This window comes from Sminthopsis crassicaudata, chromosome 5 (assembly GCF_048593235.1).
Source record: "Sminthopsis crassicaudata isolate SCR6 chromosome 5, ASM4859323v1, whole genome shotgun sequence".
In the NCBI taxonomy this organism is placed as follows: Eukaryota; Metazoa; Chordata; class Mammalia; order Dasyuromorphia; family Dasyuridae; genus Sminthopsis; species Sminthopsis crassicaudata.
In genome coordinates, this window is record NC_133621.1 from 166,959,822 (window position 1) to 167,104,000 (window position 144,179).

Genomic DNA, 144,179 nt, shown 5'->3' on the forward strand with positions numbered 1-144,179 from the left:
AAAATGAGAAACCCAATCAACTGTGTGGTTCAAGGAAAGAATGCCTTCATGGCTCACCGTTTTGCCTGGAGGCATAAAATAACTGAGCTCTTATCTTAACATGGAAAACTATACTCATGGGGGTTTCTCCTTAATGAACCAGCCGTTCAAAAACATTCAGCCTCAGTGTGTGACTCAAGGTTGACTATGGATTAGAAGCAGAGGTAACCCTGGTAATTTTCTCTAAATTTAACAGCCACTAATTGCATTGGAATACCCCCTTCTTTTGCTGATTACCTTTAAGTGCTCCATGAGATAAGGGGCTAATGAGATTTAAGACACACATATAAACATACACCCCCCCAATATTAATGTATCAATGTTGCTATATTATGCAAGATTTACTCATTTACTATACTGGGCCTAGTCCAGTCTGCATTTTATTTCATCTAGAGAAGTTGACTCTGTTTTACAGTGCTGAGGGATTAATCCTCAAGTAAAGATTCTTTCCATCAACAATAATAAAAATAAATGCTTTTTCATAAGAACTTATTTAAAAAAAAAACTTAGGTATTCCTTCTTGGTTATTTTGGAGATCTGCTTTCGTTGGAGATGTCATTATTTTCCACAGAAATTCAAAAAAGAAGGGTAGAGAAATGATGACAAAATGCATATAAAACAATGTACTATTTTTCTAAAAATACTGGGGAGGATAATGGAAAAAGTCATTTGAAAAATGAAATTCCAAATCATTATTTTCTATATAAAGTCAATGGAATTTTTAAGGTTTTTTTCAAACACTATTAAAATCTTATTGATATTTTATTTCAGGTGTGAAGAAGACCTAGAAGATAAGCAGTAGATGTGAAACAGAGGGAAGGAATTTCCATACAATTGGACATAATACCAAATTGTTGAATGACCATATTTAGGATGTCTTCTTACTTAAATCTTAATTTAAAATGCCTATTATTTTGATTAAAAGGACACATCTCTCCACTATCCCAATTAATAAAAAGAAAATAATGCTTGTTTATATTTCCTTTATGTAGCAATATTTGTAAATCATTGTTTTCATTATGGTGAAGTCACAAAATAAAAAACAATATGTAACTGACCTCTGAGGAAGGTAGATGATGATACAATCAATAGAATATTGGGCCTGAAGAATGATCTGAGTTCAAATCTATCCTGAAACTTACTATGTAATCCTTAATTCTTAACTTCTGACTTCCTTGTTTTTCCTTAATTATAAAATGAGCATAATAATAACACCTACCAATTAACTTTGTTGTGAGGATAAAATGAAATAACATGTGGAAGCCATTTAGTATAGCATCTGACACACAGTAGGAGCTGAAATGCAAGAGTTCTTTTTTCTTCTAAAAATTACAAAGAAACTGGAGTCCATTGCTTTTCATCCACTCTTAGTGAAGTAAACCTTTTTGGTTACTAATGGTTTGTTGTATGTCAGGCTCTATGTCCTTTCCTCCTCCCCCAAATTACTAGATTAATGAAGTAAATATTTTACTTAGGCACATATCATGGCAATCAACACAGCTGACTAAGTCACCAGATAGAATGCTTTTCTCTCTGGGGTATCATATCAGAACATCCTTGTAATCTATACTTCTGGCTTAATTCTACTCATAAATTCAGCTCAGCTTAGTTAACAAATATTCCAAGTCTTGAAAAAAGATGGGAGATCTGCTTTTAGTTCAAAGCACTGGTATTAAGCTCAAATAGAAATAGGATTCAGCAAATCATACACAAACACCCTTACTGGCTGAATATTGACTTAGAATATCATGTATGAATATTATTTATGTTCTATTATATTTTTATTTATTTTTAAAACACTTCCCAATTCATTTTTAGTCAGATCAAAAGGTGTTCTTTGAGACATTAAAGTGCTCTCAGATAGGCCGAGCAAATATAATCAAGATGACAATACTCCCTAAACTAATCTATTTATTTAGTGCCATACCAATCAGATTCCCAAGAAACTATTTTATTGACCTAGAAAAAATAACAACAAAATTCATATGGAAGAACAAAAGGTGGAGAATTTCAAGGGAAGTAATGAAAAAACAATCAAATGAAGGTGGCCTAGCTGTACCTGATCTAGAACTATATTATAAAGCAGCAGTCACCAAAGCCATTTGGTATTGGCTAAGAAATAGACTAGTTGATCAGTGGAATAGGTTAGGTTCACAGGGCAAGATAGTGAATAAAAATAGCAATCTAGTGTTTGACAAACCCAAAGACCCCAACTTTTGGGATAGGAATTCATTATTTGACAAAAACTGCTGGGAAAACTAGAAAATAGTATGGCAGAAACTAGGCATGGACCCACATTGAACACCACATACTAAGATAAGATCAAAATGGGTTCATGATTTAGACATAAAGAACGAGATCATAAATAAATTAGAGGAACACAGGATAGTTTACCTCTCAGACTTATGGAGGAGGAAGGAATTTGTGACCAAAGGAGAACTAGAGATCATTATTGATCACAAAATAGAAAATTTTGATTACATCAAATTAAAAAGCCTTTGTACAAACAAAGCTAATGCAAACAAGATTAAAAGGGAAATAACAAATTGGGAAAACATTTTTACAGTTAAAGGTTCTGATAAAGGCCTCATCTCCAAAATATACAGAAAATGGACTTTAATTTATAAGAAATCAGGCCATTCTCCAATTGATAAATGGTCAAAGGATATGAACAGACAATTTTCAAATGATGAAATTGAAACTATTTCCACTCATATTAAAGAGTGTTCCAAATCACTATTGATCAGAGAAATGCAAATTAAGACAACTCTGAGATACCACTACACACCTGTCAGTTTGGCTAAGATGACAGGAACAAATAATGATGAATGTTGGAGGGGCTGTGGGAAAACTGGGACACTAATACACTAATACATTGTTGGTGAAGTTGTAAAAACATCCAACCATTTTGGAAAGCAATCTGGAATTATGCCCAAAAAGTTATCAAAGTGTGCATACCCTTTGATCCAGCAGTGCTACTACTGGGCTTATATCCCAAGGTAATACTAAAGAAGGGAAAGGGACCTATATGTGCCAAAATGTTTGTGGCAGCCCTTTTTGTAGTGGCTAGAAACTGGAAAATGAACGGATGCCCATCAATTGGTTAATGGTTGGGTAAATTATGATATATAAATGTTATGGAATATTATTGTTCTGTAAGAAATGACCAGCAGGATGAATACAGAGAGGCTTGGAGAGACTTACATGTACTTATGCTGAGTGAAATGAGCAGAACTAGGAGATCATTATACACTTCAACAATGATACTGTATGAGGATGTGTTCTGATGGAAGTGGATATCTTCAACATAGAGAAGAGCTAATCCAATTACAATTGATCAATAATGGATAGAATCAGCTACACCCAGAAAAGGAACATTGGGAAATGAGTGTAAACTGTTATCATTTTTTTGATTTTCTCCCCAGATTATTTTTACCTTCTGAATCCAATGCTTCCTTTGCAACAACAACAATAACAAAATTCAGTTCTTCACATATATATTGTACCTAGGATATACTATAACATATTTAATATGTATGGGAATGCCTACCATCTAGGGGAGGGGGTGGAGGAAAGGAGGGAGTACAAGGGATAATGTTGCAAAAAATTACCTATGCATATGTACTGTCAAAAAAAATGTCATAATTATAAAATTAAATTTAAAAATTTTTAAAAAAGAGGTGTTATTTGAGAATGAAAGAGGAGGACTATTTGGATTAGAGCCAAGATGATGGAATGAAGCCAGGAAACTGCTTGAGCTCTCCCATTTTCCCTAGAAAAAAACTTATGAAACCAAGCCTCTAAACAAAGTCTAATGGAATGAAACCACTATCAAACTCAGGATTGGAAGAACTTTAAGAAAGGTCAGTCTCACTGGGGTGAAAGAACAGTATGGGAAAGCCAGTGAGAGGCTCCTAAAAATAGTAGATTGGCAATTAAGACCCTCAGGCCTGACAGTAGCAGAGTAGACCAATGGGGCATACTCTAATACCAGCTCAGAAGTCAAATTCTGGGAAACCAGGTTGTTTCCTAGAAAGAGCAGGCTATCTTCTGCTGGGAGCAAAACACCAAACATAAGGAGCCCCTGTGCTCAAAGTCAACTGAGCTGCCCAGGAAGTTAGGATAGCTCCCCCTTTATCCAGGAGCAGAGATTGACTTCAAAAACCACAAAAGAGGAAATACAAAAAGAAAATAAAAGAAAACAAGCAAAACCAGAAAAGACTCTTGATCATAGAAAGTTTTTATGGTGAGAGGAAACACCAAAACACCAACTCAGAAGTGGGTAAAAATTTCAGAGTGGGAAATCTCAAAGAGTGATATGAATTGGTCTCAATCCTAAAGAGGCTTCTTGGAAGTGCTCCTAAAAGACTTTAAAAGGCAAATAAGAGAGATAGAAGAAAAAACCTGGAAAAAAGAAAGCACAGATATGCTAGAGTCAAAAAAGGCATTCTTTAAAAATTACAATTAGCCAAATGTAAAAAAAAAAAAATCCACTGAAGAAAACAGCACCTTCAAAAGTAAAATTAATGAAATGGAAAAATAGATTTCAAAGCTAACTTTACTATGGTGAAGAGTTAGAGTAAGAAATAACATGTTACTGACCTCTGAAGAAAATTACACATTCAAATCTAGAATGGGGCAAATGGAAGTAAATGATTCAATAAGACATCAAGAATCTGTCAAAGAAACTAAAAAGGATAAAATAATGGAAGAAAAAACAACCAACCTGAAAAATAGATCCAGAAGACACAAAATAAAAATTATTGGAAATGGCATGACAAAAATCAAACAAGCAAACAAAAAACAAAACAAAACAAAAACAACAACAACAACAAAAAAAAAAAAAAAAAAAAAAAAAAACACTTGTACAACATTCTTGAAGAGATAACCAAGAAAAATTTCTTTGATATAATTGAATCAAAAGGGGAAGTAGTTATTGAAAGAATCCATCAATCACTTCCAGAAAAAAAGATCTCAGAAGAAAAATCCTAAGGAACATTGTGAAACACTAGAACTATAATCTCAAGGAAATATATTGCAATCTGCTAGACCAAAGCATTTTAGGTATCAGGGAGCAACAGTCAGGATTACCCAGGATGTGGCAGCTTCCACAATAAAGAATCAGGTAACAGAAGTAGAAATAAATTACTTAAATAGTCCCATTTTAGGAAAAAAAGAAATTGAACAAGCCTTTAAAGAAATAGAATGGTGGATCAGGGAATAGGTTAGCTACTCATAAAACAATAATCAATACCTATAGTACTCTAACATTTGATTAACCCCCAAATTCCAGCTTGTGGAATAAAAACTCACTATTTGACAAAACTTGCTGGGTAAAGTGGAAACTAATATGTCAGAAACTTGGCATAGACCTATCACACTCCATACCGAAATAATAATATCTAATATGGAGAGCAAAGAATAATTTACCTATCAGGTCTTTGAAGAAGGGAGGAATGTATTACCAAAGAAGAACTAGAGAACACTAGGAAATGCAAATGAACAGTTCTGATTACATTATGTTAAAAAGTTTTTGCACAAACAAAATAAGATTAAAAGAGAAGTACAAAACTGGGGGGAGGGATAATTATAGCCAGTGTTTCTGATCAAGGTGTTATTTCTACAATATATAAATAAATTTTATTGTCCCAAATTTATAAGAACTCAAGTCATTCCCCAATTGATAAATGGTCAAAGGATATGAAAGGATTTTCAGATGATAAAATTAAAGCCATCTATAACTGTATTGAAAAATGCTATGCATCACTATTGATTAGAGAAGTACAAATTAAAAGAATTCTGAGGTAATTCTTCATACCTCTCAGATTATCTAAGAACATAGGAAAAGATAATGATAAATGTTGGGGGGGATGTGGGAAAACTGGGATACTAATGCATTGTTGGTGGAGTTGCAAAATAATGCCACCATTCTGGAGAGCAATTTGAAATTATTTCAAAAGAGCTATAAATTTGGGCAAACTCTTTGACACAGCAGTGTCATTACAGCATCCTTTTCTCAAGGAAATCTTATATATGCATCCTATATGTGCAAAAATATTTGTAACAGCTCTTTCTGTGGTAGCAAAGAATTGGAAAATTAGTAAATGCCCATCAATTGGGGCATGGCTAAATAAGCTGTGGTATATGAAGATAATGAAATATCATTGTTCTATTAAAAATGATTAACAAGCTGATTATAAAAAGTCTTTGAAAGATTTATGTGAACTGATGCTGAGCAAAACAAGCATAATCAGAAATACATTGTACACAATAACAGCAAGAATGTGCAGTTATTGCCTATGAAAGACTTGGTTCTTCTCAGTGATTTGGTGATCAAAGCAACCCCAATAGACTTTGGATAGAAAATGCCATCTGTATCCAGGAAAAGAACTAAGGATATTGAATGTCAATTGACACATGCTATGTTCACTTTTTTTTTTTTTTTTTTCCTCTCCCTTGGTTTTTTGCTTTTGTTCTGATTTTTTTCTCCCAACATTATTCATAAATAAATGTGTATTTAAAAAAAAGAGAGAGAGAATGAATGATGAACAAAAGGTTCTGGAACCAATGTTTGATATATCTAAGAGAAGATAGAAGGGAGAAGGAGAAAAAGGAAGTGGAAGAAGAAGTAAAAGAAGAAGAAGAATTAGAAACTAAATGTTTATGTATGTTATGTAATAGGCATGATATTACATATAAGGAAATTGAAACTAATGAGAATTAGATAAGGAGTATCTAAATGAAATTAGGTTTAATTGAGATCTAGGGGCAGGTTCAGGGTACAGGGAGTCAAATAGAGCTCTCCTGAAACCCCTTTGGATTCGGCACAAGAATACAAACTTAAATGAGGTCTAGTAATGGTGCAAGAGTCCTCTCTAAAGGAATTTACAGACCCAAAAACCTAGATTGATAAAAGAGGTTTATTGTAGGGTTTGGAAATAAGGTTGAAAGGTAGAAAGACACCATGGCCAGGGCTGGCACTGGTGGGCAGAAACCCTTGACATGGCTGGCATAAGGATGCCATGTTTGAGACTTCTGCAAAGAGTGGAATCTGAGGGGGCTGGTGGGTGGAGTCCCAGGTTGGCCTCTGGCTTGGGCTTCTGCCAGGGTTAGAATTTGAATAGAATTCAATGGGTTTTTAGATAAGGAGAAAGGTGTTTGTGCTTGGGGTGAGGATTGGGAAACCTGAGCAGATCATTAGAATGAGGGCTGGGACAGCCCAAGTTGGCTCAGATCCCATGGGGTCTGGGAGAGCCTGGATATCTCCCATTGGAATTCATGGGGGTTGGGAATCAGAAAGGAATCTTAACCCACATCAAAACAAATAGACAAAAATGGTCACACAGGCAGTTTTCAAGGCCATGTTTTAATTCAGCTTTTTCAGGAGCCACTGGGGCTTTTTTGCAAAAGACTTCAGAATATAATATTGAAATTATGTTTCTGAAAGATCATTGGATCATAGTTATAGACCTGAAAGAGCTCTTAGATGTTGATTAATCCAATATCATTTTTTAAATGGGTAAAAGGAAATCTGGAGTATCTATATGGCTTTTTCATGGCCCCATAGGTTATGTTAAGTAGCAGAGTTCAGATTTGAATTCATGTATAATTATCCAGTTTAGCTCTTTTTGAAAGCAAGAGAGAGAAGGAGAAAGAGAGACAGAGAAACAGACAGAGAGACAGAGAAAGAGGTAGAGCCTTACTTAAGTGTTTTTGCTTTACATACAATCCTACTGTAGGTAGAATTGCAAATGAAATTCTAAAATGCTAGGTGGAAGTTAGATTTTAAGATTTTAAGAGTCTCTTAATCAAGTGACTATTGGACTGACTCTTTTTAGGCTGGACTTATATCAGACAAACATAATCTACTTGAACACAAAATCACTTAATCAGGTTTCTCGGATTTGAGCCTTTCCTTCAAATCAGGAAAAGTTCTGAAGCTATTCAATAGCATATACTAGATTCTAACCTGGCAGAATTACAAGAGTCTTAGAGTTTATCTAGTCCAATCACTGCCTGATACTACAAAGTAGGTGAAAGAAAAATAAGACAAATCCCTTTGCCTTTCTTATTGGAATTAGAATACACTCTATTTAAAGTTTGTCAAGCAACATACATTATATTAACTTGAATTACATTGTAAGGGCAGCTAGATGACAGTGGATAAGGCAACATGCTGGGAGTCAGAAAACATGAGTTCAAATTTGACCTCAGAGACTTATTAGCTGCATGACTATGGGCAACTTAATCTTATTTGCCTCAGTTTTCCTATCTGTAAAATGAGGTGGAGAAAAAAATGGCAAACTCTTCTAGTATCTTTACCAATATAACCCTGAATTAGTTCATGAAGAATTTAACATGACTGAAGTGATTGAACAGCAATGAAAGATTGTAAAATCAGGATATAATCCCCAATCCTTCTTATATATAACATAGTACCTTTCATTCTAATCAAGAATTAGTGAATATTGGTGTAACCTATGAAGTAATAATACTTTTTTTTAATTTAAGTCCAAAATAAAATTAGGAAAATAAATATTTAATCCTGCATTTTCCCTACTCTTCAACTAGTATGTGTATTTTATGTTCTAGTATCTTCATCTTATCTAAATCCTTGAGCTTGATTTGTCCAACATAATAGATAAATTTTTGGAGGTAATCTATGAAGATAAATTTATTCAAGGGGCCTTATTGCTAATGCAGATTTTATGGCAACAGATACCAAGCCTATATTATTAACAAAAGTATTTCTTCAGTGAAGTAATCTGGTTATATCTGGAATTTTCTCCTGTATATAAAAATTAGCAAAATAGGGGCAGCTGGATGGGGCAGTAGGTAGAGTATCAGTCCTGAAGTCAGGTGGACCTGAATTCAACTCCAGCCTTAGATATTTAACATTTACTAGCTGTATGACCCTGGGCAAGTCACTTAACCCTGACCATCTTGCAAAAAAAAAAAAAAAAAAAAAAAGGTAGTGAAATATCTAAACACTGCAGAGAAATTTTCTGTTTGATTGATGTAGTAATACAAATCATTTTCCCTAAAAGCTACATTCAGGTTAGCCTTTTAATTTGCAAATTACCTCTAAGCAAACTGAAATAAAGCCAAATGTGTACCATCTGTTTTTTTTAAGGTCTGGAATCCAGTATATACCGTGCCACAAAATAGGCATTACTGGCATATGCTCCAGTAATAGGCCTTTCACAAACAAGCACACACAAACAAAGACATATTATATCCTGGAGTCATTTTCATGTGATCAGTCATCCCAGGGGCAAACCTCAGCTTGTAGGCTAAATTGCTACATGGGTTTTACTTAGACCATTGGCTCAGGTATTTAATGAATGAAAAGTGGCTTCTGCACAAACCTATTAAAGAGCAACTACCCTTGTGTTTCATAGCATAGGGAAAATTCCTAAAGCCATCAAATTTCTATCACATCATGCAAATTGGCAAAACTCGCAGCATTACTTGTTGGTATTGGACCACATAGATAATTGCTCCTTTGCCAAAAGAAACTAAACTCTGAGTAATGACAGTGTTGGAAAGAACAAATTTGATGATGTGAGGATCAAATGAAATTATGTATGTAAAATGTCTTGCAAATTTTAAACCATTACATAAATGTTAGCTATTATTAAAGATTTCAGAATAACTAAATGTTTGTATGCACATGTATATTATGTCCACAAACTCTAATTTTTTTCCAGATATTGAGGGTCACAAACTTCAAGTTATGGCTGAATCGCCTTCAAACTTTATATTGAAGGAGTTGCAATAATTCTTAATTCTACTTCCCCAATGTCTGTCACATTCATCTCATACTTCTCATATGATCTCTACCCTGGTTCCGTTTCTTATTAGCTTTCATCAAGACTACTTCTGGGCAGTGGGTAGGTGGAACAGTGGGTAGAATGTTGGTCTTAGACTCTGAAAGGCTCATTTTCCTGCATTCAAATCTGATCTCAGACCCTTACTACTTGATGTGTTACCCTGGGCAGGTCACTTAACCCAGTTTGCCTTAGTTTCCTCATCTGGAGAAGGAAATGGCAAACCATTCCAGTATATTTGCCAGGAAATTCCTGAAGTCTCTGAATTGGTCTCCTTATTAATTTTTTCCTACTTTGCTAATCAATATTCCATATCACTAATAAATCAATGCATTCAAAAGCCAGATCTTATCTATGTCCCCTCAGCCTGATCTAACTCAAAAATCTTCACTATTTTCTTCTAAAATATAACATTCTCAACCTGCCTAAGCCTTCCTCTAATCTTATCATTGTAATAGTATTTCATATTACTTTCCTTCAAACTAGTCTTCTATTTCTTACTCATGAAGATGATTCCATCTTCATCTTTTGAGCCTTTGCAAAGTGATTCTTCCATGTCTAGAATGGCATTATTATTGCTGTTATCTAGCTCATAGAAACTCTATTTTTGGCTAAAAAAAATACTAAATTATTTACAAATTAATGTATTCTGATTAAACCAGAGCCTACTTCCTATCAGAATTTAATGCCATTAATCTTTGCATATTGTACCATGCTTTAAAAATGAAATTAGTTATCTTTGGCAATATATGTATGAGTTTAGAATAGAGAGAGACAGCAGTATGTTATTACTTTATTCAATGAATATTTAGAATGAATGCACTACATATAAGGAACTGCAGGAGATGAAAAAGTTGCAAACAAAAATGAAGCAAAATGATCACTACTAGGGGGGGAGGAGGGAAACCATGTGTCCACAAGTAAATAAATATAAAATAATTTCTAAAATCATAAAATGTTAGCTGAAGGCCTTTAGGAAAAAATGACCTGTGGGAAAAGGAAACAGAAAGGAGGAAGATAGAACTATAAGGTCTAGAGCCCTAGTCTTATGCCCATTGGGGAAATCATGTCTCCTGTTACCTTATTTTTCTGGAGTAAAACACTTTTGCTCCTAGAAAGATTGGTAGTAATCTCCTGCCTTGACCTCACTCTCATGGAAGTATAGTAAAAATTCAATATTTGACAAATGGGACAGGACAAATATATGTGTGCATGAGTGTGTGTGTGTGTGTGTGTGTGTGTGTGTTTGTGTGTGTGTGTATGTGTGTGTGTGTGTGTGTGTGCTATCCAAAATCTATCTCTTGGATTCTCAGCCACCAATTATCTTTAATAAAACTTCAGTCACTGGGGACCAATCCAAAGAGTTCAACATGCCTCCTTTACTTTCTCCTTCCTTCCAACAAGCCATAGATTCTTCAGCAAGGGTCCCTGACTCATATCCATTTCATATCACATCAACCCCTTACAAAGAACAACAACCTGTAATCCTATTCAATAAGGGAAGAAACTCACCAGATTCTGTGTTATTTTCTTAAAAACCTTGGCTATATATATTTCTATATATATTTAAAAGAATATAAGATGCATTATTTTGTATTTTTGTTATTTTAAGTACTTTTTGTCTTACACAATTTGAGGAATATTTTGTTTCTTATTGCGGGGTTATTCTAACTAATTTCAAGGGAAAAACAAACAAAGAATACTTCACCAGATTGGGGCCCAATTGAGTAAGTATTTGGCTGTAGTAATTCCTGGAGACTTCAGTCTATATTAATACAAGGGTTATCCACAGCAAGGAAACATAAGATCTTGGAAGCACAGTGGGAGGTAATCTGATTAAGAAAAATCATTCCCAAGAATGAGAAGACTCAAACATTTTGCTACAGAATAAATTTTCTTTTAATGATGAAGTACTTAAGAGAAATCATAAAACATTCAATATCAAATCTATTTTACTAATAACATTCTAATAGACTATTTTAGAAAGACATAATAGTGATTTATAACTGTTAATTAAGCAAATTTCTCAGCATCCTATGGAGAAAGGTAAGTGGTTTGAGATTTGTTTCATGCATGAATGATTCAAGGCATTGAGAATTGAAATATCTGGTCCAAAATTTGCTCTTAAAATTAATTGAACTTATTTTCAACTTTCAACTTTCTGATCTAACCTTCAGACCTCATTGCTCATTAATTTATAATATGTATTATACAATTTAACTGTTTGACTCTACTATCTCTCATTTGACTGATTTCAAGTCAACAAGTAGTTATTAAATGCCTTTTATGCCTTAGACAATCTGCTGAGAATTACTGATGCAAAGTTAAAAAAAAATAATTAGTTTCTGTCCTCAAGAAGTTTGCACTCATTCCCTTGGAAAGAAAATATTAATAGATATATGAGGGGATCTGAAAAATTATAAAAGGTGGTGTGTGATGCAGAAATGGTGAGGGGTCACCATTTAATAAAAAAGCTGGAGAGAGCTCTAGAGAAAAGCAAAGTTTATTGTACATTCTCCAGAGAAGGGTGTCCCACTCCTCGGGCAGACAATCGAAGAGAGGAAGCGCCTTCTGTGGGCAGGACAGCTCCTTTAATCCCTAACGCAAAACACCCCCTCCCACCACTGACCCTCATCCTCATTGGCTGAGAGTCTTACATTCTAAACTTGAGATCTGCCCATGAAATTGAACTTGACCAATAAGTACATAGTTGCCCATATTTGGCTGAAATAGGGAGGAGATGATATGAGAGGGGAAGCAATTATGCCCTTGACTTGATGTTCAGAATCCTTCAGGCCTACTCTAGATGATACCTTACTCAATTTTCACAACTGTCTTGAAAAATCTCACCTCATCTCATTCAGTGGCATTTTAGATGATGAAATTTAAAAAATAATTAGAGATTACTAATATTTGAGAAAGCAACTAAAATGAGTGATGTTCTCTAAACAGACAGTCAATAAATATTTTTAAGTACCTATATATGCCAAGCACTGGGGATATAAGAACCAAGAAAAGTTTCTGCCCTTAAGGAGCTCACAATCTTTAAAAAAAAAAAAATGCTTCAATCTCTATTCAGATACCATCAGTTCTTTCTCTGGATATGAATAGTACTTTTCATCATAAGTCCTTCATTGGATCATTGTATTGTTGAAAATAGCTAAGTCATTCATCACTGATTATCTTGCAATATTTTGGTACACTGTATATATCACTTTGCAGTTTTCAAAGTTTTCTTTTTTTTTTGTGAGCATTCTGCTCATCATTTCTTATAGCACAATAATATTCTATCATACTCATATACTACAATTTGTGATAGTTCAAATTACATAGAGCTTAAGTGGAGGTACTTAACGTGAATTCAGTTCTACTGAAAGTTAAGTAGAGGTACTTAGCTTTAGTTCAGCTCTTTAGAAAACTTGGGTAGTGTCAGCTGAACTCTATAGAAAGGTAAATTAGTAAAACTTAACAGAGGTGGGGGTTGGCCTGACTTCTGGGTCAGGATACAGGATACAGTCATTCCCCAGTTTATGGGCATCTTCTCAACTTCTAATTCTTTGCCCCAGAAAAGAGCTACTATCTTAAAGGTCCTGTTCCTTTTTTTTTTTTTTTTTTTTTGTGTGTGTGTGTGTGAGTGTTTGTTTTTAAACTAGGCCTACTAGTGGTATTGCTAGTTCAAAATGTATGCATGTTTTATAGCCTTTTAGGTATAGTATTGATGAGGGAAACTAAGGCTGGAGACCCTAAAAAAAAGTCAATTTCCATGGTATCCTGACCCAGAAGTCAGGCCAACCCCCACCTCTGTTAAGTTTTACTAATTTACCTTTCTATAGAGTTCAGCTGACACTACCCAAGTTTTCTAAAGAGCTGAACTAAAGCTAAGTACCTCTACTTAACTTTCAGTAGAACTGAATTCACGTTAAGTACCTCCACTTAAGCTCTATGTAATTTGAACTATCACTAATCAAACTTTCTATATAGCCTTACTGAAGCCTATTCAAACCCAATAGCTCTGTATTGTCTCAAATCATGTATACAAGGGTGGGAAGAATGGGCAGGTGGGCAGAACAGACAGAACTCTAATTCCATCTGAGAGTTCTGGTCTACTGAGATCTCTTGATAATTTATAATAAACTTTTACTTCTAATTTTACTTTTAATTTAGTAAATTATTTTACTTCACCCTTGCCTTGTCTCATCAAAAGCCTGCAAATCCCCAACAGTATGGGGCTTACAATCTAATAGCAAAACTATAAGAAAGCATATATATATATATATATATATATATAAACATGATATTTTTGGTTATAAATAGAAAATAATGAAATGAAAGAACACTAGGATTAACAGAGGTTGAAATATCATGAGAGGCACAAAAGTGAGAGATTGATGTAGGTGCATCAAATGATGAGACTGAAGAGAACAATTGGGACCAAATAATGGGTTCTGGTAGTAATTCACATATGAAGAACTCACAATAACTTTACTCTTTGCCAAAAAAAAAAAGATTTATTTATGAGATAAGGTTACAGATAAAATGAAGAGGTAAAACAAACTCTAGATGGGGTAAATATGAAATAGATTTGATAGAGCATATAATTAGTAAGGAAAGGGTTTTTAACAATTAACAATGAAAAAGACAAATTCCCCAGTGGAACTCATGAGCCAGGAGAAAGAGAAGACAAGACACTATGGGATAGGAATATGCCCTTGATTGGCAAATTAAATCCTAAAAGGAATTTAATACCCTAAAGGAGTTAGCTATAATAAAGAGAAAGATGCCATGAGGCATGGAGGAGGGATAGGATAAAGAAAAAAATACCATAAGGCATGAAAGAGCAGATAGGAAGAAGAAAGATGCCATGAGGCAAAACTTTGGTGGGCTTACCCAAAAGGTAAGCAAAGATTCAGCAAAGATGGCTTAGACTGTGGACAGATTTATAGGGGATATTTAATCTTCGGGGATTGACAACATAACTTGCCTTTCACCCAAGACCTCCATAGAGATGGGACTATTGGGTTGAACTAATTCCCTATTGCCCTTTCTGCTTCCCTCAGAGAATAATCTTATCAATACTTCAGCCTTTCTCAGCTACCCTTCACTTAAGTACCCAGGACCTCATTAAAAGCATACTATTGGATAGGAAACAATAAGAAAGATAATGTAAGTGTGTAACATATTGTGGTGAATAATGTGAAATTAAGTGCAGTCCCATTGCAAACTGCTTTAAACAGAACAGTTTTCATTTTTATTTAAGAGATAAAAGAACTTTGAAACTTTTTAAACTGAGGACTGACATGGTCAGACCTCCCCTATAGGAAAATAGGTTTGGCAGCTGTGTGGAAAGTACATTGTAGAGGACCGTCTACAAGGGAACAAATAGAAGGTCCTTATAATCATCAAGGGAAGAATGAAACTAAGTGCTTCTGATAATAGTAATAGAATTGGGTTTCTTGTCACATGAATGTAAACAGAGAGAAAGATGCTAGAGATGTTGAATGAGTAGAATCAAAATTTTGCCATTTATTAGAAAAATGAGAGGGAAGAAGAATTATGAGTAGATCAGAGGTTAGTTACCTACCTAACTCAAAAAAAAAGGGGGGGGGGAAGAGGGTTTAGAAGATTTGTTTTAGAGCAAGTTTTTCTTTCACTCATTAAACATCTTCCACCATGATTTTGACAGCTGCTGGAGAAAGAAATATCCATGTTGCTGGTGTAAGAATTCTGAAATATAAAAGTATAGTTATTGTTCAGCATTGCATGTGGTCATTTTTATCCCTTTCTCATACTATTTTTTGTTTTGATTCAGAGCAAGGGATCCATATCTTATTTCTCTACATATAGTCTGAAGCATTTAGCATATATCTCTTTACATATTAGACACTCAATTAATGATTAATTTATAAATGAATAAATAAATGCAAGAATTTATGGATATCCATTAAAATATAGGATTTTACTCATTTGATGTCTGCTTTTTGTTTTAAAAGGTATTCCAGCTACATTCCAACTGCACTTGGAGATTGTTTGGCTTTGTTATTACTGAAACAGTTAATAAAAGAGTGAAACTACATTGCCTTAGACACTGGCTATAGATATAAACTAAATCCCCTTGCCTATATTATCTTTTATTGTTGTTTTTGTTGTTACTGTTACTGTAGTAGTACAGTTACACACACCCACACACACACACACACACACACACACAATCTATGCTCTTTGAGACTTTCTTCCAATTTTTATTGTGAATTGTTCGGGCAAAAAAATTTGTTTTGCGTTTGATTTATCTTATCTTAAAAATAAAAAAAAAACTAAAAAATTATTATGTGAAGAATAAGAGCTATAGAGGTAAATGAAAATGTAAGATATTACAGGATTACAAACTTAACTACGCTGAATAAATCCATGCACACAACATATATTAATTTTCAAAATGCTACACTGCAGCAAAAATTTCCCTATTAAACATTGTTTCTACATATCTCTGAGGTCTCAGCTATCCTTGAATATAGTCATCACCAAAGAGGATTCATGTTCCAACCAATTTTCTGGCCCATAATGCATTCCAAAGATAGCTTTGTTTGCAATTAGATGTCGGTAGGAGGTGAAACATACTACAGATGCAAAGGAAAGCAAAATCATTGCAGTTCTTCCCTGCCAGAAATATGACCTTCTCTTTGAGAGAGAGAAAGATAAGCATTCTAATTGTATCTTTTAATCACAAACTGTTGAAAAATACATTTCTAAGGATGAAAGGCAATTAAATGTTCCTGCTGAACCTGGTGTTTAGATTACAAACTGTTTCTTTTAGATTTGGTTTGTTAAGAATAGTATCATTATGAAAAATAGAGATTGAAAAGAAGTATTAAGTTATCTAGTCTGTCTTTCATACAGGAAAGGATGGTTACATCCTTTTTGTCTCTTTCTGATCTTTCTCTAAAACTTGTTTTTAAGGAATAGATCTTTGGGAGGTTTCCATTGGAAATTTCTCCATTAAAAAAAAAAATAGCTCATAAGCATTTTGTTGAGCACATTCTTATTCTAGGCTCTAAGGATACAAAGAAAATTCAAATTAGAACTTGCCATCAAGGTGCTACATATTAATGGGGGAGACATGTCCATAAATGGGCATATGAAATGTAAGAGCAAATGAAAGATCACTTTCCTGGAGAAGGCACTGGCAGGTAGATAGGACAGAAAGATTTCTTGCAGAGGATGGCATTTGAGTAAAATTTACAGGAAGCCAGAGCTTTGAGGAGGAAAAGGTGAAAAAGAAACATTTTGCAGGATGGGAGTAGGAGCAATCAAAGTTCATGGAGTTAAAAAAAAAAGGGAAAATAGTGTATGAAAAACAACAAATAGGCCAATATGGCAAAATGAGTTCATAAAGGAGTATTATGTATAAGAATAGAAAGGCAGTGATAGGGTACAATAGTTAAACCAAAAAATTTATTTGGATTCTGGACTGATATCACAAGGTTTAGACCTCTAAATCAAGAGGAAAATATTTTAATATAATGTTAGTAGTGAGCTAAATTTCAAAAGGGAGTTAACAATGAACAAAGGGAAAAACATGCTCAATTCCTAATGAACCCAAGACTGCACTTGCCATCAACAAGGGAAAAGATGAGAGAAATGACCTGACTCCATAAAGCAGACTAAATTTCTAAAGAACTAGTCATTAACTAGGAGGCAGAGAGGGACTTATATAGAGGACAAATAACATTGGGGGTTGACATCTATAGTTTGGCCTCTATGTTGATATAGTGGGATAATAGTGGCAAGATAATCCTGAACAAGCAAGAAATTCAACAATGGCCCACTGCAACAAAGGCCCACTCAAGGACAAGATAATAATACTTTCAATGCCCTAGTCATTGTCCCTCAGAGAGGAGCTAAATTTTCTAATTGTTATACAGTAATTGTGGGAATTCAATTAGGGTCTACTGCAAAAAAAAAAAAAAAAAATCCCTTCAGGCCCACTTAAGGCCACAAAGGCCCTCTCCCACCAATGCCCTTCCCTTTTGTCCCACCTACCTTCCAAGCACTTGGCCTTTTGTTGGAGCCTTTTTCACCCCATCATTAGGAAGGGATCATCAGGTTGGGAAGAGTTTTCAATGCTAGGAGTTTCTATTTGATCATAGTAGTAATGTAATGTGAAGTCAGAGCTTTTTGAAATGTGTGTATATGTGCTGTGGGCAATGTGATAAGACCTATATTTTAGGATAATATAATTGTCTGAGAGCAAGTTGGAGTGGGAGCATACTTGGGACCAATAAACTAATGAAATAAGTTGGAAAATTTTAATTTGATTTTGATTCATGGGGCACAATGGGTGTTCTGTTTTTTAATTGTTTTTATAGAAGAAAAATCTGGCATCCACGATGCCTTGCAAATAAGTTGTCTAGTTGCTTGTTCAATGAAAGTTCTCATAAAAAAAATAAAGCCATATTTTAATAGTTCTTTGCATATTGTTTTCATCATGATTCACTGGTCTATACATTTCCAAATATGTGGGGGACAGGACTGATACAGACTATCCCACAGAGTGAACACCGATTCAATAACATTTTACCAATCAGGTTGATGCAGAGTGCTGCAAGGATATGTAGGTACACTCTGTAAAAGCAGTCCTGCTTCCAATATGAAAGGTCTTTAATTTATGAATGGAAGATTTAGAAATGTGCTTTATAAAGACAAATTACATGTCTCCCACTTCTGTTATGCCACAGTCTCCTTGAGTTGTTCTACCTCAGTTTCCCTGCACTAGTTTCCCTTATTGTCCTGACTGAGTTTCCCTGAATTGTTCTATCTCAGTTTCCTTAACTGTTCTGCCTCAGTCCCTTTAGTTGTAAACCCCACCTGGTTCATTAAGACTGAGGACCATTTGCTCTAAGGTTATAAATTGTCAATGGGAGATGAGGAGCAGATCAGACATCCTGGCTCCTAGCTCCCTCTGCCTTCAAAGAATTTTTAACACTGTCCCTCTAAGAGATAAGATCATCCCAGATACTTCAATTGACATCCTTACTTCTGTTTATTCAAATTTCCTGACTCTGGCTTTTATTACTCTCCCCATCCTGACAGAACCAAACAGTTCTGTAAGAACTTTTCCCGCTCTTCTTTTCTTTGTTTGAAAGCTATAAAAGGGTTTGTCATTTTCCCATTTGTCACTGGATACTTTGAGACAAGAGTCCTGTCCAGTCAGTTAAACTCTCCAATTAATAAAATATTAAAAAACTCTCTAATCTCTATCTTGCCTCAGTTTCTCCGGCATTACATTCTTTCCCCTCTTTCAACTTACCTAAATGTTGCTTCACTATTCTTTCCCTTTTCTTCCCTGTTCTCCCTTTCTATTCTATTTATTCTAACTTGGATGGAAAGAATCAAACTGGAGAATTTTGATTTAACATTTCTGATATATGATTCTCTTTGCTCCCACTCCAGACAATCACAACCTCTTTCTCCTTCCATTCCTTTTTGAGCTCTAAAACAATTCTTCCCTAAACTTATAAGCATAAGAAACTTCCTAATAATTAGGCCTATGTCAAGTGAGAGAAAATTCATAAGTTTTCAGCTAAAACTAAGCAAAATAATCACCAACTTCTACAATTTTTAGAAATACCCAGAAGTTCTTTTCAGAATCTCCATGAGTCTCTGTTCTCTTTCTTCTCTAATTAAGCCTGTTTTTCTTAAATAGCAATCAAGATAGACAATAAAAACATTGTTATTATCTCTAGTTCAATTAAATAATCTTTATTCCATTTTTTTTTGCTATTATGCAACAATATTGTATATACCTTTACACTATTTATAATGTCCTATGGATAAATGTGCTTTTAGTCCCAAATTACAGCTATGTCTTAAAAACCATTGAGTCACAACACATTTGTTTGTGAATTTTTTGTACTCAGAATTTATTGTTAGCTCTTGTGAATTTGTACCTTTTAATGACAAATATCTTTAAAATATCAAGTAATAGTAGCAGGAAAATAGAATATGGGATAGTTTCAAGATTTTATTTTCATTTACTCTCATATTTTTACATATTCACACCTCCTATCCTTAACCTTTATTCTGGCTATCTAGACCTTCTTATACCATCTTAATATCTTTGTGAACCAGATAATTTTGACTTATTATCTTTTCTCAATCCCCCTAAAACAGCTTACACTTTGTCATGCCCCAAAAATTGGTTACTCCTATTATCAACTCCCTTCTATACCATTTCAACAGAACAAAACTAAAGAAAATCTCATAACTATGCAAACAGATTCTAATAAATTGTTTTGTTATCTAATCTCAACTGTGCATGTATTGCATAAAATCAATTTTTCTCCTTTATCACTAATTCTTTATCCCTCTCTCTACAAAATCTATTCTATAGAGGGCAGGAACTTTGGAGAAGTATACTTGAAACAAGGATACTTACAATAAAATGTTAACTCAGTGGAATTGATGAGATGATGGCTCTCTAGTTCATGTATACTTAGTACTTAGCATGGTGATGTAATGGTTCTCTAGTTCTCATATACATAGTGTGTTGTAATGATGTAATCATACCAAGGTATTTAAGAGCTGAGAAGACTGGAAATGAGACATTCCATCTTTGACCAATCTTGTGTTAGCTGTCCTGCCTTCATCACTTGCTGATCCTGAGATCTTCCAGATAGCTAACCTGAACATTACACTATTCTAAACATTTTTTCTCTTCAATTTCCTAGTGGTGTCTTCTGCCTGATTCTTCAATAGTCACTGTGACTATTGGGCTAATTTATATATAATTCTTTCTCTTCTATAGGTCTAATAGTCTGAACTCTTTCCTTTCCTTTTCAGATGATACTGAATATAGCTATAAAGCATCATTCTCCAGTTTATAGACTTAACACTAACAACTATCCTTGTGTTCATATCTATCATTAAACTTTCAATTTCCAAAATTAGAGTTTATCTTAAATTAATCATATCTGGATTGATATCTCCTGTAATGTTCTGGTTAGCTTTCTGGAGGTCCTTTGAACCAGCCTTGGTCTCAGCAGAATAATCACCAAGAGAATAGTCAGGGATAAAGTCCAAAATCTTTATTGTCTCCTTCAGTCTCCCAGTATGAATCAGCAATCTCAATCAGCCAGTCAGAAGTCTGCACATCCAAATGTAATATCCTGCTTTCTAGAGCCCCCAAATTGGGATGATAAAACATACTATTGCTTTCTAGAGCCGCCACAACCAGAATGGATTAAAATATAGTGTCCAGACTAGCTCTCTGGAGGATCTTGAAACCAGCCTAAGTCCTTGGTCTTAGTAGAGAAGTGATGAAGGCAGGAGAGCCACCATGAGACTAGTCAAGTCTTCTCCCCTATGGCTGAGTTTGTTCCCAGTTTATATACTCTTATTACAATTAAATCAATTCATCATACTGAGTATAAGTCAATCATTACATCATTAGGGAACCATTATTTGTTGTAAGATTAAATTAATCATCCTGAACTAGAGAACTATTAATCACCATGCTAAACTAGATAACCATTGTCTTATCAATCCCACTGAGTTATTGTATCCCACCTTATTGTAAGAATCCTTGCCTCAAGTATATTTCTCCAGAGTTCTGCCCCATTACAGTCTCCCAGATGTAATTTCAAGAAATGACCTCAGATATTCAGGACAACAATAACAAATCTTATGCTGGTTTTTGTTATTGTTGTTGTTTTTAATTTTCTAAGATTGTCATAGATGGATAAGTTCATTTATTTTGTGTTGATTCCTACCGGTATCACTCTAAAGGGTGACAATTTCCAACTTTTTCCTTAAATTTTCATGCACAATTCTCTCTCTCCCCTTCCCTCCCTCATTCTCTATCTGTTTCTGTCACTATCTCTGTCTGTTTGTCTGTCTCTGTCTCTCTCTGTTTCTGTGTGTGTGTGTGTCTCTCTCTCCATCCCTCCCTCGCTCCCTACCTCCTTCTCTTAAATTAGAAGGCATGGTTTATATTTTTAAGAGACAAAATACTTTGGACTTGGTATTAAGAACATTTATGAATCTTCTCTGAAAAAAACTCAATATTGACATATTTTTTTTTGATACAGAAGAGAAGTTTATCAATAAAGTTAGAAAGTTGCCTTGATCATTGGGCAATTAAGTGACTTGATTATAGAAATACAACTCATACAGGTCAAATCAGGATTTGAACTAAGATCTTTCTTTCTCCAAGGCTTGTTATATGTTATCACTCAGATAATTATAAATTAGAAACGTGTGTGTGTGTTCGGGGGGTGCATGTGCATATATGTGAATTTCTCTTCTGCAAAATAAATGTAATTCTATTTTTAAAATAATTATAATGCTGTTGAACTGGGCCAATAATTGTTAATTTATATTATATATATATATATATATATATATATATATATATATATACATCTATTCATATGTGTGTGTATGTGTGTGCATATATACATATTCTTTATTCAATTTTTCCATTTGGTGCTTTCTTGGAATGGTGCCCTCATAATTTCCTAGTTGTACTTTCTGAAAGAAGCCTTTCTGGTTCTTCCTTCATTATTGTGCCTTCCCTCTGAGATTATCTCTGATACATATATAATATATATCAGAATATATTTCTATATGTTATCTATAAAATAGAGCAATATTATATGTTTGTAAAATCTTGTTTGTACATCATGCCCCATTTGATTGTGCCATCATTGAGAGCAGGGATAATTTTTTTTTCCTTTTCTTTTTATCTCCAAAATTTGGCAGAGTATCTTGTATATTTTAGATTTTTAATAAATACTTGATTACTTGATTTAAGCAGGAAAGAATTCATGCTTCTCTTTTTATCAAGGCTATAGCACAGATTATGTACTTGCTTCCAGATTGTTCCATTGTATGAACATTCCAGCAGACTCTCTGATTTCTGTAATAGTTGCAGTTGAGATCATCTGTTCAAATCTTAGAGACAAGATGAAAAACAACTCACAAGCTATTAATACTGGTGTACTAAAAATATTCCCTTTCAACCAACAGCTTAGTCTCAGAAAGCACTCATTGTATTAGTTAGTCACCATTTTCAAGTGCCAATAGGAGGGGGTGGTTTCTAAGCTTCGTCTTTGACAAAACAGATTGAAGGGGGAGACTGGAGAAAAAGTACCCAGATGATTATATTTTTCTTCTCCATGGAAACCAAAGCAGACTTGCCAAGATATACTTCTTTGGCACAGACATTAATCAAAATTCCCCCCAAAAGTTTTAAATGTTACCATTTTAATGTTGACAGCTAATCTGCCAGAGTTACATAAGGACACCATGTAAAAGAAGAAATATTTCTCCTCAATTTATTTACAATTCTTGATAATATATAAGGACATATGATTAAAAGGAAAAATTGGAGGCAGGAGATCATTATGATTTGAACTTTCTAAGATGTAGGCAACCTAACTGATATACTTTGCTTATTTATCATCACCATTGCTATCACTAATATTAGTAGCAATAGTAATAATAATGAAAAAGAGAATTCAGCAATTTTGATCATTAATATGACAATGAATTTCAAAGACTGCAACAGCTTGGCATGAAATTTGGGCTCTCTGAATGTCCCTAAATGTTTCTTTTTGTAATCAGTGTTTTATCTTATTCTGATTCTTCTTTCCTCGCCTTCCCCCTTTTCACTGCTACAAGTTGTTTAATAAGTAAATTATTTCCAATATCCACGATCCCTTATATTCTATACATAGTACACAAACCTTCAAATAAAATTTTCTTTCCAGGCATAGTGTTAACACTCTTATCTGATTTTCAATAATCCTAAATGTATTATAGCACATATGAATCTTAGATACTAGAATATTTTTTAAAGAAAAGCCTATAAAATGTTATACTTAACTGACTTACCTAGATTTTAGATTAGCTCTTCTCTATATAATTCAAATTTGCACAAGTTTTGCTAATTTCTCTATTTTGCTATGTTTTCCATCTCCATTTACCTAAGGATGTCACTGAATTCATAACTACAGGATATATTAATTATAAAAAAGATGTAACTGCAGAAACATAAATTTCTATTCCCTCTTTCTGGTTTTCTTCCTCATCACAGTTACTTGAGATCCATACCCTCCTGAATTTCTATCACTCAAAAAAGTTCTGTACAGTTTGATACTCTTTTCATTTAGGATGTAACATAGAATATAGTATATCCCAAAAGTTTTGGTGTAAGTCTAAACCATTAAGTTTCAAGATTATTAAAACTTAAAGTATACTAAGTCTTTTAGGATAGGCTACAATGCTGATTATAACAGACATAGACTTTTCTTCCATTTATTGATAATTTATTATAGTGTGTAGATGAGAAGAAAACATGGTATTTGACTTTACCACTGGATTAGGTGCTCTTGTGTAGATTTCATAATTTCTTTAACTATCAATAATAGATTCTAGGAACCAAAACACAGACATCCAAGATAGGTACTCTTTATTTTTTCTATAATAAGTGATATTTCTTGATTGAAGTAAAATACCTAAAGAGGTCATTTGGATCCATTCACATCACAGCAAATAAATGTGCAAATTTATAAGTAGGTTATTAAATGGAAAAAATTGGAACAAATTAAACTGATTCTGACTCATGATTTCTAGAAAAGTTATAAACTATTTACTTAATTTTAAACTGTTCTTTTCTATGTTTTTTTTTTAAACGTCAAAGAACAACCTCATTTCTCACTTCTTAAGCTTGATTTTTCTATTTTTTCTAGTATTATGCAAATTAAATTCTGGGAAACTTTTCTGGGATACTTTTCATAATATTCTGGTTATTTCTATGTTCTAGTCCCATCTCCACCCACCCACACCTACACACACCCACACCTCCCCCTTCCCTGCACCCTACAACATTTCTGCTTGCAAAAGAATGAATTGAGGAAAGAAAGATTGTGAATCAGCCTCTGAACTCATTGGAAAAAAAAAGAAGGGGAATGTTCCAAATTTTGTCAAACAATAAGTAGCTGAATTTTGAAAGATATGGATTGAGTGAACCTGAAAGGAGGAGAGAGGTTACTAAGTGATGACAATAGAGGGTGAGCTTGGAAATGGCAAGAGAAAGCCAAGAATATTAAAACTTCTCACTTCATATGCTTTCTACATTTGTTATTTGTTTTATGTGTTATATTTCTCTTATCAGAGCTATGCATCATCTGCATAAATATATACATGCATAAACAATGTGGAATTCTCCAAGTAATTCATATTCTCAAATTTATAATAATACTAAAATATTGAGCTTAATTAATGTTAACATTTCCCTATCTGAATTATTTCACTGATATTACCATCTCCTTTTTGAGTAATACATATTTGCAATCATTATTTTATATTATTTATATTTTATATTGTTTTTATTATTATTTTATATTATTGTAAGAGATCTAGAATCACTATTCTCCATTTTTTTAAAAAAAATTTATTCCCTTTGAGATTCTAAACCTTTTGTTTCTCCAAATGAATTTAGTTATAACTTTGTCTAGCTCTACAAAGTATCCCTTTGGTACTTTGAGTAGTGTTGTACTAAACTTGTAAATTAATTTCAATAGTGTAATCATTTTTATTATATCATTATAGTCCAAACTTCTTTGTCACCTGCAATAGCTGTTAAAGAATATGAAGAGAAATCCTTCATGTTTCTGTTATCTTTATTGTCAAGTTCTCTTTCCACCATCTGCTAAAATAAATAGATAAAAAGCAGGCCAAAAGAGAACTCAACATCTCTGTCCCCAAACTTGCTTGTTTTTTGTTTTTTTTTTTTTTTTAACTTCTCTATTTCATTGAAAGTCAGTGTTATTCTTCCAGAAATGTAAATTGTCAAGTGAGAGAGAGCCCAGAGAGAAGGATAATAGTTGATTTTATGCTTTGGGGATACTGAGATAGCCATCCCCTTGATTCAGGCTTTCATTACCTCTTGCCTAGATTATTGTAATAGTCTCCTAATTGCTTTGTTTTCCTCATGTTTCATAACTCTAGTACATTCTATATACTATTGTCTGACTAATTTTCCTTAAGCATAGTTCTAACCATATCACTACTTTGATCAATCTACTTTAGTATTTTTTCATTGCTACTAGAATAAAACATAGAGTTTCCTGTTGAGCTTTTTTATACCTTCTATAGTCTGGCCCCCAATCTATTTTCATAGACAGATTTTATATTTCTGCCTTCCTATCCTTTGAATTCAGCTAAACTACTCTTTTCTGTTTATGCTATTCCATGCTTCAGGCCTGTACCTTGCACTGACTTATTCCTAAAACTAGCATGCACTCCTATTTTGCTTTCACCACAAAGAATTTGCCTCCTCCTTTGAGATTTAGTTTAATTTTGCTTTTGACATGAAACTTTTCCTGAAACCCTCAGTTGCTAATACCCTCTCTCCCAAATTTGCTTTTCATCAAATTCTTTATATTTGCTTTTAATCTCTTAGTTTTTTTTTTTTTTCTATATATACTTTTCTAAGTGCTTAACCTTCATAATTAGAACACAAGCTCCTTTAGAGAAATTTTAATCTGTGTATGTATATTTCGGGTAGCTAACACAATGCCTGGAATCTAATCTTTGCTTAATAAATTCTTGTTAATTATTTAATTAATTAATCAATCTCTTGTCTTATAACATAGTTGTTGTTTTTTGTTTGTTTTTTAATATCGTGTTTCCTATCTTTTACTCCAGGTTCCTTGAAAATTGGAATTCTCTTCCTGAGCTTCCACATCTTCTCTTTTATATCTCCATTGTTGTTGCTATACTTTTAAAATTCTGACAGCCCCTACGTAGTTGAAATGACTGCCTATTCATTTGGGCTATTAGCAATCCTCTGCTTCATTTCAACTTCACTGAGAATGGATTTTTTTATGATGATAGAAACATTTTGCCTCTTCTTAAATTAGTTTTGTACCTGCCTTCAGACTCATGCCACTAATCTTCCCCCTCAAATAACAGACACTTTTTTACTCTCATATTTAAAATTCCAACATGATGATTCCTTTGGAACACAGACCCAGCCTTCCCCAGTGTAGCTTACTTCACTGCCATCCAATCCTTGCTATGATAGTGTTATTCTATTATATTTAACATGTGTTGTTTTCAAAGATGTACTGGCTTATGGAGAAACTCATTTTTAAAAGGCAAAATGATCTGATAACCTTGCCCAAACTTTTAAAATTCAAACATTAGGACTATTGATTCAGTATTTTTAAAAATGAGAATAAATAATATTCTGCAATATAGCTGTTATCCTTTAAAGTTATTAAATAAAAGTGATTAATCAATTCATAATATGAATGTTCCACAAACATATTCTAATGATTTCTTCTACTTTCTGGAAAATCAAAGTGAAATTCAGATTTAAAATGCTAATAGCTTTCATTCAAAGTATAGTGATACATCCATTAGTTTTGAAGGGACTGAAGTAGTTGGGAAAAGCCCATTTGGTCACTCACTGCTTATTTAAAAAAAAATAAACTTCCCCTAAAATGAACTTTACTAGACCTCCCCTAATAACTGAATCTCAATTTCTTTATTTATAAAATTAAGGGATTGGAATAAATAAGTTTTAAAGTCCCTTCCAATTCTAAATCTCTAATCCTAGGAAAAACATATCAGTGTTAGAAGATGTGACTTTTATTCTTGTGGATTTTACTCTCATCTCTTACATATGGATTAAATTCATTTATATTTTTATGAGAAAGCAATTTATTAGGCATCCAACTTAATCCACAGACCTATTTTTAAAACCTACAGTTAAAGGATAATAATATAATAAAAGCAGTTTTGTCAAATAATGAGGGAAACAAGGTAAGTTAGCAGAGCACAAAGGATCATATAGCAATAAAGAAAAAAAAAGTGGTTTGTCCTGCTATTTTTTGACTTAACACCTTCTATGTAGTGAAAGAGTTTCTCATTTGCTAATGCATTATTTCTTTAGAGTGATGAACAGGAAAGATTGTCAGTTTTAAATTAGGGGTTAAGCAAAGGGTAGCTAAGAAGAACAAAAATCAAATACCTTTGTTTAAAAATAGAATTAGAATGAAGCTGGCAACCTGAGGGAATTGACATGAAGCCGATTATAAAGAAATTGGGAAGGTTCTTTTATTAGTTAAAACAGAGAAGAAATGAAAAAAAAGTGTCTGCTTTAGAAGATTCAAGCTCTGCATGCAGTGAAACTGAAAAGCTCAAAGGCATCAAACCAATTAAAATTAAAATAAAAGTGAAGGCAAAAAGAAATGATTTATTTCACAATCTTATCAGCCCCTTAGTATGATGCAAAGGATCAACATTTTATTTTTGCCAATGTGTAGTTATTCTGTCAAACCTGTTATAGTCTAATTTTTATTATATACAGAGATAATTAAGTTACTTTCATTACTGAATACCCTCTAATGATTCCTGTTGTCTAAAGGAACAAGCAAACACACACAATGAAGCCAGAGAATGGACTGATTACTATTACTCACATACAACCCATACTTTCCTATGTATATACACCTCCTCATACTCTTACCTATTCTGATTATTCTGTCCCCATGGCTAAGTTTAAGAAATCAAAATCTGTGATATATATTAGGAATTATGCTCTTAGTAACTTCTTCCTTATCTTCATCTGTGATAAGCTAAATCTTTCTTCTAGACCCAGTTCAGGTACCATCTTTTCTTTGAAAATTTCCTTGATAACCTTACTTGATACTTCTCTTATTTTCCTTGAAATATTCTGTGCTTCGTTAACTATACATACATACATATATATATATATATATATATATATATATATATATATATATATATATATATATATATATATATATATATATATTTAACACACATATATTGGACTACTTGTCATCTAGCATTGCCTTCCTAAAAAGGTTATTTATGAGGGCATGGGGGAAAAGGAAGAAATTGGAACACAGGGTTTTGCAAGAGCTAATGTTGAAGAATTTTCCATGCATATATTAAAAAAAATAAAAAGCTTTAATAAAAAAGAAAGAAAAGAAAAATAAAAAATAAAAAAGTAATATACTGTGTTTATAACTCTCTACCAGGCCTACTTTCCTAACTCCCAGACAAGTTGGTGGATCAGGTCTTCAGAGGTCAATTTTTTTTTTTTTCTCCTCATAATTCTAGGGCTAGAATTAAGAAGATAAGGATTTTACTATTATTATTTTTGATTCCCTATGCATTATGGTCCCTAATGATTATGTCAGAATTAATTTGCTTTTGAAAAGGTTATTTATGAATGTGGAATAGTAAATACAGTTGGTACAAAATCTCCTTCACAAATATGGGATACATTCGTTCATGAGAATACACAGGTGCATAGGAGCGGATAGTAACTTCAAAAAGCATGGTGATGAGACATGCATAGAACACTTGAGGCAAAAAAGTTATTCATGCATAGCTCTTGATTACTGGAAGTCCTTTTCCTCCCAGGATTCCTCATAAAGTTCCCCTTGCTTAAAATTCCACTGCATTGCTTGCTAAGTATCCTTGTAGGAGCCCAAAGTTACCTGTCCTTAAACTTGATAATTTTGTTGCTGTTGTTCTTTTTCCTGTGGTGGATTTTCTTAATTTTCATTTGAGGGTATTGTCTTCTTTTTTCTATGTAGCTTCATCTATTTTCAGAAAATGACCTAAGTATTTCATGCCACCCAAGTTTGATTGATTCAACCAAGTAATTTGGGCTTTCCTGTTTAGATTAATTTAGATAGAAACCTCTAATCCAACATTTACTAATTTATGTTCACATTGCATTCTATTCTCCATTCCCAAAAAAATGTAGGCTCCTAGGGGGAAGGGATTATCTCATTTTTGATCTTTGGCATCTTCATGCCTAGCATAAGGCCTTGAAATAGTAGGAATTTTAAAAGGCTTTTTTAAATTAAAATAAATTAGGTCTTACTTCACTTAATACTTATTACCATATTATAATGCCCAACTTCTTAAACTGTGTTTTATGACACCATATGGAGTCTTGCAACTGAAAGAGGGGGAGAGAGGGAGTCACAAAATGATTTATTATCAGTGTATGTTTGATTTATATAGTTATTTTATATACCTATATACTTAGGGTCAGGTGAAAATTTCTCAGATGAAAATGGATCATGAGTAGAAAAAGTCTAAAAAGCTACATTATAATGTAAATCAATATTTTTGTAATATTTTCACTACTGCATAAGTTCCTTAAGACATAAGAATATTCTTTTTTATTTTGCATATCACATATGAAAGACACTAGTATTTGTTGCAATTATTGAAAATAAATGCACTGTGGCATACAACAACTAACTTGGAATCAAAACACTTGGGTTTGAATAATAGGTCCTCCCCTTAAATAATTTACAATAATTTTTCAGTTTCATATGATCATAAGATTTGGTGGCTTAAAAGGATCATTCAAGAGAATCTTGATTATTTTATATGTTAAACATGCAAATACTCAGATATAAGAAGCACATCATGGACAATGGGTTGTGGATTCAACTTCTGTCTCTCCTATAGACTGGCTGCTATCCTGTACAAGTCACTTAGCTTCTTAGTGTTCTCAACAATTATCTAAAATTTAAGGTGTAGCGAAGGACCTATCTTGTATCAGGACAGGAAGTTTTCTGTCTTGGCAATTCCCAAAGAAAATGAAATCAAAAGAACTCTGCTACCTAAAATTCTAAGATTTACAAAATGCTTGACATGTATTAGTTCATTTGAGCCCCATAAAAACTTTTGTGAGGTAGGTACTATATACCCATGTCACAGACGAGAAAATTTAATCTCAGAGAGGGTAAAAAATTATAAGATTTTAACTCATCTTGTCTCCTTCTGAGTCTAATCCTCTATTTATTATATCACCTAGATTCTTCTATAAGAGGACATAAAGATGTTGAAGGTAAATAACTTAGCCATGATAATAGATATGATAAATAGCAGAGACAAGTATCAAATAATTTTATTCTGATTCTGAACCTAGTGTTTTTTGTACTCTACCCTCTGTTTCCTCATTTGTAAAATGAAATAATAATTGTTCTATTTCTTAGAATTTTCTTGAGGATCAGATGAGATATCATAATACATTACTAAATTTTGTACATGATAAAGTGATTTGTAATTACATCATTATCATTTTAATTCTGAATTGAAAAAAAATATATTCTTCAACACGATTAAGGATCTGCTTATTATCCAGATGCATTTTCTATTGGTCTAAGTTAGTCTTGGTCCATGATGCTAAGAATGAAACATAAAGTAAAATATTAGTATTTTAAACCTTATTTTCAGTCTCATACCTTTTTGTCATTTTTGTATGATTATACATATTAACATTTCCTTCACAATTATCCTTAAACCCCATTTATTTGGATTTATTCTATAGATCCTTCAGTCTAACATTTACCCCTAAAAAAAATAAATTTCTGGAGTACAGGGAGGGAAATTTTTGACTTTCTATCCCCGTAAGTAGAGATCATTGCACAAGTTAAGATAGATATAGATATATGTATGTGTATATGTGTATATATGTGCATGTTTGTATGTGTATATGTATTCAAATGCATATATAGATGTGTGTAAGTATATTTATATATATGTATATACACACATGTGTACATATATTTTTCACATATGCATATATAGATGAATAGATAAATGTGTGTGTATATGTATGTGTTGAATCATTAGATCATCCACCACAAGCCAAAGCTAAATTGATTTTGAATTAGCTAGCTAGTATTATAAACATTTATTATGGAAGGCAAATAATTCAATCTTCCACAATCCATCACATACCTTTTGCAAAGAGAGGAGACAAGAGGGAAGGGAAGAAATGAGAAAAAAAAATAAATCTGAAAAGATTGTAGAAATATTCAGTTTAATAAAGCTTTATTTAATGCAAGCAGGAGCCATGGAAATGCTACCATAAAAATTATATATATATATATATAATTCTCTACCCTGAGCAACTTAAGAATCCAGACATTAGATTTAAAATCAGAAAATATGTCTATGTGTGTATGCATGTATGTATGCATGTGTGTTTGCATATATGTATATATATATATATATATATATATATATATATAGAGAGATATATATATATATAGCAGGTTGGGGTGAGGCAAGCAAGGAAGAACACTAATAGGACCCTTTTGATTTTGTTTAGGCCTTTTGTTCTTAAGCAGGTCTTTTCTTGATTATCGTCCTATTCCAGGTGGAAATCTCTAGAAACTCCATCTTTATTATATCCAATCTGAAAACCAATTGATGACATCAAAATTTGGAGAAGTTATATTTCCCCTATAAAAGATATGCTCATATTGTAGAACCTTCCTAAACTTCTCTATGAATTTAGCCTACCAGTCAATAGCATACGCCTTGTTGCAGCTAAACTTTAGGGATTTAGCCTGTAAATGATATAATCTCACCTTCTGGCTCTTCCCCTTAATGGCAACTTCCTCCTGGTTAATTGTGAGTTCCAAGTTGTGAGAAAAGTTGTCTTTCCCCTAGTTAATTGCTAAAACTCCTTACCTTGCTGAATTCTCTTGGAATTTAGCTTGTTATTAGCAGCATAATAAAATATTTGTTCCTTGATTTGGACGATGTCTAAGCCTACAAATTCTTTTTAGATGACTTGCAACAGGCCTGTAACCCCAATGTACTTTGGGGTTATCACTCTTGCACCTCATCATTTGGTGACAAAGCCTTTCATTTTGGTAGCCTAATACAGAAAAAATCTGACTGCACCCCATTATCTCAAGGGTTTGATACAAGACAGAATAAAATAGAGGCAAAGTATGAATCCAGATAAAATGTTTTTGGAAAATTATAACTAAAATTATTCTGATCTGAGAGAAAAAAAATTTCCTTCCTGTTTATTAAGATTGCTTTCTTTACCTTTTATAAAGTAGTATCCTCACTTAGCCACTAAAGCTAGCTCAGTCTTCCTTCCCACTGAAAATTGCATTGACTTTCCCCTCTTTAAGCATCTCCATAAGTTTATGTTTCCTGCTTTCTTCTCATACAGTTGAATGATAGTAAATACAAACATTTGGTGGAATGCAGCTCAAAATTGAAAACAACATTTTTAGTGGGGAAAAAGTAAAACAAAATTCAGTAGGTGACATACTTCTTCAGCTTAGGCTAGAGGGTATAAAATATCAAGGTCAAAACACAAAGCATTATTTAAATTTTCACGGATACCAAATGATTACTATAATGAAGATGAGAGTGATTATTTTAACTCCAACTCTGATTCACCTATAGTTTACTAGATATAAAAGCAGTCTCAGATGTAGTTTCAAGTCTTTCTTCTAATAATAATAAACTCTCAACAAAAATAATTTAATCTTTCAGGGCCTCAGGCCACTATTCAAGATTCTAACTTCCAAAGAAGATGTCAATCTATATTGGTAAAGGGAATTTTCTCAAATGGGAGTGCTCTATTCCTAGGTAAACATAAATCCAGTCTACATCCATCTCCTCTGACTTTCTCTTCTAGTTTCAGTAAAGAGGTAGTGAACTTGATATTTCCCAATGTTACAAGTTCAGGATTTGGAATGATAACACAAACATCATTATTAAAACTTTATAATTAAGGACACTGAAGCACAATGAATTTATGAGACTTACTCAGAATCACTTGACTTATAAGTAATAATTAGTTTTTCATGACTACAGAGTTGCTGGGAAGTTAAAAAAAAAACAAAAAAAAACAAAAAAAAAAAACAAAACAAAAAACCTTTATTATTCATTGTTCTCCAGTGACTTTTCCCAGAAAGTGAACAAACATGCTGAGTGCTTTAAAACATCTTTTGCTTTTTTTCCTGTCTTTTTTTGTCTTGTTCTTTAAAAGCCACAAAAAAGCAAAAGATTTCTGTGACTCTCAGATTCTTACGACACAAAATGAAAAAAAAAAAAAAGGTTTTCCTTACTAAATAGCTTCCCTAAGGAATATAAAGAATATAAAAATGATGTGTTAGGACAATTGTATTTGTCTACATAAACAAGCTATAATCATAATGCTTTAAAAAGGTTTTTGACCATAAAACTCAAATATGTTCTCCTATCTCTGTTCCTCAGGTAGCATCCATTCTGAAAAATCCAAGTTTAATTCTTATCTTTTTTCTCTGTCTTCTCTATTTTATTCCCTTTTTCCTCTGATAATCTTTAATTTATGTATCTGGGATTACTCTACCCCACTTCTCTTAAATAGGAGGTAAAATCCCTGAAAGAAGGGTACTTTTGTTTTTGTCTTTGTGTCTCCTTGGGCAAACATTTGTATCTGATACAAAACAGATACAAATATATTTTTATGGGATTGACTTTAAGATCACTTTGGATGACAAAGTTTCTCTGTATTTCTGTATTTATATTTAATTGTGTGAAAAATAATTGTGATACAAAATAAAGGACTAAAATCTGAAATTCAATGAAGGCTGGTTTTAATTCTAAGTAAATGTTGTAGTTGCTCTGGACCTCAATGTCCCCATATGTAAAATTATATCATTGGACTAAATCATTACTTCTTAAACTTTGTAGGGGGCCATAGACATCTCAGCAATTTGGTGAAACACATATTCAATCATTTTTTGAAGTGCTTAAAATAAAATATGGTGAAAAAAACAATTATATTAAAATATATTATTAAAAAATTTAGGTACAGACCCTGGTTTAAAAACCCTTAGACTAAGAAAAGTGGAGACAAGATAGTGGATCAACAATAAGTACTCGTAAGCTCCTCCTCCCTCCACCAACATAAAGCTATAAAGCATATCAGAACAAACTCTGATTGGAAGACTAAATAAATAAATAAATAAATAATGATAATAATAATTCCAGTACAAAGAGAAGTTATATGCCAGGATAATAAGAGGTTCAAAATATAGTACACAGGCACCTAAATTTGAGCAAGGTACAAAACCAAATTTCAATTGGCAGCTCTGTTATTTACCACCTAGTTAAAAGTCTCAAAGAAGGTACAGGATTGAGAATAGGAACTGTGACAATGATATTTCAGCATGAGGAGCAGACATAGGCTGTATGTTGTGTGCTAAGCAAGGAATAATTTGAAAAATAAACAGGATCTTTGGGGCCTTGATCCCCAAAGTTGAGTAAGCTCTTAGTTCCAAGTTCCAGCCTACTCTGTAATAGGAAAAGGAACAAATGGGGCATACCAAAGGGGATCTTGTAGTTCTACTATTATGGCAGCAAAGCATTCCATCTGGCTGATAATGACGAGTACAGGCAAAATTTATTAGAACTCCAATAATTATAAGCCCAAGTCAGAAATTTGTAGAGTTTAGACCATGGAGGCAATAATCAGACTTTGCTTTAAATCCGACCAGTTCACAAGCTTTGCAATTTTGCAAATTCTATCCAGAGCTGTCACTGAAAATCAGAAAAAAACACAAATACTCAATAAGTCAAGAAAATATTCACAGGATCAGCTTAGATCTATCTTCAAGGAGTTTGCAAAGTCTACCTCTAATAGCAACTTTGAAGTCAGAAGGTAGACTAGAAGAATGATCAAACAATCAAAAATATTCCCATCAAGAAAAGTTATTATGGTGACAGGGACATTCAAGACAAATATCCAGAAGAAATTTTCTCTAATATCCAAAAGCAAAGACAAAAGAATGGACATATGTTTCTAGAAAAGTATAATGGGGTTTTAGGGTACAGTTAGACTCTCCTCATATAGAGCCAAAACAAAATTCTGGAGTTCACAACCAAATGATGGGATATAGGGTGATGAACCCTCAAAATATATTGGAATCATGGGCTGGGTCATGAGGTGTTTCAAAAGAATTTATAGGCTTTTTCCAAATCAGTGGACAAAGACTTCATTACACTGCTAAGGGTCGGCTAAATTCATATGAGTTTTTTAGCAAAGAAAATGGATTATAGCAATAAATAAAGAAAAATACTAATCATTAACCAAAGCAATGATATTATTAAGGAGGAAAATACAATAAAGACATGGCAAGTTTCTAATGAATCCTCAACTGCTCTAGTTGAAGATTTAAAGAGTTAATTCACTAAAAGGAATTAGTGAGGTAATGAGGTACTATAAGTTCTTTTGTAAGGGAAATTTAACCTTCGGGGGTTTACATCCTATCTTAGTTTTCTGATTGGATACAATAGCTGTGGATTTATTATGGTTTTGTCACTGCAAAGAATTCATCTAAGAATTCTCTCAGAAATCTCTACCTATAGTGGGTCTGTTATAAAGATCAAAGGCCCTAATCAAAATCAAAAGGTCCACTTATAATCCTATCAATACTTCTTCCAGCTTGTTTTAGGGAGCAGCTTGACCTCTAAGATTGTATCCTATAATTTAGACTTTCTTCTGACACCACGCCCTGGTATCATGTACCTATCAGAGATCTAGGGTTCCACTCTTATCAAGTTAAACCAAAATGGTTTTCCTTAAGTGTTAAAATACATAAACAAAACAATTTTAAAAGTTTTTTTTTTTTTTATTTTCGAAACATATGCATACAAATGTATAAAACATCTTCAACATTCACCCTTGCAAAACCTTGCTTTGCAATTTTTTTTCTCCCTCCCTTCTTCCCACCCTCTTTTTTAGATGGCAAGTAATCTATGTTAAACATATGCCATTTTGTTATGTATATTTCGATAGTTATTATGCTGCACAAGAAAAATCAGATTAAAAGGGGGAAAAATGAGAAAGAAAACAAAAGGCAAGTAAACAATAATAAAAAAGTGAAAATACTATGTTATGATGCACAATCAGTCCCTATAGTCCTCTTTCTAGATGTAGATGGCTCTCTCTATCACAAAACTACCAGAACTAGCCTGAATCACCTTGCTATTGAAAAAAGCCATATCCATCAGAATTGATCATTGCATAATCTTCTTGATGCTGTATGCAGTGTTCTCTTGGTTCTACCCATTTTACTTTTCATAACTTCATGTAAGTCTCTCCAGGCCTTTCTGAAATCATCCTGCTGATTGTTTCTTATAAAACAATAAAATTCCATAACATTTTCATACCATAACTTATTCAGCCATTCTCCAGTTGATGGGCATCCATTAAATTTCCCGTTCCTGACAACTACAGAAAGGTCTACTACAAATATTTTTGCATATATAGGTCATTTTCCCTTTTTTATGATATCTTTGGAATACAAGCCCTACAGAGACATACTAGATCAAAGGGTATACACAGTTTGATAGCCCTTTGGGAACAGTTCTTTACTGCTCTCCAGAATTGTTGGCTCAGTTCACAACTCCACCAATAATGTATTAGTGTTCCAATTTTGCCACATTCTCTCCAACATTATTCATTATCTTTTCCTGAGAGGTGTGTAGTGGTATCTCAGAGCTATCTTAATCTGCATTTCTCTGACTAATAGTGATTTAGAGCATTTTTTTTATATGACTAGAAATGGTTTTAATTTCTTCATCTGAAAATTGTCTATTCAAATCGTTTTGACCACTTATCAATTGGAGAATGACTTGCATTCTTATGAATTTGAGTCAATTCCTTATACATTTTAGAAATGAGGCCTTTATCAGAACCCTTGGATGTAAAATGTTTTCCCAATTTTCTGCTTCCCTTCTACATTCTTTTCAGTATTGGTTTTGTTTGTACAAAATCTTTTTAACTCAATATCATCAAAATTATCCATTTTACATTCCACAATGAACTCTAGAGTTTCTTTGGCCGCCACACAAATTACTTCCTTTTGCACATAGCTGAGAGGTAGACAATCCTTTGTTCTTTTAATTTGCTTGTAATATCACTCTTTACGTCTAGGTCATGAACCCATTTTGTCCTTATCTTGGTATAGGGTGTTAGGTGTGGGTCATGGTCTAGTTTCTGCCAAACTATTTTCCAATTTTCCAAGCAATTTTAGTCTCATACTGAGTACGTATCCCAAAAAGTAGGGTCTTTGGGTTTATCAAACACTAGATTGCCAAAGTCATTGACTATTGTTTCTTATGAACCTAACCTATTCCATTGATCACCTACTGTATTTCTTAAACAGTGCCAAATGCTTTTGAGAGCCATTGCTTTATAATATAAAAACAAATCTTTTTTTTTTGTTTGTTTGTTTGTTTGTTTGTTTTTTTGTTTTTTGTTTTTTTTTGTTTTTAACCAATGAAATGAGATTGCCAAATGGGGAAGGTAGAAAAAACTTAGAAAAAAAAATCATAAAGCTACAAAACAAAACAAAAAAAAAAAAAAATGGGAAAAATAAAAGCTTTTCTCAAGAGATACAAAATCTTCCTCAATCAAGAAACTTTCTGAAAATTAAAATTGAGGAAATAGAAGTAAATGACTCCAGGACACAGCAAGAAATATTAAAACAAAGTTAAAATACTGAAAAAAAAATATAAGAAAATGTTAGTTATCTCATAACAGAGATATATGACTCAAGAATACATTGGGAAGTGAAAAATTGAGTCTCATTGAACATCCTGAAAGCAATTAGCAACCCCCCCCCAAAACCCCCAAAACCTACTTATACTTAGAAATGTCTTTTAAGGCAAAATTGTTTAAATCTCTTAGATTTAGAGGGCAAAATATGAACTGACTCCATTAGTCACCATAGAGTGGGAGGAACCTCAAAATATGAACTACCAGGAACTAAATCATAATTGACATCCAGAAAATGCTGATGAATGAAAAACCACTTCAAGAAGCCAGAGAAAAAGAGCTGACATATTGAGGAGTCACAGTAAGAATGTCACATAACTTAGTAACCACAACTATGGAGAAAGAGACCTTGGAAGACAATACTCCAGAGAACAAAGTATATAGACTTCTAGACAAGAATAATTTACTTTGAAAAACTGAGGATAATGCTTCAGGGACAAATATATATATATATATATATATATATATATATATATATATGTATATATGTATATATAGTATAATGAAATAGAGGATTTGAGAATATTTCTGGTGAAAGAAACTAAGCTGAAATTTTCTGAAATAGAAAAACATTTGTTAAGAGAATTATGGTAACCACTACCAAAGAATAATAAAGCTTGAACAAAGATTAACTATTTACATTTATATATGAGAAGATTATCCATATATGCCTTCCTAACATTGTCATATTTAGCCATCATAGAAGGAATATAATTGGACAAGACCATATCTTCTTCATCATAAGAGAAGAAAGAGAAGAGAAAAAGAATACACTAGAAGAAGAAGGGAACGATGGCAAGGAGATTTTATCTCACATAATCGGAAATAAATATCCAACCAAGAACAAGGGCTTAGAGAGAATGACTGACATTTGAACCTTACTTTTCTCTAAATTATCAAAGATTTACATACATTTATACATACACAGGCATAACATGAATATAATTTGATATAGAAATACATTTCATTCAAAAGTGAAATAAGAGGTAAAGTGGAGGGGACAATTGAATGATAGATTGAAGGAGGCATTGGTTCCAGTCAAAGAAACTATAATTAAAATATTTATATGTCTTTTTGAAATGGTAAAAAATGAAATCAGAGGGAGCTTCCAATAACTGGGAAATGATGGAATAAGTGACAGTATTTAAATGTGATGAAATTTTTTTGTCCTGTAAGAAATTATGAAAGACATAATTTCAGAAGAATCTGCATGCACTAATTCAGTGAATAATAAAACCAGAATAGTTTCTATAAAAACCACAATATGTTAAAACTGAATAACAACTTTGGAAAAATTAGGAACTCTAATATAAGTGTATATACACACACATTTGTTATTTGTCACACATGGATAGCATGTGTCATCTATATATGCATATTATGTGCACATATGTGAATTTTCATATGCATACATATATATGTGCTCATGCCTGTGGGTGTGTGGGTGTGTATGATATGGCCAGTATGGAAATTTGTTTTCCTTCACTACACATGTTTGTTATGGGGAGTGAAGAGTTAAGCAGAAAGTCTTAGAAATTCTGATCAATGCAACAACAAATTATACCTTCAGAGGACTCATTGCAAAACATACTATCCACTTCTTGATATAAAGGTGATGGACTCAGAGTAGAGACTGAGACAAACTTTTTTGGTCATTGACAATATGATTAATATAGGAAATTTTTTTTTGGTTGACAACATTTGTTTGGATCAAAGGTAGTGATTTCATCTTTTTCTTAATAGGGGAGGAGGATATGAGAGAAAATGTCGGCTTTTACTCATTTGGAAAATGAATTTTGGAGGTACAGCCAAGATAATGTTGAGAAGCCAGGAACTTGCCTAAGGTCTCTTCAATTTTGCTGAGAAGGAATGCTAAATTATCCCTCTAATCAGATTCTGGAGTGACATCACCTACAAAAATTGAGTTTGAAACATTTTCTGGCTTAAGATATCTTGTAAAGATTTCAGAAAAGGTCTGTCTCATGTGGGAAAAATGGAACATAGTCCAGTGCAGGTATGATGTGGAGAATCTAGAGGGAAGCTCTTAGCCAAAATACACTAGCCATGGATGCCCCTCTGTCCTAGGTCAGCAGTCCAGTGAAGATTAAAAACTCCTTTTAAAGTAGAATTGGCCAAAAGGAAAAGGAGACTAAAAAAAATACTAAAGAAAAAAAAATTCATTAAAATTAGATTTGGACAAGGGGATGCTAATGATTCAATGAGACATCAAGAAGCATTCAAACAAAATAAGAAAAAGGAAAAAAAAAAAAGGAAATGTAAACTACCTCATTAGAAATACAACTGATCTGGAAAATAGATCAAGAAGAGATATTTTAAGAATTAATGGACTATTTGTAAGCCATGATAAAAAAAAAGAATTGGACAATATCTTTCAAGAAATCATCAAATAAAACTGCCCTAATTTCTTAGTATCAGTGAAAAAATAGTTATTTAAATAATCCATCAATGACTTCTTGAAAGAGACCGCAAAGTGAAAACTCCAAGAAATATTGTAGCTAAATTCCACAATTATCAGATCAATGTGAAAATACAAAAAGCAATTAGGAAGAAGCATTTCAAATATTGAAGAACCTTAGGAAGCCAAGATGTAGCAGCTTCCCTATTAAAGGATCAGAAGGCCTGAAATGTGATTCTGGAAAGCAAAGGAGCTTGGCCAACAAAAATTTAATTAATTAGTTAATTAAAAACAAAATAAAACAAAACAAACAAAACCAAACCAAACCAAAACAAAACAAAACAAAAAACCTACCCACTAAACTGAGCATCATCTTTCAGGGGAAAAGATAGATCTTCAATGAAGTAGGGTACTTTCAATTATTTCTAATGCAAAGATCAGAACATTTGCAGAAAAATTGAGCTTCATATAATATACTCAAGAAATGCATAAATGCATAAACAGAAGAGAAAACACATTATTTAAATTTACAATTTGCAAACTTATATGGAAAGATGGTCCTTGTAACTCTGGAGAATTGAAACTTTATTAAGGCAGAGAAATGGGGTATACATAGACAGAGGGTGTGGATATAAGTTGACTTTGATGATATAAAAAAGAAATTAAAAACAGGAAAAAGGATTGCACTGGAAAAAGAGTAAATAGAAGGTAAAATGGGATGAATTATACCACATGAACTCAGAAATTGGGAATGAAATATACATATTTTGAGCATAAAAAGTGATTTTACCCTATAGGAAACTAAGAGAGGAATGGGCAAAGAAAAGGAAAAAAGGAAAGCTGATAGAGGAGAGGGAAGAAGTAAAAAAGAAAAAGGGCAAGAAAAGGAAGGACTGAAATGAAGGGAGGGTAGACTGAGGGAGTTTAGGGTTGAAGCAAAAGCCAATGAGGAAGAAAAGGGTAAAAGGACAAAGAAAAGAATGAGAAAAATAGGAAGAAGGGAAATATAGAGTTAATAATCATAAAAGTGAATGGACTGAATTCTCCCATAAATCAGAAGCAATAATTTACAACTATTTTGTCCAACCAATAGAACTGGCAGTCTAATTGAAATGGATGAATATATACAAAAACATAAATTGCTCAGATTAACAGAGAAATAAATTACTTAAATGACTCCATTTTAGAAAAAAAATTTGAACAAGCCATCAATGAACTCAAGAAAAAAAAAATCACCAGGGCCAGGTGGATTTAGAAATTAATTCTACCAAACATTTAAAGACCAATTAATTTCAATACTATATAAATTATTTGGGAAAATGGCCAAAGAAGGAGTCCTACCAAATTCCTTTTATGACACAGATATGGTGCTGATATTTAAGACAAGAATATCCAAAACAGCAAAAGAAAATTGTTAACCAGTTTCCCTAATGGATATTGATGTAAACACGTTAAATAAAATATTTGTAAAGAAATAGCAATTTATCACCAGGATAATACATTAATACCAAGAAAGACTTATGTAGCAGTTATGCAGAGCTCAGTATAAGGAAAACTATCTGCATAATTGACCATATAAATAAAAAAAGCTAACAGAAATTATCTAATTACTTCAATAGATGTGGAAAAATTGAAAAATTACAGCATCTGTACCTAATAAGAACAAGAGAGAACATAGGAATAAATGACATTTTCCTTAAAATGTTGAGCAGTTTCTATCTAAAATTATCAATAAGCATTATCTGCAAAATTGTTTGTAGCAGTCCTTTTTATAGTGGCAAGAAGCTGGAAACTGAGTGGATGCCCATCAGTTGCAGAATGGCTGAATAAGTTATCATATGTGAATTTTATAGAGTATTATTGTTCTATAAGAAATGATCAGCAGGATGACTTCACAGAGGGCTAGAGAGACTGTGAAATGAGCAGAACCAGGAGATCATTGTACATGGCAACAACAAGATTATATGATAGTCAGTTCTGATGGATGTGGCTCTTTTCTTTTTTTTTTTTTTTAATTTTTTTTATTATATATATATATATATATATATATATATATATATATATATTTTATAATATTATCCCTTGTATTCATTTTTCCAAATTACCCCCCCTCCCTCTATTCCCTCCCCCCGACGACAGGCAATACCATACATTTTACATGTGTTACAATATAGTCTAGGTACAATACATGTGTGTGAATATCATTTTCTTGTTGCACAATAAACATTAGAATCCAAAGGTACATGCAACCTGGGAAGACAGATATTAGTGCTAACAATTTACATTCACTTCCCAGTGTTTCTTCTCTGGGTGTAGCTACCTCTGTCCATCATTGATCAACTGGAAGTGCGTTGGATCTTCTTTATGTTGAAGATTTCCACTTCCATCAGAATACATCCTCATACAGTATTGTTGTTGAAGTGTACAGTGATCTTCTGGTTCTGCTCATTTCACTCAGCATCAGTTGATTTAAGTCTCTCCAGGCCTCTCTGTATTCCTCCTGCTGGTCATTTCTTACCGAGCAATAATATTCCATGACCTTCATATACCACAATTTACCCAACCATTCTCCAACTGATGGACATCCATTCATCTTCCAGTTTCTAGCTACAACAAAAAGAGCTGCCACAAACATTTTGGCACATATATGTCTCTTTCCGCTCTTTAGTATTTCTTTGGGATATAATCCCAGTAGTAGCGCTGCTGGGTCAAAGGGTATGCACAGTTTGATAACTTTTTGGGCATACTTCCAGATTGCTCTCCAGAATGGCTGGATTCTTTCACAACTCCACCAGCAATGTATTAGTGTCCCAATTTCCCCACATCCCCTCCAACATTTGTCATTATTTGTTCCTGTCATCTTAGCCAATCTGACAGGTGTGTAGTGGTATCTCAGAGTGGTCTTAATTTGCATTTCTCTGATCAGTAGTGATTTGGAACACTCTTTCATGTGAGTGGATATAGTTTCAATTTCTTCCTCTGAGAATTGTCTGTTCATATCCTTTGACCATTTATCAATTGGAGAATGGTTCGGTTTCTTATAAATTATGGTCAGTTCTCTATATATTTTGGAAATGAGACCTTTGTCAGAACCTTTGTTTTTAAAAATATTTTCCCAATTTGTTACTTCCCTTCTAATCTTGTTTGCATTAGTATTATTTGTACAGAAACTTTTTAGTTTGATGTAATCAAAATCTTCTATTTTGTGATCAATAATGATCTCTAGTTCTCCTCTGGTCATAAATTCCTTCCTCCTCCACAAGTCTGAGAGGTAGATTATCCTCTGTTCCTCTAATCTATTTATTATCTCCCTCTTTATGCCTAAATCATGGACCCATTTTGATCTTATCTTGGTATATGGTGTTAAGTGTGGATCCATATCTAATTTCTGCCATACTAATTTCCAGTTTTCCCAACAGTTTTTTCCGAATAATGAATTTTTATCCCTAATGTTGGAATCTTGGGGTTTGTCAAAGATTAGATTGCTATAGATGTACCCTTTTTTGTCCTTTGTATCTAATCTGTTCCACTGATCTACCGGTTTATTTCTTAGCCAATACCAAATGGTTTTGGTGACTGCTGCTATATAATATAGCTTTAGATCAGGTACACTTAGACCACCTTCCTCTGAGTTTTTTTTCATTAGTTCCCTTGCAATTCTTGACCTTTTATTCTTCCATATGAATTTTGTTGTTATTTTTTCTAGGTCATTAAAATAGTTTCTTGGGAGTCTGATTGGTATAGCACTAAATAAATAGATTAGTTTGGGGAGTATTGTCATCTTTATTATATTCGCTCGGCCTATCCAAGAGCACTGAATGTCTTTCCAATTATTTAAATCTGATTTTATTTTTGTGGCAAGTGTTTTGTAATTTTTCTCATATAATTTCTGACTTTTCTTTGGTAGATGGATTCCCAAATATTTTATACTCTCAACATTTGTTTGGAATGGAATTTCTCTTTGTATCTCTTGCTGTTGCATTTTGTTAGTGATATATAAAAATGCCGAGGATTTATGTGGATTTATTTTGTATCCTGCCACTTTGCTGAAATTTTGAATTATTTCTAGTAGCTTTTTAGCAGAGTCTTTGGGGTTCTCTAAGTATACCATCATGTCATCTGCAAAAAGTGATAGTTTAATTTCCTCATTTCCTACTCTAATTCCTTGAATCTCTTTCTCGGCTCTTATTGCCGAGGCTAGCGTTTCTAGTACTATATTGAATAGTAATGGTGATAGTGGGCAACCTTGTTTCACTCCTGATCTTACTGGGAAAGGTTGCAGTTTATTTCTATTGCATATTATGCTTACTGACGGTCTTAAATATATACTCCTGATTATTCTAAGGAATAATCCATTTATTCCTATACTCTCAAGAGTTTTTAGTAGGAATGGATGTTGGATTTTGTCAAATGCTTTTTCTGCATCTATTGAGATGATCATATGGTTCTTATTAATTTGATTATTAATATGGTCAATTATATTAATAGTTTTCCTAATATTAAACCAGCCCTGCATTCCTGGAATAAATCCTACTTGATCATAGTGTATTATCTTGGAGATGATTTTCTGAAGTCTTTTTGCTAATATCTTATTTAAGATTTTAGCATCAATATTCATTAAGTAGATTGGTCTATAATTTTCTTTCTCAGTTTTCGATCTACCAGGTTTAGGTATCAGTACCATGTCTGTGTCATAAAAGGAATTTGGTAGGACTCCTTCATCCCCTATTTTTTCAAATAATTTATATAACATTGGGGCTAATTGTTCTTTAAATGTTTGGTAGAATTCACATGTGAATCCATCTGGCCCTGGGGATTTTTTCCTGGGGAGTTGATTAATAGCTTGTTCTATTTCTTTTTCTGAAATGGGACTATTTAAGCAATTTATCTCCTCCTCTGTTAATCTAGGGAGCCTATATTTTTGGAGGAAGTCATCCATTTCACTTAAGTTATCAAATTTATTGGCATAAAGTTGGGCAAAGTAACTCCTTATTATTTCTCTAATTTCCTCTTCATTGGTGGAAAGATCCCCCTTTTCATTTGTAAGACTATCAATTTGATTTTCCTCTTTCTTTTTTTTGATCAAATTTACCAAAGGTTTATCTATTTTATTGGCTTTTTCATAAAACCAACTCTTGGTTTTATTTATTAATTCAATAGTTTTTTTACTTTCAATTTTATTGATTTCTCCTTTTAATTTTTGTATTTCGAGTTTAATTTTTGGTTGGGGGTATATAATTTGGTCTTTTTCTAGCCTTTTAAGTTGTAAGCCCAATTCGTTAATCTTCTCTTTCTCAATTTTCTTCAAATAAGCCTCTAAAGATATAAAATTTCCCCTTATTACTGCTTTAGCTGCATCCCAAAGATTTTGATATGATGTCTCATCCTTGTCATTATCTTGGGTGAAATTGTTAATTGTTTCTATAATTTGCTCTTTCACCCAGTCATTCTTTAAGATGAGATTATTCAGTTTCCAATTACTTTTTGGTCTATTTACCCCTAACTTTTTACTGAATGTAGCTTTTATTGCATTGTGATCTGAGAAGAAGGCATTTATTATTTCTGCCTTCCTACATTTAATTTTGAGATCTTTATGTCCTAATATATGGTCAATTTTTGTATAGGATCCATGAACTGCTGAGAAGAAAGTATATTCCTTCCTATTGCCATTCAGTTTTCTCCAAATGTCTATCATACCTAGTTTTTCTAATGTTCTATTTACTTTTTTAATTTCTTTCTTGTTTGTTTTGTGGTTTGATTTGTCTAAATCTGAGAGTGCAAGGTTGAGATCTCCCACTATTATAGTTTTACTGTCTATTTCTTCTTGCAGTTCTCTTAACTTTTCCTTTAGAAAGTTAGATGCTATACCACTTGGTGCATATATGTTTAGTATTGATATGGCTTCATTATTTATGCTACCTTTCAGCAGGATATAGTTTCCTTCCTTATCTTTTTTAACAAGATCTACTTCTGCTTTTGCTTGATCTGAGATAAGGATAGCTACCCCTGCTTTTTTGGCTTTACCTGAAGCATAATAGGCTCTGTTCCAACCTTTTACCTTTACTCTGTATGTATCTCCCTGCTTTAAGTGTGTTTCCTGTAGGCAACATATTGTAGGGTTCTGCTTTTTGATCCAATCTGCTATCCGTCTCCGTTTGATGGGATCGTTCATCCCATTTACATTTACAGTTAAAATTACTAATTCTGTATTTCCTGCCATCGTATTATCCCCAGATTATGCTTTTTTCCCTTGACCCCCCTGATCCCCCTCCACGATATTTAATTTACAGACCCCCCTTGTGACGCGCAACCCTCCCTCTTTTTTTTTTTTTTTTTTTTTTTTTTTTTAGGATCCCTCCCCCCTTCCTCCAAGTCCCTTCACTTATTCTCCATTTCCTTTTCCCTTTTCCTCTCCCCCCTTTTAATGAGGTGAGAGAAAAATTCTCTGAAAAACAAATATGTTAATTATTTACTCTTTGAGCCTCTTCTGATGAGAGTAAGATTCACACAATGATTCTCCCCCTCACTAAGTTCCCTCAGATATGGTGTATTTTCTATGTCTCTTCCTGGGATGTAGTTTCCCTCTTTTTATCACTCCTTCCCCTTTTTCTGAACCAACCTCCTTCCCTTTACTACACCCCCCTTTTTTTCTTTTATATCAGTAAAATCAAATTATGCTTGAGTATTTTTTATATACCCACAACAGAGTTACAGTTCTCAAGGGTTCTGTGTACCTTTTTCTGTTTCTCTTCAGTCTTGTGGATGTAGATCAAATTTTTTGTTTAAGTCTGGTTTTTTTCTTAGAAACATATAGAATTCCTCTGTTTCATTGAATGACCATCTTCTTCCATGGAAAAAGATGCTAAACTTAGCTGGGTAGTTCATTCTTGGTTGCAGTCCTTGATCTTTTGCCTTAAGGAATATCAGGTTCCAGGCCCCTCTATCTTTTAATGTGGAGGCAGCCAGGTCTTGGGTGACCCTTATTGTGGCACCTTGGTATTTAAATTGTTTTTTTCTAGCTGCTTGCAGGATTTTCTCCTTTGTGTGGTAATTCTGCAGCTTAGCCACAATATTCCGTGGTGTTCTTTTTTTAGGGTCTATTTCAGAAGGAGTTCGATGAATTCTTTCCACATCTACTTTCCCTTCTGTTTCTATTATCTCTGGACAGTTCTCTTTGATAATTTCCTATAAAATAGAATCTAGGCTCTTTTTTTGGTCATAGTTTTCGGGAAGTCCAATAATCCGCAGATTATCTCTCCTAGATCTATTTTCCAGGTCTATAGATTTTCCCAGTAAGTATTTGACATTGTTCTCCAGCTTCTCATTTTTTTTGTTTTGTTTGACTGATTCTTGGGTTCTCTGTGAATCATTCATTTCTATTTGTTCCATCCTGACTTTTAAGGAGTTATTTTCTTCTTTCACAGTTTTTAGTTCTTTTTGTAAATGCCCAATTTCGTTTTTAAATGAATTATTTTGCTCTATTGAAATTTTTTCCATTTCCCTAATTTTTTTTTTTTGAGAATTATTTTCTTTTTCCAATTCAGAAATTCTATTTTCTTGAGACTTTTTTATCTTTTCCAATTCAGAAATCCTACTTTCCTGTGTTTTTTTAACCTTTTCTAATTCACTAATTTTGTTTCCCTGCATCTCCTGTGAATTCTTTATTTTTTCCAACTCCAATTTCATAGCTTCCCTTTCCTTTCCCCATTTTTCTTCGATCTCCCTCAATTTTTTAAGAGCTTCTTCTAGGAGAGAGTTATGTGATGTGGGGCAGGAATCGTTCCCCTTTAGGTTGTTATCTGTTGATTCTCTGTTGTCAACTTCCTCGGGGTTGGATACCCGCTCTTTCTCTGTATAGAAGGAATCCATAGTTTTTTTAGCTTTTTTGCTCATATTTAAAAAAATGTTTTGGGGTCTGTCCCTGGGGTAGGAAATTATTTACTTCTTTACCAGCTTCCTCCCAGACTGGATGGATGCAGCGGCCCCTGCGCCTGAGCTAAGAGAGAGCTCTGGGAGAGAGTTCCCCACCCCCTCCCTGGAAGTGCCTCAGAGGTGATTAGCACTACTGTGCTTTGAGGGCGTAGAATAGTGAAGACAGCACGAAGCCCAGCCTATGTGTCTGGGTGGGGAGTGGATGTCTGCAGCAGGTGACATGAGAAGCCCCTGTGCTCAAACTGGAAGTGTCTGCCAGAAACCGCGGTCCCTAGTTCAAAGGTTCCGCTTCTCTGGGACTTCCTGGAGCTGAGTTCCACTCCCTCCAGCTAAGCTAGGCAGTGTGTGTTGCCTTGGGCCGTATCCACCCACTTGTCAATCTCTTAACTATTCTCAGGTGGTAGTTGAGGCCACACCCCCTGGTGCCGAGTCTGCTGAGTCACCCCCAAGATCGGGAAAATCTAATTTGAGTTTTAAAATATTTTGGCTTTCTCTTCTGAACTGCTAAATAATTAGCAGAGAAGAGCTAACAGCCTGTGCCAGATTCCTTTACCTCAGTGGCTTCTCTGATCCCAGAGCCCTTCCCAGCGCAATGGGCGCAGTGTGCCCCTACCCCACCGTCTGTGCTGGTCTTTCTTATTCCTCCCCTGAGAATTGACCTTTCCTGTTGAAACTCCAGATTCTCTTCAGCTGGTAAGTCGTGCTTCCAGTCCTTGTGGTATCTATCAGTCCTGAGCTAATTCTGAGACTTAATTTATCTAATTGGTTGTGAGGGAGTGAGGACGTTCACTGAGTCGTGTGTTTCTTCTCCGCCATCTTGGCTCCGCCCCCGGATGTGGCTCTTTTCAACAATGAGATGATTCAAGCCATTTCCAATGATTTTATGATGAAGACAGCCATCTACACCCAGAGAGAGGACTGTGGGAACTGAGTGTGGATCACAACATTGCATTTTCACTCTTTCTGTTGTTGTTTGCTTGCATTTATTTTCTTTCATTTTTGTTCCTTTTTGATCTGATTTTTCTTGTGAAGCAAGATAATTTTGTAAATATGTATGTATATATTGGATTTAACATATATTTTTACCATGTTTAACATGTATTGGATAATTTGTTATCTAGGGGAGAGGGGGAAGTGTGCAAACTGGAACATGAGGTTTTGCAAGGATTAATATTGAAAAATGATACATGCATATCTTTTGAAAATAAAAAGCTTTAATAAAAATAAAGTAAAAAAAAAGTAAACAAAATTGTCAGATAAGAAAATCAAAACCCACAATTTGTTCCTCATTGGAAATATTTGAAAAATATATACACATCACAAAATTTTAAAAATGCTCAATTTCTCATGGGTAGGCCAATTTAATATTAATAAAAATGACAGTTTTACCTAAATTATTCTACTTATTCAGTGCCATACTAATCAAACTGTTTTTTTTTTTTTTTTTGAAACTAGAAAAAATAAGAATAATAGATGAAAAATATCAAGAAGAAGAGGAAAGGAAAGTTTACCTGTCAGGTCTTTGGAGAAGGGAGGAATTTATGACTGAATAAGAAATGGAGAACATCATAAAATGCAAAATGGGTAATTTTTATTGCATTAAATTAAAGAGATTATCACAAATAAAACCAATGCCATCATAGTTAGAAGGGAAGCAGAAAATTGAGAAACAATTTTTATAGCCAATATTTTTGATAAAAGCTTGATTTCTAAAACATATAGAAAATTGAACCAAATTTATAAAAACACAAGTCATTCTCTAAATGTTAAATGGTCAAAGTATGTGACCAATTTTCAGATGAAAAAAAATTATAGTAATATGAAAAATGATCTAAATCACTATTGATTAAAACAACTCTAAGACAGCATCTTAAATCTATCAGATTGGAGAAGATAATAAAAAATATTAGAGGGGATGTGGGAAAATTAAGACACTAATGCATTGTTTGGGAGATGTGAAATGATCCAATCACTTTGGAGAACAATTTGGAACTATGCCCATAGATCTATAAAATTTGTTCATACCTTTTGAACTAATATGTTACTACTCAGTCTGTATTTCAGAGATCATAAAAGAGGGAATAGGACATACATGTGCAAAAAATATTTGTAGCTATTCTTTTTTGTGGTGTCAAGGAACTGGAAATTGAGTGAATAGCCATCAATTGGTGAATGGCTGAATAATTTATGATAAATGAATGTAATGGAACATTATTGTTCCATAACAGATGATGAGCAGGCTGATTTCAGAAAAGCATGGCAACCCTTACCTGAATCAATGCTTATTGAATTGAAGAGAATTAGGAAAACTTTGTTTACAGTAACAGCAAGGATATGTGATGATCAACTATGATACACTTAGTTCTCAGCATTGTATTTATCCAAGACAGTTACAATAGATTGAAATGTAAAATGTTATCCACATCCAGAGAAAGGACTTGGAGACTGAATGTTAATCTAAACATACTGTTTTTATCTTTCCTTTTAGCTTGTTTGTTTCTTTCATTTTTATTTCTCATATTTTTTTCCTTTTGATCTGATTTTTTTATACATGATAAATATGTAAATATGTTGAAAAGATTTGTATGTGTTTAACCCCTATCAGACTGTTTGATGTCTTAGAGAGGGGGGTGTAAGGAAGGGAGGGAGAAAAATTTGGAATAGAAAATCTTAGAAAAATGAATGTTGAAAACTATCTTTTAGTGTCTTTGGAAAAATAAAATACTATTGAGAAAAAAAAATTAAGAAATTAAATTTGACTTATACAAGTATGTTGGACTATAAGAGCTTGATGTTTCCTTCCAATTTTGAAATCTCTTCAAATGAACAGAAAGCAGCAATGGTTCGGGCATCAGCATAGTTTTTATTTCTCACTACAGTCATGAAATAATTTTAAACTCAATATATGCATAGCAGAATCTTCCCTTACTTCTTACTGTACTAGCAATACCATTTTCCTAGTTGTGTGATTCTTGATCAACTCATACCTGGACCACTGCAATACCCTATTGGTAGTTCTAACTGCCTCAACTCTCTCTTTAATCCAAACCATTCCTCATTTGAAAATTAAAGTGATGTTCTTAAAGCACAGAATTAATCATATTCCCCTACTAAGTAAACTCCTATAGTTCACTATTGCTTCCAGGAAAAGAAAAATACAATTTTGTCAGTTTGGTATTCAAATTCCTTCAAAATCTAACCTGCTCCTTTCCAGTACTCCTCAAAATAAACTCTTCAATTTAATGGCGCTGGCCTTCTTGCTGCTCCCATAAGACATTCCATCTCTCAAATGTGGGAATTTTCTCTGTGTCTCATACCTCTGACATGACTTCCTTGGCTTCAAATCACAACTAACAACCCAGCTTTTACAGAAAGTCTTCCCAACCCTCTTCACCTTAATGCCATCATGTTCTCAGTCCCTTAGAATGTAAGTCCTTGAGGGAAGTAACACACTCTCTCTCTCTGTCTCTCTCTCTCTCTCTGTCTCTCTCTCTCTCTCTCTCTCTCTCTCTCTCTCTCTCCCTCTCATTGTCTCAAATCCCTGGAGCCTAGCTTAGTGGGTAATTAATAGCCATTGACTGATTGATCTTCACAATAACTCAGAAAGGGAGGCACTATTATGATTTTTATTTTAAAGATTAATAAATTGAGCCCAGTGGAGGTCAAGTGATTTACCCAGGGTCACTCAGCTAGTTCTTCTGACTTCAGAGTTAAGTGCTCTATCTACTGCACTATCTAGCTTCCCTGAGAGGAATACTCTTCAAAAGAAGAACTTTTATAAGAGAAAGAGAGGGGAGAAGAGAAAAATGGGAATTAAAAAGGGAGAAGATATTAAAGAGTGGGGAGATGGGATGGAAAGGCAAGGAAGAAAACAAGGCATGAAGATCAAGGAGAGAAAGAAAGGGAAAGAAAAGGAAAAGAAGAAAGTCAAAGTTAACTTTAAAAAAGGCTTTTATTTCAGTGATGTCATCAATTTTCATTTTTTGCTTCATTAAATAGAACAGGTCATATTGACCTGAAGTGAATCTTTGTAATTATTTTTATATTGCACACATATAAGGCATTGCAAAGATGCAAAATAATTTCAAGAAAGGAAATTTGTACTATATTAATAATATTCCTTGTCCCATATTGAATGTCTAAGTGTCATGTACTTGATTTCATATTAGAGATTTTAAAGATTGTTTTATTGCAATATTCCTGGTTAAAGTGTGTACACTGGTGAATATGTTAGCTCTCTTTAAATATGTCTATTACACAAGTGGAATATGATCCAAAATCTTTATTTTAATTTCAATGCCATTCAAGAAGAACTACCTACCTATGTAGCAAATTCTCCTAGGTATGCATAATAGGTCCCTTAGCATTGCATTGAATTTCTGACTTGCATTTGGAAAGCCATAGTGATTATGTTCTATTTATAATATATCTGGGACTGTGAATAACACTTTAAGAAGGCATTTCCATGTGCATAATGATTTTTGAGGATTTTGTATATCATTAGCCAAAATAATAAAATAAAAATACAAGAAATAAGAATAAAGGAAACACAAATGTTCTGAAAAGTAAAATTAGCTAAACACATTTCAACTTGTAATACATTTATACACATACATGTTTACCTCATGACTTAGGAATTAGCAAGGGCAAAAATATAGAAGCCATGTAAAATGTTAAATTATTTGGGGATGGAAATAGCTAAGGAAGTGGCACTTGGGTGGCTCGTGTAATTCAAAATTAGACAATTCAAAACAATGGAAGTTGCTAAGTTACTAAGTCGCTGGTAAAACATAAAGTACTGGCCATAGAAAAGAGGGGGAAAGAAAGGTTCAAAGAAGGAAATAGAGTTAACCAGAAAAATTATACCTTTTGTAAAGCATGATCATTATCAAATAGCAATGAATAAAGTTCCAGGTTTAGAGTCAGAAAAACTCCTGAGTTTAAATCTGGCCTCAGATACCAGTTATATGACACTAAGCAAATAACTTAACATCATTTCTTTCAATTTGTTTATTTGTAAAATGATCTGGGGAAGGAAATGGCCCGAATCATTCTAGTATCTTTGCCAAGAATACCCCAAATAGAATCACAAAATGTTGGATATGATTAAAAATCAACTGAACAATGGAAAAACACTTTCAATTTCTATACTTAGGAAGTTCAACAGACATCATCCTGGGGAAACCTTTGGGTCCCTATACATATGTGGAACATTTTAAAAATCAGCACATTAAACAATGGTCAAAAAAGTCAACCAGAGCATTTACATTTGAGAAAAGTGAAATAAAAATGAATTAAGACAGGCATAAATATATTTCTCATAAATCATGTTTCCTGGGGAAAATTAGCTAATTTATTGAATCATGTGGTGAATATTTTGTTTCCTTAAAAATAAGTAATCATCCACTAAAAAATCAGCTCTATAAGTTGAGATTTTATGTAGGATCACAGGATTTCAGAGTTTGCCACTTTGTAATTGTCACACCTAGTTTTGCCCTTTGGAGTAAAACAGAACATGTATGACCTCCATTTCATATAACTGACATTCAAGTTCTTGAAGATAATAATGAAAACCTTCAGGTTAAGCACCATCTATTTTCTTTCTAGACTAAATATTTTTGTACCATTAATGAATTGTTACATAGTATGGATTTGAGTTACTTTATTGTTCTTTTTGTTTTCCTTTGGATTTCATCAATATCCTCCCAAAATTTGATCGCTCAGATTTAATTCAGTTCTTCAGATGGTCTGATCGTAAAACAGGACAGAAGCTGGAATAAAATATTTCCTTACTTTTAAAATTTATTGCTCTTACAGCCCCAAGGTGCATTTTTTTTAAACTTTTATTATTGTTGATATAAATTGAGCTTTCAAAGTCCACTAAAATCATGTTTTGTTTTGTTTTGTTTTTTTTGTTTGTTTGTTTTTGTTTGTTTTGTTTTGTTTTGTTTTGTTTTGTTTTGTTTTGTTTTGCTCAGGCAAACTACTATCTTTCCTCATCTTGATTTATGAAAATCATTTTTGAACCAAAGTAAAAGACTAAAATCTTTTCTTAAATTAAATTTTATGGGTATATCAGATTTTTAGAAATAAGGTTCAAGTGATTCATTCTCATATTTGGATGTTATTAAAACAATTACAGGCAAAAATAATAATAGAAATAATTAATTCCAATTCTTGCTACATTCCTTTCCATTCTTCTTTCCCTCTTTCATATTTTCTCTCACCCCAGTTCTCTTTGTTTTCACAATCTTCAGTTTCTTTCCCACTTCTATGCAAAAGGCATATGTATGAATGTATTTTATATAATGTCAAGCTACTAGAACTTCTATTTTTCCTAGGGAAATAAATACCTGGGGGGAAAAAAAAAGAATGAGTCAGAGAATACAAATTCTGATTGAGATGTGAAACTTCTAGGAAGAATGAAGAAACAAATAGAAGAAGAATTCAGAGCTATGCCAAGTTATAGTATTTGGCTAGGTGAAAAAGATTAACCACTCTTCCTGCTTTCTGTCTGGAACAGAGAGATACTCTACTATTGAATGAACTTATAGATTGAATGAGAAGACTTTTCAATGCTTTACAGATGTGGGTGATCCATGGGTGTGGAACGTTGCACACTTTTTCTTATTTGTTTTTAATGCTTTGATCAATCTTATTTCTCTTCTTTACTTGATTTTTTTTTTCTTTTCATTAAAAGTATTTTCTTCTGTGAAATGGCTTTCTGGGAAGTAAGAAGCAAAGAATATTATGAGATATTTAAGCATTGAACAAACAAAAGATATCAACAAACATTTGTTTAAGAATAAAAATGTCAGGGAGAATTCAAAATAAAACAATGAATTTCCAGGTCATGAAAAGATATGTAAAAGTAAAAGAAAGTATATTCCTGTGTCCATCTTTTCTTTTCTTCCTTGTAGGTTGTTCTTTTGTTCTTTATTGTGTATATTTTTTATTTAATTCTTTTACCCCTAGTCATCTCCCCACCTTTCCCAAGCAGGCTATATTTAAGCACAGGTATATTAATAGGTACACACACACACACACACACACACACACTCACATATACATTCACACTCATCCACAAGCCCATATACATATACATGGATCTATATATACACATAAATAGAACAACATGTGTTAATAACTATATACACTCAAACACACACATATATACACACACACATGCATTTACCCATATGTAAACATTCATCTAAAACAATATTAGTATGGTTGATATATAATATAAATTTCTCTCTTATTTGAATCTTCAAGTTTGACTGTGTCTAAGATTAGTTGTTATTAGTCATACTTTTTTTTCTAATAAATTTTACTTCTCATCTATGTTGCAGTTTTTATGCACATCTCTTTCTTTCCTATCTCTGCTAAATCTTTAATTTTAATTCTGCTCTTTAAGTTGCCTGGCTATTACTTAATCTCCCTCTGCCTGTGGATCCCTTTCTTATCTTCCCCTGCTTTGCATTCCCTTTCACTTTTCCTTCCCCTATTATTTCTTGGCAGGTTTTGGAGGATGCTATACCTTTCATGGTATATATATGTAATGTTGCCTATTTAGCCTATTCCTATTGAGAGTAGGTTTTTAGAACTACAAACCCTCCCCACCTCAGTGCCTCTGTATCTATTCTTCCTCCACCTCATTTGTATAAATATATTCTTTTGAGCTAGCCAATGCCTGATGTCAATCATAAATGTATAATATAATTTCCATGTGGAAAACAAAAACAATTTCTTTTGTCCACTTTAAGTTCCTTAAAATTAATCTTGGTTTGGCTCATATAAGTTAAATTTTCTGAGTTCTGATTTGATAGAAAGTCCTGAAAATCTGCAAGTTTATTGAATGTCCATTTTTTTGGTTATTGTTGAATATTATACATAATTGTGCTGGATATGATATTTACTGTTACAGGCTAGTTTATTTTTTTAAAATTTCTGATAGATATGATTCCAGGACCAGTAGTCTTTTATTGTGGCTGCTGCTAAGTTCTATGCGATTCCAGCATGTTTGAATTGCTTTTTGTTTGTTTTGCTTGTTCCTTGCAAAATTTTCTCTTTGACATAGGATTTTTGAAATTTGGCAATAATATTCCTTCATATTTTCTACAAAGTATATCTTTGAGGCGATGATCAGTGGATTTTTTATATTTGTACTTTTCCTTCATGATTTATCACTTCAGGACAATTTTCTTGGACTATTTATTTGATTCGATTCCAGCTTTTAGATAGTCCAATTATTCTTACATTTTTTTTTCTTGATCTATTCTCCAGATTTGTTGTTTTCTTATCTTTCACATTCTGACTATTTTTTCATTCTTTATATTCTGTTTTGTTATTTCTTGATTTCTTCTAGCTTCACTGACTTCCCCTTGCCCATTTTACCTTTCAGAGTTATTTTCATCTTTAAGATTCTATAGCTCTTTATCTAGTTGGATAACTTTAAAAATTTTTTTTAATTTAGTTTTCCTTCAATGTCTCTCATTTGATTTTAAAATTCTCTTTTGAGTACTTCTCTAAATTTTTCCAGGGCAGGGAGCCTTTTTTTTTTTTTTACTGTTACTCTTTGGGGCAGAAGTTCTTTTTACTTCAGTGTCCACAATAAATTTCTAGGGTAAGGTTCTTTTTTCTTAGCAATTCATTCTCTTTTTTTTTTTTTTTTTAAAGAGAAATATTAGTGCAAGAATCTGTAATTTTGGGGTAGGGGTTGGTTCCTCTATTTTTGATTTATCTCTCCCATCTGACTTGGAACCCCAAAACAAAAGCTCCCCCCTCTTGCAAGTGCCTCCAATCAGTGGTGTCCCTGACCCACTGCTTTTCCACTCACCAAGTGTGCTGGTTCCTTCTTGTTCAGGGCTGGGTCTCTGCAGTACAGCTGGGCCTGACACTCCCATTCAGCTCAGCTTCAAGTTCTAGGTGTGTTTGCACTTCACATGGTAAATTCTGGCTTGGGCCTTCAGATGTAGAGTTGTAATTTGAATTGTAACAGGAAGACCTCTAATCCTCCCCAAGTCTTTTTGAATTTTCACCAATTTAAATTCATCCTGAGGTGAAAATTTGTTCTATTGGAGGGAGAGGGAATCTGGAGAGTCTGAAATTTACCAGCCTACTCCACCATCTTCCCAGAATCCTCTCCCAGTACTATTATTTTTCTAACTTTATAGTTGAGGAAATTGAGGCAAATTCAGATTAAGAGATCTTCTCAGGCACATAACTAGTAAAAGTCTAAAAATAGATTTAAATTCAGGTCTTTTTATATGAAGGTTATGGAATATTATTGCTCTGTAAGAAATGACCAGCAGGAGGAATACAGAGAGGCTTGGAGACACTTACATCAACTGTTGCTGAGTGAAATGAGCAGAACCAGAAGATCACTGTACACTTCAACAACAATACTGTATGAGGATGTGTTCTGATATGGAAGTGGAAATCTTCAACATAAAGAAGATCCAACGCACTTCCAGCTGATCAGTGATGGACAGAAATAACCACACCCAGAGAAGAAACACTGGGAAGTGAATGTAAATTGTTAGCACTAATATCTGTCTGCCCAGGTTACATGTACCTTCGGAATCTAATGCTTATTGTGCAACAAGAAAATGGTATTTACACACATGTATTGTATCTAGGTTATATTGTAACACAAGTAAAATGTATGGGATTGCCTGTCATCGGGGGGAGGGAGTAGAGGGAGGGGGGGGATAATTTGGAAAAATGAATACAAGGGATAATATTATAAAAATATATATAATAAAAAATTATTTAAAAAAATAAAAAAAATAAATTCAGGTCTTTTTTACTCCAGTGCCAGACTTCTAAATTGTGTCACCAACCTTATTCAATATATAAATGATTGGGACAGCTAGGTGGGCACAGTGGATAGAGCACCAGTCCTGAAATCAGGAGGACCTGAGTTCAAATCTGGTCTTAGAAACTTAACACTTCCTAGCTCTGGGCAAGTCACTTAACCCCAATTGCCTCAGGAAAAAAAAAATATATATATATATATATATATATATATATATATATATAAAAGTAAAAAAAAAATTAGAAAAAGAGCAAGAATGATCCCAATTAGGAGACTGACCTTTTCTCTTTAGAACAGTAAATTAAAGGCATTTTCTAAATAATTTAATAAAAAATGAAGAATATGGAGCATAGATATATAGAAATTCACTCTACCTATACCATCCTAGCTTGAAGAAGAGGACTGGCATCCCATTTTGCATGTTTGCATGGCCCCTTCAGGATCTTTAGAAAATTTGTGAGTTTATTAGCCTTGGCATAAATGCATTTTGCAGAATTGGGAACATATTAGTCATATTGACACTAGTCAACAGATAATAAATAGCATCTAGCTCTTAGGAATTTTATGAGAATAAAATGACATAAAATTTAAAGCATGTTGAAAATAGTGCTTTCTACTATTATTTTTATTGCTTTATATTAAATTGTACTTCAAAAGTGTACATTTTGAACTGATCCTGTAAATTATCCTTGTATATTACATATTTATAACATTAAGTAAATAGTTATCATGACAGCTCAGACTTTACAGAATTTATGTCTGGTGTTGAACTTAGGTTGGGAATATCAGTTTGGAAGAGAGCGATTCCCAGTTTATATTACATTCATATTGAATAAATTTTACATTATGCTTTGACCTCCTTGACAGTTTGTAAAATAATGGGAAGAACTTACAAGAAAAAAAGGTAAACTGGGGCAGCTAAGTGGTAAAATGGATAGAGTACCAGCCCTGAAGTTAGGAGGACCTGAGTTCAAATATGACCTCAGACACTTTTAACAATTCCTAGATGTGTGATCCTAGGCAAGTCACTTAACCCCAATTGTTTCAAAAAAAGAAAAAAAAAAGAAAGAAAGAAAAGAAAAAAAAAAGATAAGTTCTTATGCCATGTATACCACCTAACACAGTAATAAATTGCATTCTTTTATAAAGAAAAAATACTCAAAATGATGAAGAAATCCAGCTGCAGAACCAACAAAACAACTTAGAAGCTCAGCAGAAAAAAAATTTCAGTGAGATGAGAGTGAAGTGAAGTACAATCCAGTGCAGGCTACACAAGGGCAGACCTAGTCCTAAAAGCCAACATCAGGCCTTGATGGGGAGGAACTGAATAGGCAGCAGAGGTTGCTGTACTTCTCAGTCCAAAGACAATAAAGGAGTACATCAACTAATCAGAAAACGATTGCAGGAGAGTCATAACCAGCACTGGGAGTAGGATTCAGTTGCATTTGCCATACATCTTTCCCTGTCCCAATCCTAAGGCAGCAAGAAACACCAGTCTACAGTATGTAGTCATAGAGGAACTTGGAAACTGGTCACAGTTACACGGTTTAAAAAAAATGCTTGTGAACATTCAGAGATCAGAGCACAGGCAGGAGAAGACTGAACAGATCTCTCCTTAGATCATGCAACTTTGGAAGAACTAAAAATTTATAGACAACCAGAAGTAGCTTTGAAAATAGTAACATGAAAAACCTGAAAAATGAGACAGTGTCCCCATCAATCCAGAGAGTAGAGTACAATTTAAAAATAAAACTAAAAGTTCTTAAAAATAGGCTAAAAATGAGTGAAAAATACACCAATAAAGAACTTGATCATAGAAAGTTACTTTGGTGTCAGGGAGATCAAACCATCACTTCAGAAGAAGACAATGAAATCACAATAGCTCTGTGCAAAGCCTCAAAGATAAACATGAATCAGAGTCAGCCACAAGAATTCCTGAAAAAAAAAAATGAAAAAGATTTTTAAAATCTTGGAGAGGTTGAGGAAAAAGTGGGCAAAGAAATGAGAGGGATGCAAGAAAAAATATAACACCTTAAAAATAATCCAAATGATAACAAAAACACCAAAATCCTCTAAGGAAAATAATTCCTTTAAAAAATAGAATTGGATAAATGGGGTGGGAGCAAGAAAATTTCTTAAAAATTAGAAATGAGAAAGTGGAAGCAAATGTCTCTATGAAATTTTAATAAACAAAGTCAAAAAAATAAAAAAATAGAACTATGCACAAAAAGTTATCAAACTGTGCATACCCTTTGATTCAGCAGTGCTTCTCCTGGGCTTACATCCCAAAGAAATAATAAAGAAAGGAAAGGGACCTGTATGTGCCAAAATGTTTGTGGCAGCTCTTTTTGTAGTGGCTAGAAACTGGAAAATGAATGCATGCCCATCAATTGGAGAATGGGTAAATTATGGTATATGAATTTTATGGAATATTATTGCTCTGTAAGAAATGACCAACAGGATGAATACAGAGAAGCTTGGAGAGACATGAACTGATGATGAGTGAAGTGTGCAGAACCAGGAGATCACTATACACTTCAACAACGATACTATAAGAATATGTGTTCTTACTGAAGTGGATATCTTCAACATAGAAAAGATCTAATTCAGTTCCAGTTGATCAATGATGGACAGAAACAGCTACATCCAGAGAAGGAACATTGGGAATTGAGTGTAAACTATTTGCACTATTGTCTTTCTACCCAGGTTACTTTTACTTTCGGAATCCAATTCTTAGTGTGCAACAAGAAATTTGGTTTTACACACATATATTGCATCTAGGATATACTGTAACACATTTAACATGTATGGGACTGCCTATCATCTAGGGGAGGGGGCAGAGGGAGGGAGAGGAAAATTTGGAAAAGAAGTGAATACAAGGAATAATGTAAAAAAAATTACCCATGCATATATACTGTCAAAAATTATAATTATAAAATTAATTTTAAAAAAAAGGAAAAAATAGGAGAGATTTTGAAATGTCATATTGGTAAAACAATTGACCTAATTGAGGAGAGACAATTTTAAAATTATTAAAATATTAGAAAGAAAGAAAAGAAAAACTGCCTTGATAGAGAGCAAAAGGACAAAATGAGATAATTCAAAGATCACCTTAGAGATAAATGAAAATTAATACTTTTAGGACTATTGCATTTATATTTCAAAATTTATAGGCCGAGGAGAAAATATTGCAAGGAGTCAAAAAAATAATCTAAATATTATGGTGCCAAAGTCAGGATAACACAATGTTTGGCAGCTTCTTCTTTAAAGAATCAGAAAGCTTGGAATATGTGCTAGTGGCTAAAAACTTTTTATGTCTAAATTATGAACCAACCCATTTTGATCTTATCTTGGTATACAGTGTTAGATGAGAGTGAATGCCTAGTTTCTGCCATACTAGTTTCCAATTTTCCCAGCAGTTTTGTCAAATAGTGTGTTCTTATCCCAAAATCTGGGGTCTTTGAGTTTCTCAAACATTAGAATACTATTGTCATTCACTGTTTTGATCTGTGAACCTAACCTAATCCACTGATTGACTACTTTATTTTCTTATTTTGATGACCACTGCTTTATAATATAGTTTTAGGTTTGCCATAGCTGGGCCACCTTCCTTGGCATTTTTTTTCATTAATTCCTTTGAAATACTTAACTTTTTGTGCTTCCAGATGAATTTTGGCATTATTTTTTCTAGACCTGTAAAATAATTTTTAGGGACATATGATTGGGACTAATTTAGATAATATTGTCATTTTTATTATATTTGGTTGGCCTATTCATGAGCACTTGATATTTTTCCAATTGATTAGATCTGAATTTATTGTATGAAAAGTGTTTTGTAGTTGTGATCATATAGTTCCTGACTTTTCCTTGGCAGATAGATTCCCAAATATTTTATATTATTAACAGTTATTTTAAAAGGATTTTCTCTTTGTATCTCGATGTTGGATTTTGTTAGTGATGTAAGATGCTGATAATTTATGTGGATTTATTTTGCCTGCAACTTTGATAAGTTGTGGATTATATCTAATAGTTTTTAGTTGATTCTCTATAATTTATTTTCTTGTTGATTAACATTTTTTCATAATTTTCTTGTTTTTCTTGAATGGTTCTTTTACAATTTTTTTTTCTTTATTCTCTCTCATTTGATTTTTGAAATCTTTTTTGAATTATTCTGTAAATTCTTTCTCAGCAGGTAGCCATATAAAAGAGGCTGTTTTTTTTTTTTTTTTTTTTAACTTCACTGTACTCTGAAGATGACCTCTAGTCTTCTCTATTCCATAGTGAGTTTCTCTGATTGGATTCTTTCTTCTTTTTTCATTTTCTTAATATATAAGCACCTCTCATCCTAGGCTCTGGTATATGGTGCCTTTGGTTTCACTTCAGCTCTCTCCTGACTTGGAAGTGCATACAGTCAGCAGCTTCCCTGCCACAAGTACTTCTACACTCTCTGGATGTTCTGGTTCCTTCTCCACAACATCATCACATCTGGGCCTGGCTTTCTTAGTCAATTGTGGTATACTCCATCTTCTTCAGATAGACTCCCCAAACTGTCCTGTGATTTAGGCTAACGCTACCTCTGAATTTAGTTAGTCTTAAGGCTCCCTGCTTAATGTTTCTGCAGTGCTAGCCTTGAAGTATTTACACTTCATACTGATTAAACCCCGGTGTGAAGGTTCTTCTTTGGGTCTTCTCTGATTGTTCCCAGAGGACCCCTGTCCTACCCCAAGTCTTACTTGTTTTCACCAGGGTTTGTTCAACTTGAGAAGCAATTTTGTTTTTGTTGTGGGAAAAATCTGAAGAATTTTATGTCCAACTCAGCCTTCTTCCCAGAATCCTCCCCTATTTTCTAGTTGTTTTGAATATGAAAAACATGTGGTGGCTTTGTTGCTTACTCCACCATTTTGGTTTCCAGAAATCAGAACCTTAACACTGTTCTTGTTGGGACAGTTTTTTTGTTAATCTCATATAATTGTGGAAACAGTTTAAGTCAGTTCATTAGCATGGATTTTCAATTTTTTTGTTGTGAGAATTTTTACCTCAGAAATTGGCAGACTGCAACTGAGGACTTCATTTATTTATTTTGCATTCTGAACTTAATAAACTTATAGTAAAGATGTTAATAACATATATTAAACTAAATATGTATGTGCACGCATATGTCTTTTATGTATTTTTTTTCCTCCTGAAGAATAGCCTGCTAAACATTTATCTGTAACATATCCTTGGTTGTATGTATTTTATGCTAGGTATTTTTCCCTAATAGGGTGAGTTTGGGAATGTTCTCTTTTCTTCAGCTGACATCAGTTGGAAGTTATATGCTGAGATTCTACCCCTTCCATATTAGAATAAGAAAAAAAACTGCCATCCGTATTTAGCTTAAAACTCAGAAGCTTTTTGATGTAGTTATTTTTGGATAATGTGTTTTTGTACATCTATACCTATATCTATATACTATACATAATGTGTTTTTGTATCTATCTATAACTATATCTATCAACCTAAGTATTTATTTATTTCTATTATAAATACAATCCTTCTCTTATATAGTCATCAGGTTAGGAAAAAAAATCCTTACTAATCTTTTCTTCCTTAAAGGAACATCTATCTCTCCTCAGAACACTGGCTAAAAAGCCATCACTTTTCTAGTAGGAAATTGCTAATACCATTTACAAAGTTCTTTGGCATACAGAAAATTCTCATCTAACCAATGTTCTATGTCTTTTTTTCTTTTCAAGCTTGCTTACTTATCACTAAGGATAGTGTCCTTGTCACTATTTTCATTATGACTTATGGTTACAAATTTTGCATAATTCCTTGTGTATTTATTTATTTACCTCTCTATCCATCTATCATATATCTATCTTCTACTCACTTATTCATTCATTTATTTGTCCATTTATTTATTTACTTATTTTGCATAAGGATTATGTGCCCTGAGTCATTTCAGGAGAATTTTGCCAAAGAAATGCCATAAGTCTATGGTTATCTGACCCTGAATTTTTTTTTTTTTTTTTTTGCTATTCCAAAATGCTTCATATCTACAGGATCTATAGTCCCCTCTTTCCCTGAACTTTAGCCAAGGAACTTAGACATGACTAGGAAATGATATCACATCAAGTCTCCCAGGTTGGGCTTTATTGGTAAGATAATAAGAGGAAATGGGGCTCAGGTCATGATATGCTAATTAAGCAACACTAACTTGGTGGAAAGATGACAATCCTGAAAGAAAGGAAAGGGACCAAGTATTTATTAAGTATCTACTCTGTTCCAAAATCTCTGCTAAGTATTTTACATATGTATTGTTTGATCTTTACAAGAATGTTAAGATGTTGGTACTATTAATTATCCTTATTTTACTGATGAGGAAACTGAAAGAGAGGTTAAGTGAATTTTGCAAAGTGATACAACACATATCTGAGATAAGATTTGAAATCAGTTCTTCTGACTCCTGGCTGATAGCACTATCCACTATACCACCTGGCTTCCTCATTATGGCAACTCCATAGGTATTCTTCAGAGTAGATGGGCCAAGGGTCAATAAACACATAATAATTATTTAACCATAGGCAACATGCTTAATTTTTAAATGTCTCATATAACTTTTGGGAATCTGAATTATACAGAAGTTGTTCAATGAAATCACCAGAGTGAGTAAACACATTAATGAAATCACACATATGAACCACATTAAAAAAAAAGTGTACCACCAACATTTCTATTTTTCTGTTGGTAGTTTTGTGAAATATAATATAGAGAAAGTAGTTTGTCATATATGTAAACAACTTGATGCCAGAAAGACTACATTTCTCCAGAATAATTGATAATTTTGGTAAGGCAAACCTAGTCTTAAATAAAAGGTCTGATTTCAAACTAGAGAATTTAATTAATTAGATAATTTAGTTCAAAACAGAATGATTAAATGAAGTGGTCAGCAATTCATTTCCTATGTGTTATTAAATGAAGGAGAAATTAGCTTTTATGTGATGCAAATTTCTTTTTTTACTATCTTACTTGCCAGATCAAGGAGTAATTAACCACATATTATTTTAGATAATTATATGCATGTTTACTGATGAAAGATACTCCTTCACCTCCTCCTCAAAGGGTGAGAATTGCTTAAGGCTAACAGTTAACAATATATTTAAGATTTAATAGAAAAGCAAACAGAATAACATAAGTTTTACACAACTCTCAAAATCACATATCTTCATCTCACTAGGTTATCCAATTGGCATAATTGGCACTAAATACTACTATTGCTATCACTTTCTAAGTTACTTGTTTCAATTGATGGATTAATTTAAATGCATTTAGGAAAGCAGGAGCTTTTTTTTTAATCACAAAATACTTGGAAATTTTTGGAAAGAGATAATTTGATTGTACAGAATTGTTTATGGCATTTTGTTGGGTAAGATTTTTCTTGAAGAAATAATAATTTTAAATAGATTTGTGTGTTTTTTTTTTTCTTTAAACTATACCTCTTTCATCAATGGTAGTCTAAAAATATATTTTTTATTTCAAGTGCATCCTGACCCAAAAATCTAAAGTTTTTGTCTCTTTTTGTACCTGGGCATTTAATAGTAGAAAGCTTCAAATATGGTTTTCTTTCCTTTGAATTTTATTTACACTCCTACAGTTTTAACAAGTTTCTTAAAGAAACTAATACAAAAGGATAATAGCATGTATACATGCATTTACCTTGTTTTTACATGAGGACAGAAGCAAAATCTTAAATGTTTGCAATAAACTTAGCAGATTTTATTTCATATTCACCTTTCTGTGTACTTTGTGGACATAAGTAGGAGTAATTGACATGACATGATACAAATATGTATCGTCCATAATTTCTTTAAAAATATTTCCTTTTTAAGAAAAGAAAGAAGAAGGGGGAAATGGGATGTTAAAGAAGAGATAAAGAAATATATCTTATTTTCTATAATAGAAAAATGAAGTAGTATTAGAACAAAATATCCTATATATTGTCCTTTTCTTTTATTTATTTTTTTCTTAATCACAAGGTCATTCTGGAGAAAGAGAATTCAAATTACTTTGATGTAAAGACAAAAAGGGTCAATGAAATTATTTTAATTTAAAAAAATCTTTCCTTATTTGAATTCAGGCACTAATTTAGTTTTTTTTTTAATTTTATTTATAATTTTTTGACAGTATATATGCATGAGTAATTTTTTTATAACATTATCCCTTGTATTCATTTTTCCAAGTTATCCCCTCCCTCCCTCTACTCCCTCCCCTTGATGACAGGCAATCCCATACATTTTACATATGTTACAATATACCTAGATACAACATATGTGTGTAAATCCAATTTTCTTATTGCACATTAAGTATTAGATTCCGAAGGTATAAGTAACATGGGTAGATAGACAGTAGTGCTAACAATTTACATTCACTTCCCAGTGTTCCTTCTCTGAGTGTAGTTGTTTCTGTGCATCATTGATCAACTGGAAGTAAGTTGGATCTTCTTTATGTTGAAGATATCCACTTCCATCAGAATACATCCTCATACAATATTGAAGTGTACAGCGATCTTCTGGTTCTATTCATTTCACTCAACATCAGTTGATGTAAGTCTCTCCAAGCCTCTCTGTATTCCTCCTGCTGGTCATTTCTTACAGAGCAATAATATTCTATAACCTTCATATACCACAATTTACCCAACCATTCTCCAATTGATGGACATCCATTCAATTTCTAGTTTCTAGCTACTACGAAAAGAGCTGCCACAAACATTTTGGTACATACAGGTCCCTTTCCCCTCCTCAGTATTTCTTTGGGATATAAGCCCAATAGCAGCCATGCTGGATCAAAGGGTATGCAAAGTTTGATAACTTTTTGGGTATAGTTCCAAATTGCTCTCCAGAATGGCTGGATTCTTTCACAACTCCACCAACAATGTATCAGTGTCTCAGTTTTCCCACATCCCCTCAGACATTCATCATTATTTGATCCTAATATCTTAGCCAATCTGACAGGTATGTAGTGGTATCTCAGAGTTGTCTTAATTTGCATTTCTCTGATCAGTAGTGATTTGTAACACTCTTTCATATGAGTGGATATAGTTTCAATTTCATCATCTGAGAATTATCTGTTCATATCCCTTGACCATTTATCAATTGGAGAATGGTTTGGTTTCCTATAAATCAGGGTCGAACTGACCCTAATTTATAAGAAATCAAACCATTCTCCAATTGATAAATGGTCAAAGGATATGAACAGACAATTCTCAGATGATGAAATTGAAACTATTTCCACTCATATGAAAGAGTGTTCCAAATCACTACTGATCAGAGAAATCCAAATTAAGACAACTCTGAGATACCACTACACACCTGTCAGATTGGCTAAGATGACAGGAACAAATAATGATGAATGTCGGAGGGGATGTGGGAAAACTGGGACACTGATACATTGTTGGTGGAATTGTGAAAGAATCCAGCGATTCTATAGAGCAATTTGGAACATTGCCCAAAAAGTTGTCAAACTGTGCATACCCTTTGACCCAGCATTGCTGTTATTAGGATTATATCCCAAAGAAATACTAAAGAGTGGAAAGGGACCTGTATGTGCCAAAATGTTTGTGGCAGCTCTTTTTGTTGTAACTAGAAACTGGAAGTTGAATGGATGTCCATGAATTGGAGAATGGTTGGGTAAATTGTGGTATATGAAGGTTATGGAATATTATTGCTCTGTAAGAAATGACCAGCAGGAGGAATACAGAGAGGCTTGGAGAGACTTAAATCAACTGTTTCTGAGTGAAATGAGCAGAACCAGAAGATCACTATACACTTCAACAACAATACTGTATGAGGATGTATTCTGATGGAAGTGGAAATCTTCAACATAAAGAAGATCCAACTCACTTCCAGTTGATCAATGATGGACAGAAATAACCACACCCAGAGAAGGAACACTGGGAAGCAAATGTAAATTGTTAGCACTACTGTCTATCTACCCAGGTTACTTATACTTTCGGAAGCTAATAATTAATGTGCAACAAGAAAATGGTATTTACACACATATATTGTATCTAGGTTATATTGTAACACATGTAAAATGTATGGGATTACCTGCCATCAGGGGGAGGGAGTGGAGGGAGGGAGGGGATAATTTGGAAAAATGAATAAAAATAAATAAATAAATAAATAAATAAATTAGGGTCAGTTCTCTATGTATTTTGGAAATGAGACCTTTATCAGAACCTTTAACTTTAAAAATATTTTCCCAATTTGTTGCTTCCCTTCTAATCTTGTTTGCATTAGTATTGTTTGTACAGAAACTTTTTAGTTTGATATAATCAAAATCTTCTATTTTGTGATTAGTAATGATCTCTAGTTCTCCTCTGGTCATAAATGCCTTCCTCCTCCACAGGTCTGAGAGGTCGACTATTCTCTGTTCCTCTTATCTATTTATGATCTCATTCTTTATGCCTAAATCATGGACCCATTTTGATCTTATCTTGGTATATGGTGTTAAGTGTGGATCCATATCTAATTTCTGCCATACTAATTTCCAATTTTTCCAACAGTTGTTTCCAAATAATGAATTTTTATCCCTAATGTTGGTATCTTTGGGTTTGTCAAAGTCTAGATTGCTATAGATGTACCCTTTTTTGTCTTTTGTATCTAATCTGTTCCACTGATTGACTGGTCTATTTCTTAGCCAATACCAAATGGTTTTGGTGACTGCTGCTATATAATATAGCTTTAGATCAGGTACACCTACACCACCTTCCTCTGACTTTTTTTTCATTGATTCCCTTGCAATTCTCGATCTTTTATTGTTCCATATGAATTTTGTTCTAGGTCATTAAAATAGTTTCTTGGGAGTCTGATTGGTATACCACTAAATAAATAGATTAGTTTGGGGAGTATTGTCATCTTTATTATATTCTCTCGGCCTATCCAAGAGCACTGAATGTCTTTCCAATTATTTAAATCTAACTTTATTTTTGTGGCAAGTGTTTCATAATTTTTCTCATATAAATCCTGACTATTCTTTGGTAGATGGATTCCCAAATATTTTATACTCTCAACATTTGTTTGGAATGGAATTTCTCTTTGTATCTCTTGCTGTTGCATTTTGTTGGTGATATATAAAAATGCTGAGGATTTATGTGGATTTATTTTGTATCCTGCAACTTTGCTAAAATTCTGAATTATTTCTAATAGCTTTTTAGCAGAGTCTTTGGGGTTCTCTAAGTATACCATCATGTCATCTGCAAAGAGTAATAGTTTGATTTCCTCATTTCCTAGTCTAATTCCTTGAATCTCTTTCTCAGCTCTTATTGCCAAGGCGAGCATTTCTAGTACTATATTGAATAGTAATGGTGATAGTGGGCAACCTTGTTTCACTCCTGATCTTACTGGGAAAGGTTCCAGTTTATTTATATTGCATACTATGCTTACTGACGGTTGTAAATATATGCTTCTGATTATTCTAAGGAATAGTCCATTTATTCCTATACTCTCATGTGTTTTTAGTAGGAATTGATGTTGGATTTTTTCAAATGTAATTTGATAAAATTTATTTGAATTTAGGCATTAATTTAGTTTTCAGAAACCTTTGGAGCATAAATTAATTCAAATGATTTCTGCATAACAACGCAGCTGCAACAGCAACTGTAGGAGCAACAACAAGCAGCACCATCAATAATAACTTATAATGATGATGATGATATGTCCTGAATGTCCATAAGAAAATATGCTGTTTTATTTCAATGATTCGTATGCTTAGTTGTATTTCTATCCTTTAAAATCTAAATAAGTTTGAAGATTTAATTTAAATTTTCAACAAACATATTTCATTTATTTACTACTTCTACCCTCTCAGTGGAGAAGGAATAACAAAATGCTTGAAAAAATTAGAATTTATTTATTTAATATTTTCTCCCACTTACATTCAAAATAATATTTTTAAAAAATTTGTTTTTAATATTTTTGAGTACTAAGTTCTCTCCCTTCTCCCCACCCATAATTATGAAACTACATGTGAAGTTATACAAAATGTTTCCATAAAAGTCAAGTTGTGAAAGAAAACATAGATCTCTTAATCATAATAAAAATAAAAACCCTCAAAAATTAAGTTAAAAAGAAAGAAGAGAGATAGAGAGAATGCTTCAATCTGTAGTCACAATCGGTTCCTTTTCTGTGTATGGATTACAAATAAATTTAGTGAAGCAAAACAAATTAATAAATTGTTCAATTTCAAAAAGTGCATGTCTCATGTCATATCTTGAATCCATCACTTATTTGGAGGCAGATAGCAAACTTGAACAATATTTTCTATAATCACGATTGGTCATTGTCTTGATTAAAGTTCTTATGTTTTGCAAAATCATTTGGATTTAAAATATTGTAAATTTGGTTTTGCTCACTTTACTCTGTTTCAGTTCATATGTGTCTTCTCAAGTTTCTCTGAGATCATCATTTTTATCATTTCTTGCGGTAAAATATTCTAGTCAGTCAACAAGTCCATTGTCTTTTTACCTTTAGGAGAAACAGGGGAAACAATATCCTTGTCTAACTCTTCTTAAATGCAAGGAATATGTAAAGATGCTGTTTTACTCATGTCTCTCCATGTTTATCCTGACTCACTTTGACCAGCTTTCAAGAAAATAAGAGAAACACCATTCTTTCTACTCCCTTACTTGGCTGTTTCCTCTTGGCTGATTTACCTGATAGTCTGAAAAGGCTTCATTCTTTGAGTCAAATCCCAAGAACATTCTGTAATGATTAACAAAGTATCATCTGATCACCTCTTCCGCAAAACATTCATTCTGAACCTGTAACTCTAGATATTGAGAGATCTTTGTCTTATATTACCTATTCTCTTATTCCCATGATTCTAAAAAATAAATCTCTATTATTTCACTTTAAAGCTACCTCTTCCTTCAGCTGTGCTTCCTGAAATGGTTGTTCTATCACTAATGAAGGTATTTCACCTAAAATTCTTTGTTCTCCCTCTTTTTTCTTATTCTGGATTTTTACTCTCTTGATGAAACTGCCTCCTTGACGATTTTTCTCTCAGGACTGTTTGCACTTTCATTCATCCTTTCCATCCAAGTTATTTAACAAAGCAGAGTTGTAATATTCATTGTCATTTCAAAATTCACTTTCTATAACAATCTTTCAGGTTAGGTAAATTAAAATATACCATCAAGTCACAAATCCAGTAGCTATAATCTACTGACTTGTAGGGCATTCCTTTTATTCCTTAAGGTGTTTAGCACCTACTACCCACTCTTTCTCTCCTTATCTCTTACCCTCAGACTACAAAACTTTATCATATGTTTTGATACTCCTTTACTTAGTTTAACCTCTGGATACATCATCTTACTCATCATTATCAACAATTCGACTACGTTTCCATTATACAGAGATGATCACAATACTGATATTGAGATTACCAGCAAATGTGTAAATGTCATTATAAGCTCAAAATCCCCTTACTTTTTCAAAATATGTTGCTATTCCACCTCTCCCTCTGTCTTGAAACCTTAAACTCTATTCTTTATCCTTCCTGTGAATGAATCCGTCCCTCAACTTCTCTGTTGTTTTCCACACCATCACTTCTACAATGGCTTTGGTCTTCTTGACTCCTTGGTATAACCAGTTCATGTCTATGCTGTACTTTTCTCTTGAGACACCTGAACTCTTATCTATTGTTTTGCCATGTCTCAGCCTTTTTGCTCCTATGCACATACTGCTGAAGGAAGCTGGAGAAAGTAACAAAACTAATGATTAAATTAGCTACAAATTCTGTTACATATTCTCATTACACTATCCCTTTCCATCTACCTAATAGATTCATTGTGACTGATCAGTATGATCTTTGTAAACAGTTTCATCTAATCTCAAATTGTTTATGGATCCCCGTTCTCATTTGAGATCTTTGCCTTTTATATTGCTTAAAAATATTGGGGACATTCAGAAAAAGTTTCCTTTTTTCACTTCCTCATCTTATATCACTGCAACTATCTTCTCCTATTCAGCATATTTTTATATGAAATTGCCCTTTTCCTTGACTACATACACAAGTTATCCCATTCCACATCATCTCAAATCATCTCAACTCTCTTACATATGTCTCTCACTTCTACTAGCTGCTTTCATACTACATATAGATATGCCCAATGTCTTATAATCATTTCATAGCTCATCTCACTTTTGTGATATTTTCATATTTGTCATGCTGCTCAAGAAATCAGGTCAAAAGGAAAAACAAACATGAAAAAGAAAAAAAATCACAAACAGCAACAACAACAACAGCAAAAGGTGAAAATACTATGCTTTGACATTCAGTTTCCACAGTTCTCTCTCTGGATGTGAACAGCTCTTTTCATAACAAGTCTTTTGGAATTGCCTTAAACCAGCTCATTGAAAAGTTTAAAAGAACCACATCTTGGGATCTCTTTCTATTTTTGATTTTACCTTCTTAAAAGATATATATACTATAATACCACTTTTTTTGTAATGGCAATTACAATATATAATATATAATATTATAATATATATATATTATAATATAAATATTGTATATATTATAATATACAATATATATTATAATATATAGTATATTATATATTATATACAATATATAATATATAATATTATAATATATATATATATGTATATATAATATTATATATAATATACTTTTGTAATGGCAATATATTTCTTAAAAGATCATGTCTAAGCTCTTTTTTTGATCATAGCTTTCAGGTGACGAATTAATTTTTAAATGACTTCACTTGGATCTATTTTCCATAACTTTTGCTTTTTTACAATAAAATATTTCACATTGTCTTCTATTTTTCCCATTCTTTTGAGTTAGTTTTATTGTTTCTTGATTTCTGACAAAACTGTTAGTTTCCATTTGCTCACTTCTAATTTTTAAGGAATTATTTTCCTCTGTGAGGTTTTGTACTCCTTTGCCATTTGACCAATTCTGCTTTTTAATGCATTCTTCTCCTCATTCAACTTTTTATACTTCCTTTTGCATCGCTCTCATTTTTCTTCCCAATTTTTTCCCTACCTATTCTTATTTATTTTTCAAATTTCCTTGTGAACTCTTTCATGGCCTAAGAACAATTCTTATTTTTCTTAGAGGCTTTGGATGTAAGAGTTTTGACTTTGTTATCTTTTAAATGTCTGTTTTGATCTTCCTTCCCATCTTAATAATTTTCAATGGTCAGAATCTTTTTCCTGTGGTGTGCTCATTTCCCTAGCCTCTTTTTTGTTGTTGTTTTGAGAGAGGCAATTGGATTGAGTTGCCTAGAAATCACACAACTAGTAAGTGTTAAGTGTTTAAAGCCAGGTTTAAACTCTGGTCCTCCTCTTTTCTGTGCAATATATATATATATCTATATATAGATATATATCTATATATATCTATATATCTATATATAGATATATATCTATATATATCTATATATAGATATATAGATATATATAGAGATATATATCTATATATAGATATATAGATATATATAGATATATATCTATATATAGATATATATATATATAGATAGATAGATAGATAGATAGATAGATATAGATATATCTATCTATCTATCTATCTATATACATATAGATGTGTGTGTATATATATATATATATATATATATATATATATATATATATATATACCACTTTTTTTGTAATGGCAAGAAACTGGAAACTGAGTAGATGCCTTTCAGCTGAAGGATGGTTGAAAAAGTTATGACATATGAATGTTATGCAATGTAATTGTTTTATAAGAAATGATCAGCAGGATGATTTAAGAAAGGCCTGAAGAGACTTACATGAACTGATGTTAAGTGAAGTGAGTAAAATGGGAAAACATTGCACACAACAACAGCAAGATTATACAATGACCAATTCTAATGAATGTGGCTCTTTTCAACAGCAAGGTGATTCAGTCCAGTTCCAGGGGTCTTGTAATGAATAGAGTCATTTACACCCAGAAAGAAGACTGTGTGGGGACTGAGTGGAGATTATAACATAATATCTACATTTACTTTATTGTTGTTTGCTCACATTTTTTTCTTTCTCATTTTTTTTCCCTTTTTGATCTGATATTTCTTTTGCAACATGATAATTGTGGATAAATATGTATATAAGAATTGTACTTGCCTGTAGGGGAAATAGAGGGAAATTATTTGGAACATAAGCTTGGTTTACAAGGGTGAATGTTGAAAATTATGCATGTGTTTTGAAAATAAAAAGCTTTAATAAAAATAATTTTTTAAAAATTAAAAAATAAATTCATGTCTTCCTGACTTCAGGGCAGGCACTCTGTCCACAACATCATCTAGCTGCCTTTTATACTTTATTTTTAATTCATTGTTAAAGTAGGACACTGTTTTTATGATAGAGGGTGATATCCTCAGCTTCAGGGGTTATGTGCACCCGTTTTCAGATACCTATAGTGTCTGTAAGGTTTTTTCCAGGGACCTATAAGTTTGCAGTGCTTGCAAGGTTCTGTGATCCAAGAAATGTGTTTTCTACTCTGCTGGCCTATGCTCCCTCTATGAGTTATCACAAGCACTCTTTTCTGCCCTGGAACTGTGAAGAGGGTACCTACTCCACAGTGGCTATAACTACTGGTGTATTAATGCTCCTTCTCACCCCTGGGACTGTTTATAGGACTCTGGTTTAGACCTGAGTATGGGAAAAAAAAACAAACAAACAAACAGACAAAACAAAAAAACAAAAACAAAAACAAAAAAACCAAACAAATAACAACAACAAAAAAAGATTTTTGCTTCAGTTCTAGTAAAGAGACCCCTGCAATATCTTTATTTATAGCTGTTTGACCCCCATTATCATCTTGCAGGCTGAGACCTAAGGAAATTTCAATTTTTTCTTCTTCTGCTGCTGCTGCTGATTCAGAGGCTTTGAAGACCTGTTCCTGATTTGTTGGAGATCCTTTCACCCTAGTGAGACAAACCTTTCCTGTTAATGTGCTTTTTGCCTACTCTGGACAAACACTGCTTTTCCAACTATCCTTACCATGAAAACAAGGAAGAATCATTTAGCACCCTACCTCTGAAAGTTTTTTAATGCATAGTCCAAATATCGAATATTTTGCATAGGGACAGTGATTATTGCAGCCACTAAAGCATTCCCTGATGCTTAAGGAAGATTCTGAAAATTCAATATCTAAAATTTGAACAATTAAATCAAACAGCAGAAATGTAAATTTTCCAGAATGCTGTCCTCAATTTCAGGAGATAGTTGCCAATCATCATTTGACCAATCTTCAAGTAATTACATGTGGTGGGGGCTCATCAAGGAGTACTTTTTTTCACCTCCAAATTTCTCTTTATTTCAATGGCCTTTCAATTTTTCTGATTGTATATAGACATCAAAAAGTCTATTCAAGTCAATAAACATTTATTAAGTGCCTTCTATTTACCAGGCACTATGCTAAACACTAGGCATCAAAGAAAGTTAAGTCCCTTCAAATGAGGAAGGCAAAATGAAAACCATTGTAGAAAAACCAGAAAAATCTAGAATAAATTTGAGATTATTAATAGGGGGAAGGTACTATCCTTAAGAAGGATTGGGAAAGGCTTCTTGTAGAAGGGGGATCTCAGTTGGGAACTGAAAGAAATCAAAACAGCCAAAAGGTAGAGTTGACTAAGGCAACAATTCCAGGATAGAGTCTCAAGTAAACGCTGGTATTATTTTAAATATATAGCTAACAAATACTAACCTTACATTTACAAAAAAGGATGCAAACAGAAAATTGCAGAAAAAAAGTCAATGAAGTCAAGAATAGAAGAGATGTATAAGGCAGATAACATTTAAAACCACAGGATTAAGAGATGAGGGTATCTTCAAATTTCCTTCAATCCTGAATCCTTGAATACAGGTTTTATTGTTCAGTTTTTTTTTTTTGGTTGTTTATGATTCTTTGTGACCACATTTGGGTTTTTTTTAACAAAAATATTGGAGAAGTTTTCAACTTCTTTCTCTAAGTCATTTTATAGATGAGGAAACTGAGGCAAACAGGGCTAAATAACTTACCCAGATCACACAACTAATAAATGTGTGAGTTTAGATTTGAACTCAGGGAGATGAATCTAACTGATGTCAGGCCCAGCACTCTATCCATTATGTCACCTAACTGCCCTTAAATGCATAAGGCTGAATTCAATCTATTAATCTAATTTCTTTGCAGTATTCAACTATGGGTCCTTGTTAGCAAATCAGGTGTTAGAGAAGCATTATACCTTTTTCTAGTCAGTAGCATGACATTTATATTTCTATTGTCAAAAGGTGATATTGAAATTTAAATAATTATCTAGGACTGTTGGATCTGAATGTTGATCTGAATAATTAAATGCCACTAACCCTTCTTTTTCCTGAATGGTAAGATATCTTTACTTTGAGTGTTCTAGATAGCTCTTGATTGACACATTTCAAATCTGTGAGACACAATGTATATTATGTCATGAAGGAATTATTTTGTGTTCTTTAATTTCTTAGGCAATGATTATAGACTCATAGAATCATATGTGTAGAATTTGAAAGAATCTCAGAGGTTATGTAGTTCAGTTCCTATTTTTTCATGTGAGGAAAAGCAATCCTATGAAAGTCAAGCTATTTTCACAAGATCACACACTAATGAATTTAAAAAGCAGGATTTATTTAGTGATGGTGACATTGATGATGTTTTGGAAAATAACAACAAAGCAAAGATTGTGATTAGCTGACATTTATTTTAAACATCTTTTCAATGCAAATGGAATCATGCGTGGAAAAAGTTTAAGAAATCCTGATTTTTATTGTTTTTTTTTTTTTTTGTATATTATGAATCTTGAGGCTTCACAGTAAATGTACTCCTTTTAAAATGAGTTACTTATTAATTAAAGGAACAAAACAAGATACTTTTAAAAAATTTTAACTTAATAAGGCAAATTAAGCTTAAAGTAATGGAGGAGGCCCTTTAACTTCTGATTTTCATCAAAATGAAAGGGAGGAAGTGGGTGAGCAACTTTTGGTTTTTATACTATAGTTACAAGAGTTTTGAGGCTTTACTGTATGGGCAGGAATGAACAATTTAGAATAGTTGTGCTACATATATCTATTCAGTGGTGATACTGATAGCATTGAATCCTAGGCTTAAGTTCCTCTCAAGAGCTAATGGTTGAATGAGATGTTAAAAAGTTAAAATTGTTCATAAATAATAGACTCAGTTTCTAGTTTAAAAGTAAAGAAAAGAAATTTGGGGTATTCTTTGAACATTCTGAGACCATCTTTTGCTGACTGATCACTTGCTGTAGAGGAAAAAATCACTGGGTTTGAAATCTGAAGACTTATTCAACTCCCATTACTTAATTCTATATCCTTGAGTATGTTCTATGGACCTAAGTTTCTTCATCTAAAAAATGAAGAAATCAGATTGAATGACTCCCAATGGTTTCTTCTAAAATGTTCTCAAATTTTGTTTTATTTGTCACCATTCAGAAAATATGCTAGAAGGTTATTGTTCATTTGGAGTTTATAAGAATCAAGTTTCCAAATGGCTAAATTCCTTGTGGACGCAGGTGACTACACCCAAAAAAAGTTGTCCCTTGCTAGTACAACAAAAATAGAAATATCTAAAACAATGAGATATTTCTTTAGGATTTGAAAGTTTCACAAAATATCCCCCCTCCAATTTTGCTGTGAGGAATATATTTAATGCTTATTATACCTCTACTTTATGGATGAAGAAATTAAACTGAGAAAGGTGAATTGACTTTTCCAAGTACATACAATGAATAAATGACAAAGCCAAGATTTAAATCCAGGTTCTGTGATCTGAATTCCAGAGCTACACCAAACTGCTTTCCTAAGAGTCTTGAGGGAGAGTGGATAAATGTGAAGGTGAGTTTGTTCTTATATCCAGAAATTCAAGTAAATACAAATAGGGCTATTTTGAATTTTGGTTTGTTTAGAATCAGGATTTCTTAAACTTTTTCCACTCATGATTCCATTTCACTGAAAAAATTCTTACGTGACCCAATCAAAAATTTATTGATAAGAAGTCATAATTTAATTACACCTGTAACGTGCTCTCCTGGCAGTTACAATTACTAGTCTGTCCTAGACCCACCAGAGTACCTTTGACCACTGTCCTCTGCAGTGTGAACTCTACCTGGCTCGCCTCCTCTGAGGCCTTCTAAGGTCTCTGGCCACAATCTCTTGAATCTATAGCTTAATAACCGGTAGCGCACTCAAGAACAACCACATGTAATCTTAAAAGCCTTTATTATACCTACTCACATAATGCCCTGACTGATGCCCTGACTTGTTGGTTCCTGAGTGAACACCTGGTCAGAAGACCCATGTGTTCACTACCAAAACTCTTACCTCTTTTGGCTATCCACCTTGGCTTGGCCACCCAGGCTAGGAAGCCAAGGTGAAGAACGCCAGGTTAAAGAGGGCGATTGCTGTCTGCAGTGGGCTTACATAGGGCCTGTGAGGTCACACACACAGCCAATCAGCGAGAGAGTCACCCATTACGAAGCTATCTCAATATGGCCAGGATCCCGCCCAAGGGCAGTCATAATATCCACAGAAATTATTTCCGGGCCTCAATCTCCCGATGAGCTGTGGCGCCACCCATTTAAAGGCCCCTTACATACACCCACATTCAGTTATAAGCCCCCATATGGCATTTTGAACCACAGATTAAGAAGTTGGGCCCTAGATTACAGTCTTCCAAAAGTATGAGAGGAAAACCTGTTTTGATCTTCTAATACAAAAGGAACCCTAGCATTTTGGGAATTCTTGACAATTCAACATTGACTATTGTTGTGTATTTCTATCCCCCAGTTTATTTTGTCAATAACAATAGAGCTTTTTAATGCAACATAAAAATATTTACTTTGGTTAGTCTTCTCCATAACTAACTCCATGTGAGGAGAGGTCTCTTCTGATTAGAAGAGAGAAAAATTTTGAGCCCAGTTGAGAAGGCAGAATTAATGCCTTAATATGACCAAATCTAAAAGTTTGAAGGCAGAGATATGGTAGTAGTTAGGTTATCAATTTGAAAATAATTTAAAAAAATGAATTTTTTTTTAAATTTTCAAAATTTTTTAATAGTTATTTGATTTACATCCTTGGTCTCTTCATCTTTCTGAGGCTATAACTGTAAGGGCTACTTGCAGAATTTATCTCTCTACTAAATGGCAGGATGTTTGATCTGCTCCATTTCTTACATGCATCAGTTTACCACTTTTTATCAACACTTATGCTCTGGAGATCTGCCAGCCTTAGCCTTCTGTGTACACGGGATTATAGGTGTTCAGTAATGTCTTTCTCGTCTATTGACTTTTATGAATGGAAAGGAGAAAAATGGTAGGCATAGAAGCATGGCTTAATAGAATAGGAGTGTTCCATGTGTATCATGGAAATATTGTGCAATGATACAAAAAAAATCACTTCACCCAAGTCTCATTTTTCTCTCATATGAAATGGACTCTCAGGTTGCATCTAAGCCTAGTAGATATAGTTGTATAAAAAAACATGGAATATAAGTACCATTAAATTACCTATTTTCTTCCATTTTGCTGGAGATTCCATTTTCCTTGAAACTAATGTCAATACATCATTATTATTTTTTTTAGCTTAAGTGTTAAAAGCTTCATTTTTCAACCAATACAGTACTTTGAGAGGCAGAGACTTAATTTTGCCAACAATACAATGAAACCATCTGATACAAGGACATGTAGTTTTCAAGCTGAAATATTTTTTTTCATTAAATTTCACTTAAACTAAGCCACATTTCTTTTAAAGACAGCAGAACTGCTATCTCACACAAACACACAAATGACCACAACTATTTATGACATTGTTTTAGTTGTGTATATATTAATGTTTGCACTTGCACACACACATATATATTAACTTAAAGGAAAACTTAGAAAAGAAATGTCACTAGGATAATTTGAAGTGGGAAATGCTTCTTCATTAGACATGTTCTAATTGTTCTGTTTCTCATTTACAAATTTTTTGCTTTGCCAACCGGAAATTTACAATTGTGTTAAACTGTATCACCAGAGAACTTAACTGACTCTGAAATTGCAATGTGGAAAAAAAAAATGTGGGAATTAAGAAGCAGGGTACCAATTTGAGCACTTCTAAAACAATGGCTAAGGCAACAGCAGTACAAAAAAAATCCACATTTTGACTCCAGACTAGCAATTAAGAGAAAAATCAGCGACAATAGTATTTTAGCTAAAATGAATAAATCAAGGCAAAAATCACAATTCTAGTGTTTTTGCCTTTTATTTTATTATTTTTTTTTTACTCAGTGCTGGAATTTTCAGTGGGGTGACAGCATTGAATGTTTAAGTTTTCCCTTCCATGAATTATTTACTCTGAATGTTTTTCAACTTCTAGGCTGAAAGGAGGGCTTCTCCCAGATCAGGATTAGATTTATAAGCCAAAAATTCTGTGCCTTCATCCTTTAATTTATCTGACCAGTATAGCTTCAATGAATTCAAAATCCTATTTATTTAGCATGTGCAAAGTGCCAGAAATGAATTATACTTTTATATATCTTCATTTATTTTGTTGGAATGACTGATTTTTTTTTTTTCAGTTCTGTTTCTTTTCTTTTTTTCTGAACCTAACCTCTATGAGAGGTAAGATTTTTCTTGAATTACATTAAAATATAGATTAAATGTATATTTTTTGTAAAATATTATCAGATTTCTGAGAAAGACACAAAAAGGTTTAGAGTGATACAGAGCAATAAGTTTAGAATCTGAATTGAGTTCACATCTCCTCTTTGACACTTATTAGCTGAATGGTAAACCAATTGGGGATTAAATCTCTTGGCTCTAGTTACTTCATCTATAAAATGGGGATGATAATAATAATAATAATAATAATAATAATATCGTTCCAGAGGGATGTTATAAGGATTAAATGATGTAATGTAATGTAAATAGAATGCTACTTAAATATCAACAATTACTATAACATCATCTTTGACCTTTAGGAGGTTACAGTCATACATTCTATTATTTGCTTTTCCTCTCATTGCTGTTTATAAGGCTTAACTCTTCTGTGCATTTTTCTTCTATAAAATGAGAAGGATGGTGGACCCAAAGATACTTAAAATATCAAAATCCTACAAAATCCTGGCATTCTTTCTATAGGATTTTCTTGATTAGTTTAGTTACCCTGTCAAAGAAAGAAAAGAGATTAGGCTGGCAACATACTCCATGGAACCATATGTAATCTTAATCCCTTTTCTAAATTCCTACAAATAATACCTTTGATAAAAGTATCAGGGATTTTTTTCCCCTAGGAATTAGAATTGAGATCACTCATATCCTTTTTTTGGCAAACCATGCCTATATAAATTAGAGTCTGAATTCAAATTAAGTCAATAAACATTTATTTAGGTGCTATTATTTATAGTGTTATCTGGGCACTATCGATATAAAAACCTCTCCCCCAAAGGAAGAAAACTGACCATTACTTTAATTGATTCACAATCTAATATAATTTAAAGAGGAAGAGAATACTAACAACTAGTGAGATAAGGAAAGATTCCAGTATTAGATACATACATGCATACATATATGAAGGAGTATATTCCAAACACTGGGGAATATACAAAAATAAAGGAGATAGTATTTACAATTCTGAGTTCAGTGAACTGTGACAAGGACAGTTTTAACTGGAGTACAGAGTGTGAAGTGGGATGGTATAATTTTAGTCAGGAAAGTAAAGTAGAGCCAGACTATGAAAAAGAATAACACATCCCAAAATAGAACACAGTCTTCTTTCTGAAGTCCCACTGTTACCACTTTAACAAAGTTTCCCTGTATTGGACAAAATATGATTCAAGACATGTCTATTATCACTTCTTTTTTCCTTCAAAAACACTAAATTATCATTAAAACAACTCAAGAATTCATCAGTAATTGCTGGGTTTGATTATAAGAATTTTAGCAAATGTCCAGATAGTTCAAGTTTTCAAGTAGCAAAAATGTTATTTCTCTATTAATATTGCCTATCTTCTGAGGGTTTTGTATGGATTAAATGAGAAAAAAAAATATTATACTCTCAGCAAATGCTTATAGCAGGAATTTAAATGTTTCCTTCATTCTTTCCTTCCCTCTTTCGTTGCTTCTTTTGAATCAAATGTGATTTATTGACCAAACTTCTCTTCTGCTAGTTACTAGTATAGTCCTGTGATAATATTTGTGGTGCTCCTTCCTTTCATCATTATTCAAATGTTCTTCCCTATTAGTTCCTATATTTCTACATGCAAGAATATCATTGTATGAAAGTATATCTTAATTAGAATTTTTTCTCCATTATTTCCTTTATCTTTTCTGTTTTTTTTAATAAGCTATACTCCATAATCACATTATTATTATTATGAGTCTCATTCCATCAAGTCTCAGTGAAATTTATGTGTTTGGCTTTGATTCTTTGTGTTACTGTCTCATTCTTTCATAAACCCTTCCCCAACTGTTTGAGATTTCATTGGCTTCTCCTTTCGGTTAACTCCTAAATTTAATTATCTCAACTACTCAATTTAGCAACATTAATTACTATCTGGTTCTATAATCATTTTCGACTTATGTGTATAAATCTTGTCTATCCTTTAAGACGGTAAACTCCTGAAATAGATTAACCCTGTCATATGCTTTACTTGTCTTTTACACCTTTTCCAATTTTTTTAGTAAAATAACAAGTATATAGAAGACAAATAAATAAATGACTGAAATTATTTTTGTTACTGAGTCCATGACCCTACTCCAAATTATAGCAACATTACAGGGTAAATTCAAACATAAAAAATTTATATATGAACCATACATACACACACACACACATACATACACACAAGCACATACACACACATCCTGTCAGATTAAAGATTTTTGTTATTCTTGATTATTGTATATCGTTTGTCCTGAATAAAAGTTCTTTATTTTTCCATATAGGCTTGATTATAGGAATTTTCATTTTAATACAATTTTAAAATACTAAAAATGAGAATATATAATGATTTCTAAAGGACAGATATGATCAAACCAAAACAATAAAAGAAAACCAAGCTAGATTCCACTGCTACATTGGAATGCAGCCAGAGGGGAAGAATAGAGATGAAAAACTTTGGCTTCTACTTTAAAAAAAAAAATAAGTGAATGAAGGAGTGATAGAGAGAAAGTAATCAAAATTTTACCAAAGAGAAAATTTGAAGAAGTCCCTAGAATATAACAGAAATTAATCTTTGTTAACAGGAGTTGAGGGGTGGGGAGAACAAACCTTCAAACTGAACATATGGCATCCTCAGTTGGTAGAGATGTAGAAATTTTAATTTAGAAATGTTAAGAGTTGGTAGCTATTGAAAAGCGTGACTTAAAAGAGTTCAGCACTGAGAACAGCCTGGATCCTGTTTGTGAAGCTCACACAGCCTCAGCACGCTCAGCTGCTGTGTGATTCCTTCCTTGAACACTTCAGTGAAAATCAAGAAATTCCCTTGATTAAAAAGCAAAACACCAAAGACAATGGGTTTTCTGCACCTTTGATGTACCCTAAGGAAATAAGGTTTTAATATCGTTTGGAAAGCTTCTATCTGCTTTTGCTACCAGTAAGGATATACTGAAACAGAAATATTCCCAGCCTAAATACACTCTATTTGTCATTCTGACTTTTCCCATTTTCTTTTGTCTTTTGAAAGATATCATGGGGAGTATTTGATTTTATAGACTACAATGATAGTAATATTATAGTATCATAGGCTTAGTGCTGGGAGAGAATTCTATTCCAATTGCCTTGTTTTACAGATGAGAAAACTAAACTTAGAGAGTTTAAATAACTTGGACAAAAACATATTGGAATGGGAATATAGAACTGATTTTACTTTTTTGCCAAATAGGCCATATAGCTATCCACAACTACCAATCCTTAGCATCATTTTGGGGAAATTTTTTTTCCTATTTTTTAAAAAAAATCAGGAGATAATAAAGTCTATTATATGAGCTCTTAGAATTAGTAAAAATAATGAAATCTAGATAACTTCATCATTTTCTATTTATAGCTAATTACTATAAAGCATGATAAAGTTTTTAAAATTTTTTGAGCCCAACAATCCTGTTATGTAGGTATGGCAAATATTGATTTTCCCATTTTATAGGATACTGGGGACACTGAGATTCTGAAAGATTGACTGACTTGCCCAACATACAATAGCACTTAAGTTTCTGGTCCCAGGATGTTTTCTGACTCCTCAAATCAATTTTCCATCCACTATGCAAAACTGTGTCTATAGAGAGTACATAATTTTCTCTTCATTGTTGATCAATAATCCTACTTTGCTACTATTGATTCCCTCTCTTCTTCTCTGGGACTATTCCAACTTTATTTTTCTCCGATGCCTCCAACTATCTTCCAGTGTTCAGCAGTTTCATCTCACTACACTGAGGTTCATCCAATGGAAACTTCTTCTATTTCCTTTGTTGCACCATTCTTCACAATGATTGGATACATTTTATTTTCTCTTATTCCAGAATTGTGTTCCTCCTTATTTAAGATTACTTTTTTTTATCAAAAAGTATGATTAACTTTACTTTTTAAACAAGCTTTGAAATAAACAATAGTAAAATATTGCATTTATGCATTACATGTACAAATAAATGGTGCTTTTCTCAGACAATGCATTGAAACAATTTAGGGGGAAAAAACTAACCTAGTATAGTTTTTTTTTTTCAAAAGAAGAAAAGATTTTACAAGTCAAGTAACAAAAGTAATATTACTTTGCCCTACCTGAAATTTGTTCGTTTTGTTTTTCCTTTCATTTTTCTCCCATCATATAAGTAACCAACTGATTCTCTGATATTCTCTTTCTCTCTCTCTCTCTCTCTCTCTCTCTCTCTCTCTCTCTCTCTCTCTCTCTCTCTCTCTCTTTTTTTTTTCTCTCTTTCTGTCTCTCCTTTTCATCTGTGTATAAATACATCCATTTCCAGAATATTTTTAAAAGACGTTTCTTTTGCTCTTTTTAACTCAGCCATTACATCACTTCTCTCCTCTGCATGTCCAGTGAAACCTAAAAAAAAAAGTGTTATCAGATGATTCTATTTTTTTAAAATTTATTTTGTCTACCCATTGGGCACCTGGCTTCCATCCCCACCATTCCAGTGAAGCCACTAACTCAAGTCAAAGGCTAACTATGGTATCCTTATCTCTAAAGCCACTAGGTCTTTGTGCTGCCCCCTTCTTCCATGACATTTCTGTCATATGTGATAATCTTTAACACTTCGACCTGAGAAACATTGCATCCTACTTTGGCTTCAGTGAAGCAACATGTTCTTACTTTTCTTTCTATCTCTCTTTCACCTTCAAAATCCCATAAAATTTCTCCCCCTCCCCATGTTGTGGGACTTGTTCTCTTAACCGCTTGTGCAAAAATAAGAAGTTTGAAGATATAATTTTTCCACTGTCAATGAATGCTTTATAATTTCCTCTCAAGAAGAAAAGACAACATATATAAGAATAACAAACACATATATGTATGCACAAGTGCGTGTGTATGCGAACATATTTCATTTTCAGCCTTTAGTCCATAGAAAGGAGCCATGTAAGGACCAAATTAGATAATCTTGGTTTGGTTTCCAGGCTACTAATACATTCAAATCCTGTAACATGATTCTATTGCCAAAAACAGAATTGGAAAAATCTGTCTTCTGCCAAATTAAATTGTGTTTCTACACAATATAATCCGTCCTGTGGTTTAGCCTTCTCACTCCCTCTTTTTATTCTTTACTTACATAATTAGATATCACCATTGATGTGATTCAAGTTTACTAGTAATTTCAATTTAATTGAATTCAACAAGCATTTATTAATAACCCACTCTATCTAAGATGCTGTTCTTGGTCACTACTGGAGATATTAAAAAAAAAAACATAGCCTCTGACCTGTTAGGAACTTCCATTTTACTGGGATATAAAAATATACAACCTGGTTATGTCAATGACTGAACAAAACACAACTATGAGAAAACTGAATTTCTGCTTCTTGTTCAGTGGACAAGGATCTCATATCAGTTTATTTTTATTTAAGTTAATGAGGATAGATCTGGATAGATATGCTAGAAGTACTGCTTTTCTTAACACCCAACTTCCCATTTCTATTTTTACAGGACTGAAGGGAAGTTTGTATTTTTTCTTTGTTTCATGGGTTGTCAAAGAATTTATCACTTGGTGTTCAATGAACTGGTGATGAGCCTCTCTGTTCTTAGTGAAGCTGATCCTTCAAAGACAGACATGGTCTGTCATCAGGACTATGCTGAAAGTCTTTTCAGCATCATAAAGCCAGTTAGCCTATGTCTAATTATTTAGATGTTTGTCCTATAATAATAACAAAAGGCAATGACATTTTCCTTCAAATTATTGACACTATCTTAAACTGTGATTAGTCTTGGGAAAAAGGTGAACCTATTAGTTAATTAAAACCAGAAAGAATTTATCAGAAAATAGACAATAGTTAATAACTCCACACAATAAGTGAATATTTTCAGCTACTTAATAGTATCTGCCACACCTTGTGCTTTTGGTGTAAAGCAAAAAGTTATTGTACAAATGCTTATATAAGATGTAGATTGCCTTTAAAATAACACTTGATTTTTTTTCCAATTACTTATAAAAACTATTTTGACATTATTTTGCTCAAATTTTGATTTCCAAATTCTTTCCTCCTCTTCCCCTCCTCATCATTGATAAAGTAAGCAATCTGACATAATTTGTATATGTATAATCATGCTGTGAAAGACAACAGAGACAAAAAAATACAACAAGAAAAATACAAAAAGTAAAGAAAAAAAAGTTTCAATCTGCATTCAGACTCCATCAGTTCTATCTTTGGAGATGGGCATTACTTTTAATCTTAAGCTTTTCAATATTCACTTAAATTATTTTATTGTTGAGAGTAGTTGTTGGTCACTGTTGTTCTTCATATAATATTGCTGCTATTGTGTATAAAGTTCTCCTGGTTGTGCTCATTTCACTTATGTATCAGTTCATGTAAGTCTTTTCAGGCTTTTGTTGAAGAATTGTCCAGGCATGTTTTGAAAAATAAAAAGCTTTAATAAAACAAATAAATAAATCAATAAAAGACTTGTTGATTGACCTACTGATGCACTGAGAATGCAAGTCAGACTTCCAAGGTTTTCACAACAAAATGTCTAACTTTGACTCTTGAATGTCTGGTATTTAAAGGATGTGGATTTTTTATAATCAACTTTATAGAAAAGCTGTCAATTCTTAAATAATTCCATTGACTATTGCTGTATGTACCAAAACTAGATTCATTCCAAACTCCTTTCACCCAAAATAATTGAAATTAAACCAGCATTTATTAATTTTTTTTTTCTTGCAGGCAGGGTGAATAGAGAGGATTTTAGGATTGTTGATTTAGATCTTGGTGGGCCCACAAAAATCAATTTGACCATACCTCTCATTTTTGAGTTGAATAAACTGAAGCCTGAAAATGACTGCACAATTTACCCAAAATTATAGAGAAGGAGTCAAGATTTGAATCAAGTAATTCTAACATCAAATCTAGCTCTTGATTCATTCTAAATAAACTGGTGAGCTTCTTTAATTTAAAAATCAGAACAGTGTAACAATGCATTATTCTCTTTTTCTTAATTACCAGAGAACTTCAGCTACAGGAAGCATTTACTTAACGTAATATTCAGTAACATTTATTTCTTTTCTCTTTTAAAACTAATTTGGTCTCCGTTTTTATTTTTAGTTGTTCCAGTCCATGCATGCTTAAACAAAGTACTTAATAAATATTTGAATTACTAGATAAATGGTCTTTAATTTTGTATGTCTCCTTAAATCTTTTTATGGAAGTAAATGAAGGTATAAATCTTGAATTAATGAGTAATAACTCTTTGTAAAATATTTTTAATTTAAAAATTACCTTATAATTTGTAGGGTTTTGTTTTCATATATTTGAGTTTCCTACAAGCAAAGTTTTCTGAACCTTATCTAGATTATAAAAGGAGGAGGTCACAATTAAAATCATGTTTCTCTTCCAAAAATAATAACCCTGACTACAAAGTTGGTGTTGTACTACTTTTGTGGACCATAGTGGACTAAATATCCTTTGTTTAATGGATCTTTTTGAAATTCATTTTTCCCCTTTCTTATCTATTCTTGATTATTAATAAAACATTAAGAAGCACTGTTTATTATTATTATTTTTTACAAAATCATTATAAATGTAACATTATTATATTTTTATATATATTGGATATATCAGTGACATGAAAAACAAAGTTACAAATAAAAATTAAAATGAGAAAGACTAGATTAGTATGTATGATTTAGCTATAATAGGCTCTTAAAAATGAATACTGAAGAACAAGTAAATTGGTGTTTCTGGATATAACCTGAGATAACCCTCACAGAACCAAGCATTTATGAATATGAATTCTATATGTCATAATAAAACTTCTGTGTGTACTTGACTATATGTGGCCTCATACAAACTGAGATCTGAGAAAGACCTGAATTTAGAAAAGCCAAGGTCAGCCATTGCATCCTGAGCAATTGTCAATCATTTTGACTCTTCTCTTACCATTGGACTCTGATGCCTGGAGGACAGAGAGAGCCTGACAACTTCATGCAGTTCATTCTCACTCAAATCCAATTCAAATACAAGTCGACATCATGCTTGTGATTGTCATCAGTTCTCTACCACAATGGAGGCTGAGCAATAAAACAACAAGCAATCAAGTGTAATGCTTTTTTTTTTTTTTTTTTTTTACAAATCATCTACAAGAATTTATAAACCTAGCATTTTTATCTTGAAATAATCATGTTATGAGTCTAAAAGCATTCTAACCATGCTATCATTGCTCAAATAATTATTTTGGCATTTATTTTACAATCTCTTACTGATTTTTCCATTTAATACATATTACCATATTAGTCATGTATCAAAAAAAAAAAAAAGCAAGAAACATAAAGTGAAATAAAGTGCTTCAAATTGCATTCAGATTTTACCAGTTCTCTCTACAAAGACAGATGCCATTTTTCATAATGGGTTCCTTGAAATTATCTTAGATCATTGTCTTCGACTGAGAACCAAATCTTTCATAATTGATATTGCTACACTAGTTCTGTTACTTTAAACAACAGCAAAATAAAACAGAACATTCTCTTGATTTTGCTCACTTCAACATGCTCAAAAGTTCAAAAAAGTTTCCTGGTTATGCTGAAACCATCATCATTTCTTATAGCCCAAAAGTTTTCAATTATACTCATATATCTCAACTTGTACAGTTATTCCCAAATTGATGAGTAAACCTTTTATTAACACTTCTTTGCCCCCATTAAAAAAAAACAACACTGTTATAACTATTTTTTTCCTATTTTTCTCTTTTTCAATTTCTTTGACACACAGACCTGACTTTTGTATTATGAGGTCAAAATTTTATATTTCTTTAGTCATAGTTCAAATTATTTTCCATAGTGGTTGGGGCAGGTGCTAAGTCCACCATCAATATGCCTATTTTTCTATATCTCCCACCCAAGCATTTCTCATTTTCCTCTTCTCTCAAATGAACAAATCTGATAGAGCTGAAATGGTAGCACAGAGTTTGTTTTCATTTGCATTTATCTATTCAATAGCAACTTGGAGTATTTTCTCATGTTATTATTGATAGTTTTGATTTTTTTCCCTTCAAAACTATTTATGACCTATGATTAATATCAATATCAATATCAATGGTTATTAGTTTTATAAATCAGTCTTGTTCCTTATATATTTATCAGAGTTCTTTATCAGAGAAATTTGATGAAAATGTTTCCTTTAGTTTTCTGGTTTTTAAATTTGGCTTCATTAGTTTTGGTTTTTTAATATTTAAAAAATAAAAATATAATCAAAAACTATATTTTTACTTCCCATAATCTCCTATGTGGGAAGTAAATAGTATAGTTTTTATTACATTATGTAATGTAATTATGTAAATTAGATCATCAATTATTGATTAATTAATAATTAATCATTGTAGTGAATCTTTGGAATCAGTATGAAGCTTTGATTTAGATTTTAATTGTATAAAACTTAGTATTTAATATTATGAGTTTTTCAGAATCTAAATTCTCCATTTTTCTAGTCTAAACATAGATTTTAATCAAGTTTCAGTACATTTTTATGCCACCTAGCTGCTTAAGAGTGGAGAAAATTCTTGAATCCAAGATTTCTAATTCTAGATTATAATAAATTCTATCATCATGTGATTATTTTGTGTTAACATTACTTCTGCAATATCTTTTACATCCATTTTTCCTTCTCCATTTCTGTCATCACTCAAGTTCATAGTTTCTTCCATGACTACCCAACTCAATTATAACTTTACATGAGGTCATCTATCTAAACTCTTTATTTTTTTCCTCTCTTCTTGATACTGTTCCTATTAAAACTTACACACATAGACATCATCATGTCATCATTCTTCATTAACTCTATTGCGTACCTCCTTCCCTTCAAATCACATATTATCAGGTATAACTTTTTTTTTCAGCTTCATATTATGCTGCTCCCATACACCATTATCTTTCCCCTTTTTAAAAATCCCCTACTAGAAATACTTTGCTTATGTAACCTGTGACTCATCACCTCTACTCCCCTTGGGCTGGATCTAATTTTGGCTTAACCACCCATAACCCATAATTTACAAAGATCATCCTAAGAAGTCTCAGAATATAATTCATTCATATACATGCACAGATGTGAATAGAAAAGGTCCCCAAATGCTGCATGAGCATTCAATGTCATGAGTATTATGTAAGATTGAATACCTACTCCACAAAAATGCCAAGACACAGGAAAATTCTCACAATAGGATCTAAGTAACAAAAACAACTCTATCTCTCATGTTTAGTTCTACTTTCCCCAAGATTCTACAAGTCTTCAGACTCAAGCACTACCCTGTGGTTTAATCCCTGTTAAAAAGAAACACCTTGAAGGTTATTAGTAAGGAAGGATCCCTAACATTTCAATGTCTCACTTTCCACAGGAGAATGATTGATTCCATGAATTCATAGCAATACTTGGTGATGTGGGTAGTTCTCCTTTCCTGAAAGGAAAATAAACCTGACTTTATAGTAAGTCACTTTGCATTTTGGAGTTTTGTATTCAAAACTATTCTTATAGTATTTTCTTGAGGGCATGAGTTCCTTTGGCTAGGAAATACTCTTGGGGATGCTTGACAGGAACTGCTATCTCTCTAAGAAGTTATTCTTTTGCCTCTCCAGGAATGGCTCCAGATACTTTTTCTCCAACAATTCCTAAAAGCATGAGTTCATGTAAGTTTCTCCAGGGCTCTCTGAAATCATGCTTCTGGTTGTTTCTTAAAAAACAATAATATTCCATAATATTCATAACCATAATTTATTCAGCCATTCTCCAATTGATGGGCATCCACTCAGTTTCCAGTTTCTTGCCATAAACATTTTTGCATATGTGAATCCCTTTCCCTCCTTTAAGATAACTTTGGTATACAATCACAGTAGAAACACTGCTGGGTCAGAGGTATCCATAGTTTAATAACTTTTTGAGCATAGTTCCAAATTGCTGTCCAGAATAGCTGCATCTGTTCACAGTTCCACCAATAATGTATCAGTGTGCCAGTTTGCCCACATCCTCTCCAACATTTGTCATTATGTTTTCCTGTAATCCTAGCCAATCTGAAAGATGTGCAGTGGCATCTAAGAGTTTCATTTTTTCTGATCAATAGTCATTTGGAGCAACTTATTATATGACTAGAAATAGTTCTTCATCTGAAAACTCTCTGTTTATATTCTTTGACCATTTTATCAATTGGAGAACGGCTTGAATTCTCATACATTTGAGTCAATTCTCTATATGTTTTAGAAATGAGGTCTTTATCAGAACATTTAAATATAAAAATGTTTTACCAGTTTATTGCTTCCCTTCTCATCTTATCTGCATTAATTTTGTTTGTACAAAAACTGACATTCCCTTGGCAGATAGATTCCCAAATTTTATCCTATCAACAGAAATTTTGAATGGAATTTCTTTTTGTATCTCTTGCTGCTGGACTTTGTTGGTAATATATAAAATGCTGATGATTTATGTGGATTTATTTTGTATACTGCAACTTTGCTAAAGTTGTGAATTATTTCTAGTAGTTTTTAAGTCGATTCTCTAGGATTCTCTAAGTATACCATCATATCATCTGCAAAGAGTGATAATTTGGTTTCCTCATGACCTACTTTAATTCCTTTAATCTCTTTCTTCTCTTATTGTCAAAACTAACATTTCCAATATAATATTGTATTGTAATAGTGATAGTGAGCAGCTTTGTTTCACTCCTACTCTTATTGGGAATGGTTCTAGTTTGTCCCCATTACATATGATACTTGCTGATGGTTTTAAATAGATGCTACTGATCATTTTAAGGAAAAGCTCATTTATTCCTATACTCTTTAGTGTTTATAATAGACATGGGTGTTGAATTTTATCAAATGCTTTTTCTGCTTCTATTAATATAATTATATGATTTTGTTAATTTGGTTATTGATATAGTTGATTATGTTGATAATTTTCCTAATATTGATCCAGCCCTGTATCTGTAGTATAAATCCTACTTGGTCCCAGTGTACTATCTTGGGGATGACTTTCAGTAATCTCATTGTTAATATTTTATTTAAGATTTTTGCATCAATATTCATTAGAGAAATTGATCTATAATTTTCTTTCCCTGTTTTCACCCTACCTGGTTTAGCTATCAGCACCATATCTATGTCATAAAAGGAATTTGGTAGGACCCTTTCTTTCCCCAATTTTTCAAATAGTTTATATAATATTGGAATTAATTGTTCTTTGAATGTTTGGTAGAATTCACATGTAAATCCATCTATCCCTGGATATTTTTTTTCCTTAGAAATTTGATTAATAGCTTCTTCAATTATTTTTCAAAAATAGGTTTATTTAAATAATTTCCTCTTCTATTAACCTAAACAATCTATATTTTTGTAGATATTCCTCCATTTCATTTAAATTATCAAATTTATTGGCATATGGTTTGGCAAAATAACTTCTAATTATTGCTCTTATTCCCTTTTCATTGGTGGAAAGTTCTCTCTTTTCACTTTTGAGACTAAAAAATTTATTTTCTTCTTTCCTTTTTGTAATCAAATTAATTTAAGGTTTATCCATTTTGTTGGGGGGGTTTCTCATAAAACTGACTCAGTTTTATTTATTAATCCAATATTTTTCTTGTTTTTTTTCTTTTTTTATTAATCTCCCCTTTTATTTTCAGAATTTCAAATTTGCTATTTAATTTAGGGTTTTTAATTTACTCTTTTTCTAGTTTTTTAGTTGTAAACCCAATTCATTGATCTTTTCTTTCTCTATTTTATGCAAGTAAGCATCTAGAGATATAAAATTTTCCCTTATAACTGTTTTGGCTGTGTCCCACAAATTTTGGTATGTTGTGTCATTGTTGTCATTATCTTTTAAGAAATTACTGATTGCATCTATGATTTGCTATTTCATCCATTCATTCTTTAGGAATTATTTAATTATTTAATTTCTAAATAAGTTTTGGTCTGTTTACTTCTGGACATATATTGCATGTGATTTGTATTGCATCATAATCTTTAAAAAGTGCATTTTCTATTACTGCCTTTCTACATTTGATTTTGAAGGTTTTATGCCCTAAAACATAGTCAATTTTTGTTTAAATTCCATGAAACACTGAGAAAAATGTAAACTCCTTTCTATCTTCATTCATTTTTTTTCTAGAGATCTATCATACCTAACTTTTCTAACATTTTATTTACCTCCTTAACTTTCTTATTTATTTTATGGTTCAATTTATCAATTTATCTAGTTCTGAGGAAACAAAGTTGAGATCCCTAGTATAGTTTATAGTATAGTTTTGGTGTCTATTTCTTCTTGCATCTCTCTTAAATTCTCCTCTAGGAATTTCCATGCTATACCACTTGGTGCATATATGTTTGTATTGATATTGCTTCATTATTTATGATACCCTTTAGCAAGATATAGTTTCCTTCCTTATCTCTTTTAGTTAGTTCATTTTTTTTTTCTTTTGTTTTGCTTGATCTGAGATCAGGATCATTACCCCTGTTTTTTGTTTGTTTGTTTGTTTGTTTGTTTTTGTTTGTTTGTTTTTTTTTATTTCACCTGAAACATAATAACTTCTTTTAACTTTACTGTAAATTTATCACTCTTTAAATGTGTTTAAATATTGCAGGATTCTGGCTTTTAATCCAGTCTTCTACCCATTTCCATTTTATGGGAGAGTTCATCCCATTCACATTCATAATTAAAATGATAAATTTTGTATGTCCTGCCATCTCATTTACCCCATTATTCTTTTCTCTTTCCTTTCCCTCTTTCCCTCCTCCCCAATATTTTGCTTCTGACCATCACCTCCCTCAAAAAGCCTTCCCCTTTTATAGCCCCTTCTCCCTTTTTATATCTTTCCCCTACTACTTCTGTTTTTCCTTCTACTAATCTCTCCCTTTCTTTCCCCTTCAATTTACCTATAGGGTGAAACAAGTTTCTCTGTGGAGCCATGTAATGTCCTTCTCTAAATTGTAATGTTCTCTGGGATTAGGTTTCTTGGAGAGCTTCTGGAGGCAGCCTTAGTTTCAGTTCAGTATAAGAATCACCTGAAATGCAGCCAAGAGTTAAAGTCCAAATCCTTTATTTTCTCCTTCAAAGTCTTGAATCTTTTCCTGGGGCCCAGTTAGTTTTAACAGATGCCCATCTCTCTCCTTGGTTCCGAGAGCCCTTCCCACTAGTCCTTTGTCTCTAGCAGCTTCAGCTTCTTATCCTCCCAATGTCTCCAGCCAGCACAAAGGTGGAAGTTGGAATGAATCTGACTTCACCTCCAAGAGAGGGCTTGTGGGTTTCTGTGGGATTGTGATAGCTCCTCCATATATATACTCTCTTAAAGGTGTGAAGTCTAATAAATACTAAGTACATAATCATTGTCTCTATCAATTCCAGTGACTTAGCATCTTGTTTCAAGCTCTGGCCCATAACAGAGCCAAATATATCTGATATTTTCTCTTTGAGCCAAATCTAAAGAGAGAAGGTTCAAACAATGTTCATCCTCCCTTCTTTCCCTCAATTATAATAGGTCTTTTTTTTAACCTTTTCATGAGATATGATTTCCCTCATTTGCTTCCATTTTCCTCTTTTTTTCCCTTTCTAGCTCTAGTTTCTTTTTTATATTATCACAATAAAATCAAATTATAGCTGCACTTTCTAAGTATACCTATATCAGAGATAAAGTTCCCAAGAGTTTTTTCATTTTTTAATGTTTTTATGCTTCTCTTGAGTTCTATATTTAGAGATCAAAATTTTTTGTTCAGCTCTGGTCTTTTTCATGAGAAATAAATGAAATTCACCTGTATCATTGCACATCCATCTTTTTCCCTAAAAGATAATTCTTAATTTAACTGCATACTTGAGTTTTGGCTGTAATCCAAATCCCTTTGCTTTTTAGAAAATCAGAATCCAGGTTCTTCAATCCTTTAAGGGGGAAGCTGTTAAGTCTTGTGTAAACCTGATTGTGGATCCTCAATATTTAAATTGTTTCTATCTGGCTGTTTGCAATGTTGTTTCCTTGGTCTGATAATTTTGAAATTTAGCTATACCATATTCTTTAAAGTTTTCATTTTGTAATCTCTCTCAGGATGTGATTAGTGAATTCTTTCAATATCTATTTTACCTTTTGATTCTAGGACAACAGGGCAGTTTTTTTTTAATGATTTCTTGAAAGATAATTGCTAAGCTTTTTTTTTTTTTTTTTTTTTTTTTTTTCCATCATGATTTTCAGGAAGTCCAATAATCCTTAGATCAGTGGTCCTCAAACCTTTTAAATAGGGGGCCAGTTCACTGTCTCTGAGACTGTTGGAGGCCTGGACTATAGTAAAAACAAACACTCATACTCTGTCTCCACCCCTCAGCCCATTTGCCATAACTCAGCAGGCGGCATAAACATCCTCAGTGGGCCACATCTGTCCTGTGGGCCATAGTTTGAGAACCCCTGCCTTAGATTTTATATCCTAGATCTATTTATCCAGTCAGTTTTTGTTTTTTTTTTCCAATGAGGTATTTTCCAATGTTTTTTTTTCCTCATTTTTTTGATTTTGTTTGACTGATTCTTGATGTTTCATTGAATAGTTAATTTTAAATTATTAAGTTCTATTTTTTGTGAATTATTTTCTTGTTACCTTTAAAAATTTCTTTTGTATTTGTCCAATTAAATTTTTAAATGAGTTGTTTTTTTTTAATGGATTTTTTTCTCATTTCACAAATTATGTTTTCAAGGAGTTATTTTCTTCCCCCATTTTGCCAAATGTATTTTGTAAGGAGTTATAGACTTCTACCATTTCACTAAGTCTATTTTTAAGGTTTTTTTTTTTTTTCAGATAATTTCTGTGTTTCCTTTCCTAAATCCTCTTGCAAAATTCTCATTTCTTTTCCTTATTTTTCTTCTAACTCTCTTTTAAAGACCTTTGTGAATTCTTCCAAGAGAACTTTCTGAGATGGGGACCAATTCATATAATCTTCAGAGGCTTCACCTGGAGATGATCTGCTTTTAGTGTTCTCATGGTTTGAAATCTGTTCTTTTCTTTCTCCATAAATATTTTCTATGTCTAGAATTATTTTTTTTAACTTTTCTTCTATTTTTTAAAGTTTCCTTTAGGGCAAAGGGGAGATAGTCCAAATTTCCTCTACAGGTGACAATGACTGTTCTGGGTTGGTGCTAACTAACTTTGGTGCTGGATGGGTGTGGCAGGGTCTTGCATTATTCTGGGGTATAGAGGCTCACTAGTTGCCTTTTGGATATCTTGCAATTAATCTGCTGATATACTGTCTTTCATGGAGGACAGATTAGCCAACACTGATGTAGATTTATTCAATTATATTCCCTGGATCATGGGATACCACACCACTCTGGGTCCTTGTGCTAGCCTATGCTCAGCTCTTCCCTTTTCCTCCATGCTTGACTGAAGCAGACCTTTCTGAAGTTCTTCCAAAATATCTTCTGCTGGAGATTTGTTACACTCCCAATATGTGTGGGTTCTTTCACTACAAAACCAATTTAGAGGCTTGATTTAGTGTTTATTTGAGATATATCAGGGAAAGCCCAAATAAAAATGTGTCTCCTCTTTACCATCTTGTCTCCAAATCCCTCAGAAATGCCTTGATGAGCATGAAAGTTGACAATGTAAAAGCTGACTTAAAGATTAACATTAAAAAAAATGTTGGCAATAAGTCCCATCATTTCCTGGCAAACAAAGGGAGAAGAATGGAAGTAGTGTCTGATTTTTATATTCTTGGGCTCAATGATGCCTGCAGACAGCTACTGAAGTCATGAAATTAAAAGGTGTTTTTCCTTGGAAGGAAATAAAATATGGTAAGCATATTAAATTAAAAAAAAAAAAAGAAAAAACAAAGACATCATCTTGCCAACAAAGGTCTTTATATAGCTTCATTCAGATTGTTCAGTGGAATGCATTACTGGGGATTATAGGGAAAGTTCTGGGTATAACAGTATAAGGACTTTTAACTATTTTTGAATTTTATTGGAGAATTTTGAGAATTCCTTGGGCAGATTTAATAGTCAAATAATGTAACACCTTTAAAAATATTTTTACCATATAATGAGAAAACAGAATTCACTGGAAACTTCCAATGTTGGGAAAGATTTTTTTTTTTATTATATATATATATATATATATTTTATAATATTATCCCTTGTATTCATTTTTCCAAATTACCCCCCTCCCTCTATTCCCTCCCCCCGACGACAGGCAATACCATACATTTTACATGTGTTACAATATAGTCTAGGTACAATACATGTGTGCGAATATCATTTTCTTGTTGCACAATAAACATTAGAATCCGAAGGTACATGCAACCTGGGCAGACAGATATTAGTGCTAACAATTTTCATTCCCCTCCCAGTGTTTCTTCTCTGGGTGCAGCTACCCCTGTCCATCATTGATCAACTGGAAGTGAGTTGGATCTTCTTTATGTTGAAGATTTCCACTTCCATCAGAATACATCCCCATACAGTATTGTTGTTGAAGTGTACAGTGATCTTCTGGTTCTGCTCATTTCGCTCAGCATCAGTTGATTTAAGTCTCTCCAGACCTCTCTATATTCCTCCTGCTGGTCATTTCTTACCGAGCAATAATATTCCATAACCTTCATATACCACAATTTACCCAACCATTCTCCAACTGATGGACATCCATTCATCTTCCAGTTTCTAGCTACAACAAAAAGAGCTGCTACAAACATTTTGGCACATATATGTCTCTTTCCGATCTTTAGTATTTCTTTGGGATATAATCCCAGTAGTAGCGCTGCTGGGTCAAAGGGTATGCACAGTTTGGTAACTTTTTGGGCATACTTCCAGATTGCTCTCCAGAATGGCTGGATTCTTTCACAACTCCACCAGCAATGTATTAGTGTCCCAATTTCCCCACATCCCCTCCAACATTTGTCATTATTTGTTCCTGTCATCTTAGCCAATCTGACAGGTGTGTAGTGGTATCTCAGAGTGGTCTTAATTTGCATTTCTCTGATCAGTAGTGATTTGGAACACTCTTTCATGTGAGTGGATATAGTTTCAATTTCTTCCTCTGAGAATTGTCTGTTCATATCCTTTGACCATTTATCAATTGGAGAATGGTTCGGTTTCTTATAAATTATGGTCAGTTCTCTATATATTTTGGAAATGAGACCTTTGTCAGAACCTTTGTTTTTAAAAATATTTTCCCAATTTGTTACTTCCCTTCTAATCTTGTTTGCATTAGTATTATTTGTACAGAAACTTTTTAGTTTGATGTAATCAAAATCTTCTATTTTGTGATCAATAATGATCTCTAGTTCTCCTCTGGTCATAAATTCCTTCCTCCTCCACAAGTCTGAGAGGTAGATTATCCTCTGTTCCTCTAATCTATTTATTATCTCCCTCTTTATGCCTAAATCATGGACCCATTTTGATCTTATCTTGGTATATGGTGTTAAGTGTGGATCCATATCTAATTTCTGCCATACTAATTTCCAGTTTTCCCAACAGTTTTTTCCGAATAATGAATTTTTATCCCTAATGTTGGAATCTTGGGGTTTGTCAAAGATTAGATTGCTATAGATGTACCCTTTTTTGTCCTTTGTATCTAATCTGTTCCACTGATCTACCGGTCTATTTCTTAGCCAATACCAAATGGTTTTGGTGACTGCTGCTATATAATATAGCTTTAGATCAGGTACACTTAGACCACCTTCCTCTGAGTTTTTTTTCATTAGTTCCCTTGCAATTCTTGACCTTTTATTCTTCCATATGAATTTTGTTGTTAATTTTTCTAGGTCATTAAAATAGTTTCTTGGGAGTCTGATTGGTATAGCACTAAATAAATAGATTAGTTTGGGGAGTATTGTCATCTTTATTATATTCGCTCGGCCTATCCAAGAGCACTGAATGTCTTTCCAATTATTTAAATCTGATTTTATTTTTGTGGCAAGTGTTTTGTAATTTTTCTCATATAATTCCTGACTTTTCTTTGGTAGATGGATTCCCAAATATTTTATACTCTCAACATTTGTTTGGAATGGAATTTCTCTTTGTATCTCTTGCTGTTGCATTTTGTTAGTGATGTATAAAAATGCCGAGGATTTATGTGGATTTATTTTGTATCCTGCCACTTTGCTGAAATTTTGAATTATTTCTAGTAGCTTTTTAGCAGAGTCTTTGGGGTTCTCTAAGTATACCATCATGTCATCTGCAAAAAGTGATAGTTTAATTTCCTCATTTCCTACTCTAATTCCTTGAATCTCTTTCTCGGCTCTTATTGCCGAGGCTAGCGTTTCTAGTACTATATTGAATAATGGTGATAGTGGGCAACCTTGTTTCACTCCTGATCTTACTGGGAAAGGTTGCAGTTTATTTCTATTGCATATTATGCTTACTGACGGTCTTAAATATATACTCCTGATTATTCTAAGGAATAATCCATTTATTCCTATACTCTCAAGAGTTTTTAGTAGGAATGGATGTTGGATTTTGTCAAATGCTTTTTCTGCATCTATTGAGATGATCATATGGTTCTTATTAATTTGATTATTAATATGGTCAATTATATTAATAGTTTTCCTAATGTTAAACCAGCCCTGCATTCCTGGAATAAATCCTACTTGATCATAGTGTATTATCTTGGAGATGATTTTCTGAAGTCTTTTTGCTAATATCTTATTTAAGATTTTAGCATCAATATTCATTAAGGAGATTGGTCTATAATTTTCTTTCTCAGTTTTCAATCTGCCAGGTTTAGGTATCAGTACCATGTCTGTGTCATAAAAGGAGTTTGGTAGGACTCCTTCATCCCCTATTTTTTCAAATAATTTATATAACATTGGGGCTAATTGTTCTTTAAATGTTTGGTAGAATTCACATGTGAATCCATCTGGCCCTGGGGATTTTTTCCTGGGGAGTTGATTAATAGCTTGTTCTATTTCTTTTTCTGAAATGGGACTATTTAAGCAATTTATCTCCTCCTCTGTTAATCTAGGGAGCCTATATTTTTGGAGGAAGTCATCCATTTCACTTAAGTTATCAAATTTATTGGCATAAAGTTGGGCAAAGTAACTCCTTATTATTTCTCTAATTTCCTCTTCATTGGTGGAAAGATCCCCCTTTTCATTTGTAAGACTATCAATTTGATTTTCCTCTTTCTTTTTTTTGATCAAATTTACCAAAGGTTTATCTATTTTATTGGCTTTTTCATAAAACCAACTCTTGGTTTTATTTATTAATTCAATAGTTTTTTTACTTTCAATTTTATTGATTTCTCCTTTTAATTTTTGTATTTCGAGTTTAATTTTTGGTTGGGGGTTTATAATTTGGTCTTTTTCTAGCCTTTTAAGTTGTAAGCCCAATTCGTTAATCTTCTCTTTCTCAATTTTCTTCAAATAAGCCTCTAAAGATATAAAATTTCCCCTTATTACCGCTTTAGCTGCATCCCAAAGATTTTGATATGATGTCTCATCATTATCATTATCTTGGGTGAAATTGTTAATTGTTTCTATAATTTGCTCTTTCACCCAGTCATTCTTTAAGATGAGATTATTCAGTTTCCAATTACTTTTTGGTCTATTTACCCCTAACTTTTTACTGAATGTAGCTTTTATTGCATTGTGATCTGAGAAGAAGGCATTTATTATTTCTGCCTTCCTACATTTAATTTTGAGATCTTTATGTCCTAATATATGGTCAATTTTTGTATAGGATCCATGAACTGCTGAGAAGAAAGTATATTCCTTCCTATTGCCATTCAGTTTTCTCCAAAGGTGTATCATACCTAGTTTTTCTAATGTTCTATTTACTTTTTTAATTTCTTTCTTGTTTGTTTTGTGGTTTGATTTGTCTAAATCTGAGAGTGCAAGGTTGAGATCTCCCACTATTATAGTTTTACTGTCTATTTCTTCTTGCAGTTCTCTTAACTTTTCCTTTAGAAAGTTAGATGCTATACCACTTGGTGCATATATGTTTAGTATTGATATGGCTTCATTATTTATGCTACCTTTCAGCAGGATATAGTTTCCTTCCTTATCTTTTTTAACGAGATCTACTTCTGCTTTTGCTTGATCTGAGATAAGGATAGCTACCCCTGCTTTTTTGGCTTTACCTGAAGCATAATAGGCTCTGTTCCAACCTTTTACCTTTACTCTGTGTGTATCTCCCTGCTTTAAGTGTGTTTCCTGTAGACAACATATTGTAGCGTTCTGCTTTTTGATCCAATCTGCTATCCGTCTCCGTTTGATGGGATCGTTCATCCCATTTACATTTACAGTTAAAATTACTAATTCTGTGTTTCCTGCCATCGTATTATCTCCAGATTATACTTTTTTCCCTTGACCCCCCTGATCCCCCTCCCCGATATTTAATTTACAGACCCCCCTTGTCACAAGCAACCCTCCCTCTTTTTTTTTTTTTTTTAGGATCCCTCCCCCCTCCCTCCAAGTCCCTTCACTTATTCTCCTTTTCCTTTCCCCTTTTCCTCTCCCCCCTTTTAATGAGGTGAGAGAAAATTCTCTGAAAAACAAATATGTTAATTATTTACTCTTTGAGCCTCTTCTGATGAGAGTAAGATTCACACAATGATTCTCCCCCTCACTAAGTTCCCTCAGATATGGTGTATTTTCTATGTCTCTTTCTGGGATGTAGTTTCCCTCTTTTTATCACTCCTTCCCCTTTTTCTGAACCGACCTCCTTCCCTTTACCACACCCCCCTTTTTTTCTTTTATATCAGTAAAATCAAATTATCCTTGAGTATTTTTTATATACCCACAACAGAATTACAGTTCTCAAGGGTTCTGTGTACCTTTTTCTGTTTCTCTTCAGTCTTGTGGATGTAGATCAAATTTTTTGTTTAAGTCTGGTTTTTTTCTTAGAAACATATAGAATTCCTCTGTTTCATTGAATGACCATCTTCTTCCATGGAAAAAGATGCTAAACTTAGCTGGGTAGTTCATTCTTGGTTGCAGTCCTTGATCTTTTGCCTTTCGGAATATCAGGTTCCAGGCCCTTCTATCTTTTAATGTGGAGGCAGCCAGATCTTGGGTGACCCTTATTGTGGCACCTTGGTATTTAAATTGTTTTTTTCTAGCTGCTTGCAGGATTTTCTCCTTTGTGTGGTAATTCTGCAGCTTAGCCACTATATTCCGTGGTGTTCTTTTTTTAGGGTCTATTTCAGAAGGAGTTCGATGAATTCTTTCCACATCTACTTTCCCTTCTGTTTCTATTATCTCTGGACAGTTCTCTTTGATAATTTCCTGTAAAATAGAATCTAGGCTCTTTTTTTGGTCATAGTTTTCTGGAAGTCCAATAATCCGCAGATTATCTCTCCTAGATCTATTTTCCAGGTCTATAGATTTTCCCAGTAAGTATTTGACGTTGTTCTCCAGCTTCTCATTTTTTTTTGTTTTGTTTGACTGATTCTTGGGTTCTCTGTGAATCATTCATTTTTATTTGTTCCATCCTGACTTTTAAGGAGTTATTTTCTTCTTTCACAGTTTTTAGTTCTTTTTGTAGATGCCCAATTTCGTTTTTAAATGAATTATTTTGCTCTATTGAGTTTTTTTCCATTTCCCTAATTTTTTTTTTTGAGAATTATTTTCTTTTTCCAATTCAGAAATTCTATTTTCTTGAGACTTTTTTATCTTTTCCAATTCAGAAATCCTACTTTCCTGTGTTTTTTTAACCTTTTCTAATTCACTAATTTTGTTTCCCTGCATCTCCTGTGAATTCTTTATTTTTTCCAACTCCAATTTCAGGACGTTGTTATTCTCTATCATAACTTCCCTTTCTTTTCCCCATTTTTCTTCGATCTCCCTCAATTTTTTAAGAGCTTCTTCTAGGAGAGAGTTATGTGATGGGGGGCAGGAATAATTCCCCTTTAGGTTGTTGTCTGTTGATTCTCTGCTGTCAACTTCCTCGGGGTTGGATACCCGCTCTTTCTCTGTATAGAAGGAATCTATGGTTTTTCTAGCTTTTTTGCTCATACTTAAAAAAATCTTTTGGGGTCTGTCTCTGGGGTAGGAAATTATTTACTTCTTTACCAGCTTCCTCCCAGACCGGATGGATGCAGCGGCTCCTGAGCCTGAGCTAAGAGAGAGCTCTGGGAGAGAGTTCCCCACCCCCTCCCTGGAAGTGCCTCAGAGGTGATTAGCACTACTGTGCTTCGAGGGCGTAGAATAGTGAAGACAGCACGAAGCCCAGCCTATGTGTCCGGGTGGGGAGTGGATGTCTGCAGCAGGTGACGTGAGAAGCCCCTGTGCTCAAACTGGAAGTGTCTGCCAGAAACCGAGGTCCCTAGTTCAAAGGTTCCACTTCTCTGGGACTTCCTGGAGCTGAGTTCCACTCCCTCCAGCTAAGCTAGGCAGTGTGTGTTGCCTTGGGCCGTATCCACCCACTTGTCAATCTCTTAACTATTCTCAGGTGGTAGCTGAGGCCACACCCCCTGGTGCCGAGTCTGTTGAGTCACCCCCAGGGTCCGGGGAAAATCTAATCTGAGTTTTAAAATATTTTGGCTTTCTCTTCTGAACTGCTAAATAATTAGCAGAGAAGAGCTAACAGCCTGTGCCAGATTCCTTTACCTCAGTGGCTTCTCTGATCCCAGAGCCCTTCCCAGCGCAATGGGCGCAGTGTGCCCCTACCCCACCGTCTGTGCTGGTCTTTCTTATTCCTCCCCTGAGAACTGACCTTTCCTGTTGAAACTCCAGATTCTCTTCAGCTGGTAAGTCGTGCTTCCAGTCCTTGTGGTATCTATCAGTCCTGAGCTAATTTTGAGACTTAATTTATCTAATTGGTTGTGAGGGAGTGAGGACGTTCACTGAGTCGTGTGTTTCTTCTCCGCCATCTTGTCTCCGCCCCCCCGTTGGGAAAGATTAAAGACAAAAGAAAAAAAAAAGGATGACAGAGGGTGAGATGGATAGTGGAAGCAACAAACACGAAGTTGGGTAGACTTCGGGAGATGGTAAACTCTTGTATGTTATGGATCATGGAGTCACAGAGAGTAAGCCTAGACTGAATAAAATTAACAGTATATTTCTTATAAAAATCTATCTCATTACCTTATTATCAAGGACTTCATTGAAAAGAGTAAAATATCACTCTTAATATGGTTTTAAATTAATATTTTGTAATATTTTTGCAAACAGTGCAATTTAGCCAGAAGGGTGAGAGACTAGAGAACTGGGATTGAGACAAAATTTAATTATCCGTATTTTTATGAGGATAGCCTTCCTACATCTATATCTACCTCCATCCAATTGTCTTTAACTATATACATGTATTAAATTTCCTTCTTGCCTTCCCTGTAAGCATTTGGCATTAGTTTCTTTCCTTCTTATACTTTATAATTAGGATACTAGAAGATATTCTAGTATACATCTCCCCCCCCATACACATACACCTTGATTTATTTCTACTTCAACACACCATTCTAATATAGAGGTAACCATGAGTTTCTGAATATTTTGTCAGCAGAACACAACACTACGTATCAACTTAATGATGAATTATACACATAAGGAACCAATTCATCTCTTTTTAGAGATCTTCATTTCCAGAGTATCTGAAGGGGGATAAATTTTCAGCCACAGGAACTTCTGAAGATCTCTAAATCTTAAATGGATTTCCATCAATACTGGCAAATCAGGTAATTAATTAAATAAATCACAGCCCTCTGAAGCATAACTTGTGCTGAGGTTTACTTTTATGTATATAAGTATGAGCTGTCAAAAAAGCAGGGATAGCCATCCTTATCTCAGATCAAGCAAAAGCAAAAATTGATTTAATTAAAAGAGATTAGGAAGGAAACTACATCTTGCATAGACATTGAAGCAATATCAATACTAAACAAATATGCACCAAGTGGTATGGCATCTAACTTCCTAAAGGAGAAGTCAAGAGAGTTGCAAGAAGAAATTGACAGCAAAAATATAATAGTGGGAGATCTCAACCTTGCACCCTCAGAATCAGGTAAATCAAAGCACAAAACAAATAAGAAAGAAATTAAAGAGGTAAAGAGAATATTAGAAAATTAGGTAATCTAGATCTTTGGAAAAAAACTGAATGGTGACAGCAAGGAGTATACTTTCTTCTCAGAAGTTCATGGAACTCATATAAAAATTGACCATACAGTAGGGCATAAAGACCTCAAAATTAAATACAGGAAGGCAGAAATTGTAAATGCTTTCTTTTCAGACTTTGATGCAATAAAAAGTACATTCAACAAAAAGGTAGGAGTAAATAGACCAAAAAGTAATTGGAAACTAAATAATCACATCCTAAAGAATGATTGGATAAAACAGCAAATTATAGATACAATTAATAATTTCACTCAAGAAAATTACAATTGAGACTTCATACCAAAATTTGTGGGATGCAGTTAAAGCAGTAAAAAGGGGAAATTTTATATCTTTAGAGGCTTACTTGAGTAAAATAGAGAAAGAGAAGGTCAATGAACTGGACTTGCAACTTAAAAAGCTAGAAAAAGACCAAATTAAACCCCCCCCCCAATCAAATACTAAAATTGAAATTATAAAATTAAAAGGAGAAATTAATAATATTGAAAAGGAAAAAAAATATTGAATCAATAAATAAAACTAACAGTTGGTTTTATGAAAAAGCCAATAAAATAGATAAACCTTTAGTAAATCTGATTAGAAAAAGAAAAGAGGAAAACCAAATTGTTAGCCTTAAAAATGAAAAGGGGGAACTTTCCACCAGATGAAGAGGAAATTAGAGCAATAAGGAGTTACTTTCCTCAACTTTATGCCAATAAATTTGATAACCTAAGTGAAATGGAGGACTACCTCCAAAAATATAGGCTTCCCAGCTCAACCAAAGAGGAATTAAATTGCTTAAATAGTCCCATTTTAGAAAAATAAATAGAACAAGCTATGAATCAACTTGTTAAGAAAAAATTCCCAGGACCAGCTGGATTTATGTGTGAATTCTACCAAACATTTAAAGAGCAATTAGCCCTAATGCTATAGAAACTATTTGAAAAAATAGGGAATGAAGGAGTCCTATCAAATTCCTTTTATGACACAGACATAGTACTGATACCTAAACTAGGTAGGATGAAAACAGAGAAAATAAATTATAGACCAATCTCCGTAATGAATATTGAAGCTAAAATCTTAAATAATATATTAGCAAAAAGATTACAGAAATCATCCCCAGAATAATTCATTATGACCAAGTAAGATTTATGCTACAAATGCAGGGCTGGTTCAATATTAGGAAAACTATCAGTATAATTGGCCATATTAGTAACCCAATTAACAAAAAAAACATATATAAAAAACATATATATCAATAGATACAGAAAAAACATTTGATAAAATCTAACATTGAGAGTATAAGAATAAATAGACTTTTCCTTAGAATAATCAGTAACATCTATTTAAAACCATAAGTAAGCATCATATGTAATGGGGATAAGCTACAACCATTCCCAATAAGATCAGGAGTGAAACAAGGTTGCCCACTATCACCATTACTATTCAATATTGTATTAGAAATGCTAGCTTTGGCAATAAGAGTGGAGAAAGAGATTAAAGGAATTAGAGTAGGTAATGAGGAAACCAAATTATCACTCCTTGCTAATGATATGATGATAGAGAACCCCAAAGGTTCTACTAAAAAACTATTAGAAATATTCCATACCTTTAGCAAAGTTGCAGGATACAAAATAAACCCAAATAAATCATCAGCATTCTTATATGTAACTAACAAAATCCAACAGATAGAGTTACAAAGAGAAATTCTATTTAAAGTAACTACTGATAATATAAAATATTTAGGAATCTATCTGCCAAGGGAAAATCAGAAACTTTATGAGCAAAACTACAAAACACTTTCCACACTAATTAAGTCTGATCTGACCAATTGGAAAAAAATATTAAATGCTCTTGGATAGGCGGAGGGAATATAATCAAGATGACAATACTACCTAAACTAATCTATTTATTTAGCACTATACCAATCAGACTCACAAAAAGCTATTGTAATGACCTTAAAAAATAACAACAAAGTTCATATGGAAAAACAAAAGGTCAAGAATATCAAGGGAATTAATGAAAAAAAAAATCAAATGAAGATGGCCTAGCTGTACCAGATCTAAAATTATATTATAAAGCAGTGGTTACCAAAACCATTTGGTATTGGCTAAGAAATAGACTAGTTGATCAGTGGAATAGGTTAGGTCCAAAGGACAAAATGATCAATAACTTCAATAATCTAGTGTTTGACAAACTCAAGGACCCCAGTTTTTAGGATAAGAATTCAATGTCTGACAAAAATTGCTGGGAAAATTGGAAATTAATATGGCAGAAACTAGGCATTGGCCCACACTTAACATCACATACCAAGATCAGGTCAAAATGGGTTCATGACCTAGGCATAAAGAATGAGATTATAGATAAATTAGAAGAACATAGGATAGTTTATCTCTCAAACCTGTGGAAGAGGAATGAATTTATGTTCAAAGAAGAACTAGAGATCATTACTGATCACAAAGTAGAAAAGTTTGATAATATCAAATTGAAAAGTTTTTGTACAAACAAAACTAATGCAGATAAGATTAGAAGGGAAACAATAAATTGGGAAAACATTTTTACAGTCAAAGGTTCTGATAAAGGCCTCATTTCCAAAATATATAGAGGATTGACTCTAATTTGTAAGAAGTCAAGCCATTCTCCAATTGATAAATGGTCAAAGGACATGAATAGACAATTCTCAGATGAAGAAATTGAAACTATTTCTAGTCATATGAAATGATGCTGCAAGTCATTATTAATCAGAGAAATGCAAAATAAGACAACTCTGAGATACCACTACACCCCTGTCAGATTGGCTAGAATGAGAGGGAGATGTGTAATGTTGGAGGGAATGTGGGAAAACTGGGACTGATACATTGTTAGTGGAATTGTGACTATACCCAGCTATTCAGGAGGATGATTTGGAACTGTATTCAAAAAATAATCCAACTGTGCATACCCTTTGATCCAACAGTGTTACTATTATCCCAAAGATATTTTAAAGAAGGTAAAGGGACCTGTATATCCAAGGATGTTTGTGGCAGCCCTCTTTGTAGTGGCCAGAAACTGGAAACTGAGTGGATGCCCATCAATTGGAGAATAGCTGAATAAATTGTGGTATATGAATATTATGGAATATTGTTGTTCTATGGAAAATGACCAATAGGATGATTTCAGAGGGACTTACATGGACTGATGCTGAGTGGGATGAGCAGGGCCAGGATCAGGACAACAATACTATATGATGATCAATTGTGATGGATATGGCCATTTTCAACAATGAGATGAACCAAATCAATTCCAATAGAGCAGTGATGAACTGAACCAGCTACACCTAGGGAAAGGACTCTAGGAGATGACTATGAAACACTACATATAATTCCCAATCCCTCTATTTTTGTCCACTGCATTTTTGATTTCCTTCACAAGCTAATTGTACGCTATTTCAAAGTCTGATTCTTTTTGTACAGCAAAACAACTGTTTAGACATATATACATATATTGTATTTAATGTATACTTTAACATATTTAGCATATATTGGTCAACATGCCATCTGTGGGGAGGGGGAAGGAGGGGAAAAATTAGAACAAAAAGTTTGGCAATTGTCAGTGTTATAAAATTACCCATGCATATATCTGGTAAATAAAAACTATTTTTAAAAATTGTGATATATGAATATTATGGGATATTGTTGTTCCGTAAGAAATGATCAGCAGGATGATTTCAGAAAGGTCTGGAGGGCCATACGTGGACTAATGCTGAGTGGGATGTGTAGGGCCAGGACCAGGACAACAATACTATCTGATGATCAATTGTGATGGATGTGGCCATTTTCAACAATGAGATGAACCAAATCAGTTCCAATAGAGCAGTAATGAACTGAACCAGCTACACTGAGGGAACTCTGGGAGATGACTATGAAACACTATATAGAATTCCCAATCCCTCTATTTTTGTCTGCCTACATTTTTGATTTCCTTCACAGGCTAATTATATACTATTTCAAAATCCAATTCTTTTAGTACAGCAAAATAACTGTTTGGATATGTATACATATATTTTATTTAACTTATACTTTAACATATTTTACAAGTACTGGTCAACTTGTGTTGTGACCCTGGATATCTTAAAATCAGCTGGAGTCAGGATGAGCAAAAGTCTTTATTCTTGGTCTTTTGGGGTCACCATCAGGAGATTAGATCTAGCAATCTCCACACCTTCTTCCTCTCTCTCTACTGTCAAAAGAATGATCCTCCTCCTCTTACTCCACCTGATGATCTCTCCTCTCTTCTCTCCCCACACCCATAGATCAAGCCAGCATAGAGTTGAGTAGGGTCATCCTCCAAACATGTTAATAGTGAATTGTCCAATTGGTAATTAGCCCTAAGTGCTAGATTACCTTGCATCTAGGTCAAGTACATCTGCTCAATTCTAGCCCTTTACAAACTTGCCACCTGGGGGAAGGGATGGGAGGAAGGAAGGGAAAAGTTGGAAAAAAGGTTTTGCAATTGTCAATGCCAAAAAATTACCTACGCATATATCTTGTAAATAAAAAAAAAACTATAATAATAACAATAATAATAATAAAAAGAATTAGCCTGTGATTTCCTTGAAATTCATGAAATTCTGGAATGAAGAAACACTCCCTATCAATCAAAAGTTGGTAGCATCTTTACAATTTATAGTCTGAGAGATTTTTTTTAAGGACTGCTAGATTAAAAATATTATCTAAAATCATTTTGTCAGTATGCACCAAATATTGAATTTGAATTTAGTTTCTGTTGATTTAGAGGTTAGCCCTCCTGTATTTTATATAATGCTACCATTTAAGACTTCTCTTATTTAATAAAATTCTAATTTACTAATTAATTGGAAATTATCTATCAAAAATGCCTTTCAGACATAGGTTGACCTCAAGGAAAGCTTCCCAATCAGTAGAAAACCTATACTTGATTTTGGGCTACATATTCCCCTTTAGGCTTCACTTTTTCATTTTCAGTCAGTTACTAAATACACATTTATTTAGGTATTGTACACCAGACTCTGTGATAAGCTCTGGGGATACACACACACACACACACACACACACAAAAAAAAAAAAAAAAAAAAAAAAAAAAAGGAAAAAAGAAAAGAGAGTCCCTGCCTCAAAGATCTAATGAAATACCATTATGAGAACAGTTATATATAATATATCTACATATATATGTATATATATTTACATGTATATATATGTATACATGTATATATATATGTGTGTGTAATTGAAATAATACTCTGAGTATTATTTCAATAAATTAGGCAATAAATTAGGAACAATTGGAAAAATGCTTCCTTTAATAGGTATGATTTTTAACTGGAACTTTTAAAATGCCAAAGAAATTGGCACATAGAAATGGAAATGAATAGGATTACAGCCATGGATCATAGCCAATGAAAAATGCCCATGGAGTTTCCTCTTTGAGTAATAGCAGGTTTGTGAGATTGGTTCATAGGATATGTAAAATTTTTTTATTGGAAAACCTGAAGGAGGCAGATTATGAATAACTTTTATTATCAAACAGATTTTCTATTTATTTCTGGAAGTTCTGGAAGGTAGTGGACTTTAAGATTATCATACTTTTGTTTTAAAAAGAATATTTTGATAGTTGAATATAGAATGGAATGGAGTGGACAGAGACTTGTAGTAGGGAGATAAACCAATAGGCTTTTGGAATAGCCCAAGTAGGAATTGTCAAGAACTGTACTGTGGTGATAGTTGTATCTGAGGAAAGAATGGAGCATTACACAATAAAATTATCAGGGCTTGGCAATGCATTGGATAAGGGTGGGAGTATGGGAAAGAGTGAGGAGTGGAGGATAACTCCTATATTTTAACCTTGGGCAACAAGTAAATGTAGGAATAAAGAGAGGTAGATTTTAGGGAAAGAATATAATGTTTTAGAAATGAGGGTGTTGAAATAGATGCCATTCAATCAATGTCTCTATGTTTCTCTGATCACACAAAACCATTGAAATTAGAGTAAGAGGAATAGAATGTTAGATAAGGAAATTGACCTATATATTTTATGACTTCCCCATAGTTACACAGCTAAAGTGACAGAGACAAACAAAATGGTCCCATCTTTCAGGGATGGTTAATTCTATTGCAATAAACATCAATTCTATCTAAAAGTATACCATGAAAGTGAAATCCATTTTAGGTGAGTAAAGTCATTCAGGAAATATGTAACTGAGTTGGGATTTGATCCCAGATCCTTGGTTTTCAAAAATAACTCCGTTCCCACTGCATAACACTCCTGATTGTATAGATAGGAAACTTGGTACCAGAAAAGCAGAAGATCTTGTTTAAAAACAAATGTGCTAAATCTTAGTCTTCTGATTCAATACATATTATCCTTCGTACACAATTTAGACATGGCCTCAGGATGGTTTGAAAATGTTTGTCAGAACTTTTTAATTTTCCTTTATGATTTAAAAATGAATCAAATGGTTATGAACTAATGTGCTTTATTAATTTTTCACTCAAGTTATTTATGGAATAAATGGTATGTTTCTTATCTTTAGCTAAAAGCTACAGGTAATACAAAAGAAATCTCCTATTGCCAAGATTGTAATCCAAATGAAATTGAGTAGGAAGCATTAACAAAAAGGTGTGTGTGCATGTGTGTGTGTGTGTGTGTGTGTGTGTGTGTGTGTGTATGTGTGTGTGTCTGTCTGTCTGTCAAATGAGAATTTTAACAAAAATAATGTACTATACTTTAACATTCACAACAATTCATTTTACAGTATATTTTTCTCATCAGTAAGGGCCTAACAAATATCTCTAGGGATATGATATAGCAAAAGTAGTTCATAAATTTAGCAAAGTATCCATCCCTTCCCATTGACTTTGAAGCACATAATTGATTTGTTTTATATTTATCAGAAAATTTGCAACTTTCCTTCTCAGCCTTTGTTGACTTTACATAATCTTTATTCTTGTCAAGAATTTCATTCTGTAAAATTTGAGCAGAAAAAAGTCAAGGAAAAGAAAGGCCAGATGCATGTTGGGAATGACAGATGTCAATCCAATATGGTCTTTGAAGCGTTAGAAAATAATTCAAAAGTCTTAGTAAATGAGTGGTCAAGATGGGCATCTACTTAATATTTTGCTTTTAAAAATATATTATAAGGAATTGATTTTGATGGTGCTGTCAGAAGAAAATGAACATTCCAGGCTTATCCAGTTTAGGGAAACTTACAGTTTGAGCTACAGATTGATTGACACTAAAATGTTATTGCAATTCCAAAAAATGCATGCAGTTTATGCTCTTATTGATCTTTTGATTATTTTCTCATAACTTAAAGGATGAGTCTTGTCAAACTGCCAGGGAGAACCATTGTTTTCACTGTATAGAAAAACACTTCAAAATGAGCTATGCTGACACTTATCATATCCCTTCCTTGCTGACATGACTGATAATGGTTCTCAATGCTCACTGGCACTACAGTGATAAGAAAATCATGCTAGACTATTGATATCAACAAAAACCATGAGACATTCAGAAGGTCTTCCTTCAGCTTGATAATTTTAGTAAAGAACACAGATGAATTACAGATTATCTTTTGAGGGTTAGTGGGGATAACAGACACTGTCAAGTCAGATGAAACATTTTGTAGAGATGTTTTATTTACATTTTTAAAAAGCCACAAAGTACTTCATTGATGATATAACAGATTTTTTTCTTATCACAACTATTTAATCATCTATAATTTAATTACATTACTAAGTTTATCTCATCCTGATTTTTATGAATTATCTTAAACTACCTGCATTGCCTAGAGTAAGTAACCAAAAGTCATCTGCAATAAAATTAACATCTAAGATTTTAACCTCTTAATTTTCTTGACATCACTGTGGTTGAGAATATCCAAATTAGTAATTAACTTTTGTTGGCTATGGAGATAAGTCTTCTTATTTGGCTAAACAAAGTTTATATACATGCTATATATACATATTGATGTTGCTGTTTGGTGATGTCCAGCTCTTCATAAATCCCATTTATTGTTTTCTTGGCAAAGATACCAAAGTGGTTTGCCATTCCTTACCCTCATTTTCCAGATGAAGAACTAGGTAAACAAGGTTAAGGCTCAGGGTCACATAGCTAATAAGTGTCTGAGTCCAGAGTTTAACTCATGAATGAGTTTTCTTCTTCCAAAGCCCCGTGAACTATCCACTGCATTGAAGGCAGAGGACCTGGAGTTACAAGCAAGAATTAACTACTTCAGCAATGTAAAACATCATCTTTCAAGGAAAGCAATGGAGAGCATCAAGGAAATAAGAGACTCAATCATTTCTGTTGAAAAAGAAAACAAAAAACAAAAAACAGAACTTAAAAACAAAATTTAATCTATAATCACAGAATTCAAGAGATGCATGGACAGATAAATGGGGGATATATATATATATATATATATATATATATATATATATATATATATATATATATATATATATATATATATATATATATATATATATATATATATATATATATATACATATATTATTGAAAGCTTAAACTGTTCCCCAGATGGTAAAACAATATCTGTAACTCTTGAGAATTGTATGTGTCACTGGGTCAGACAGACAGTGACTAAGAGTGTGGTTGTAAATGGACTCTGATGTTATGACATCAAAGAAAAAGACATTAAGGGGTGAGAAAAAAGGTCTCTATTAGAAAAAGGAAAGGGGAGGCATAATGGGACAACTAGTTTGCAGGGAAGAGATGCAAAAGATCTATTATAATCCAGGGAAAGAAGGGAAGGGATTGAAGATCATCTGAAGCTTGATCTCATCAGTTTAGGCAATAAGAGTGAATAACAATGATTCAATTAGGCATAGCAATTTATCTAACTCTATAAAGAAGTAGGAGAAGAAAGAGGAAATAAAAGAGAGAGGCAGGATAGAAGGGAGGGCAGAAATAGTAGGGTAAAAGGTAAGAGAAGGGGAAGGGGTGATAGAAGAGAAAGTAATGAGTGGAGTGGGACAAAAAAATTACTAAGAGAAGGAGATAAGGTAGTGGGTGGAGTGGGTAAAAAAATACAGCTGAAGACAGGGTGGAAAGAGAGAATCAAATTATATACAGGGGAGAAAAGACTATTCAAGGAAATACAGAACTGGTAATCATAACTATGAATGTGAATGGGATGACTTCTCCAATAAAAAAGAAAAAAATAACAGAGTAGATTAAAAACAAAATAAAATCCTACTACGTGTGTGTGTGTGTGTGTGTGTGTGTGTGTGTGTGTGTGTGTGTGTATGTTTTACTGGAAAAACATTTGACACAGAGAGACACATACAGAATGAAGGGAAAGACTAGAACAGAATTTATTATGCTTCATCTAAAGTAAAAATAGCAGGGGTAGCAATTCTGATCTTAAATAAAGCAAAAGTAAAAATAGATCTTAATAAAAGAAATAAGGAATGAAAGTACACCTTGATAAAAGGTACCATAAATAATGAAGTAGTAACAATACTAAATATGTATGCACAAAATGGTAGACCAAGCAAATTTCTAGAGAAGATTTTAAGCCAGTTACAGGAAGAAATAAACAGCAAAACAATTCTAGTGGGGATCTCAACCTTCCCCTCTCAGAATCAGACAAATATAACCAAAAAATAAACAAAAATAAATTAATGGAAATTATAGGATCTTAGAAAACCTAGATATGATAGACCTCTGGAAAAAATTGAATAGGGACAGAAAGCAATATATCTTTTTCTTGTCAATACATTTAATCTACACACAAATTGATCATGTATAAGAGGAGGAAAAACTTTAAAATCAAATGCAGAAAAGCAGAAATAGTAAATGCTTCCTTTTTAGACCACAATGCAATAAAAATTATGTTCAGTAAAAGGCCAGGGAAGATAGACTAAAAATCAATTGGAAAATAATCTAATTCTAAAGAGTAGGCCAAACAACAAATCACAGAAACAATACATAATTTCATTCAAGACAATTACAATAAGACAACATAGCAAGATCTGTGGGATTGCAGCCAAGGCAGTACTTAGGAAAAATTTTGAGCTTTAACTAGCAACATGAATAAAATAGAGAAAGAGGAGATCAATGAATTAGGCATGAAATTTAAAAAGCTACAAAAAGAACAAATTGAAAATCCCAAATAGAAAATTAGAAATTCTGAAACTCAAAGGAAAAAATTATAAAATAGAAAGCAAGAAAACTATTTAACTTTTAAATAACACTAAGGGTTGATTGTATGAAAAAAAAAATAGATAAACCTTTAATTAATTTGATTAGAAAAAGGAAAGAAAAAAAGCAAATCACCAGCATCACAAATAAAAAGGATGAATTTACCACCGATGATGAAAAAATTTAAGTAATAATTAAGAGCTATTTTGCCCAACTCTATGTTAGCAAAACTAAAATGGATGAATATGTCCAAAAATATGAATTGCCCTAGTCGACAAGAGAGGAAATAAATTATTTAAATAGCTCCATTTTAGACAACATAAATTGAACAATTCATGTATGAAATCTCTAAGAAAAAATCTCCAGGGGCAGATGGATTCACAAGTGAATTCTGCCAAACATTTAAAGAACAATTGATTCCAATAAAATATAATGTAAACTATTTGCAAAAATAGATAAAGTACTCTGGCCAAATTCCTTCTATGACACAAATATGGTACTGATACCCTTACCAAGAAGAACAAAAAGAGAGGAAAAAAATTACAGATGAATCTTTCCAATGAAATATTGATTCAAAAATTATAAATAAATTATGAGCAAAGAGATCACAGCAACTTATCAGCAGCATAATACATTATGACCAAGTGGGATTTATACCAGGAACACAGGGCTGATTCAATATCAGGGAAACTATTTCCAAAATAGACCATTTCAATAACAAAATCAACAGAAATCACATGCTAATCTCAATAGATACAGAAAAAGCATTTGACAAAATACAATACTCATTCCTATTTAAAAACACAGAAGAATATAGAGATAAAGAGAGCTTTCCTTAAAATGATAAGCAAAAAAACTATCTAAAACCTACAGCAAGCATTATTTGTTTTGGAGAGAAACTGGATCCATTCCCAATAAGATCAGGAGTGAGACAGGATGTCCATTATCACTATTATTATTTAACATTGTACTAAAAATGCTGGTTTTAGTAACAGGAAAAAAAAAGAAATCAAAGCCCTTAGAATAGGCAATAAGGAAATAAAAATTATCATTCTTTGCAAATGATATGATGATATACTTAGAAAATACTAGAAAAAAAATACAAAAACCTACTGGAAACAATTCACAACTTTAGCAAATTTTCAGGATATAAAATAAATCCACACAAATCTATATATTATTGAAAAAATTCATCATCAAGAGATAGAAATTCTATTTTAAAATAACTGTAGGCAGTCTACCTGCCAAAACAAACCTAAGAAGTATACGAACACAATTACAAAACACTTATTACATAAATAAAGTCAGGTGTAAACAATTGGAAAAATATCAATTACTCATAGGTAAGTTGAGGTAATATAATAAAAATTACAATTTTGTCTAAATTGATCCACTTTTTCAGTGCCATTCCAGTCAAATTGCCAAAATTATTTTACATAGCTTGAAAAAAATAATAACAAATTTCATATGGAAGAACAAGAGGTCAAGAATATCAGGTAAATTAATGAAAAAAATACAAAGAATGGTGGCTTAGCAATACCAAACCTAAATTAATATTATAAAGCAGCAGTCATCAGAACCATTTGGTAATAGCTAAGAAATAGAGTGGTGAACCAGTGGAATAGATTAAATGTAATAATCAAGACCTTTGGCAATTAATATTTGATAAGCACCCAAACTCCAGCTACTGGGATAAGAATTCACTATTTGATAAAAATTGCTGGGGAAACAGGAAAATAATGTCAGAAACTTAACATATAGGTGTATGTTAACCTATATCTTACACCCTATACCAAAATAAGATCAAAATGGACACAGGATTTGGGCATAAAATATGATAGCATAAACAAATAAGGAGAGTAAGGGATAATGTGCCTATCAGATCTTTAGAAAAGGGAAAATTTATTCCCAAAGAAGAACTAGAGAACATTATGAAATGGAGAACTGTGATTATCCTAAACTAAAAAGTTTTTGCGCAAACAAAACCAAAGGTACGAAGCTGAGAAAAAATCTTTGGAACCAATATTTCTGATAAAGATCTCATTTCTAAATGCATAAGGAGCTATGTCAAATTTATAAGAATATCATTCCCCTCTTGATAAATGGTGAAAGGATATAAACAGACAATTTTCAGATGATGAAATTAAAGCCTTCTATAATATGAACAAATGCTCTAAATAATTTTTGATTAAAAAAATAAAATTAAAATAAATCTGAGGTATTACATCACACTCCTCACATTAGCTAAAATGAGAGAAAAACATAATGATATATGTTGGAGGGTATGTGGGAAAACTGGGAGACTAATGCATTGCTGGTGGAGTTGAGAAATGATTGGAACTATGCCTAAAGGACTATCAAACTGTGTATAACTTCTGATGCACCAGTACCATTATTGGGTTTGTAACTGAAGGAAATCATAAAGGAGGAAAAAGAACAAAAAGGACTCACATGTGCAAAAAATGTTTATAGCAGCTCTTTTTGTGATAGCAAACAACTGAATGCCCATCAATTGTGGAATGCCTGAATAAGTTGTGGTATATGAAGGTAATGGAATATTGTGTATAAAAAAATGAGAACAAGTTGATTTTAGAAATGCCTGGAAAGATTTACATGAACTGATGCTAAGCAAAACAAGCAGAACTAGAAATACATTGTACACAACAACATCAAGAATGTATGATGATCACTTCTGCAAGTCTTGGTTCTTCTCAGTGGTTCAGTGATTCAAAACAGTTATGATAGACTTTGGACAGAAAATGCCATCTGCATCCAGAAAAAGAACTAAGGAGACTGAGAGTAAATTAACATATGCTACATTCATTTCTTTTTTTCTGTTTTTTTTTTTAATCTTTCTTCCCATGTTTTCCTCTTTTGCTTTGATTTTTCTTTCCCAACATGATTCGTAAAGAAATGCCTGCTAAAATAAATAAATAAACAAGCTCATTAATTCAAAAAATTCTTAGAAACAGAGTTCTTGATAAGCTAAAATAACTTTTATTGAAAAAATCTAGAATGCACTCAAAAAACAAAAAACAAAACAAAACAAAAAAAACAAAACAAAACAAACAAACAAAAAAAAAAAACAGGCTCATTGCCCATTTGTAGCCATAAAAACAAATCTGTTGAATCTTTGATATTTATAATTTTTTTGAAAAAAAAAGGTACACAGGAGGATGAAAATCAATTCTGATTGGTCAACAAATAATAAGAGAAAATGAATACTACAATGGATATTGGGATATATTTTAATAAGATTTTTTTTTGGTTTTTGTTTTTTGGTTTTTTTTGAGGGCAACTTGGATCACTAACTTCTTGGTCAAAGAGAAATCAATTTCCATAATATCCCTTTGCCAAAAGGATGAAAGGACATTTTCCCAAACCTGTCTGAATAAACACCATGAGCAGGAATTCATCCATTACCTTAAATTTCCTTTTACTGTCTGATTAGATTTTGCCCAGTTACAATTAATGAGAAGGATTTCTCACATCTCTTGGTGCCTTGATAAGAAATAGAAAAAGGGTCCTGATTTAATAGTTAGTTGTTAATGCAATGAGAAAATAATCATATTTTACATGTAAGTTTTGCATATCCACACACACTTATACATATGCATAAAATATACATGTCTATGCATAGATATGTATGTATACCCACATATGGATGTGCATATATATGTATGTATATGGATAGATATTTAGACAGTTTGATAGATAAATAGAAAGACTCTCCTTAATTAACTTCAAGCTCTTTGATAGCATTGTTTTGTGGTTTTCTTGGGGTAGCTAGATATCATGCCCATCATAGACAAATAGGTATCATAGACTATTGGATCTGAAGTTAGCAAGATCCAAGTCCAAATCTAGCCTCAGATACACCCTAGCTGTGGGAATTAACTCATATGTATAATGAATTCATGTCACTTTATCTAAGTGAATTAAGTCCTTGCTAACTGAAAGAAATGGAATATATGATTGATGTATGTTAAATTAGAAGCATTGGACAGGTGAAAAACAGCTTTGATTCTTAGCAACAATCTAGAGCAAATTATGAAAGATGTGCTAATTGATCTACAAAAGGAAGTTTACTTCTTATTGATTTATTTGAGGTTCATTTTTAAAAAGGACAAAAATATAACCATAATTCATTTTTTATTAAGTTATTGAACAGGAAGATGAAGTGAATGTTGTAAATAAAATTTGTCTAGATTTCAACAAAAAGATATTTGATAAATATCTCATACTGTCCTAAGTGAAAATATTGATGTATATAGATTAAATGATAATACAATTTCATAGATTTGGAAGTAATTGAATAGTTCAAAGAACATTCATTGGTATAAAATTGCAAAATTAATATGAAGCTTTTAGTGCGTTGAATTAAGAATTTTTGATGTTAAAATTTTTTAATTAATAAATTTCACAAAAAGAAAAGTAATAGTCCTATCAAATTTGTACACAATATACAGTTGGAAAGATACGATTACTATAAACTATTTAAACTATAACTAGCCCTACAGCTTCTGAAAGATTACAACCTCTCTCCCTGTTCAGTACCATTTTATACCTAGCATTTGTTTCAGACAGGATTCAGACTGGGGACATCTGGTTTCTTTACTGGAACAAGGCTACTTGTTCGTGTACTTATTTACTTGTTAAGACTTTCAACATGATATACCCAGGGGACAATTTGACTTATGATTTATGTCTGGAGCCTCTCCCAAAGCTGTTCAAATATAATTATGTATGGGCAAGACACTGTATTCCTTTATAGAAATGACTTAAAGAGGATTAGAATTAGGATATGACAATCTGATAAGAGGCTAAAATTTAAATTTCATCAGAATATGAAATAGGCCGGGGGCAGAGCCACTATGGTGGAGAAGATACAAGCTAATTTGTGAGCTCCCTTCTTCCCTCATTACCAATTAGTTAAATCAGCCTCAAAAATAGCGCTGGACTGATAGAAACCACAAGGACTGGAAGCACGATTTACCAGCTGAAGAGAAACTGGAGTTTCAACAGAAAAGGTTCATTCCCAGGGGAGGAAAAAAAAAAAAAAAAAAGAGGCCAGCACAGACAGTTGGGTGGTGGCACACTGTGCCGATTGTGCTGGGGAGGGCTCTGGGATTAGAGAAGCCATTGAGATAGAAGAATCTGGCACAGGCTGTTAGCTCTTCTCTGCTTATAAAACAACAGTTCAGAAGAGAAATCACGCCACTTTAAAATATAAAGCCAGATACTAAAACCACCGCAATCTGGAAGTGACTCAACAGATCTTGGCACTGTGGGTGTGGCCGACTTAGGCTGTCCTGGCTTTCATCTGGGGGTAGTTAAGAGATTGAAAAGCAGGCAGACACGGCCCAAGGTAACAGATAGTGCCTGGCTCGGCTGGAGGCTGTGGAACTCAGCCCCAGAAGTCCCAGAGAAGCATAACCGTTAAAATAGGAACTGCGGTTTCTGGGCAGACACTTCCAGTTTGAGTGCAGGGGCTTTGCATGTCAGTTGCTGACATCCACGCCCCACAGGATGCATTGGCTGGGCTTTGTGTCGCCTTTACTGTTCAGTCTTAAACCTCAGGGAAGGGGGCAGTATCAGAAAAAGGGGAAGGAATGATAAAAAGAGGGAAACTACATCCCAGGAAGAGGCATAGAAAATACACCATATCTGAGGGAATTTAGAGAGGGGGAGAAACATTGTGTGAATATTACTCTCATGAGAAGAGGCTCAAAGAGTAAATAATTGTCATATTTGTTTTTCAGAGAATTCTCTCTCACCTCATTAATATGGGGGAGAGGAAAGGGGAAAAGGAAAAGGAGAATAAGGGAAGGGACGTGGAGGGAGGGGGGAGGGATACTAAAAAAAAAGGGAGGGATGTGCGTCACAAGGGGGGTCTATAAATTGAATATTGGGGAAGGGGTTCAGGGGGGTCAAGGGAAAAAGCATAATCTGGGGATAATATGATGGCAGGAAATACAGAATTAGTAATTTTTACTGTAAATGTGAATGGGATGAACGCTCCCATGAAACGGAGACGGATAGCAGACTGGATCAAAAATCAGAAACCTACAATATATTGTCTGCAGGAAACACACTTAAAGCAGGGAGATACAAACAGAGTAAAGGTAAAAGGTTGGACCAGAATCTATTATACTTCAGGTAAAGCCAAAAAAAGCAGGCGTAGCTATCCTTATCTCAGATCAAGCAAAAGCAGAAGTTGATCTAATTAAAAGAGATAAGCAAGGAAATTATATCCTGCTGAAAGGTAGCATAAATAATGAAGCCATATCAATACTAAACATATATGCACCAAGTGGTATAGCATCTAACTTTCTAAAGGAAAAGTTAAGAGAGTTGCAAGAAGAAATAGACAGCAAAACTATAATAGTGGGAGATCTCAACCTTGAACTCTCAGAATTAGACAAATCAAACCACAAAACAAATAAGAAAGAAATTAAAAAAGTAAATAGAACATTAGAAAAACTAGGTATGATAGACCTTTGGAGAAAACTGAATGGCAATAGAAAGGAATACACTTTCTTCTCAGCAGTTCATGGATCCTATACAAAAATAGACCATATATTAGGACATAAAGATCTCAAAATTAAATGTAGGAAGGCAGAAATAATAAATGACTTCTTCTCAGATCACGATGGAATAAAAGCTACATTCAGTAAGAAGTTAAGGGTAAATAGACCAAAAAGTAATTGGAAACTGAATAATCTCATCTTAAAGAACGACTGGGTGAAACAGCAAATTATAGAAACAATTAATAATTTCACCCAAGATAATGACAATGATGAGACATCATACCAAAATCTTTGGGATACAGCTAAAGCGGTAATAAGGGGAAATTTTATATCTTTAGAAGCTTATTTGAAGAAAATAGAGAAAGAGAAGATTAAGGAATTGAAGCTGCAACTTAAAAAGCTAGAAAAAGACCAAATTTAAAACCCCCAACCAAAAATTAAACTTGAAATACAAAAATTAAAAGGAGAAATCAATAATATTGAAAGTAAAAAAACTATTGAATTAATAAATAAAACCAAGAGTTGGTTTTATGAAAAAGCCAATAAAATAGATAAACCTTTGGTAAATCTGATCAGAAAAAATAAAGAGGAAAATCAAATTGTTAGTCTTACAAAGGAAAAGGAGGATATTTCCACCAATGAAGAGGAAATTAGAGAAATAATAAGGAGTTACTTTGCCCAACTTTATGCCAATAAATTTGATAACTTAAGTGAAATGGATGACTTCCTCCAAAAATATAGGCTTCCTAGATTAACAGAGGAGGAGATAAATTGCTTAAATAGTCCCATTTCAGAAAAAGAAATAGAACAAGCCATTAATCAACTCCCCAGGAAAAAATCCCCCGGACCAGATGGATTTACATGTGAATTCTACCAAACATTTAAAGAACAATTAGCCCCAATGCTATATAAACTATTTGAAAAAATAGGGGATGAAGGAGTCCTACCAAACTCCTTTTATGACACAGACATGGTACTGATACCTAAACCAGGTCGATCGAAAACTGAGAAAGAAAATTATAGACCAATTTCCTTAATGAATATTGGTGCTAAAATCTTAAATAAGATATTAGCAAAAAGACTTCAGAAAATCATCTCCAGGATAATACACTATGATCAAGTAGGATTTATACCAGGAATGCAGGGCTGGTCTAATATTAGGAAAACTATTAGTATAATTGACCATATTAATAATCAAATTAATAAGAACCATATGATCATCTCAATAGATGCAGAAAAAGCATTTGACAAAATCCAACAATCATTCCTACTAAAAACTCTTGAGAGTATAGGAATAAATGGACTATTCCTTAGAATTATCAGGAGCATATATTTATGACTGTCAGTAAGAATAATATACAAAGAAATAAACCTTTCCAAGTAAGATCAGGAGTGAAACAAGGTTGCCCACTATCACCATTATTATTCAATATAGTACTAGAAACGCTCACCTCGGCAATAAGAGCTGAGAAAGAGATTCAAGGAATTAGAGTAGGAAATGAGGAAATCAAACTATCACTCTTTGCAGATGACATGATGGTATACTTAGAGAATCCCAAAGACTCTGCTAAAAAGCTATTAGAAATAATTCAGAATTTTAGCAAAGTGGCAGGATACAAAATAAATCCACATAAATTCTCAGCATTTTTATATATCACCAAAAAATGCAACAGCAAGAGATACAAAGAGAAATTCCATTCCAAACAAATGTTGAGAGTATAAAGTATTTGGGAATTCATCTACCAAAGAATAGTCAGGAATTATATGAGAAAAATTACAAAACACTTGCCACAAAAATAAAATCAGATTTAAATAATTGGAAAGACATTCAGTGCTCTTGGATAGGCCAAGCGAATATAATAAAGATGACAGTACTCCCCAAACTAATCTATTTATTTAGTGCTATACCAATCAGACTCCCAAGAAACTATTTTAATGACCTAGAAAAAATAACAACAAAATTCATATGGAATATGAATATAAAATATGAATATAAAAGGTCAAGAATTGCAAGGGAACTAATGAAAAAAAAAAGTCAGAGGAAGGTGGTCTAAGTGTACCTGATCTAAAGCTATGTTATATAGCAGCAGTCACCAAAACCATTTGGTACTGGCTAAGAAATAGACTGGTTGATCAGTGGAACAGATTAGATAAAAAGGACTTAAAAGGGTACATCTATAGCAATCTAATCTTTGACAAACCCAAAGATACCAACATGAGGGATAAAAATTCATTATTTGGAAAAAAATACTGTTGGGAAAACTGGAAATTAGTATGGCAGAAATTAGATATGGATCCACACTTAACACCATATACCAAGATAAGATCAAAATGGGTCCATGATTTAGGCATAAAGAGGGAGATAATAAATAGATTAGAGGAACAGAGGATAATCTACCTCTCAGACTTGTGGAGGAGGAAGGAATTTATGACCAGAGGAGAACTAGAGATCATTATTGATCACAAAATAGAAGATTTTGATTACATCAAACTAAAAAGTTTCTGTACAAATAATACTAATGCAAACAAGATTATTCCTTTTAGTCCAATAATTCTTAACTGATTTTTCCTTGATATATTTTCTATGTGAGTTGTTCATTCATTGAGATACTTCATATGATTGTTTGATTTTTTTTTCCATTCTTTTGACTGTTTTGTTGTTTTCTGACATTTCATGTAGTCTGATTTTCACTTATCAAATTTAGTTTTAAGGAATTATTTTGGTAAGCTTTTGTATTTTTTTCCATTAAATAAATTCTGCTTTTTAAAAATACACACACACACATATATATATATATATATATACATATATATATGTATATATATATATATATATACATATATATATATGTATATATATATGTATACATATATATATATACATATATATACATATATATATGTATATATATATATATATTTCCCCAGTTTCATGTAAAAATAATTCTTAACATGTATTTTTAAATTTTTGAGTTTCAAATTCTCTCTTCCTCTTTCTTAATCCCCCCTCATTGAAAAGGCAAGCAATTCAATAAAGGTTACATATGTAGTCATGCAAAACATTTCCAAATTGTCATGTTTTGGAAAAAATACACAAAAAACTCAAGAAAAATAAAGTTTAAAAGTACTTTTCAATCTGTATTCAGACACCCTCAGTTCTTTTCTTGGGGATGGATAGCATTTTTTATCATATTTGATTACTGAGAATTATAAATCATTCACAGGTGATCATCTTACATTATTGCTGTCATTTTGCACACAGTATATTTCACTTTGCATCAGCTCATGGAAGTATTTCTAAGTTTGTTTGTTTGTTTTGCTGAGGCAAGTGCAGGCAGGGAGGCAGAACACAGAGGCTAACACACTAAGTAGAGCAGGGGTGGGTGTGGTCTCCAAAGGTGGAGAATTGGCAGGGAGCACTCTACCACAGGTTTGCTGCTCTGATTTTGTTGTAAAGCAGCAGTTACACAACTGCCAAAAGTAAAGTGTAACCCCCAAAATTCCAGAGTTTAACAGGACCTGTCCACACCCACCCAGCACCAGGAGGGACTCAGCACAGACCACAGTGCAGCTGCACAGCCTCAGTCCACATCAGGGACTCTCCTTGGGGCAGTTATACTTCTGAAAAAGGGGGGGGGAAGAGGGGTGCTCTGCCCAGGGTAGAGGCACTTCCACCCTATCCAGGGCAATCATACTTCCCCAGCTTGGCCCCTCTTTGCAACCTATTTCCAGGACAGCTATTGTCCATCTATCTATCCCTGTAATGCAGAGGAAGCTGGTACTTTGCTCTGAAGGCAGACATTAAGAGCTTTTAAAAAATGAGTAAAAAAGCCAAGCAAAATCTAACTATATATAGCTTCCATACAGAAAGAAAACAGGTTTCCAACCCCAAGGAGACTAGTAGCAGACTGACTCCAGACAAAACCCCAGAAGAGTTTAACTTAGTCCCCTTCACACAAGGCTCTCCTAGAAGAAATTATAAAAGATTCTAAAAGAGAGCTAGAAGAAAAATGGGGAAGGTAAGAGAAGCTCTACAAGAAAATATGGAAAAGGCATACAATGCACTTAAAGAAAAAAATTGATAAAGTGGAAAAAAGAAAACAACTTCCTGAAATGTGAATTGGAAAAGGTAAACAATTCCCAGGGAAACAAAATTTGTGAACTGGAAAAGTTAAAGGACTCCCAGGAAAGTAAGATTTGTGAATTGGAAAAAGAAAATAACAGGAAAAAAATAATGAAATGGAAAAAAATTCCATAGAGCAAAACAACTCATTTAAAAACTCAATAAGACATATACAAAAAGAAGTAAAAAAATCTAATGAATAAAATAACTCATTAAAAATCAGAACTGAATAAATAGAAATGAATGATTCATTGAGAGATCAAGAATCAGTCAAGAAAAACAAAAAAAAAATGTTAAATACCTATGTGGAAAAACAACAGACTTGGAAAATAGATCTAGGAGAGAGAATCTGAGGATTATTGGACTTCCTGAAAATTATGATGAAAAAAATAGCCTAAACACTATTTTACGGGAAATCATCAAAGAGAACTGCCAAGATGTAATAGAATCAGAAGGTAAAATAGGTATTGAAAGAATTCATTGAACACCTTCTGAAAGAGATCCCAAAATAAGAACTCTAAGGAATATTGTGGCTAAATTTCAGAACTATCAGACTAAGGAAAAATATTACAAGGAGCCAGAAAAGAAACAATTCAAATACTAAGGAGCCACAATAAGGATCTAAGCATCTAACTGTCACCACATTAATGGATCAAAAGGCCTGGAATCTGATATTCTGAAAGGCAAAAGAACTTGGAATGCAGCCAAGAATAAACTCCCCAACTAAGCTGAGCATTTTCTTCCAGGCAAGAAGATGGACATTCAATGAAACAGGCAAATTTCATTTATTCCTAATGAAAAAACCAGAGCTAAAAAATCTGATCTCCAAATATAGGACTCAAGAAAAGCATATAAGATGAAAATAACTTTTAAGAACTGTATTTCTGCTATGGGCATACATAAAGAGCATGTGTGTAATTTTATTTTACTATTATAATACCAAAAAAAGGGAAGTAGAAGTAGAAAGGGGATAGTATCAGAAAAAGGGAAAAGGGAAGATAAAAAGAGGAAAATTACAACCCATGAAGAGGCAAAGGAAACCTCTTGCATATGAGGGAATATAGGGAGGAGGAGGAACATTGTATCAATCTTGCTCTCATCAGATTTGGCTCAAAGATAAAATATTACATATATTTGGTTTACAGAGAAACTTCTCTCACCTCATTAAAAAGTGGGAAAGGAAAAGGAAAATGGAAGAGTAATAAGGGAAAGATATAAGAAAGGGGAATGAACTCAAAGGGGGTGGAAGGGATTCTAAAAAGGAAGAGCTACCTGAGGCAAGTGGTGTAATAACAATTAAAAACGTCTATAGAAGTCAGTGTGAAAGAAAACATCTCCTACCCAAATGAAAATAAAAATTCTCAAGAAAAAGTAAGTTAAAAAAAAGACAGAGAGGACAGAGGGGAGAGAGAGACAGAAACAGAGACGCACAGAAATAACACAGAGAATGCTTCAATCTGTATTCACATAATCTGTTTCTTCTTTAGGTAGGGATAGGATTTTTCATCACAAGTTCTTCAGAGCAGACATGGATTATTATATTACTGAGAGTAGCAAAGACATTTACAACCAGTCATTCCAGAACAGTGCTATTACTTTGTATACAATACATTTCGCTTTGCTTTAGTTCATAGAGGACTTTCCAGGGATTTTTTTTTTTCTGAGAGAATACTACTCATCATTCCTCAGAGAATAATAATATTCCAACACAAACATATATCGTAGTTTATTGAGGCATTTCCCAAGTTGTGAACATCCTCCTTTCCAATTATTTTATTGTTGTAAGTTTATTTTTAATACACATTGCTTTCTGAATCATATTGGGAGAGAAAAAAATAAGAGCAAAAGTGAAAAATCATGGGAGAGATTAAAAAAAAAACAGGAAAAAAAAAAGAAAGGAACAGAGCATGTGTTGATTTATATTCAGTTTTCTTATATCTTTTTCTGGAAACAGATTGCATTTTCTGTCCAAAGTCTTTTGGGAAGGCTGTGAATCACTGAACCACTGAGAAAAACTAAGCCTTTCATAATTGATTATTATACATTCTTGCTGCTATTTGTGTACAATGTATTCCTGGGGCTGCTTGTTTCGTTCAGCCTCAGTTCATATAAATCTTTCCAAACTATTCTGTAATCAGCTTGTTCATCATTTTTATAGAACAATAATATTCCATTACCTTGATGTACCACAATTTATTTATCTATTCACCAATTGATGGGCACCATTACTTTTCCAATTCTTTGCTACCACAAAACAAGCTGCTACAAATGTTTTTGCATATGTGGGTCCTTTTCCCTCCTTTATGATTTCCCTGAGATATAGGCACAGTAATGGTAATGCTGGGTCAAAGAGTATTCATAGTTTGCTAGCCTTTGGGCATAGTTCCAGATTGCTCTCCATAATTGTTGGATCAATGCACAACTCCACCAAAAATGCATTAATATACTAGTTTTCCCACATTATCTCTAACATTTATCATTATCTTTTTCTGTCATCTAAGCCAATCTGAAAGTTATTAAGTGATACCTCACAGTTGCTTTAATTTGCATTTTTCCTATCTAGAGTGAAACAGAGCAGGCTTTTTCCTATAACCACAGATGGTTTTAATTTCATCATCTGAAAATTTTCCATTCATATCTTTTGGCCATTTATCAACTGGGGAGTTCCTTTATTCTTATAAAATTCACACAATTCTTTGCATATTTTAGAAATGAAAGATTTATCAAAAATACTGGCTGTAAAGATTCCCCCCCCAGATTTGTACTTTCCTTTTAATTTTGTTTCTGTTGGTTTTGTTTATGCAAAAAAATTCATTTAATGTAATCAAAGTAGTGCATATCTTTATATCTCTTGCTGTATTTTGTCAAAAGCCTTTTCTGTATTTATTGAGATAACATATGTTTTTTGTTGTTTTTTTTATTGAAATGGTCTATGATGGAAACAGTTTTGCTGATATTAAACCAATCCTACATTCTTGGTATAAATCCCACTTGGTCACAGTGTATTATCCTGCTGATAAGTTGTTAATATTTTATTTAAATTTTTTGCATCAGCATTCATTAGAGAGATTTGTCTATAATTTTCTTTCTCTGTTTTGGCTCTTCCTGGTTTAAGTATCAGTACAATATTTGTGTTGTAGAAGGAATTTGGAAGGACTCCTTCTTGACATCTCTTTGAAATATATAGTATTGGCACTAACTGTTCCTTAAATGTTTGGTAGAATTCAGTTATGAATCCATCTGGCCGCTGAGATTTTTTATTAGGAAGTTCATTAATGAATTGCTCAATTTCTTTTTCTTAAATGGGACTATTTAAGTATTTTATTTCTTTCTCTGTTAATCTGGGCAATTTATATTATTCTAAATATTCATCTATTTCAGTTAACTTGTCATCTGTTATACAGTTAGACAAAATAGCTCCTAATTATTTCTGTAATTTCTTTTTCATTGTATTGGTTAGTTCACCCCTTCCAGTTTTGTTGCTGATGATTTGTTTTTCTTCATTCCTTTTTGTAATCAAATTAACTAAAGATTTATCTATTTTGTTAGTTTTTTTCATAAAAAAACAACTCTTAGTTTTATTTATTACTTCAATAGTTATCTTAGTTTTGATGTTATTAATCTCTCCTTTCATTTTCAGAATTTCTAATTTAGTATTTAATTGGGGATTTTAAATTTGTCCTTTTTTCTAGATTTTTTTAGGTGCATGACTAATTCATTGATCTCCTCTTTCTCTATCTTATTTATATAGCTATTTAAAGTGATAAAATTTACTCTGAGAACTACTTTGGCTGTATCCAAAAAGTTTTGGTATGTTGTCTCACTGATGTCATTCTCTTGGATGAAATTATGAATTGTTTCTATGATTTATTGTTTGAGATTCCTTCTTTAGAATTAGATTATTTAATTTCTAATTGATTTTTAGTCTATCTTTCCTTGGCTCCTTATTGAATTTATTTTGTATTGCATTGTGGTCTAAAAAGGAAGCATTTATGATTTCTGTCCTTTTAACATTTGGTTGTGAGGTTTTTATACTCTAATACATGGTCACTTTTTGTGAATGTTCCATGTATTGCTTGAGAGACAGGTGTATTTCTTTCAGTTCCTTTTCAGTTTTCTCCAGAGGTCTATCTTATCTAGATTTTCTAGGATCCCATTAATTTACCCAGTTTATGGTTTATTTTGTGTTTAGATTTGTCTCATTCTGAGAGGGGAAGGTTATGACTCCATGCTAGAATAGTTATGCTGTATATTTCTTCCTGTAACTGGTTTAAAATCTTTTCTATGAATTTTCTTGCCTACCATTTTGCATATTGCATACACATTTAGTATGATTACAACTTCATTATTAATGATACCTTTTATCAAGATCTTTACCCTCATCTAAATGCAGTCCCCATAAACTTGCTGAGGAATGATTAGAAAATTATTACACATTCATCTTATCACCTTCAAACCCAGGATTTCTTTTTCTTTACTAGTACACTACCAGATATGAAAGCAGAATACTGAAAGCTTCTGCATTAAGGAATATACAATAATCAGTTTTGTCTAGGATTCACTTCAATGCTCAATGTGTATATGGGTGTGTGTTGTATACATATAGATCTTTATACATAGGTATATACATAAATGTGTGTACAAAATGTATATATATATATATGTATATATATACATATATATACACACATATTAATATGGGTATATATTCATGTCTGTAGGTATATGTGTATCAAAATACATACAATGATCATTGTCAAGAATTGACTATTGAAAAAGTATTTAATAATACTTACACATATGTATACATACATATATACACATGTAGATACATGTGTAAACATGTGGATACATGCATGGGTATACCTGCAGATACATGCATATTTACATATGCATATTAATACATACATATATTACATAAATACCAGTCAAAATATCTGAATTAATTAATCATATTATCCTTGATTATATCTGTATAATTTTCCTGGATACATATATAGATATAGATATATAGATATATTTAAGTGACACATGAACAGAAAATAATCTGGATCTCATTTGTGTCATTGCTTTAAGAAAATTAGATGCTTTAGTTTTTTTTCAATCTAAGGGACATTTGGTATCTATACTGTGCAAACCATTGAAATTGTAAAGGGGAAAATAAGTTAGTGCCTTCAAGTAGCTGAATTTTTTCTTGTTGTATAGAGCATAATATAAAGTAGTTAAAGAGAAAATGGAGTCTCAGACAAAATACATGTCACTTCACCTTCCTGGCTGTCTTAATGTACCACTACTTCAGAAAGGGAAGAAAAGAACAAAATTTTTGAAGCTTCAGTAGGAGAAAGCAAACAAAACAAAACAAAACAAAACAAAAAACAACAATAAGGAAGGAGGGAAGGAAGGAAGGAAGGAGGGAAGGAAGGAAGGAAGGAAGGAAGGAAGGAAGGAAGGAAGGAAGGAAGGAAGGAAGGAAGGAAGGAAGGAAGGAAGGAAGGAAGGAAGGAAGGAAGGAAGGAAGAAAAAAGAAAGAAAAATTTAAAAAGCCATGGAGGAGGGAAAAAGAAGCAAGAAAAAGAAGAGAAAAAGGAATTGCTAGTCAGCCTTAGAAAGTGGGATAAAAGTAACTGTCACTATAATTATATTAAGTAAAAGTTGATTTCACTCCTATAGCTTATGGGATTGACTTTCATCTAAACCTCATATTAGATATGTTTCTTATTTTTAAACATGTTAAGAAGCTTCTGTGCATTTTGCAAAATAGGTTCTAAGAGCTACTTTATTCTAGGAAATTGGTCTCAGTTTTCCATTCCTGACTATAGATTATTGCCCTCATTCCAAAAGGAAGCAGCTGTATTATGAAACATTTAATATTATAGTTTTCAAAACACCCCTATATATCAGCTTGTTTCTTCTTCAAGTAATGGACATAATAATAAGTATGATTCAGTACATGGAATTGTCAGGATAATTAAAACCCTTAATCCAAATGAAGGGCTTGTAACATTTTAGCTTTTAAAAATCAAATAATGTTGAACCAGAGAGCAATATTTGTGAACTTGATTTGCACTGGTTATATTAAGAAGGCTCTGAATACTCTTGATAATAAACATAATAGGTTTTGTCTTACCTGTCCCTATACATTGTCATTCAAATCTTCCATTCGCTCTTTGAAATCCTGCCAAAATGAACCTAAGTTTTCTCTATTATTAGTCAGCCTTTCATTTCAGAATTCTTCAGTATATCAAGATTTATTGGACATTTTCTTAACATCAAGCATATCTCAATACTATGTGTATAATTCAAGACGTTGAAAAGTCTGAGTTACAACATTTTATGAACATATTTTAACAAAAATTTTGCTCATAGGTTTAAAAAAATCCAGATGTATTTGACAAAGTCACTTAGGGGAAAAAATAGGGGAAATAATCAATTGGACTTGAGGTAGGAGTAATACTTTCTCAAGCTGAACTATCTAGAGAAAATGATGACAACTTTCATATTGAGCAAGAGTTATTTAATTTCAGCATACTAGCTAAATTTGACAAGCCTGGAAATTTCCAATACCTGGAAATATCTAGATATTTTTGGCTGTGATGGTAATTTATTTCACATAATATAAGGTCTTTTGACTGAGAAAAGAATTAGAATTTAAGGGACTGAATATCATATTCCCAAACAGTATATTTCAAATGTTCAACTGGGTCCAGTTGTTTTAATGTTGTATTTTAAATACTTTGACATCTGTGAATGAAAATCTCTCCCTGTTATCATATTAAACATATATCCAGGTAAGAAAAAGGCTCCAGATAAAATATGACTTGATTGTACAAAATGTCTAGCTCTTGACAGTCTGCTTAGCTGGTAAAATATTTTAAGTGCCCCAAAAGAAATCTTATAGTTAAATGCATAAAAAACAAACAAAAAAAAACCAAAACAATAATCTGATGTTTTTAATTCTTGTTTTTCTTCATTTCTAACATGAAACAATTACCATCAATATAGAAATGAGGACAATATCTGTAGCTAGGGCAGAGTGAAAAAATAGACAAGTTACAGCAACTTGACTAATTCCCCACTGTAGCACAATGAGTATTACAATGGTGTTCTTGGGAAAACTTGTCTATTCCTGAAACCTGTCATGGAAAGATAGATAGAAAGACAGATAGATAATAGATATCAGATAGATAGATATTAGATAGATAGATAGATAGATAGATAGATAGATAGATAGATAGATAGATAGATAGTTAGAGACAGGGAAGGAGGGAGGAAGGGAGTTAGGGAGTGAATGCATGAATTAATGAATGACCATTTAAAAATGTTTATGCCAGCCAATGTGCTACACACTGGGGATAAAAATATAAGAATATAAGACAGTCCCTACTCTCTTATGGTAGAAGACAAAACATAAAGTGCATTTTAAAAGTATGGTATGAAGATGATCAAAAACTGAGATGCATAGTTACACACAAACAATATAATGTGAAAACTCAGCTATTAGAAAAAATGCTAGGTGGTTCTTCAAAGAGTAGTGATGGTGAAAACTGGGACATTTGAAAGTGTGTCTGTTGTCAAGTTAAGGTAGTGTCTAGTATATTGTTTTCAAAGTCAAGAATACCAGAGGTTAAGTGTTACCTTTGATGCATATTCTTGTACTATCATCCTAGGCAAGTTACTTTACCTCTAAATGCCTTAGATAACTCCTCAACAAAGATGATGAGTTGAAGAAAAAGTATAAATCTACATAAGTGGAGGAAGTTGCCTTACCTGTACACTTTCAATATCAATAAATTGCAGGTGTAGTTTTCCTAAGGACTATCTTTGTTGTGCCACAGTTCCCTTTTATTGTCCTGACTTGGTTTCCCAATCATTCTGCCTCAGTTTTGCTGAATTGTTCTGCCTCAATCCCCTTAGTTGCAAATCCCTCTCCAGTTCAATAAGACTAATAGAACTCAGGGATACTTACTCTAAGATTATAAATTGTCAATGTGTAAACTCAAGATAAGGGGGAGTTCAGACTTCCTGACTCCTAACCCCTCTTAAGTCATCAAGAACTTATGGTCCTACCCCCTGATTCTGTCATTGTTCTTCTTTATCCCAATTTATCAGAATGTCAGGTCCCTCCACTCATCCTGTAAGAACCGGATTGATTGTCTGTTCCCCCTCTCTGTGCTCTGACTCCACCCTTGCCTCCATCTATCCCTGTAGCTGAGCCACTTGTGTATATATACAATATGTGCTTCATGGGAAGCATACATTAGTAGCTGGATGCTTTGGACATCACCCTTGGGGGCAGGATGCCCCCAGCACAATCTCTCCCTTTCAAATAAAATATTAAAACTCTAATCTCTATCTTGCTTCAGTTTCTCTGGCATTACATCTTTAACTTGTAAATTAAAATTAGAAAATAATACGATATTTTGTTTTAAAATTTTCATGCAATGTTTAGCTGCCTCCAGAAATTGAAAGGCAGGATAATAGTTTAGAGAGCTATTTCTTTACACAAATCATGTATGGGATGTTTGGTAGGAAACAGAGCAAGAAACATTTTTAATAGAATTGCAAAATCTCAATAGCAGGTCTTCAGCATGGAAGATAACTTTAAAGGAAACATTTATCAAACAGTCTTCATATTCTAGTCTTTCTATACTAGAAAGAAGAGGGCAAATTGAAGAACAAACCTTCACCATAACTAAGAAGTGGAAAACTTTGGAGTTTTCCAAAATAAACATTTTTTTTTCTCATTGAAAAAACATCTCTAGCTATTCCACTTTGGACTTTCCAGGGCAGAGGCAAGATGAGGGGCGGAGTCAAGATGATGGAGAGCAAACACAACTTTCTGTGATCTCCTTTAACCTTTCTCTCAAACCAACATCAGATTAACTCTCTCAACTGGTAATGAAGTGACAGAATCCCTAAATATTTGGCGTACAACACATTTCTAAAAGATTCCTTGGAAGAACTTCAGAAAAAGACTTCAGGTCTTTTTCCATTAGACAGACTGAGCCCAATTACAGCACAGGGAGCTTGGGAAAGGAGCTTCTGGGGGGTGGGGAGACTGGGAGAATGGGGGATGGGGAGATGTGGGAGAATGGGGGGTAGAGGTTGGGGGTAATGGTGGGGGGGTGGGGAAAAGGTTTCTGTGTCTGCAGACCAGGAACCTTTTGTGAGACTCTCAAGCTATATGCCCTGATTTGCAGGTAGGTGGGTTATTAGTTTTGTGCAAAACACTCAAATACCAATACAAAAGACAAATCATAAGTGATTGAATTCTGCTGTGGAAATCAGTCAGAAATACTGGCCCTAAGGCAAACTAAAGCAGATTTTGCTCCTTTGCCTTAACAGATCTTAGCCCTTAAAAAATGAACACAAAAATAAAAAAAAAAAAAAACTTTGACCATAGACAATTTTTATGGGGAGAGAATAGATCTCAAATCCTGAAGTTCCCAAAGGCAAAAAAACACCAGAAGAAGCTCCAAAGGGAGATATGAGCTGGTCCTCATTTCACAAGGTTTTCTTGGAAGATCTCAAAAAGGATTTTAAAAGAGATTTAGAAGAAAAATGGGGAAAGGAAATAAGATCTTTGCAAGAGGGTATGGAAAAAAGAAAAACACAAACTATCTGAAGAAAACTCCTTAAAAATACATTTGATGAAATAGGACAAGCATATAACTCCTTACAAAATAGATATGAAAAAGATAACTCATTGAAAAACAGAATTTGTGAAATGAATAAAAATGCAATGAACAAAAAAAAATTCAATTGGCCAAATGCAAAAGCAGATTTATAAAAAAGTAATTGAAGAAAATAATATACTAAAAATTAGAATTGAATAAATGGAAGTGAATGATTCAATAAGACTTCAATAACCAGTCAAACAGAACCAAAAAATAATGAAAACATAGAAGAAATATGAAATATCTCCTATGAAAAACAATTGACCTGCAAAATAGACCTAGGGGAGACAATTCAAGGATTATTTGACTTCCTGAAAGCCATAATGAAAAAAAGAACCTAGACATTATCCTTCAGGAAATCATAAAAGAGAATGTTTTCCAATATAATTTATGCTATCCCCCCCTTTATCCACTGGTATTAGATTCTAGATTTTTCCCCTCTGTTGTTGTTGTTGACAAATATAATAATATTTAATGCCTGAAATGAAGCACTGAGTTTGTAGTAATAACATCAGTGTCCAAATACATCTGACATTGACAAACTATGTGATTGTTAATAAATCACTTCAGTTCATTGTACCTTATTTCGCTTGTCTATATGTACTTAATGTTTCTAGACTGATTATAAAATGGTGAGATTGGATTTTGAAGTCTCTTAAAGTCCTTTCCAACTCTAAAAGTAGAATCTTCTCAGTTTTCTCATTTGTAAATAAAAGTATCTAAGACTTATATAGCACTTTGAAAAACATATATGTTATAAATGTATGTACATATACACACATATACATCTGTGTGTGCATAAAAATTGGAGCTTTGAAGCAAAATTGTGAGGATGGGTGTTATTAATTTCTATACCTTTATGATGATAAGGATAGGAAATAAGGATAAAGATAAGTTTCAGATTATATCTGCCAGGGGCAGCTAAGTGGCGCAGTGGATAGAGCACCAGCCCTGAATTCAGGAGGACTGGAGTTCAAATTTGGTCTCAGACACTTAACATTTCCTAGCTGTGTGACCTGGGCAAGTTAGTTAACCCCAGCCTCAGAAAAAAAAAAAAAAAAAAAAAAGATTCTATCTGCCAAAAGAAATGTGGAAACTTCTGAAAAAATATTCCTCATTTATTTCTTAATGTTTTTATAACAATCTATTTTACTGAGATAGTAGCAGGACAACTACAAGTATATATGAGTATTTTATGGAGGTGGTTCATAAAATTATTGTCTTAGTAGAAATTCAACTGCAGGATTTTCCAATTCAAAGAACATCACTATATTCTCTTTACCAAGTTTCCTATGTCAAATTTATTATGAGGAAAACACATTGTAAAGCTATATGTCCCCAAACAAACAAAAAAACCATGCATATTTCAAATCTCTCCTTTATTGGCTTTCTTCAGCACTTTTTCAATTTTCATTATAACAGGGGGTTTAAAAATCCCAAGGATTCTAGAACTTTATCTTTTTTTTATGGAGAAACGTAAAAAAAATATTTTTATTGTTGTTTTAGCTTTTTTAAAAAATATATATATGCATAAATAGTTTTTGACAATCACCCTTGCAAAATCTTGTGTTCCAATTTTTTTTTCCTTTCCTTCCGCCCATCCCTTCCCTTAAACATCAAACAATGTAAAACAGTTTTTTTCTACTAAATTTATTTATTTTTAATAAAAATTATTTTATGAATCATGTTGGGAAAGAAATATCAGAGCAAAAAGGGGAAAAACATGGGTGAGATTTAAAATAAAAAAGCAAAAAGAAGTGAACATAGCATGTATTAATTTATATTTTGTTTTCTTAGTTCTTTTTCCTGGATGTAGATGGCATTTTCTGGCGAAAGTCTATTGGAATTGCTTTGGATCATTAAAGCACTGAGAAAAACCAAGTCTTGCATCAGTAATCATCACACATTCTTCTGGTTATAATATACAATATTTTCCTCATTCTACTTGTTTTGAACAGCATCAGTTCTTGTAAATCTTTCCAGGTCTTTCTAAAATCAGATTCTTTTTTATTTTTATACAACAATACTTTCCTTTATCTCATATACAAGAACATATTCAGCCATTGCCTAATTGACAGGTATCTACTTATTTTCCAATCCTTTGCTACCACAAAATGAGCTGCTACAAACATTTTTGCACATTTGTGTCCTTTTTCTTCCTTTAAGATTTCCTTGGGATACAGACTCACTAATGGCACTTCTGGTCAAAGGATATGAACAGTTTTAAAGCCTTTTGGACATAGTTCCAGATTGCTCTCCAGAATGGTTGGATCATTTCACAATTCCATTAGCAATGCATTAGTGTTTCAGTTTTATCACATCCCCTCCAGCATTTATGATTATCTATTCCTGCCATCTTAACCAATTTGAGCACTATGAGGTGGTACCTCAGAGTTGTTTTAATTTGCATTTCTCTAATCAATAATTATTTAGAGTATTTTTTCATATAACTATAAATTATTTTAATTTTGTCATTCTGAAAATCATTCACATCCTTTCACCATTTATCAATTGGGACATGACTTATTTTCTTATAATTTTTACACAGTTATTTATACATTTTAGAAATGAGATCTTTATCAGAAATACTGGCTATAAAGATTTTTTCCAATTTTTTTACTTTCCTTTTAATCATGTTTATGTTGATTTTGTTTGTGCAAAACCTTTTTTAATTTAATGTAATCAAAATTGTCCATTTGGACTTTCATAATATTCTTTGGTCATAAATTCCTCCTTTCACCAAAGATCTGATAGGTAAATTATCCCTTGTTCTCCTAATTTATTTATGGTATCAATGGAATCATCCTTTAAAAGTTTATCTATTTTGTTAATTTTTTCATAAAACCAGCTCCTAATTTTGTTTATTAGTCTTTTTTTTTTTTTTTTTTTTTTTTTTTAGTTTCTATTTTACTAACCTCTCCTTTGAGTTTCAGAATTTCTAATTTGGAATTGGGTATTTTTAATTTGTCCTTTTTTCTAGTTTTTTTTTTATTTGCATGATTAATTTATTGATATCCTCTTTCTCTATTTATTGATCTAATTATTTAGAGATACAAAAGTTTTCCTTAAGAACTGCTTTGGCTCCATCATATAGGTTTTGGTATGTTGTCTCATTATTGTCATTCTCTTAAATTGGATTATGTTTTTTTTTTTTTTTTTTTTTTTTTTTTTTTTTTTTTTTTTTTGCGATTTGTTTGTTGTTTGATCCATTCAATTTTAGAACTAGATTATTTCATTTCCAATTGTTTGTTAGTTTATTTTTCTCTGGACCTTTGTTGAATATAATTTTATTGCATTGTTGCCTAAAAAGGAAGCACTTACTATGTCTGCCTTTCTGCCTTTGTGAGAGTTTATTCCCTAATATATGGTAATTTTTTTGAAGGTTTCATGTACTGCCAAGAAAAAGGTGTATTGCTTTCTGTCCCTATTCTATTTTTTCCACAATTCTATCACATCTAGGTTTTTTAGGATTCTATTAATCTCCCTAGTTTCTTTCTGTTTTTTATGGTTAGATTTGTCTGATTCTGAGAGGAGAAGTTTGCAGTCTCCCTCTAGTATATTTTTGCCATCAATTTGTTCCTGTATCTGGCTTAAAATTTTCACTAGGAGCTTGACTTCTCTACCACTTGGTGCATATCCATTATGTATCATTACTACTTCATTGTTTATGGTACCCTTTTTTAAAAATATATTTTCCTTCTTTATCTTTTTTAGCAAGATCTATTTTTACTTTTGCTTTGGCTTATATTAGGATTGTCACCCTTTGGCCTAGCTGTGTCAAACATAAAACTATATTATCAAGCAGCAGTCATCAAAACCATTTAGTACAGGCTAAGAAATAGAGTATTTGATAAGTGTAATAGGTTAATATCACAAGACACAATAGTCAGGGACCATAGTAATCTAGTGTTTGATAAATCCAAAGAAGCCAATTTGGGGGATAAGAAAACACTTTTTGACAAAAATTGTTGGGGAACTTAGAAATTAGTATGCACTAACATCTTATAGCAAGATAAAAATGGGTTTATGATTTCAATATAGAAAGTGATATTATAAGCAAATCATAAAAACAAAGGATAGTCTAACTCTCAGGTCTGTGGAATAGGAAGAAATATTGACCAAAGAAGAATTGAAATATAATTTGTAATGTAAAATGGATAATTTTGATTATATTAAGTTACCAAAAGTTTTTGTACAAACAAAGCCAATGCAAAGTTAGGAAGGAAATAAGAAACTAGAAAAAAAAATCACATCTACTGTGATTTTATCTACTCTGATAAAGCTCTCATTTCTGTAATATGTAGAGAATTGACTCAATTTATAAGAATGCAATTCTCCAATTGATAAATAGTCAAAGGATATGAACAGAAAATTTTCAGATGAAGAAATAAAAAAATCATTTGTACTCATTTGAGAATATCCTCTACATCATTATTGATCAGAGAAATGCAAATTAAGATAACTCTGAATTACCACTACACATTTCTCATATTGGCTAAAATGATAGGAAAAGATAATGACAAATGTTGGTGGGAATGCAGGAAAACTGGTACACTTTATACATTGTTGGTGGATTTGTGAAGTGAAACAACTATTTTAATGACCAAGATGGAACTATGCCCAAAGGGCTATCATACTATGCATACCCTTTGAGTTAGCATTTTCTCTTCTGGGCCTGTATCCAGAAGAGATTATAAAAAAAAAGAAAAGAATAGATCCTTTTGTGTGCATCCCTTTTTGTAATGTCAAGATACTGGAAACTGAGGATGTCCATTTGTTACAGAACAGATGATTTAGTTATGGTATATGAATGTTATGGAATATTAATGTTCTATTAGAAATAATCAGCAGGATGATTTCATAGAGGCCTGGAGAGAGACATTCATGTACTGATGCTAAGTGAAGTGAGTAGATTCAGGAGAACATTTTACATAGCAACCACAAAATTATATGATGATCAAGTCTGAGGGACATGGCTCTTTCCAATGTTAAGGTGATTCTGGTCTGTTCCAATTGTTTTGTGATGAACAGAGATAACTGTTGCTAGACAAATGACTATGCAGACTGTGGATCACAACATAGTATTTTCACTTTTTTTTATTGTTGTTTGCTTGCATTTTGTTTTCTTACTCTTTTTTTCTTTTTGATTTAATTTTTCTTATACTCCATGATAATTGTGGAAATATGTATAGAAGAATTGCACATTTAACATATTGAATTACTTACATCTAGAGGTAAAGGGGAGGGGAAAGAGAGGAAAAAATGGAATACAAGGTTTTGCATGTCTGAACATTGAAAACAGTCTATGCATATATTTTAGAAATAAAAAGCTTTAAAATAAAAAAAAAAGAATTGCTACACTTGCTTTTTATTTACTTCAGTTGAAACATAATAAATTCTGTTCCACCCTACTATGTCAAATATTATTCTTGTAAACAACATATTGTAGAATTCTGCTTTTTAATCCACTTTGCTATTTGCTTCAATTTTATGGGAGTTTATCCCATTCACATTCAATAATTATTCAATAATCATTAGACTGCTCTGTAATTCCCGTCATCCTATTTTCTCATTTGGATATACTTTTGTTCTCTTTTTGCACCCACTTCTTAGTCCTGATTTTGTTTACTCATCCCTACTCATAGCTTTCTCTCCTATCAACCTTTCTCTCTCTTAATTTTTTCCCCTAGAGTTTCTGCCCTCTCTTCTATTCTGCCCCTCCCTTTTCTTTACTTTTTTCTCCTCCTTTTTTATAGAGTTAGATAAATTTCTATACCCAACTGATTGATTAAATTATTCCCTCTTAAAACCAAAATGGATGAGATCAAGCTTCAGACCATGCTCATTTCCTCTCTTCTTTCCCTTGATTGCATTAAAATTTTTGCACCTCTTCATGTGAAGGAATTATTCCATTATACTTCCCCTTTCCTCTTTTTGAAGTACAGACCTTTTCCCACTCTTTGATGTCTTTTTCTTTGATGTCATCACATCAGAGTCCATTTACAATCATACCCTCTCTCTATGTGATGCTCCCCTCTGTCTGTCACACTGACAAATATAGTTCTCAAGAGTTACAGATATAATTTTCTCATCTAGGGATATAAAATAATTAACATTTAAATAATATGTATTTCCCCCTCTTTGCCTTTTTATGCTTCTCTTTGAGTCCTGTGTTTGTATATTAAATTTTTTGTTTAGTTCTGTTTTTTTTTTCAATAGAAATTATTAGAAGTTTCTTACTTCATTGAAGCTCCATCTCCTATCCTGAGAGATGTTTCTCAGTCTCTTGAGATAGTTAATTCTTGGTGACAAACCTACGTCCTTTGTCTTCTAGAATATGGTATTCCAGGCTCTCTAATCCTTTATTGTAGAAGCTGCCAGAACCTGGGTAATCCTGACTGTTGCTCCTTGATCTTCAAATTGTTTTTTAGTCTGTCAGCTTGCAGTATTTTTTCCTTGAAGTTGTAGTTCTGAAATTTTGCAACAAATTTCCTTGAGTTTTTCTTTGTAAGTCTCTTGGTTTTGAGCACAAGACCACCTTCATTTGCAATGGGTAGCTTAGCTGTACTTTACAGGAAAAACCTGTTTTCCCAGTGTTTGCCTTCTGAGCTAAAATTGGAAGCTTCTCCTCTACTGAGTGAGGACTGAAGGTCTTAGTTGCTGATTTGTTGTGATTAAGATCTTCTCATCAGCTTTCGCAGAGTCTGTTCCAGTTTAGCTGAATACCATTTTCACACTAGTGAGACTGACTTTTCTTGAAGTTTATCAGTCTATGTTGAGCTAGAGAATGTGGTTTTATTCTATCAGACTCTGTTCAGAGGTTTGGTTTCATGTCATTTTCAAGGGAAACTAGGAGAGCTCATGCAGCTTTCTGGCTTTATTCTGCCATCTTTGTTCCAACCCCAGAAGTCACAATACAATATATGTTAACCATATGTAATTCTTCTAAATATATTTTCACAATTATCATGCTGCATAAGAAAAAGCAGATCACAAAGGGAAAAAATGAGAAAGGAAACAAAAAGCAAATACAAAATGATGAAAATACAAAAATAATGAAAAAATACTCTATTGTGTTCCATATTCAGTCTCCATAGTTCTCTTTCTGAATGCAGATGTCTCTCTCCATCACAAATCTGTTGGTATTAGCCTGAATGACCTCATAGATGAAATGAGGTACATCCCTCAGATTTGATCATTGAAACATCTTCTTGTTGCTATGTACAATGTTCTCTTTGTTCTACTCATTTCACATTGTAGTAGTTGATATAAGTCTCTCCAGACCTTTCTAAAAATCATCCTGTGTTAATTTCTTATAGAACTACAATATTCTATAGCATTCATATATCAACACTTATTCAGCCACCTCCAACAAATAGTCATCTGGTCAGTTTCCAGTATCTTGCTACAAAAAGGGATGTTACAAACATTTTTTGCAGACAAAGGTTATTTTTCCTTTTTTATGATTTCTCCAATACAGACCAGTTGACATG